General features: G+C 36.9%; 5 protein-coding genes, 1 long non-coding RNA gene and 1 pseudogene across 7 annotated transcripts; 1 reads left to right on the top strand and 6 right to left on the bottom strand.

The window, feature by feature from the left end:
- The first annotated feature begins 25,051 nt into the window (after positions 1-25,051).
- Positions 25,052-26,665, top strand: LOC147550488 (uncharacterized). Its single transcript, XM_086668461.1, has 6 exons — positions 25,052-25,073; positions 25,189-25,312; positions 25,418-25,587; positions 25,706-25,985; positions 26,067-26,239; positions 26,511-26,665. Exons 1-6 carry the CDS (start codon positions 25,052-25,054, stop codon positions 26,663-26,665), a joined length of 924 nt encoding a protein of 307 aa, XP_086524587.1.
- Positions 26,666-26,889: 224 nt separating this feature from the next.
- On the bottom strand, positions 26,890-30,686 carry LOC147550487 (protein GFS12-like; annotated as a pseudogene).
- A 6,322-nt stretch (positions 30,687-37,008) lies between these two features.
- Positions 37,009-39,257, bottom strand: LOC147550486 (uncharacterized). The gene is made up of 4 exons (XR_015237928.1): positions 39,084-39,257; positions 38,692-38,856; positions 37,604-38,588; positions 37,009-37,207 (listed from the first exon to the last, which is right to left on the bottom strand). It is a non-coding gene; the product is annotated as an uncharacterized LOC147550486 (long non-coding RNA).
- A 10,564-nt stretch (positions 39,258-49,821) lies between these two features.
- Positions 49,822-55,274, bottom strand: LOC147550485 (topless-related protein 1-like). 2 transcript variants are annotated; one of them, XM_086670109.1, is made up of 14 exons: positions 53,723-55,274; positions 53,424-53,511; positions 53,134-53,316; positions 52,930-53,043; positions 52,702-52,848; positions 52,493-52,586; positions 52,221-52,304; positions 51,811-51,912; positions 51,546-51,704; positions 51,278-51,406; positions 51,105-51,203; positions 50,759-50,941; positions 50,509-50,669; positions 49,822-50,255 (listed from the first exon to the last, which is right to left on the bottom strand). In XM_086670109.1, exons 3-14 carry the CDS (start codon positions 53,307-53,309, stop codon positions 50,108-50,110), a joined length of 1,596 nt encoding a protein of 531 aa, XP_086526235.1. In that variant the 5' UTR covers positions 53,310-53,316; positions 53,424-53,511; positions 53,723-55,274; the 3' UTR covers positions 49,822-50,107. The 2 variants fall into 2 exon arrangements, with proteins under 2 accessions (XP_086526235.1, XP_086526236.1); XM_086670110.1 differs by having other exon boundaries at positions 53,695-53,779.
- Positions 55,275-57,576: 2,302 nt separating this feature from the next.
- LOC147550484 (uncharacterized) lies at positions 57,577-58,552 on the bottom strand. Its single transcript, XM_086671596.1, has one exon. It carries the CDS (start codon positions 58,451-58,453, stop codon positions 57,797-57,799), a length of 657 nt encoding a protein of 218 aa, XP_086527722.1. The 5' UTR covers positions 58,454-58,552; the 3' UTR covers positions 57,577-57,796.
- A 15,018-nt stretch (positions 58,553-73,570) lies between these two features.
- On the bottom strand, positions 73,571-78,941 carry LOC147550483 (uncharacterized). Its single transcript, XM_086667530.1, has 9 exons — positions 77,118-78,941; positions 76,819-77,015; positions 76,254-76,435; positions 75,540-75,824; positions 75,389-75,447; positions 75,251-75,287; positions 75,054-75,125; positions 74,539-74,863; positions 73,571-74,102 (listed from the first exon to the last, which is right to left on the bottom strand). The coding sequence occupies exons 1-9, from the start codon at positions 77,239-77,241 to the stop codon at positions 73,713-73,715; spliced, it is 1,671 nt and encodes a 556-aa protein (XP_086523656.1). The 5' UTR covers positions 77,242-78,941; the 3' UTR covers positions 73,571-73,712.
- A 4,275-nt stretch (positions 78,942-83,216) lies between these two features.
- Positions 83,217-84,945, bottom strand: LOC147550482 (protein RGF1 INDUCIBLE TRANSCRIPTION FACTOR 1-like). The gene is made up of 4 exons (XM_086670039.1): positions 84,631-84,945; positions 84,291-84,536; positions 84,002-84,142; positions 83,217-83,643 (listed from the first exon to the last, which is right to left on the bottom strand). The coding sequence occupies exons 1-4, from the start codon at positions 84,631-84,633 to the stop codon at positions 83,302-83,304; spliced, it is 732 nt and encodes a 243-aa protein (XP_086526165.1). The 5' UTR covers positions 84,634-84,945; the 3' UTR covers positions 83,217-83,301.
- Between the last annotated feature and the right edge of the window lie 23,577 nt (positions 84,946-108,522).

The raw sequence follows: 108,522 nt of genomic DNA, 5'->3' as shown, positions 1-108,522 counted from the left end.
TAGGGAACTTGTGGTAGCTGAAATTAACAGGTTTACCTTTGTCGGTGAAAATGGAGTTGAGTTTCGCCAGTAGAGGGGTCCTGACATCGTACATGAACTGGATCCTAATGGTTGAGTTCGTGACTGTGCTGAAGTTCTTAGGCTGGATCTGGATAATGTATCCCATACATGCAAAGATGATATCAAGGTCCTGTCTATTTTGAATCGACGACGGAAGGCCAGAGAAACTGCACCACATGGGTTCTAACATCAGCTGAGGGATCACCTCTCCAAGAGGAAAGTCAACCTCTTGCATCACTACCAGGAAACCTCTAATAATCCAAGGTCTTCCTTGGTGAATTTCATTAAGTGCTGTGAGGTTTCGAGGTTTAATCAGAAAGTGGTTGAAACCAGTGGCTGAGGGGATGATCCTGCACTCTCTAAAGAATCTACTTTGGCCTGACAAGTGCTTCCTAATGAATCCAATCCCATAGTCATATTTGCAACATAGTCTGGCTAAGAACCCTGAAGAAATCTCCAGCAACTCTTTATTTTCAGAGGGTTTGGGATAACAGATGGTAAGATTCCCTCCTTCAGAAAGGCTCAGCTGGATAGCCATCTTATGAGAAAGGTCATCAAGGTTAAGGGGTGATGGGTTTGTCGACATGAAAGGTAGAAAGTAGAAGAAAAGGTGGAAGATGGAGAAGCTTCTGCTCCAATCAGTGGAGAAAGTGAGTAGCAGAAAAGGACGACAGAGCCTTTTAAAGAAGACGATAAGGCTATCCTTTTTACTTCTCTCAACAGGTCCATTCATCTTCTCTAACACGTGTAGGTCAAGTGTTTCCACCCGTCTAGAAAAGAGGGAGATCTTCTAGAGATCTTCACCACTTGTAACCTGGATGGAGAACCCACTCTACTAGTCTTCTCTGCATGAACAGCAAGCACGGCGCACGCGAGAGGGATCCGGAACGTTTACTCGGTTGAGACGCTTAATAATGATTCATATGAGTAAATCAAGATGGATAAGACAGATGTAAAAACGTTAATGGAGGGAGAATATTTACCTGGATTTGCTCCTGATTATTCCTCTTGCTATTTCCTAGAACTTTAAGATGAGAGAACAGCCTTTATACCTTCCTTAGACCTTCTTTGAACGTTATCAGTGGAATCTACGGGTCCTATTTAGTCTATCAAGAGGATTGCATGTCGATTTCCCTCATCCAAGTGGTTGACAGAGTGTCTTTAATGGAGGTTTTCGGGAATTAGGGTTGTTTCTTGGGAAGAAAGGAGAGGGGCGACTTCGGGCTTGATGACGTCAGCTCGGAGTCTCTCTCTCCTCAAAAATCATTTGATGCAGTGCAAGAGCGATAGTCGCCTCTGGCCACAATTCCTCTTGAATCCGAACCAGGACAAGTGGCCGAACAAAATTTAGAGACAAAAAGTATTTGTCTAATGCTCCGACCGTGGTTCGGTCGAAATTATGGCATGACATAGTCCCACTTTTAGATGCATAATATGTGTTGTTTCATTTAACTAACAGGAAGTAAATGATATTATTTGTGTCAACAACCTTTTACTGGAGTGTTCTCGGATTCGAACCCCGTCTTGCCTTGAGGCACGAAAATGTGGATCTGAGTGAAGATTTATCCACCTTGAGACATGATCTGAGGTCTGGAGATTAGAGATCTGCCAAATGAGTTCAGTCTTCCTGAGCTTCAAGAATAACCTGACCGGAGTTGTATGACGTGGAGGGTCGGAGCACGCAAAAAATCTTTTTTTACACAAACGTTAATTGTCAAATGATCGGTCAGTGTCAGAAGATACTCATTCATGGGTAACAACCATCAACACATAGTTTCATCTAAGACGGTGCCTTACTACAACATCAAGATAACCCAGTAGTTGAATTTCTTTTCTAAGAATGACTCGACATCACATATACAGGTGCATAGATGATATATATCGATATCTACTAAGACTACTGCGTCATAAAAGGCAGTGACAAAAACCGTCTTATCACTAAATTTGCAACCATATTATGGTTCATCCAGAAAGCTAGATATGATTGGTGTTTTCAACCCACAACTGTATGAAAACCCTGTGTCGCAACACTCCCAAATCTTAGAAACTCTTACAAATTGAATCCTTAATTTGTTATTATAAAACAACTCAGTCTGTTATGGGAAAATAACAAATGAACAAAATCAAATCTTCTATTTTTAAGCAAAAGATTCAACAAGGTCTCAAATAATTTAATAGAATGACCAAATTTTATTTCTGTAACCCTAATAATCATCAACGAATTTCATAGTATTCGTTTTCCGTAATAAACAACAATTAAGTGCTTGTTGTTTTCAATAGAACGACCAAAGCCTTATTCTTTAACAAATGATGAATACTTTCTTTGTGCTAGGTATTCTCTTTGTGTTCCAAGTAATTTGTTTTTCGTTTTTAATATTTGTATGGTTAAAAGCTCCTAAGAATTAATAATTAATGGGTCTACGCGATGACCAAGTCCATGAACTAAATGGAAAATGGGTCGGACCCATTCATCTTCGGGCACCCGAAGTAACAAAAAAATGCACGCGTGACTTTGACAGAAAAACCAACCCCAGATAAAGAGGTCGGTCATCACCTCCTAAGCAGACGTCCCTCCGTATATATGTTGAAGAGACGCTACTTTCATTCAAGATGACAGCTAACCTAGAATATATATTACGAATATACCCGTTAAGAGGGGGTTACGTTATCTATATTTATGGTGACAGCTCCATGCGTTACCGCATTGAAAACGACAACTCATCGCCAGGTGATAGTTGACCGCAAGACACTATAAAATGACTGAGGAAAGAATGACACAAACATCAGACAATCAACTAAAAAACTGATACAGTCTTATTTTCTCTCTAATAACAAAGCAAACATATTTCTTTCTAAGAATCGGATCCAATTTCCCAGAGAATACAACACCTTATTTTACCAAGGAGGCAGCCTACTTTATCTGTCTTACCAAGAAGGCAGCTTACTTCATCTCTCTTGCCAAGGAGGTTGCACACTTTATCTCTCCAACAGAGGTCGCTTACTTCATATTTCTTATGGATAAAGGGACTTCTCTCAGGCAAGCCTCTCATTTTATCCTTAACAGACCTCGCAAGGATTACCTTACGCAACGAAAGACCGAAAAGCTGTCATAGTCTCCTTCCAAACAAGTTAGCCTGACCCGTAGAGATCGAGCTCCAGACACTATACGAGTCGCGTCATACTCCGACCTGTTGGGTTATGGTGTATCTTAGTGTTCTAAGCGGAATCTCAGACATTTAATGAACTAAGTAAAATAGAGACCGTTACCTCAATCGTTATTTTTTTCCTTCGAACCTTTCCATTCGAATGTGAAGATCAAGAGCTCCAATTGTTGATCTCCTACTTGAGATACCCGAGTAATCAACTTGATCTCCCTCCTCAAGTTTAGATAGAACTTCAATGGAGGTTAGATGAAGAACACCTTCTTCTTTAGACTAGATAGATAGTTCAGAACTAATTCTCTTTTTCTTTCTCTACTTGATGTTGTAGTGTAAGAAAGCACCTAGAGAATTTCCCACACCTTATTCAACTCTTAAGAAACATTATATAGAACCCTAAGTTAGAGTATAACCCTAGTTTCTATTTTCAATATTTTCTTGTTTTGGCCGGCCAAGATATGCCCTAAAAGGGCAGGTCTGGCCAGTCCACTTAGATTGGTCGGCCAAGCATGGCCGACCCCTATAATGGATCCAAAAGTCCCTTTTAGGTGCCCGCCCCAAATTCCCTTTATTCGGGTCTTTTGTACTATCTTTGTCCAAACTTCTTTTAGGCCTTTTAGACATATTTATGGGACTAACCCATGGATATATGTCTCATCCCTCTAGTCATATCCAATCAAGTCGACACTCTTTGGTGTAACCCGATGTAGGATCCGGTCGAAGTTAGCCACGAATTGCTTCGTGATTCGGCGATCGTAGTTGGTTTCTAGCTAAATAATACGATCTCTAAATCATCTGGACTTGATGATCTTCTTCATCAATTATCATATCCGACAAATTCCTCGCTTTACATCTTTGGTCGAAGAACATCTCCTTCACGACCACCCCCCTTGACGGTAACATTCCAAAGATATCATTCACGTGTTTATTATTTTTCATATAAGTTTACTGACTTGACCGTCGGAGTCCCTTTGACAGGCACCATCCCGGTGTCCCAGAGATCTTACAGTCACGTGTGTTTCATTTCTTGTGAGACACGTTAGAGCTCAAATATGTTATCGATGCCCATAAAATGAACTACGAGTGACGGTCTGCCTTCCAGTCAACGACCCAGTCACATTGACTTCTTGACTCGTGATTTCAGCCCCTCAAAATATTTGTTGTTTTTGTAATTTGGGTATCTCTGGATTGGTTAGGTTTCGTTTCCTATTGCTTAGATTTTAGGTTTTAAGGCTTCTTTGAATACTGTTGGGGGAGGATTACTTATGTGCTAAAAACATCCCAATAGTTAAAGAACATAGATAGATATGTCTCTTTCCATAGGGTTCTTTTGCCATCCATAAAAGGGACTGGAACCCTATGGAAAGAGACATATCTATCTATGTTCTTTAACTATTGGGATGTTTTTAGCACATGTGGTTCCTCAAAAAGCTCCCGGGCGGAGCGATTTTTGGGGGTGGTGGCGCCACCTAGGTTTGGACGGTTTCCGGCGTTCTTGGGGGTTTTTGGGCATAATATGAACGGTTTTTCTTGGCGATTATGAGTTTGAACTTCTAATTTCTTCTTCTTCTTTCTTCTTTGTTCGTTTATTGGTGAGATTTAAGTCTCTTTTCATTATTCTTCTTCTCTTCTTCTTCTTTCCCCTTAATCATATGGATGAAGATTATTCACTTCCTCCTGTTCTCCTTCTCTTGTTCTCCTTCTCTTCTTCTCCTTCTATCTTCTCCTAATTCTCTCCCCTCCTCTCCTTCTCTCTTTTTTCATATGGATGGTTTGTGGTGGAATGGTCGAGTTTGGTGGTGACCGATCTGGTTGTAGTGGAAGGGATTCATTTCCCGGCGGCGCCGCCTCTTGGTGGCAGTTACCGATCTCGAAATTGGTTGCTCCTCACGGTTTTTTCAGCAAATTCCATCGATTAATCCCGATTAGGAACTATCTTTCTGGGCTGATTCCTCTTATCCTTCATTATAACCCTTTATTCACATCTTTTTCCTCTTCCACATCTTCTTTTCCCCTTTCACCGAACATCTCTTGACACCCTACATAGATCTGATAGTGGTGGAATTATTCGAATCTACCAATGTTATGTGATTGAAGTGGTAGTGGTGCGATTGGGGTTTTCCCAAGATCTGGTGGTGGGTTCGTGATGGTGGGGTGGTGGTGGTGTAGTTACTGTGGAGATTTTGGTGATGGTGGTGGTGGTGGTGTAGTTTCGGTGGAGGTGTTATGATGCAGGGGCACCCGGCGTGGAGGCTTTTTCCATGACTAAACCGGGCCATGGGCCATCCGGCCATGGAGAGTAGCTTTAGGAAGTCCCAATTTTAGTATGATTATTAGAGAATTTAGGTTTAGGAAATTATGTTATTTTAGTATTTCCAATAATTGGAAAGGTCCAGATTTGAGTCTAGTTATTTAGGAAGTTGCAGTATTTTATTTATTTAGGAAAGTCTAATTCAAGTCTATCTAGGAAAGTCCAGAATCCTATAAAAGGATATCTAGTTTGTCCATTATTCCCATGTTGAAGAGAAAACCCAATCAAGTTTAATCGAGTTTACAGTTATTTAGAGTTATTTAATCGTTATTTTATCATTCTTCGAATTAGTTTATTTTATTCTTAAATTCCGCTGCGTTCTACATCATGTGGTATTCAGAGCAACCAAAGTTTTTGGCTAATGATCCTGGAAATTTTTTTCCAGACCAGTTACATCAGTATCAATCGTATTATATTCGTCAAGATGATTATATTCAATCAAATTATACTCATCAAGAGATAACGAATCAATGCTCATGTTCTTCATGTTTATATGCGAATAACGACTCGTACAATTATCATTGGAATCTAGGAGAAATCGAACGAGAAACCCCTCCACAACCGTATTCATCATCACCGTCACCACCCCCACCATTGTCTTATACAACTTCACATCCATATTCTTCTTCTACACCACCTCCGTACTCTTATTATTCACAACCGTTTTCACCACCTCTACCTTCATACACTTATTATTCACCACAATCACCACCACCACCGCAACCTTCGTACTCTTATTTTACACCGGCACCGTATTCACCACCTCTTATACAACCGTATTCACCTCCACCACCAACACAATCATCTTCTCTTTCCTATTCACCACCACAACAACCACAACCGTCTTTTTTCGAAACAGTTCCATCGCTAATACCCGATTTAGTTAAGGATCAACATGTGGTGAACGACATCAAAACAATAATACGTCAACCATATTCATCGTCTATTTTAACTTTCAATAAGGAAGAAGAAATAGAAGAACACAAAGAAGTTGAAGAAGACGCTCACAACGATGTTCAAGTCGACGAAGAAGAAGAACAAGAAGAAAAAGAAACGTACGAAGAAGTTGAAGCTATAGGTATTTACGCAATTACTTCATCATAAACTACGAACGAAGGAAAATCTGAAATAACAATGGAGAATAATAATCCATTGGAGAAGATTACGAGCTTGAAAACTCTTAATAATATCCTTTTGAAAGAAACAAAGGAGCGACGTGATCAGGTTAGTACTCTTATGAAATCTAAAAGTGATCTTGAAATTGAAATCGAACGATTTATAGCTGAGAATCAAAGATTAGAGGAAGAGAAGAAGATTCTTCAAGATAAAGCTATAGAAGCTGAGATTAAACATAACTTAACCCTAGTGAATGAAGCTGCGTTAGAGGAACAGATGAATGAAGAAGCTAAAGAACTGAACGATCAATTAAATGAGAAAATCAAAGAGGTTATTGAGGTGAATAAGGAGTTCAGTGATGACAGAATTGAAGTGAATAACGATCGTGAGAAGAGGCAAAAAGAAGAAGATAGATTGAGAAATTTAGTGAATGATTTGGAAAAGAGTAATGAAGAATCTCAGAATGAAATCAAGCGGATCTGGAAGATTAATAATCGAATTCTCGAACAGAAATCAGAAATGGAGATGAAGTTTTGTAATCTAGAGAAAGAAAAGATTGATCGAGATGTTGAGATCAAGAAATTGCAGAAGCAGCTTGATATCGTCAATGGAGAGTTAGGTCGTGAACGAAGTTCTTCTGAAGTTGTTGTTCGTGAGATGAATTTGATCCAGAAGAATCTCGATATTCAGGTAATTGAATCTAAAACTTTGAAATCAAATTTCATTGAACTTGATAAAATTAGATTAGAAATTCAGGAGAAACTGAATCAATTAGAGAAAGAGAAAGAAATACTTATTGAGGAAGGAAAAGTTAGGGAAATGAATATTCAATCTTTGATTAAGGAGAAAGATTTAGTTGATGAAAAGTTGATTGATTCCTTGAAATCAATTGAGAATCTGAAGAGAGAGAAAGATGAACTTGTTAGAGAGAAGGAAGAGATTAATGAAGAAATTAATGAACAGGGAACTAATCTGAAGATGAAGATGGATGACTTACAAAAGGAAGTTGAAAAGCTTAAAACCACCATATCTGTAATGGAAAAGAGTGAAGTAGAATTACAGTTGAAAGTTTCGAACACTTTGGATGAAGTAGCAAGAAAGTTTAAGAAAATAGACGAAGAGAAAGCTAATATTGAGAAGGAAAAGGTTAAGAGATGTAGAAAATTATTGGACCTATATTCTCTAAGATCGATTCTCCGAGGATCTTTGTAACGTTGGATTCGGTATGAAGTTGGTGTTTTGGTCCTTATTCTTCTTCGAAATTCCGGCAAATGTCGAACAAAGTGGGAATTACGGATCGCCATAACAGAGTTCACCGTTTGCTGGTGCATTAAGTTATTTTCTTCATCAAACGGTTCGGGACGAACCTCTTGGGAGAAGGGGATGCTGATGCAGGGGCACCCGGCGTGGAGGCTTTTTCCATGACTAAACCGGGCCATGGGCCATCCGACCATGGAGAGTAGCTTTAGGAAGTCCCAATTTTAGTATGATTATTAGAGAATTTAGGTTTAGGAAATTATGTTATTTTAGTATTTCCAATAATTGGAAAGGTCCAGATTTGAGTCTAGTTATTTAGGAAGTTGCAGTATTTTATTTATTTAGGAAAGTCTAATTCAAGTCTATCTAGGAAAGTCCAGAATCCTATAAAAGGATATCTAGTTTGTCCATTATTCCCATGTTGAAGAGAAAACCCAATCAAGTTTAATCGAGTTTACAGTTATTTAGAGTTATTTAATCGTTATTTTATCGTTCTTCGTATTAGTTTATTTTATTCTTAAATTCCGCTGCGTTCTACATCATGTTAGGTGATGGTGATGGTATAATGGTGGTGGTGTTGGTGAAATTGGTGATGGTATGATGGTGGTGGTGGTGGTGGTGGTGATTGTGAGGCAACGGTGGTGATGGTGAGGCAACGGTGGTGGTGTAACAGGTTTTTAGGGTTCATTGATGGTGGAGTGGTGGAGGGATCTGTGGTGATGTTTAACGATGGTGGTGGGTGGTGGTGGTGGCGGTATGGTGATGTTTTTGTGATGGTAGTGTGGTGGTGGAGACGAAAGGTGCGGTTAAGGGTGGTGGTGGTGGTTTGTGGTGGTGGTAGGGTTTGTGGGGTTCAATGATGGTGGTGTTTTTGTGATGTGTTCCGTGGCGGTGGCGGTGCGGTGGTGATCGTGCGGAAAAGGGTAGAAAAGAAAGGTAATTTAGTATATCTATATCCTAGTACAATAAAATACAAGACAGATTACTTAGTATCTCCATATACTAAGTATAATAATTGGCGAATCCTCAGTGGTGGTGGCGTCTTCCTGGTTATGGTGGAGGCGGCTCGCTCGGTTAGAGAATTACAGCCTCAGTTATGCGCTTGTCGACCTTTAGGGTCTTTTCGTTCTCGGCCTTTAGGGTCTTTTGTTTGTGTATGTATCTTTTATTTTATTGGGTCGGTGTCTAGTCCAATTTCTTTCTCTTCATGAGGCACTTTGCATTTAAAGGTATGTAACTCTCATGAAGTTTTCAGAAGAGAGAAATAAGAATGATCTTCCATGTAACATTGTGATTTAATCACTTATGAATGAAATGGTTCTCATGGCTTCAAGAAAAAAATAAAAGGGACTGATGTTTTCTATAAAAGGGATTGATGTCTATCTAGTACCCATGATTTATTTTGGATTGGGATATGCATCTGTCCATAAGGATTTTTTTGCATGTTTTCTATAAAAGGATTGATGTCTATCTAGTACCCATGATTTATTTTGGACTGGGACCAGACAACAACCCTTAAAGAACGTTGGAGATGGTGTCTAAAACCTCTTAAGGGTTGACGGATAAATCTCATCGTAGGTGTCGTTCAACATCAAAAATGTCTTCGTCTGAGTCCTACACGTAGGTTGTCCAATCCAGCAATGAGTACACAGATGGTTTAGTCCGTCAATGAGTACCTACAATCGAATGTCGAGTCTAGCAGTGAGTAAGCTCTCTAAAAGTTTCGAGTACGTAAAGTCTCGCCCTGACTAGACCGATAAGTGTTGATGAGCTACCCACAATTGAGAAAATTGATCAGATTGGACAACCGAATATGTGCTTACTTGATCTAATTGGAACCAGTCTGTAATAATTGAGATTGATCTGGTTCCGATATTTACTTATAAATCACTATAAGACCATCCGTAATCAACTCAAAAGACGCTTCAAGCCCTCTCGTTCAGTCCACAAAACAAGTTAAGACAAACATCTTTCAAGTGTTAAGTCACTCCCAATAGCTGGACGCTTTAGAAGCACCCCTTAGAAAAGCGTTTTTCCGATTTGCATATATGTTTTTCTTTTTACATTAAAACAAAAAAACCAATAAAAAAATAAAATAGGGTATTTGTCAAAGCAAAGATCGAAACATAACTATCGAAGATGCATATACAAAGTAGTCAAAGAACATAACACTTATATAAATATAAGTATAAATATATATATAAATATGAATATATATATATATATAAATATAAAAATATATAAAAATATATATTCATATTTATATAAATATAAAAATATATATAAATATAAATATTTTTATATTTATATGAATATATATATATATATAAATATATATATATATATATTAATTTATATCTATAAATATATATGATATATGATATATATTTATAGTATATATATATATATTTATATTTCTATAATAAATATATATTTATAAACATAGACATAGATATAGCTATATACTAATCTATACCCATCACCTTTGTCATTTCCCTCCTATTATTTAATCGAATTTTGAAACTTTTGAACTATAACTACAAAGTATTAGATATATACATGTGACATTTCATATAATATTTACTTTAAAAACTAATTTTATTTAGTCTGTGTAAACAATTTGATACATTTTTAGTTATTTCGATTTGTTTTTAGTACGCTTACATGAAAAGGTTGGACATTGTGACGGAATCCGAAGAATAATGGAAATTTGGAACCCTGCTGTCTACCATCGTAGCCCATTTTCACTTAGCTAATTGGAGCTAAAGAGTTCTGCTTTATGTGTATAATCGCGTGAAAAAATGTCAACTAATCCTAAGGTAGCACATTCACTTTATGATATTATATAATTATTATATATCTATAAATATATTTACATCTATATCTATATATATTTACATTTATACCTATATATATAGATATATATATATATCTATAATGTATAATTATATCTATATTTATAAAGATATTTATAAAATATAAATATATTTTTATAGATATATAAATATATATAATAAATATATCTATAAATATATATATCTATAATGTATATTTATATCTATATTTATAAAGATATATTTATAAAATATAAATATATTTTAAAAAGATATATAAATCTATAAAAATATATTTATAAACATAGACAGAAAATATAAATATATGTTTTTATTACGCTTACATAGAAGAGGTTGGATGGTTTGTCGAAACCCGAAGAATAATGAAAATTTGGAACTCTGCTGCTGTCTACCATCGTAGCCCATTTTCACACCCATTTTTACATTCGTTATGTTTTGCCTAATTAATAGGGGGATTCAGATTTGATTCACTACCAGAGCTATAGAGTTCTGGTTCATGCGTATAATGGGGAGGAAAAATGTGCCTTAATCCTAGGGTAGCACAGTCACTCTACCCACAAATGGGTAATGGAGTTTTTCCGGTCTATAATACCTTAACCATCATGCATGCTATAAAGAAATATCGGCGTAATGGACTTCAATGTGGAAGGAGACTATAGGAGTTTCAAACATAATTATATTGATTCGACATTAAGAGGTTAATATGACATTGTCTATCCGCCGAAAATAGGTATTACTTTGGAGGAGCCCCAAGATGACATTAACAGAACATTGGAGTGAAAACCAGAGGCTTCTTCTAACCTTGTTGAATTTGTCTTTCTGTTTGTGTCTACTTATTTGAATACAAATATATGACTTACAATTGTCTCTTATAGCAATACTTATGTTTGTTTAACTGGAGTGGTTTGTATACATTTTGTTAAATTTTCCATTTTCTATCCATGGGTATGAAAAGTTTTCTTGATTAAAAATATTAAATTGTTATCATATATATATATGTATCTATATGTATATATATGTATATATATCTATATCTATATGTATATATATATATATATATATATATATATATATATATATATATATATATGTATGTATGTATATATATGTATGTATATGTATGTATATATATGTATGTATATGTATGTATATATATATATGTATGTATATGTATGTATATATATATATGTATGTATATGTATGTATATATATATATGTATGTATATGTATGTATATATATATATGTATGTATATGTATGTATATATATATATATGTATGTATATGTATGTATATATATATATGTATGTATATGTATGTATATATATATATGTATGTATATGTATTGCCCATGTTTCATCGTTGACAAAGCAATTTGTTTGAGACGGATGAGAAGGCCTCAAGTCTTCAGACTAGAGGAAGAGGGATCAACAATTGTCAGAGTGGTCAAAATCTCTTCAGAGGGAACAACTCCAACAATACGACGAAAAAGTCGCTTGAGTCAGCGGGTTGGGGATAAGGGGAGTAGTATCCTTAAAATCTCTGTGCAGACATTTCTCCTTCAAAAGAGGTCGATCTTACCGAGTTGTCTTGCCGACTTTGACCTTTAGGCGTCTCCTCCCAGAGAATATCCAAGAAAAGATTAGGGGTCGCAAAAATACATAATTTCGAACGAGCTCAATAATCTCAATAAATGGACTCAACTACAAAAGTTGGGGGAAGAACGACTGTAAGAATAAATGAAACATACGACTTTAAGGAACAAAAAAACTAATAAAACAGAAAAAGTGATAAGAACAAATACCCACCTTTAGGAGTGTATCCTGAGGAGCCACCGGCAGTGCCCCTTCTGGGTGGACCTTTCTGTTTGAATCTCAGGGTAAGTTTCTCTTTCTTCTAGTAACAAAATAGAAGGAAAAGAAAAGAAAAATTTTAACAGAAAATATTAAGCTTGAAAAGGATAATTCTTCAGAAGGGAACACATCACCTAGAGGCGGAAGACACTTCATTTGCGAAGTATTAACCAGAAAATCAAAGGCTCTCGAATTTCCACCCAACACGTCCGGGGAGCCATTGCATCTACCAAAGAAAATATGTGGATGACCAAGTCGCTATAAGAATGAAACATATAAATATCACAAAAGTTTGGCACAGGTTAGAAACTACTTCACATACCTGACTTTCCAGACTTTGATGTTTTGGGTCTACTTGATAACATGTCACGATGGTTCGTCATCCCATGATTGGTCAACCAAGCCTTCACGACATTACAAAGATACCTATCAAAGTCATTCATCTTCAAGACAACCTTGGATTCCGAGCGAAGAGGGCGGTAATCTAGACGGAGACCCTAATCTTTCTCCTTTCTTCAGATTACGAAAAAATATCACTTATTCTTGACATTCTTATTCAAGGGAGTGGAGGCAATCATTAAATTTATATTCTCAAGATGATAGTGAGACGAGTCGGGCTTCGACAGAAGAATCGAGAAAAGATTGGTAAAGGTCGCCACTGATGCACCCGAAAGGTTGCACACCCAAGCGGAGGTACGTGAAGTAATACCCGGAAAGACCAGGGTCGATCCACAAGGATAGATTGGTAACTCGTATATCGGACGGTTTAGTTCACCGGTTTAAGCGTCACAAGCTAACTTAGACTAAAACGGAAAGGAACAAATATAAACGAGGGCTTTTAATCGAATAAGCAACAAGAGAAGAAAACAAGTAGAACTAAACTAAGTAATATAAGTAAACGGGCGAGAGAGATTCGAGAGAAGAGTCAGAGTAACAAAAGTCGGGACACAAACAAGTGAGAGAGGTGTCAAAATCCGAGAATCCTAATGATAAACCTACGACTATGTGTGGTTAGATCTAATATGCCCAAGTAAAATCGAAGTTCGACTCCTAAGATAGATGTCTCTAAGCACTACATATATCCGGGGATCATACTTAGTCAAACAAACGTCATATCCGATTAAAGCCGAGTCATCGAGGGTGTTGTCTAGTCACCTAACTATGTGAAGTGCATGACAAGACACATGAAATTTTGACTTAGACTACAATCGATATCGAATACTTCGCTCTATATATTAACTATGTGAGGTGCATGATAAAACACATGAAAGTATGATTGAAACGATAATTGAAATAAATGAACGTCGATTCATAAGCAAAACATGAAATCATCACACACATAATCACAAAATTCATCACATTTCATCGCATAATCGACACACAAGAGTTAGCTAAACATGGTGAATGAGTAATAAATGAAGAGAAGATGATGAGAGATTCCCCCTTTTTCGATGTGGTGCGAGCCTAAGAACGTCGGAAAATGTGGGTCTTTAAGGTGCAACAAATCTCCCCTAAGCAGAATGTTGGTTTCCCTTTAGAATTGCAAAATGGGTTGCCCAAATTAAAATCAGAGTTCCCCGTAACAACCAGACTTCATCTTCTCCATGACTCCATTTATCACCAACCACCATTAAAGGTTACTCAAGCTTTCTCTCTTTAGAAATTCAACACTAAACCACACACCAAACACAAAGGTAGATAGACAATGATGAGGGGAGTAAAAGCCCTATGATTTCCGGCCAAGAAAAAGTGGTCGGAAAACCATAGAAAAGTCTGACCAAAGAAAGTGAAGAAATCCGACCAAAACTAAGAAATCCGGCCAAGACAAGTTGTCCCGAGCAAAGAGGTTTCCCGTCCCTTGTTGCAGTTGTTGTCTCGAGTCCCTCCTTGTGTTGTCCCGTGCTCTAGCAGTCGCGACTTGGCCGGCCTTAGTGATGGTCGGCCTAGCTTGGCCGACCTTAGTGATGGTCGGCCTAGCTTGACCGGCTCCTCCTCTCTCTTTCATCTCTTCTACTCAAACCCTAGAAAGCTTAGAATTCAAAGAGCTTTGAAACCCTAGCCTCTTTTCTCTCCTTAGATCTGATTTCAATCCTCCTTCCAAAACTAGTTCTTTTTCTCTCTCTTTCACCAACAAAAAACCTAGCCATAAAGGTGGGTGCCTATAGGTTTCTCCATTTGGATTTTGGATTTTGTTCCTTTTTCTCTGGGCTATTGGGTTTTGGGCTTTCATTTATAAATCAAGGGAGTCCCTTCATCATTGTCTTTACATCTTCAATTTCCACAAAAGACTAAAATACCCTCCGGACTGGTTTATTTCATAACTTCCCTGTCCGAATTTCGATTTAACTTCTGTTTTCTCCGTCGGACTCACCATTGACTCCACTTGTCATTCAAATTCTGATTTTGACCAAAATAACCCTGGTTTTTTTCTTCCATTTGGCCGCATGAGATGAAAGTGATAATTTGCTCTTTTTTATTTTGAATTAAATGCCGAACTTGAAATAAACAACCTAATAATAAAAACACATAAAATATTAGACATAACACTTGAAACGGACTAATTAGTCTAAGTTAGGCGTTTCAAATGTGACATTTTCATGTCATATCAGCCACACTCGAAACCACCTTTAACCAAACTTCACATATGTGAATGAAACCGTAAATGAAGATAATGAGTTTGGAAACAATTGGCATGATGGGGAAGACCAAAGCTATTATCTCAGAAATGATGGTAGAAAGCTTGATCCTTCAAACTCATAATGCACTGGTAAGTAGCAGGGCAAACAAGTTCAAAATCCTCAAGATAATAATGACCTCCATAAAGATTGAACAAGTCGATATCAGACATAGTAGAGGGAGTTTAGCGATGCTCTCGTAATAGTTTGACGATCAATCGTCAGTTGTGTCAAGCAAACTTCTGGACGGTCACCTCTATATCGTAAAAAATTGTAGAACCCTTTAGAGTCATCTTTGTCAGCGTGAAATTGATCTCCTTTCATCTTTTCAAAGCAAAACTCGAAAGCCTATTCAGACAACGGATCAACTGAAGGGGCCAAAGATGACAAATCCGACGAAGAAGAAATAAGATTTGGCGAAAGTTTACTATCCTTTTGATATGTTCAAATTGAGATTATGTTAAATCACTATTCCTGCGTAGTTGATTCTTGATGTATCGATTAAAATCACCGACCATGCAAAACGCACATACAATGAAGGAAACTTGCTAAGAAAGAAGGAAATTAAAAAAAATTGAGCGGAAAGAGAAGGGTAAAAGGAAGGAGGTGCAATCCCTTTCTTTATAGTCAGACTGGATGGTCACAAGATACAAAAAGGCAGAGAAAGCAAGGCCATTGGCCCCTGATAGACAAGCGAAAGGACATCTTCGACGCTCAAACATGACATTTTCGTGTCACATCACTTGTTAGGGAGCTTATTTGGAGTTTGACATTAGATTCAGAATAAAACGAAGCAATTTATCACATTTTCATCTCATGTGGAAGAAACCAGAAGCAAAGAGTATCAGGGTTACTTTGGTCATTTTGCTGAAAATCAGAGGTTAAATGGAAACTGGAGTCAATGGTGAGTCCTACAGCGAAAACGGAAGTTGAATCGGAGTTTGGACGGAGAAGTTATGAAAGAAAGAATCGATGGGCATTTCGGTCTTTCTAGAAAGATAGAGGATGTAGAGAATGATGAAGGCACCCACTTTGGTTTCTAAAAATGAGAAGCAACATCCCAAAGCCAAAGCCAAAGCCAAAGCCAAAGCTCCCTAAGAGCAACTCCAATGTGGGGCTCGGGCTCCCAATTTTGGGAGCCCCTGAATTTTGGGAGCCCCGGGGCTTAGACCAACTCCAACGTTGGGCTCCCAAGAGGGGCTCCCAAATCCAAAATATGCACATGTGTGGTGTATGTGTGTGAGGGTTGTGTTTTAAATTTTGGCTCTAATATATTAAATTTCAAATTTTTTAAAAAATGGGGGGGAATTTGAATTTCAAATTTCAAAATTTTGGGGGGAATTTGAATTTCGAATTTTCCAAAAAATTTGGGGGGAATTTGAATTTCGATTTTTTTTTACTTTTTGTTCACCTATAAATACAATCACTTATCCATTAAGTTTTCTACATCTTGTTTCTATATTCTCTACATTTTCCTTCTACATTCTTTCCATCTTCTCTCTCCCTTCAATGGATGATAATTTTGAGTTAACAAATATGATCATTCAACAAGAGTTAGAAGATAGGGAAGAAGATGAATTTTTATTTGGATTGTGTCTATCAGAGTTACAGGAAAGGGAAAGGGATCAACGACCACGTTCCCGTCATGTTGGTTCTGTTCCGGGTCATCGTACGATAAATCGTAACAGGAAAGATGGTCATGAACGACTGATGCGTGACTATTTTGTTGAGAATCCAATTTATGATGCTGCTACATTCCGAAATCGATATCGCATGAGTCGTGATTTATTTCATCACATCCTCAATACGTTGGTTGCTCATAATCACTATTTTGCACAAGAGGCAGACGCCTTCGGCAGAATGGGTTTATCGCCACATCAAAAGATAACTGCGGCTATGAGAATGCTTGCTTATGCGACACCAGCAGATGCAATTGACGAATACCTTCGACTTGGAAAGACGACTACAATCGATTCACTACGACAATTTGTATCAACGATCGTCAATGTGTTTGGTCCTCGTTACTTAAGGTCTCCTAATGAATCTGATATTTGTAGGCTTTTAACACTTGGTGAAAAACAAGGATTTCCTGGAATGCTCGGTAGTATAGATTGTATGCATTGGCGATGGAAAAATTGTCCGACCTCATGGCACGGACAGTATACTGGCCATTGCCATAATCCAACAGTCATACTAGAAGCTGTTGCATCGTCGGATCTTTGGATTTGGCATGCATTTTTTGGGTTGCCTGGATCATTGAATGACATCAATGTGTTGGAGCGTTCTCCGGTGTTCGATGCAATTGCCACAGGTAAGGCTCCAACTGTTAATTTTGAGATTAATGGTAAGCATTATGATACGGGTTATTATCTCGCTGATGGGATATATCCACAATGGGGTTGTTTTGTTAAAAGCATACAAAATCCATTTACTCCACAAGAACAATATTTTACGAGACGTCAAGAATCGGTAAGAAAAGATGTTGAACGAGCCTTTGGTGTATTGCAAGCTCGATTTGCTATCATCCGAGAACCGGCACGTGTTTGGGATGTAGAAACACTAGGTGATATCATGAAGGCATGTATTATATTGCATAACATGATAATCGAAGATGAAGGACCTAATGCGACTAATGATTTTGACGGAAGTATTCCAGAAGAAGTGGTTGTTGGGGGAAATGAAGAAATGTTTAATCGTCTTGGTCGAGTGACAAGCAAAGATTTGCATACACGATTAAGGGCAGATCTTGTACAACACGTGTGGAATACTAAAGATCGCAACGACTAAACGGAACTATTTTCGTTATTATGTATTTCGATTATGTGTTTGTAGGGAGTTATTATGTATTTCGATTATGTGTTTGTAGGGAGTTATTATGTATTTCGATTATGTATTTGGTTTTCAATCAATGAAGTGCTATTTAAAAAAAATACATAAATTCCGGGTTTAATAAAAAACAACTAAAATTCATACATAACCAAAACAACTAAAATTCAAACATAATCAAAACAAAAAACAAAGTCATACATAATCAAATCAACTAAAATTCATAGATTTTTCTTTTGCCAATTTGAGATCAACATCATATGAAGAGCAAGTTGTTCGGGAGTCATGTTCGAAGTATCTTTGCCCGCCAAGTCTATCCCCATTTGCCACACTTTAGCGTCTACTTTTTTTTCTTCAATGACTAATTCTTTTTCTTTCATTTCTAATTGTTTGTTTTGAAGTAGTCGATTTTCTTTTTGCGAAATAATGGCTTCATTGATAAGTATATCTCTACTATCTTGTTTCTCCATTTTCTCTTTCCACAATTCAAGCACCGCGGAAATTTCACTACCTTTGGATTTATCTCTAGCCTCCTTGCTTGCTTTTCTTCCAAGTGGTCTTTGTTGGGTTATTGAGGGAGATCCTTCGTCTTGGTCAAAAGAATTTTTTCTTTTGTGTGACGAAGATTGAGATAAATTTAATGACCATTTGGGATGGTCTTTCAAAATTTTATAACAATGTTCGAACCTAAAATCTTTGTTGCCGTTTTGTTTAAACATCGCCTTTGCGGAATTTATCTACAAAAATAAAATTTTAAAATTTCAAATATGTGTCAAAAATAAATCATAATGTTGTCAAAATGTAAAATAAGAGTAATTACCCGATCATTATCATTTTCTCCGCTTTTTGGGTTCCTTTGCAACAATGCCAAATACCCACAAAACTTCGCGCATTGCTTGTTAATTTCGCCCCAACGACATTTAAGACCTTTTGGTACACGATTTTGATTTGTACGTTCGTTGAAGTGTTCGGTAATTTTGCTCCAAAAAGTACCCCCTCTTTGATCATTACCAATAATCGCATCGGTGGCAATATGCAAATAAGCATGAACGAGCAAAATATCATCATCATTAGTATAACGCTTACTAGAAACCGACGACATTGGTGTTTCATTACAATCAAGACTTTCTTCGACCCTTTCTTCGAACCCATCATTGGATAAATTAACTTCATCGACATAATTGAAATCGGAGTTCAACATTTCCACATAGCCTAAATTATGTAAATTGGCATTTGGATCCATTGAAAAAAAAAAATTAATGGAGGAGAAATTGATAGAGAGAGAGGAGATGAAAATATGAAATAGATAGAGAGAGAGATAAAATATAGAGAGAGAAGGAGAATATGAAAAAAAATTGGGGTGGATCCCCTTTTAAAGGGGATCCACCCCAATATTCCCGTTGGGAGTTCCCAACGGGAAGATTATTGGGGCTGGGAGCCCCCAGCCCGGGCTCCCATTTGGGAGCTTGGGGCTCCCAGCCCCACCGGGAGCCCAGCCCCTGGGCTCCCGGGTTGGAGCTCCCAGGCTGGGGGCTGGGGCTCCCAAATTCAAATTGGGAGCCCCAGCCCCATGCACATTGGAGTCGCTCTAAGAAGAAAGAGCAATGTAAAGATTTTATGAGGACCCGAGCCGAAGTCAGAATGGTCTCAAGACCAAGTCAAGGAGACTGAGTTTTTGGGTGGTGAGGAGAACAAAAGAAGGTCTGATTCGAGCATCTTCTCCATTCAATTTTTAGGGCCCTAGAGGGTTAGAGAGAGAAAGGGCGCAACAAGAAGAAGCCGGCCAAAGCTTGGCCGACCAATACACTAGGTCATCCAGAGCTTGGCCGACACGACACCACAACCAAGAGCAAGGCCCGGGACAGGGAAGAACACAGCAGCTTGAGAGAAGCTACAGCAGTTCGGGTGATCTTCACCAGCAGCTTGGACCTTCATTCGAGCAAAGACAGCATCTCGGGATTAAGTACAAGAGCAACTCGGGTTGAAGAAGGCAACACCAGCAGGGGATGCACAAGGGAACTTGTTGTCGGCTCGGGACAGTAACTTGCTTAGGCCGGACCTTCTTGAGTTGGCCGGAATCTTATTTTTCTTGGCACTGAAAATTCCAACCCTAGACGGACTCAATTGGAGCTTTCCAGCCACTTTTTTGACTGAAAGGTTTAGGATTTTTGATGAAGGGATCTTTGCCTTGACTATCCTTGTGTTTGATTGAGTTTTGGTGCTCAAATTCTTAAGAGAAAAAGCTTGAAGCTAGCTTCCCTTGTGGATTTGTGTTGAGGAAGAAGAAGACTTTGTTGCTAAGGGGAACCTGATTTTGCTGAGGAGACACCTATTTTGCACTGTTAAGGGGAAATCAAGACATTGCCAAGGGGAGATCGACATCGCATACATATTCATATTTTCCGATGATCCTAGCCTCACGCCATATCAGAGAAGGAGGATTTCAACCTTAATTCGTGTTTTTATTTATCTTGTTCCCGTTTGTTAAATGTTTCACTATGTCTAGCTAACTTTTGTATTCGGATACTCATGAAATTTGATTTGATATGTGATGAATGACTTATTGTTTGTTAAATGTTAGTTAAATTAACTCCGTCTAATTTTATGAATTAGAAGCCTTAATCTTAATCGTCTATTGACATATAATTTGATAATGCGTGCTTAGTTTGGTAGCCGATGCTTAGTAACTTTTGGTCGGTTATGCTTAGTTTAACGTATTATACTTATTAATGTCATACTCATTCATTGTCAACTCATTTGATAGTATGTTATTAGGATAGTCGATGCTTAGTAACTTTTGATCGATTATGCTTAGTTTGACATATTATGCTTAGGATTGTCAATGTGGTTGAAGTTAACTAAACTTTCATGCTCTAAATAATTAGTTATTGTCACTATCGGTCTTGTGGATCGAAGTATCATTCTCACTCGATTCTTGCTCGACTCTTCTCCCGAATCTCTCTCACTTTTAGTTTGGTTAGTTTTATTTGTTTTCTTTAAAATCAATCAGAAACCCAATTATCGTCACTTTGTTTTAGTCTGAGATAGTGAGTGACACCTAGACCTGTGGGCTAGACTCTCTCAATATCTGAATTACCTTCTTATCCTTGTGGATCGATCCCGGTCTTATCGAATTTTATTACTTGATGCCCGTATACTTGCGGGGGTTATGCCTAGTATCTATATAACAATTCAGCTAGGTTTTTTGCCATGTCATAACTTGTGTTTATAAATCTCGGACATTCATTTCTTATATCTGAATTTTAACCGTTCTTTTTAAAAGATAGATATTAAAAGTCAAACTAACTACCCATTTCCTATAACTTCTCACATTATTTATCTCTCTCTTAGAAAACACGATCATATTTCTCTCTCTTTCCTCTTTTCTCTCTTCAAAAAACTCAATATAACCTCCATTATTCTTCTAGAAATTACAATTTATTATCTTTACTACTTGAATATTTGTAAATATAACCAAAGTACTTGAAAATAACCGTTTAACATGCATATAGAAATTTCCGTGCCCTACGGCCACGGGCTATACCCTAGTATATATATAGGAAAAGATCAAAGATGATAAAACTAGTATTATTAATCATAAACAATTAAATTTAATAAATTAACATGATTAATCCACAATAATTAATTCAGAAAAGGTGAATATAATTAATATCTATTATATAAAACGCAATGTTTTTTGCTGACTGGGACAAACCAAAAGATAAATCTAACCGTCTGTTGTGTTTTTCTCAGATATTAACCATTAGATCTCTTACCTACCTAAAAAAATACAATTCGTTCACCCACTCACTAAATTTATTATACAAACCCATGATAAATTTTAACCGTTCAATTCCTACAGTTAAATCTCAACCCTTAATTCTTATCTCAAATTATAACCACCATCATAAAATTAATGACAGATTAATTTTATACTAATGACCATTTTCACAATTTATTATCTCCATAACTTTTTCAGTATTAATTGTGTTTTAGGTTATGAAAACATAACCCTTAGATCTTAATCCCTAAAATCTCCTTAAATCTTAACCCTTGATATCTCCTTCATAACCTCTCTATCCCCATAATCTATTATATAAAAAAGTTTTTTGCTGACTGGAACAAACCAAAAGACAAATCAAACCGTCTGTTGTGTTTTTTTTTTTTCAGATATTAGTCATTAGATCTCTTATCTACCTAAAAAAATGCAATTCGTTCACCCACTCACTAAATCTATTATACAAACCCACGATAAAATTTGACCGTTCAATTTCCACAGTTAAATCTCAACCCTTAATTCTTATCTCAAATTATAACCACCATCATAAAATTAATTACAGATTAAATTTATATTAATGACCATTTTCACAATTTATTATCTCCATAACTTTTTCAATATTAATTGTGTTTTAGGTAATGAAATCATAACCCTTAGATCTTAATTCCTAAAATCTCCTTAAATCTTAACCCTTGATATCTCCCTCATAACCTCTCTATCTCCATAATTCCCAAAAAATAATTGTCTTTCGATTATAAAAGAAGAAGATTAATGAGTTTTACCCCCAATCCTTTCTCTATGTATACTTTCCTCCTACAATATTTCTTTCTTATACTTCTATCTTCCTCTTTCTTACCAAATTTCTTATTTGTTAGTAGAAGAAAATTTTTTTATATGTAATTTTGTTAATATGTAATTTTTGTCCATAAGTAATTAGTAATGTAGTTTCGGTTCAACATTAGTTTTTCTTAGTTGATTTAGTATTAGCTTTTCTTAATTTTGTTAATATGTAATTAGTAATGTATGATTAATACATAAAATTCAGTATATATAGATCTTTTATTAATAATGTGTACTCCATAAGTTTACTGAAATATTTAATTGTAAATACGATTGTTGCGAAATGATAAATCTCCTTCTCTCTACATGTATCTCTTTCTCTATAGATCTAATTTATTTTCGCTTTCTATGTTAATCTTAAAAAGTGAAAAATTAATATTTTTAATTGAAGTTTTGAATTTCAATCTTTTTGTATCGTTTCTACTAGATTTGAAAAGCATCTATTTTGAAGAGTTAGTTGTTATTCTTTCTCTGATTTTACGATTTAAATCTATTACTTTTAAAAATAAATTGGGTTATTTCCCTAATGGCCCCCAACTTTGTGACCAGCTTCCCGCTTGACCCCCTACTTTACGAGAAATACCCATATGGCCCCCTTCCGTTATAACACCGGTACTCTCTCTCCTCCATCTCATTTTCTCTCTCTGCAACATCATCTGATCACGCCACATCATCATCTTCTCCGGAAGGGGTCGCCGGCCGGTCAAAATTCCGGCCGGCGACCTTCAAATTTTTTTTTATTCTCGTTCTTCTCTCTCTCTCTAAAAACAATTTTTTTTTTAACTCTCTCTCTCTAGATCTAGCTCCATTGAAGGTCTGTTCACAGACCTCCAATGGATCTGCTCTCTCTAGATCTGTAGAGAGAGAGAGTTTAAAAAAAAAAAAAATTTAGTTTTAGAGAGAGAGAGAGAATAAAAAAAAAAATTAAAGGTCGCCGGCCGGAAATTTGGCCGGTCGGCGACCGTTGTCGGAGAAGATGATGATGTGGCGTGGTCAAATGATGTGGCAGAGAGAGAAAATGAGATGGAGGAGAGAGAGTAATGGTGTTATAACGGAAGGGGGCCATATGGGTATTTCTCATAAAGTAGGGGGCCAAGCGGGAAACTGGTCACAAAGTTGGGGGCCATTAGGGAAATAACCCAAAAAAATTTGTGATGAGTAAGAGTGAATTAGATGGTAGTCTTATAATCTTGTATATATATAGGAAAAGATCAAAGATGATAAAACTATTATTATTAATCATTAACAATTAAATTTAATAAATTAACATGATTAATCCACGATAATCAATTTAGAAAGGCTGAGAGATAATAAACACACGAAAGGATAGAGATATGTTAATTAGGGTTTTTTTTTACTGAATTGCAGAATCAATTTAAAAGGAAAACAAAAGAAGAACCGGAAAAATATCTGACGGATGAAGAGGTGATTTTTTCATATCCCTCATCCAATGGCTATCCATCGAACCCTCATTATTTCCGGCTATCGAGCTAGGGTAATCAGGTACAGTCAGGTACCGAGTTAAACTTACAATTATATTCTCTCAAATCTATACACCTTTATTTCAACTTCCCGAAACTAACAACTCAAGATTTTACTTTCTAAATTTGGAATGTTACTAAAATTTCAGGGTTATCTTCCTACGTACCCAAACTCAGGCACTCTTAAATATATTTGGATTCTACTTATATCTCCATGGTTCAGAGAGAAAGTTAGAGAGAGAGAGAGAGAATGGAGAATGTGACCCAGTTCTTTGCCCAAAAGCTCCAACTTCTTGTAAACAAGCCTCCAATTCTTTGCCGTGACACTAGTGTTTCACAACAGAAAGGTTCTTACTTTTTTCTACTTCTTCATCTCACATGTTTATGTTGTTTATATGTTTTACTTGTAAGGTTGTGTTTGATAACAATTTGAAGAAAAGAAAAAGAAATAGAGAAAAAAATTTAAAGAAAAGATTTACTCCGAGAAAAATTAACTCTATAATTATTTTCATATTTTTTATTGTTTGTTTCGCTAAGACAAAAAAAAATATTTTCCCGGTGGCTGATTTTCAAATAAACAATATTTTTGCAATCTCAAAATTTATATATAAAGTACTCATACAGTGAAGTTCTCTTGCTCCTAAAATCTTAGGTGTTATTGGTTTATTGGATTGTGAGGCAGACATATAAGTAGATATGGTTGTAGAATGTAGCCCAAGAGGAATTGTGTGGTGAAGAAAGTGATTAGTGGGAACTTAATAGTACTTTTAACTACTTAAATCATCAACTTTGTGTAGGTTTAAGGTAGCTCGGAAATCTAAATGTCTGTAATCAAAATTGAAAATGAGAAGGGAAAACTGCAATGGTATGATATGCTAGATGTAAAGAGAGAACAGAGATAGAGAAAGATTTACTCAGTTAGACATAGGCCTGTGACGAATATGTTTATCAAGATAATGAGTTTTCTTTCTATTTTACAGGAGCTGTGAAATTCCATAGAGATGCCCCACCTAGTGATTATACCTTCAAGATTGGGTCTTTCTCATCTATTTCGAAGCTAAAGAAACAATTCTCTGTTGTTTTTGAGAAAGGAGGATACAAATGGTAATTTCATTGGACATAACATCTTACGCCATCACAATTACAACTAGAAAACTGGTTTATCGTATAATCTAACTAGCATTTTCTTCCTGCTTTATTATTGTGTAGGAAATTATGCTTCTACCCAGATGGTAAAAAAGAAGAAGGCGGAGAAGGTCATATTTCTATTTACTTGGTTATAGCAGATACAGAATCCATGCCCCCTGGTTGGGAAGTCAAGGCCTTTTTCAGGTTACTCCTGTTTAACCAGATACGCGGGACGTACTTGACCCTCGGAGGTGAACTATGCTGCAAACCCTGAAACCAGTTTCTCCAAGTAGACATACAAGTTAGGTCAAATTTGACTAGGAAAGACTATATCTTTGTGTCATAACTAGTTTTACTTGTTTCATGCAGTTTCCCATGAAAAAAGTTTCCATGCGCAAAACAAAGAGCAAGGGTTTGCCCAGTTTATCCGCCTTAAAACATTTAAGGAGCCTTACAAAGGATACCTAGTCAACGATGCTTGTGTTATCGGGGCAGAAGTTTTCGTTATAAGAAACAAGGGCAAAGGTGATTGTTACAATAAGATAAGAGGAGTAATCCCATATAAGAGAACTTGGAACATAAAGGATTTCTCCGAATTAAACAAGGATACCGATTGCTCTCATGTATTCACAATTGGAAAATATGAATGGTGCATATAAGAACTTCAATATCCTCGTCTCATTCAAAATACGAATACCTGCTTTAAGCATCTAACATGTTTTTGGTGCAGGAAGATCAAGCTCGACATACCTGAGGGTACTGCTGAAGGTCAGCAAAGGAGGAATCGTGTTTCCATAGTTTTAGAGTTGACTAACTCCAATACCCTTTATCCTGGTCAACAAGTTTATGTCGACTACACTTTGTGCTTAAAAGGCCAAGCAGATAATAGCATTAGTGAAAGAGGTAAAGATTATCTTAATTAAAAAACACTTGCATAAGTAGCTCATCTTGACCGAATGTAACCCATTACGCAACTCTGTTCTATCTTAACACTGAATAAGAATTTTATAGTGAACCACTGCAGAGTACAGTAGACTAATGATTTATTGATAATTCTGACCTAAAACATCACCATCTTAAGTCTATGCCCAAGCTCATCGTCTATTAGAATTTTTCTCAATATATTTTACGGTTATAGAATTTGATTAGATCTCTTATGACTTTTGTCTTGCAGATCAGAATGGGTTTAGTGCCTCTAAGAACAGTTTCGGTTTCAAGTTCGTCTCTTTGGATAAACTCAAAGATCCAGAACAACACTATCTAGTCGAAGATGTTTGCACAATTGAAGCAAATGTTACTGTACTAGGGCTAGCTAATACAATGCCTTGAGTATATGCACATCCAGCACTAGTTAGTACGTTTTGGTTTGTTCTATCTGGTTTCAGTTGAGTTTAATACATCTTTTTGTAAATATCCGAGTTACGATTTTATGTTGTGAAACAGTAAAGGTGAAATGTCGACAGCTTCATGTTTACTTGTATTGAAAAATCTAAAAACAGTATATATACGATACCCACTTACATGAAACAAGAGTTGCATGAACAACAAAGAAACTAGCCACAGATCTTCAGGTAACCATTTTCTGTTCCCACAGCAAACAATCTCGAGAAAGGAAGAATACTTATACTGGATAAAAGAGACAAGTTCTCGTTCCTCTATCCATCATATACAGTTTCTGCGACGGAACGTGCCCCTGCCCACTCTGTGAAACAAAATCAGACAGTTTATACATCAAATTACATCCTTCGGTTATAAACTAATCCAATGAACTAGTTGGAGAACTTGCAAAGGCTCTACACAAGGCACAAAACTTGTTGAAATTCTTAGCCCTTCGTTATATACACTATCATAGGAATATATGACAGGATAATGTGCAAAATAATAGAATTTATCAGATGACAAGCATTTGAAACTTTTATGCATGTCCATGAACATGACAGACATATTTTAGATATATTAGAGTACCATGCCCTTCATATACTTGCGTCATTTGCACATCCAGATAAGTAGGAAAGCCCAATCTTATTTCTGGAAATTGAAATAACATCTTGACCCCCACACAGAGAAGCCTGATATGCCACCTGAGTGACCTCTGAAGACATTGGACTGAGGTGGCCAGCTCCTGCATAGGTCCAACAGACCAATAAAAAGTAGATAGTCATACAATTTAAGCTGCATGCGACGACTAACATGGCTCGCAAGAACACGATAAAAATCGAATCAATAGCTGTGTCACGACATGCATAAGAAAATCAATGCTTGAAATATCATCAAAGATAACCATATCAGAATTCAGCAACTGCACCCTTGTTGTGGCAACAAAAAATGGTTCTAGAAATTGATGGACTACTGCCTTCGTTCCAGAGAAGCTTAAAATATAATTTAATTTATTTTTTGATTTAGACATACAAGTTTTTTTTACAGCATTCATAGTCTAATGTGAAAGAAACCCACAGCCGAGGCCAAAAGTGCTGGACAGCTGGAGAACCCAGAAACCAATAAGTAGATTGAGCTTTTGGACACCAACAAACAATCATAACAGACTAAGAGAGCATATAACGTTTACAGCCGTATAACTAAGATGGGAGATGCTAGAGTGCCCAATTTTTTGGGCATTTTAATGCCCAGCTGATGTGGAATCACTAAAAGACAAGGTTTTTTCAAAGTTTGACTACGGTGGGGACCGCTTTTATTTCTAAATGAGGAAATATGTCACCCTCTAAGTACCAATTTCTAAGTCACTCTATCATTTCCCAACTAAGATTACCTTCTTAGATCCCAAACCCGTAGAGTTTTATCAAGAGAGCTAGAAACAACCAGATAGTCCTCTGGTGCAGACAACTGCATAAATGAAAAGAGAGAATGGATAACTTTTGCATATAAATGTACAAAACTCGGCTTTGGCAAGTTACCAGTACCTTAGTGACGTATCCATCGTGAGCTCGCCAAAAGCTATGATGCTTCCACTTCTTGCATCAAGCAGCTTACAATGACCAAAACTGAATCCAGCCACAACCCAAGTTGGTGAAGCAGCAGCTTTACCAGTTTGCATATTGTCAGATCCACATGAGCAAATTGCAGAAACAAGGGAAGAGTAATTTTCAACCGATTCACTTTTCCATAGATGTAGCTTTTCTGGTCACGAACAATGTCAATGAATCTGCATGATGAGAGAGAGAGAGAGTTTAAGTCAGATGGTACTCGGACAAGTTCAGGTTAAGAAAATCAATTTCGAAAGTAAGACAAAATCCATAAGTTTACCAGAGTGAACTATTCCCTATACCGGCAACAAGCTTGTCATCGTATTCTAAATGATGCATGCAGGTATACAAACTCCCACCAAATACACTAGACAATACTCCACCTGATAAAGTATTGGAGCTAAGCATATTAATGTGTTCCGTATTCATCTTAGATGCGGCGGATAAAGAACTCAATAAATGCGAAGAATTTGCAGTTGGCTCGGCATATGCTGAAATTAGCTTTCCGCTTTGGCTATTCCACAGGTGTATGGTTCCATCACAACAAGTTATCCTTCCAGTGAAAGAGAGAACACAAATGTCATTGACAACCTGAAAGTTGGAAAACAAAATCTCAATAGATGATAATCTTATTGATTAAAAGAGAGTACAAATGTACAATGACAATAAAATGAACGGGATATTATTTAGCAATAACTGAAGTGCCTAACTGAGGCTATTTAATCCAGTATTCCAGCTAGCACCGAAACAGATCTTCATGCATCAATGATCAAACATTGTTCTCCAAAATTGCTGCAAATGAATAATCACAAAATAGAAGATGCAAGAACTGTACCTCCTCGTGACCATAATAACCAGATACGCGTTCCACTCTAGGCAATTCCCATTTCTGAACCGTCCCTCTGAATCCAGGTCCAACCCCAGCACTGAAGATCATACTTTCATCATAGCTAACAGCTAATGATCTCAGTGCTCCAGGCTATGCACGAACAGAATAAACAATAGATGCCCGTATCTTCCAGGGAATTTCATCTTTCATGCCCCCAACACGACCAAGAAAATCTGGGCCATCCCAAACTAGCAGCTGGGCTAGGGAACCAGAACCAGGGTTCACGATTTCCAAGGTTTGATACAGGCCTGACTAATGGAGACTGTTGGTAATTATCTATTTCTTTATGACTCAGTCACTTTCTTCAAACTTCCTACAGTTTGTGCCTGAGGAATAGACCATCCAACCCCTTTGAGCAACAGTTTTGCTGGATTGTAATCTGATGGAGGAATCCTGCTCAAAATCGGTCTTTGGGCAATTATATTTCTCACAACAGTTTTGGATGCCTCTCCTGTATATTCCCACTGAATAAGGACAGGAAGTCAAATATGAGTGGATAACTAAGATGGGATCATGGGAATTCTCGTATAGATTCATCAGTTAATGCTGGTATGCTCCAGAGTATTAAATAGAATACCTTCCAGTTATGAGACCGTTGAAGAAATTGCTCCAGAAGCAACCAAGTAGCGTAACAGTGACGAAGCTTTTCTATGCCAATAAGAGAAGCAAGTGAAGGATATAAAAGTAACCTGCGTATAGCCAAAGGAGATTCACATAAAAAAAATGAAACTAATGTTAATTCTTAAGTTGAAAACAGTGTTTAACAAACAGAAGTAAGATAGTACCCACACAAGATCCATGCGGCTTTCCATTTTAATATCCTCATCAAACTTCAATTTGGAAACTTTAACGCTTCTGCCAGAAGAACTGGAAGCATTAGCGTCCTGGGTAAAGACAAGTTTATCAAATAGCTCTTTAAGCTGTGGCAAGACATGTAGAGTGGTTAAATCTGCCCCTATTGGCTGACACATTTCAATCAGAGTGGTGGCAGCAACCTGGCAAACAGAGAGCAATATCCGGGAACTATTTAACAAGGACAAGCAGTGCAGACGGAAATAGAGTTCAGATTACAAAAAAGGTAACTCGATGTGAAATCAATATAATAATCATAACTCACCTCCAATTATTATACTTGTATACATACTATTTAAGCAAAATTAGGATTAAGGAGCTCCATTATATGTGCATATATCAGGAAAAACGATATCTATATGATCCAAGAAATCTAACCTGCAGTTTTATGCTTTTGATATGCTTCTTTGTGAAGAAAAGTGACATAGATTGTTAGGTCATTCTTCCTGAAAATAATTTGGAGCAATTACTACTTGTTTTGGTACAGCTCCTGGAGGGAGAGTAAGAAACAATTTTAAAGCTTCAACACAGAAGCCATCTTGAATTGCCAATGGACAATTTTTTGTTTTTGTATGATCTCTTCATCGATTATCACCAACCATTTCAAAACTATCAGAATGGAAGTCATTCTCGAATAAAAATCATAAAAACAACTCATCGATGATCACATTAAACAATAGTAACTTCATTGTAAACCAATTACTGAAATAGCCATAATCAACGCTATAAACCTCATTGAAATCAACTGTACAAATCATGCAATATGATCATCTATTCATCTACACGTAGTGATGCATGTATATCTCTACTCCTAGTATGAATCTAGACGATAATATAAAAGTAAAACAAGAGGTATCCCCTACCTAGCGATTTAGGACTCCGTCCTCCTTCGCTTCGCCTCGAGCAACTCGCTCTACACTTGTTTCGGCTCCCCCACTAACAAAATCAAACACTGTAAACATAAATGTTGGATATTCCAACAAGGACTTTGAAACAGAACAAAGAATCATGCGAACAAAAACCATAAAACAATCATAACCAAATCGAACTCGTGTAACATCGAAAGAACCCACGTGTGACTCTTTTCTGTCTTAGATTCAAACCAGCCACAATTTACATTGGTTTCGATCATTTCATATATCGTTGAAAAGCTAATTCAATTTCTAACATTTCATTACTTAAGGTCTCGGCCGAATTCCAAGTGTATAACCTCGAAACGAACAAAATAAACGCAGCAGTGCATCAGTCTTTCCCGCGTGCTCGCTGTTCACTCTAACGGCCATAACTCCCTCATCCGAACTCGAAACGACTATTACCATACCATTCTGGAATTGGCTCGAGACGAGCTACAAGTTTTCAGAAGACTCTAAAAGCTTTTGAACCATCGATATCATGCTACGGACCTAACAGTACACTGTTACAGGTATGAAGTCTATACAACTCGTTAACTTCGACCTCATATCACCTCTAGGTTCCACCATTTCAATTTCCTCACTCATTAAACCTCATAAGACATGGAATTCCCACTCATTCAAACCTGAAATACAGAAATTTCCCAATTCTCTAACCCTTTAACCAAAAAATCCATATAAATCAAAAAATCCATATAACTCAAATGGGTGGATTTTGCTAGGGTTCTTGCTAAGTCAAACTTACCTTGAATTGATTGTTGATAGCCTTGATTACTCTTTTCTTGCTGGTTCTCCCCCAACTTCCTCATTAAAAGACAAATCCCTAACATGCCAAATGAAAAACTCCATTAAAGCTAATTGAACTCAAACAACCATTGTATCTAGAGAGAGAAACAAAATCCTTACCAATATCAAACTAGTTTGATTTCACTCGGAAAGCTTGAATTAGCAAGAACCCTAGCAAAATCCCCCCATTTTCCCTCTATTCATCTCCTAACCCCAAAGTGAAAACGACGAACAACTCATTCCCATCTGATTTCTTCCTTTGAACAGCCATAGTCCTTCAGCAAACCTTATTATTTCATTCCTGAAATCTGAAAACTTGGGATGTTAAAATCTTCCTCCCTTAAAAGAAATTTCTTCCCCGAAATTTCGTCCTCGAAATTTGGATTACCTCCCACTTTCTCCCAATGAATCTCTCCAATCGACTCATTTTCCTTTAACGGTTTCTTAACTAAATCAGGTCCCAACCTTTCTTCATCACCCCACAACATAATCATGAACTTGTGACTATATCTACAGATCTTCAAAAAGCTTCTCTTGTTGGAGTACTTATGGGCTCATTCAGATAACATACTCGATTTTCCTTTACCATCTTAAGGCCTCATATTTTTAAACACCATATCTCTCACCACCCTTATATTCTTCGTGCATCTTAATCTTTGAAGAGTTTTGGATGTTCTTGCATTTCTGCCTCCTTCTCCCATGTTGATTCTTCGATGTTGTTGTGCCTCCATAGAACTCTCACTAACGGAATTTCCTTGTTGCTTGGTACCTTAGTTGTTTGTCTTAAATCATGATTGGCTTCACATCATAGGTTGCATCTTCATCAATCTCCAACTCGCCCCTACTAATCACATAAGCAGAGATGGTTGATACTTCCTTTGTTCTGAGACGTGTAATATATCATGAGCTTTCACTAACTTTTGTGGAAAACATATTTGATATGCTGCTACACCAACTCTTTCAAGGATATCAAAAGAACAAATGAATCTCGACGCTAGCTTGGCTTGAAATTCAAATCTCTTTACTCCTTTCATTAGTGACACCTTTACAAAACCATGCTATTCACATAATATTCTAACAGTAGTCGTCGGTTATTGGCATTAGTTTTTTTGTCTCCTTTGGGTTAGCAGTATTCTTTCCTTGCTTAGCGTCATCTTACCAACTGTCTCTCGCATCAAATTTGGTCCTAGAAATGTTTTCTCTCTCACTTCTGTCCAGCGCTTTGATGATCTACAAGGTCATCCATATAGAGCCTCGATCGGTGTCATACCTATAGTTGCTTGGGTACTATTATTATACGAAAACTGTGCTAAGGATAAATGATCTGCCCAAGAGCCTCCAAAATCTAGCACGCATGCTTAAAGCATATCTTCAAGGATTTGAATGGTCCTTCTGACTGCCCATTTGTCTGAGTATGAAAAGTAGTACTTAGGTATAATTTCGATCCTAGAGCCCACTGGAAAACCTCCCAGGATATAAAAGTAACTTGCGTATAGCCAAAGGAGATTCACATAAAAAAAAAGGACACTAATGTTAATTCTTAAGCTGAAAACAGTGTTTAACAACCATATGTATGATAGTACCCACACAAGATCCATGCGGCTTTCCATTTTAATATCTTCATCAAACTTCAATTTGGAAACTTTAACGCTTCTGCCAGAAGAACTGGAAGCATTAATGTCCTGGGTAAAGACAAGTTCATCAAATAGCTCTTTAAGCTGTGGTAAGACATGTAGAGTGGTGAAATCTGCCCTATTCGCTGGTACATTTCAATCAGGGTGGTGGCAGCAACTTGGCAAACAGAGAGCAATATTAGAGAACTATATGTTGGGTTATGGTGTCTCCTTTAGACTGCATAGATAGTTGTGAACTATTTTTCCTTTCTTTCTCTACTTGATGTTGTAGAGTAAGAAATCTCCTTGAAAATTTTCTACCCCTAATTCTCTTCTCATGAGGCCCTTATATAGAATCTGAAAATTAAAGTCCAACCTTAATTAGGTTTTCTAAAAGACCAAAGTAGATGGAGGTTTGGGCTTTTTTGAAGTAGCTCTTTCTTTCTCTAATGTGGTCGTCAATATTAAGTCCTGTTGGGAAGATCTGGTCGGCCCTTTTATAGTGTGCTCGGTCATGCCTAGGTCGCCCCCACTTATGGGCCTTAAGTGTCCTTAAGTGCTCTGGCCCAAAACCTTTTTGTTCCGGCCTTCTAACTATCTTGTCTTAGCTTTCTTTAGACTTTTTGGACATATTTATGGGTCCAACCCATGTTTATATGTCTCTTCCCTCTAGTCATATCTTCGATCAAGTAGACACTTTTTGGTGTAAACCGGTGTAGGATCTGGACAAAGTTAGCCGCAAATCGCCCTATGATCCGACTATCATAGTTGGTTTCTAGCCAAACACTACAATCCCTAAATCGTCCGGACTTGGTGATCTTCTTCATTAATTGTCCTATCAGACAAATTGCTCGCATTGCATATTTGGTCGAAGGACATCTCCTTCAGTCTCCCACTTCTAATTAGAACAAGTGCAGTGCTCGATTCTCATGTCAATTTGTACCTCATCTGATACGTCGTATCTTTCAGACTTTCTTGATCCCGAGTACAACTGTCAATCCAAACAATTAATCACATCAAGTGGCAACGCATTTTCAATTGCTACTCATCAAGTGGCCCCGAGATACTTTTGCTAACTTAATAGGATGACGCAATCCATTCTTGTACTCTCAGTCAGCTTCATGTCTATCATGTCTAACCCAATGTCCGCCTTTATAACCTCCTTTTACGGTACGACGTTTAACAGAACCAAAGTCAAACATTCCTTACATGAGATGAGTGAAATACTCATATTTGGAGGAATCTCTCCAATCTTGTCAATGGGAGGTTTTTGACGTTTATCACTTTTGATGTACTCTCATTGTGGGTTATAGTGTATATTCTCAATCCTCTTTCACTAAGTCATTCTCTCTGAATTTCTCGATGTATCTTTGCATCTCGTGGCCATTCTGACCACGAAGCATTCTTGAAAGGGGCGGCCACAAAAAATTTCGCGGTCGGCCAGCCACAAAACCCTCAAGGAGGGTTTAACGAAACCCTTCCCGAGGTCTAGTTTCGATGAAGGAAACATTTTCCTTCGCAGGACCTGTGTATGAGAAACAAAGAAAGATAAACTGTGAGAGATAGATTGTGAGAGAGAGAGACTTTGTGAGAAGGCGAGTAAGAGAGAGAAACAAAAGAGAGATGAATTATGAGATAGAGAGATTGACTGTGTGGGGGTGAGAGAGAGAGAGAAAGAAAAAGATAGAGCGAGACAAAGAGAGTAAGAGAGTGGTGGTAGTGACCGGAGTTGGTGCTCGAGGAAGAAATGTTTTAGTTTCCCCTAAAATTTGTTTCTCCGAAAAATCTTCCGAATTTTCACATTTCCCCTTTAAAAAATTTCACCCCAAAAAAGATTCTTATTTCTCCAAAGTTACGGCCATATTAATGGTTCTCGTGTTGAATAAATAATTTTGGAGGAAAAGTTAATAGAGATGAATATTTAAAGAAAACACTTTTGTAGAGTTTGTGCAAATTGTTGTATATACGTGCCTGACCAAATTAATACAAAGGGGTATTTACAAAGACTTTTGTAGAGTCTTGTATTAGGTTTGAGAGTGAGTAGATGGAGTCGAGTGTGTAGTTTTCAATAAGACGCGTTAGATATTGAAGTTTGGGGAATCCTATGCGAGAAGATAAGTGATAATAGTTTCCTATTCGAAGTGTAAAATTCAACATTTTTTGAAGAACGATAAGTGAGGCAAACAAGAAGACAGAAGGAAGAAGAGGAGGAAGAAGAAGCTACATTGCAAGTGTAGAAAGAGAAAATGATGCAGTCTAGAGAGAGAAAATGAGAGGTGGCCCCGTAAATTTGGAAGGACTGGACTACTATAGTGAACCACGATATGGGGTTGTGCGTCTCTCAGGAAAGACGTTAAGTAGAACTTCCACAACGCCTGAGCGACCCGTTCGAAGTCTTTGTACAAAAATGATTGGGGGACCCCCTGTCATACTCTATAGCTGAGGTGGTTAATAAGACAAGGGGGGTGCACCAAGGAGTCCTCTTATCAGCGTCGGTCATCATATTGGATGCAATTTTAAATGGGATCTAGAATAGTTTTACCCGTTTCGGTACATTTCTTAAGGCGACATCATTGGAGGCAGGGGCGTGGGAGAGGGGGTGCGACTGGTGCGGTCGCACAGGGCCCCTCTCCATCTAAGGGCCCCATGTTGGTAATGTTAAATCTGTTTTAAGTATAAAATAAGAAATGTCGCAAAACATGCAAGACGAGGTGAGTAGCCTGGATAGTAGACGACACAATCTAGCGCCCATGAGGTCCCGTGTTCTAGTCCCCTATTCTACAATTAAAATCATTTTTTTCAAAGTTTTATAGGATATGACACCTAAGGGCACCCGTTTTATGAGATATGATACCTGAAGGCACCCAGCCCAGTATATAAGGTCATATTATTATGTTTGTAACTACTCTAAAGGCCTCTTCAATTTCGTTCTCTATTAGGTGTTTTTATATTTTCATTTAATTTTATTTTTATGGTTCTCATTTCTTTTCTCTCTATACTATTGTTTTATCTCTCTCTCCCCCCTCCCCTCATCTCACATACTAAAATACAATAACATTGTACATCTTCTTCTCTAAATGTGCATTTTTTTGTCATCCGAATAATTTTTTATGCAAAAGATATAGGGTTTACGTGTTGAATTGGGTCCTCCAAAATCCAAATCATACCTATTTACTATAAGAATACTTCTTTAATTCATATAATTGATTCTTTCAAATATTCAATTAAATTGTGGTCTTGGACTTATTTGCTTACATCAAATATAACTTAAATATTCTAATTACTAGTGTTCTGTAATTTTTCATGCATTAACACTTTTACATAATTTATTTTAGTTATGGTAATATTTTCTTTAGTTAATTTTAGCTATTTTACTAATATATTGCATGTAAATATTTTTCGGTTCTTGCATCATATGGTGAAGGACCCCAGTTAAAAGTTCGCAACGGACCCCCAAAATCTCATCCACGCCACTGATTGGAGGATCCAAATAACTTTGGGTGCTCCCAAAATGTTGAGCTATAAAATTTTGGATGCCCCGACCTCTTCTTATCTTTTTCTGGAATCATTTCAGGTGTTTCGATAAAGAAAAATCCTCTCCTTTATCGAGAGAGAGAGAAATGGTGGTGGGCAAGTGGCAGTGAAAGGAGAGAAGAGAAAAGAAGTATTTTCACAGTAGCAATCTGACGACGACGACCCTTCGCCGACGACAGTCGTGAAGAAAAATCTTGAATGTTAAGAGTTGGAGCCCAAAAACCATATAATTGTGGTTTTACTTTATTATACCTAATATGGACTAAAGCCTAAGGCGGGGAAAAGGAGGTTAACACGTTTCGCTTCTGATTTGTGACCAACTGATTCCATTAAGTGCCTAAAATTGGATGTCATTATCTTTTTTTTCGGGAGAATTACTTAAACCCCAACTTTTTAATAATACACGTTACTGAAACCCCCACCTTTAATTAATAATTACTGAAACCCCCACCTTTTTATACATTATTGAAACCCCCGCTTTTTTTTTATGAAAAGGTGGGGGTTTCAGTAAATATACATTACTAAAACCCCCACCTTTTCATAAAAAAAAGCGGGGGTTTCAATAATGTATAAAAAGGTGGAAGTTTCAGTAAGTGTATTAAGGTGGGGGTATTAGTAATTATTAATTAAAGGTGGGGGTTTTAGTAATGTGTATTATGAAAAGGTGGATTTCAGTAATTTCTCCTTTTTTATCTCTAAACATTTGATTTTTTTTATGTCTAGTTCTTTTTTGTCTCTTATTTTGTTAATCCCCCTCTTCACTTCTCCACTTCTTTGTCCTGTCCTCCATTTGGAAAATATATTAAAACTGAAAGTGGCATTAGGAAGACTAATTAGCAGTAGTTTAAATTTCTCATAAAAAAACAACCTCCACCTTGTACTTGCAAGCAACAAAAAATATCAAAATCTTGTTTATAGGGTGAACGACCCTCAATAAGTTTTTGTTGAAACTAGGTGGTAGTATTAGCAAACTTAATCTAAAGAGAATATCCTTCTAAGTCCTTCACTCTTACCTCCTACCTCTCTCAAGTACTAGCAAATATTTCTTCCTGCCATCCATTTCCTGCATCAAAAGTCAAAGCAGGCCGCACCTATTCAAACTTGTTCTACTGGATGTGACACTGACACTGATGTTGGTCGTTGTGGTCGTCGCCTTGGTGGTGGTAGTGGTAGTTTTTTGGAAACTTGTTGTTTAGCATACTCTGGCAGATCGTCCCACTGCAACCAAGGTAGATCTTCTTCAAGACTTGGAAGCCTAAATCTCAGTTTGTCAAGTGTCGCCCCAATTTCTGGTTCATGTATGATAATGCGGGATCCGATCATCGGTTTGCAGCCAGGCCTGCCGTCCTTCACTTTAAACTCATCTGGGGTTACCTGAAGCCAACGACCTGGTAGGTTACATAGAGCGTCTTTATTCATGGGCGGCAAGCATGTTGGAGTAAATACATTGGGGTCGGAACTTGACCACCATTTCTTCAAGTTAACAATATGTGGTAGGGGGACATTAGCTAAATCAAGCTTAGGTAACACATCCTTGTCAAAATTGGTTAAATCGGGATATACGTTTTCCAAATAAGCTATCAGAATTTCATGCTCTTTTTGCAGCAAAGTTGTAAGTTGAAGTGATTGGTAGAACTCTTCCCGTCCTATCTTATTATTATTATTCCGATTAACGATCGACCATAGCTGCATAAACATATGAAATATAATTAGTATAGCTTCTTCTACCATATAGTGATGATATGAATATAAGAAAGATGTTGTTGGTACAGTAGTAGTTAGCAATTACCTTGGAAACAAGAGTAGGTGGGAAGTTAGTAGCTTCATAGAAAAAGAAGAAATCTTTTCTACTTATGGAGCCATGGCAGCTTCCATAACCATGTGATAGTTCTAATGCGCTTCTGAAGTACACCTCGAACGATGATACTACTTCTCCACTCTTACCTTCCATCTTCTTTATTTTATACAGTATATAGGAACAGATGATAAAATAATATTAATAATAAACAATCCAATTTAATAAATTAACATGATTAATTCACGATAATCAATTCACAAAGGTTGAGAAATAAGAAACGCAATTGAAGATACAAATACGTTAACTAGGGTTTTGTTTTTACTGAATTGAATAATCAATTTAAGAAAAACAAAGGAGGGGGAGAAGATCTTGTCTAAACGTACCTTGTTTTGACGAAATTGGTTCAGCGATATCAACTTGTGTAGTAGTATAAAGAATTAGTTAATCAGATCTTCTTCTTCTCCAATCGTTCCCTAAGACATTGTTAGGATTTTAGCAGTTGGAAAATTAAGAAGAGGCATCCTCGTTTAGAAAGAGAGAGAGAGAGAGATTTCCTTCTTTGGGAGAATTAGTGAAACCCCCGACTTTTGATAATGCATTTACTGAAACCCCCGAATTTTATTAGTAATTACTGAAACCCCTGACTTCCGTCCCACTTCCGTTAGATTTCACGGTGTGATGCTGTTAGAGAGAGAGAAATTACCAAAAGGACATTTACTAAAACCGGACCTGTTGGGGATTAGAAAACGCGGGCCCCTTAAACACAATATCGGGGCGCTTATATCAAAAGTCTTTCTTCTCCAACCAGTAATGACACAAAAGTTTATAAGCTTTATGTATTGAGAGAGAAAAAAAATAATGAAGTAAAGTGGAGTGGTGGAAAGTGGAGAATGACATTCACTAAAAATCCAAGTTTCCAACTCCAAACTGCCAAATATAATTCTGATTTTTCTAATATCTTGGTTTTATGTTACTACAATGGTGATGAAAAGTAAGAACCTAATTGTTGATAGAGAAAGATATTTAGGGGTGTTTGGAAACATGGATTGGGATTGGGTTGCACCGTTCATTTCAAAGTCGGGGGTCTCAGTAATCTCAATTAGTAAAGGTTAGAAAAGTCGGAGATTTCAGTAATCAGATTATCAAAAGTGGGGGTTTTAGTAAGAGGGCAAGAAAGTAATATTGAAAATATGAAAGTTAAATCTAACGGAAGTCGGGGGTTTCAGTAATTACTAATAAAAGTCGAGGATTTCAGTAAACGCATTATCAAAAGTCGGGGGTTTCAGTAATTTTCCCTTCTTTCATATCCCTCATCCAATGGCCATCCATCTAACCCCTATTCACTTAGGTTTAGTGCCGGCTATCGAGCTTGGGTAGTCAGGTACAGCGAGGCCCAAGAAGGAGACCCATGATCATAGATTCAAAATCAATGGTCATCTACTTTTGGGCCAGCCGACGCCAAGCTAATAGAGACTCTTGCAGCCAACCACTGGTAGCCCAGTTGGTCAGGGTATATACTCTACAATACAGATGTCCCAGGTTCGATTTCATGGAAGTGCAAATCCAGAAATGTTGGACTTGGGTATAAATATAGTAGTTTATGTAGGCTTCAACCCATTTAATTCGTCGGGCTATAGGTCATTTAATTCATCAGGCTTTAGGCTCAGTAGTATTTTGAAAGTTATAGTGTTTATCACATCGTCTCGATGTATCAACGCCTTGTAACGATTAACGTAGATCGTAGTCGATTTCTCAAAAAACAAAATTGAAACTCTTGCTGTTAAGTCAGGGTAGTTTGGATTCAAAATTCTATAAAGTTAAATATGTAGTCAGTTGCTGAGGAGATATATTTGTTCCTCCATTTTTGTTAGGAGTTCGATACAGACCAAATCTAATGAAGGATGATTTCCTTAAGAAAAGTGTAATTGGTCGGTTCAATTTGAATGATTTCAAAAGCTCAAGTTGAGTCAAACCAGTTTAATGAAGTTCGATTTGGTTCGACTGAAAAATAGTTCTGTGTTTGCCCAGTTTGCTTCGCCAATGTGCATAATAAAATTTTCTTGTGTTTGCATTGCACGTCGTATAAGGTCCAAGTCACGATGGAACAGGTTGACAGTAGTAGTAAGTCCATTCATTTTCACAAAAATCATAGACAAATTGGTTGAGTAGAACCTTAGTAGATGAGGGTTTTTTTAGGAGAGAGAATGCCTGGGCTGACGTCACCAAGGCGATTCTTCATCTCATTTCTCTGAAACCCTAAATTTTTTTCCTTCATCATCAGGCCACCGTCTCTCCAAGCTTATCCCTAAAATAACTCACATGTCCATTATCCTCATACATGATAACCACCAATCATAGCGATCGGTAAGAGCGATCACCCCAAGAGCCGGACGAGCATGGGGTAATAAAGACTCACGCCTCGCGAACATCAACCATGTATTAACTCAGGGAAGTCTTTCTCTCTCTATATCCTTTATTAGCTATTAATTTATTAGTATATCTTATCATCCCTAGACTACGGTTAGCCTGATTCAACTTCCAACAGTCTGATCTACCCCTAACCCTTTTGCATGTTGAGAGATTCCACTAATTAGAGTCGCTTAGTCTTCCTCTTAGCTTCTCGAAGCTTTGATTTCAACAAGTGGCATCTCTGAGTATCTCTTTATCTCCTTCCCGAGACAATTAGTAGTCAGATATGAGTCTTACTTGCCGTCTTCAATTTCTTTTCCTCTCCTTCTCGAGGTTAGTCATCATGACAACCACCACAGGAAAAAAATACTCCCATTAGATAGAAGAGGAAGAGACTCCAGTATATAAACTCTCTCTACTTCCCTCAACTACTCCTTACCATTCAATACCTAAGTTCTTTCATGTGGCACCTAAATAAAGGTAATCTAGTGGATTCCCTTACAAACCAAATGGCCATCCAGTTGAATCTATCTAGTGATGGGAACCTAACAATTTCTTATACCCTAAACCAGCTAAAAATAAAGATCTTCAAGAGATCAACTCTGGATTCTATGTTCGACTATGCTGTCCATATGAGTTTGGCATTGGATACATCATAAGACAACTTAATGGCCAGTCTAAGTTCTTTCGTGAGTGTGATATCATTGCCTCCTCTGTTGGACCGAATCACTTCATAATTAAACCAAACCAAAAAACTCTTATGTTCTTAATGGGATTGAAGATGGTCGCCCATGAATCATCAGAGGTATGTTAGTGGTCATGGCAGAGGTTGACTTTCCTTTACAAGGTGAGATACCTAAACTCCTTTTTGAACCCATGTGGTGCAGTCTAGCAGGTCTTCCATCTTCTATTCAAAACAGGCATGACCTAGATATTATTTTCTCCTGCATGGGTTACATCTTACAAATGCAACCCAAGAACTTTAGCCTGGTGACCTCTTCCTATATTAGAATACAATTCATGTATGATGTGAGGACCCCCCTGCTAGCTACTCTCAATTCTATCTTTACAGACAGTGGCATTCTTGTTAACTTCAGCTACTTCAAGTTTCCCAAAGCCATATGTCATGTATGCAGAATAATTGAACACTCCATTATCCCATGCTCCAATATGATCATCCCCATCCCTCCACTAGCCACCCTTATGGTTCCAAAAGAGAATCAGCAAATAAGTGCCTTCGACGTTCCTCCAAGCTATCTATAGATTTTGGGGGTGGAGTGTACCAACTAGAGGGACCATAACCAGTGATAGAGGAAGACTTGGAGGAATTACCAGAGAACCCACTTTGATGACTACCCGAGAAAGGAGAGATCTGACCCATCCTGTGATCCTTCGACCTCTTGCTCATAAGTTGATGGCGAAAGTCTTCTTCTATCTTGACCTCAACTAACCTCTCCAAGTCCTTTCTCTTTCCTCTCTGTTGAAACAATTCATGAGGGGGAATAGGATAGGATTGAGCATTAGAAGGAGGGACCACAGTAAGAGCCCAATTATCAACAGGTCCATGAGCCACAAAGTTTACTTCCATGGGAACACTATCTAAATGGGATTGAGGTTTAATGCAGGAGTGATGGGGTGATCTACAACTCTACATTTGTGACAGATAGCTTTAGGAAATTTAAAATAGCTGAAATTTACTGGTTTCCCACCATCCGTAAATAAAGAATGTAGAGTAGCTAACAAAGGGGTACAAACATCGTACATGAATTGAATTCTGATGTTAGAGTTTGTCACCATATGAAATTTTTGGGTTGAATCTGAAAAATATACCCCATACAGGAAAAGATAATTTCTAGATCATGGCGGTTCTGTATAGATGAGGGTAAACGAGAGAAGCTGCACCACATTGGCTCCTGCATGAGAGCAGGAACCTCCCCATGGAAGGGAAAATCAACCTCTTGCATGACTATAAGATAACCTCTAATGATCCAAGGGCGACCTTGGTTAATCTCATTCATAGCAATAAGGTTCCTAGGAATGCAATTTTAAATGAGATCTAAAACTGTTCTACGCGTTTGGATACATTTCCTAAAGTGACGTTATTGGAGGATGTAACATTTTGGATACCCCAGACCATCATTTAAAAAAAGTAAAATACAAAAGAAAATTTAACTTTGGTGAGACAGTGTTATATTAAAGGTGAGCGCTTTGGAGAATTAAGAATATTTTTCGAGACGCAAAGAATTCTCAATTCCGGTAAGGGCCGTTGGTAAACCGCCATTACCTGCGACCTTTATTCTTATTTTTCAAATCTATTTCTTAACTGTCCTCTTTCGATCACCAACTCCGGTCACCACTTCCGACAACCACCATCATCATTTACCCTTTTCTCCCTCATCCCTATCACTCTCTTAGTCACAGTGTCTCCCTCTCTCTTTGTCACCCTTTCTCTCCCTTCACTCCCTCGCTCTCACTGTGTATCTTGAATCTCTCTGTCATTCTTTCTCTTCCTCTCTCTCACCCTCTCGCTCACCCTCTCACTCTCTCTTTACATATCACTGTCTCTCTCTGAATATCTCTCTCACTAAGTAATTCTCTATGTATCTTTGCATCTCGTGGCCATTCTGATCACGAAGCATTCATATAAGGGCCAACTACTAAAAAAATTTGTGGTCGCCCAACCACAAAACCCTCCTCGAACTCTGGTTTGGTGAAGGAATCGTTTCATTCGCATGAACTGTGTATGAGAAAGAAAGATAGATAGATAGATAGGTTGTGAGAGATAGATTTGAGAGAAAGTGAGGGAGAGACTTTATGAGAAAGAGCCTTTGTGAAAAAGAGAGTAAGAGGGATGTATTATGAGATAGAGAGATAAACTGTGTGAGGGTTGAGAAAACGAGAGAGAGCGACAGAGGGGTGGTGGTGATCAGACTTGGTGCTCGAAGAAGAAATATTTAAATTTCCCTTAAATTTTGTTTCTCCAAAAACATTCCGAATTTCATATTTTCCATGTAAATTTTTTCTCTCCGAAGAATATTCTTATTTTCCCTCATTGGCGGCCATAAATGTCAACTAAATAATTTTGGAAGAAGCTTTTTGAAGGAAAAGTTAATAGATAGGAATAATTAAAAAGAAGCACTTTTGTGGAGTTTGTGCAAATTGTTACCTATACGTGGCTAACCAAATTAATATGTATGGACAAAGACTTTTGCTACCTTTTGTATGAGGTTTGAGAGTGAATAGATGCAGTCGAGTGTGTAATTTTCAATAACAAAGTGTTAGATATATTAGTTTGGCGAATGTTGTGGGAGAAAATAAGTGATAACAGTTTCCTCTTCCAAGTGTAACGTTCAACATTTTTGTAAGAAGAGCAAGAAGAAAGAAGGAAAAAGAGGAAGTCCAAGAAACTACATTGCAAGTGTAGAAAGAGAAAATAATGCCGTCTAGAGAGAAAAAAATAAGAGGTGGCCCCGTAAATTTGGAAGGACTGGACTACTGTAGTGAACCACGTTGTGTGGTTGTGCGTCTCTTAGAGAAGACGTTAAGTGGAGCCAGTTCCACAAGGCCTGAATCGACCTGTTGTGTCTTTCTGAAAAAATGACGGGGACCCTCTAGTATACTCCATGGCTGAGGTGGTTAATAAGACAAGGGGTATTTTAGTCTTTTTACTGTCTGTCAAAGACTTGGAAAAAACCAAGATACCTCTTGTCCTATTAAGACGAGTGCACTAGAGAGTCCCCCTATCAGCATTAGTCATTATATTGGATGCAATTTTAAATGAGATCTAAAACAGTTCTACCCGTTTGGCTACATTTCTTAAGGCGGCGTCCTTGGAGGATGTAAACTTTTGAATACCCGAGGGCCTTGAGCCCTTATCTTTCATTGGAATCATTTCAGGTGTTTCGGTAAAGGAAAATCCTCTCTTTTATCGAAACAGAATTAGAGACAGAGAAGAAGAAAGAGAAAGAGAGAGAGAGGGAAATGGAGGTGGACTGGTGGTGGTGGTGGTGAAAGGAGAGAAGAGAAAAGAAGTATTTTTGACAGAAACAGTCTGACGACGATATTTTGCCGATGACTGTCCTGAAGCAGAAATGTTAAATGCTCAAGTGATTATTTTGGTGCCCCAAAACCATTACCTTTCATAACTGTAGTTGTAAAAATCCATTGGACCAAGGCTTTATTATTACCTAATATGGACTAAAGCCTAATATGGGCAATGGGAAGTTAAGTCTTTTGGCTTCCAATTTGTGACCAGCTGATCCCATTAAGCCTAAATTGCGGTTTTTTTTATATCTAGTTCTTTTTTTCTCTTATTTTGTTAATCCTTCACTTCATCTCTTTCTTCTCCACTTATTTGTCCTGAAAGTGGAGAAGAAAATATATTAAAACTGAAAGTGGCATTAGGAAGACTAATTAGCAGTAGTTTAAATTTCTCATAAAAAAAAACAACCTCCACCTTGTGAGATCAATCATCTGCTTTTCGCAGATGACTGTATCATTTTTGGTCGTAACTCTCTAGAAAATGTTGTCAACCTTAAAAATATTCTCAATACTTTCGGGTCGGCATCGGGACAAATGATTAACTACTCTAAATCCAATATTTTCTACTCAAAGAATTCTCACCCGAAATTCAAACGAATGATCATGAAATCTCTTAAAGTTAAATACGCGTCGACATCGGAGAAGTATTTGGGTGCTCAACTATTCATAGGACCTCAGAAAACCAAAGTGTTCAATGAATTAGTAGAAAAGATCAATAGAAAACTGTCTAATTGGAACAATGCGTTCCTATCTCAAGCTGGTCGAACGGTGGTCATTTCGGCTATCGCAGCGGCCGTACCCCGATACCAGATGTAATGCTTTGCCATCCCGAAAGGAGTAAGCAAGCGCATCTCGACTTTACAGAAGTCGTTCTGGTGGGGTAAGTCTAAAGGAATCTGCACTAAAGCTTGGAAATCTATCTGTCTCCCGAGAGACCTGGGAGGCCTGGGTATTCATCTTCCAGATATAGATAATACTGCCATGCTGAGCAAACTGGCGTGGAGAATCAAGTCAAACCCACAGGCAGCTTGGGTTAGAATGCTAAAGGCTAAATACTATCCCAACACAGACAATCCAGGAGCCTACAAACAACATCATTCTTGGATATGGAAAAACATTTGCAAAACATTTGATACTATTAACACCTTTAGCATTTGGGAGGTTCACAACGGAGAAAATATAAACATCTGGCAGGATAATTGGATCCCTTCTATGGAGAGTCCCATCCCTAACCACTATGATTCCAATCTAAAGTGGGTTGCACAGCTTATCACTAACCATGAGTGGAATGTCCATATACTCGAAGAAAATTTCGATGAAAACACGAGAAACTTAATAAAAGCTATTCCTATTTATAATGAAGGAAAAGACGAAATCAGATGGACTCTGACGGAGTCTGGACAGTTCACAGTTAAATCCTTATACAATCACATGAGAAGGGCCAATATAGCCCCTAACCCTGAACAGTTAAATTGGAACTTTATTTGGAAACTCCCGGTCCTCCCGCGGGTTCAGCTTTTCCTGTGGAAAATTTGTCAAAACGCTTTACCTGTTAAAAACCGTATAGGTAAATATATAGGAAATAACTTAAACTGCCACTTATGCCCTTGCATTGAATCCTTAGAGCATGCACTCCTTCACTGCCCTATTGCTAGAAATATTTGGTTCCACTTTAACATCATTGTTGATAACGTTAAATCTATCAAAGATTGGATTTTCTCGTGGAGTAATGATCAACATAGATGTAATAATAAAAACAAATCTCACTTCGCTACTATTCTGTGGATCATCTGGAAATCTAGATGTGACAGCTGTTTCAAGAATGTGAAGGCTGACACTAGAGAAATCATTAATACGATCAACAGTTACCCAGAGAAACGAATAGAGATCTCCATTCCTAATAAGCAGAAAGTTGAAAAATGGAATCCCCCGAACGACTCATTTCTGAAGATAAATGTAGATGCCTCCTTTACTTCAATCAATACCTCTATAGGAACTGGACTAGTAGTCCATGACTCGAAGTCTCAATTCATAGAAGCGGCAGCTTATGTTTCCAGGGCAAGAAATAGTGAAGAAAGTGAAGCAATCGCCATTCTCAATGCTATCAAATGGGCAATTGATCGCAAATATCAAAGAGTCATCGTCGAAAGCGACAACCAAAGCATCATCAAGCATATACAAGATCATCGACAAGCTATTACATGGCAATCCAAAATTCATGTACAAGGCATAAGAAAGTTGACCTCAAAGCTTGAATGTATCATATTCCATCATACGAAGAGATCCCAAAACTCCCAGGCTGATCTTATCGCCAAATGGGCTAGGCGACAGAACCGTGAGATGAAGTGGAAGCATGTTCCTTACTTTCTAGCTAAATTATATTGTAATGGATGCTTAGCTTAATTTTATTTATATCTTTCAACAAAAAAAAACAAAAAATATCAAAATCTTGTTTATAGGGTGAACAACCCTTAGTAAGTTTTTTTAGTTACAGCTAGCTAGTAGTGCTAGTAAACTTAATCTTAAGAGAATATCCTTCTCTCTCAAGTAGTAAATATTTCTTCATGCCATCCATTTCCTGCATCAAAAGTCAAAGCAGACAGCACCTATTCAAACTTGTTCTACTGGATGTGACAGCGACACTGCTGTTGGTCGTTGTCGTTGCCGTGGTGGTGGTAGTGGTAGTTCTTTGGAAACTTGTTGTTTAGCATACTCTGGCAGATCGTCCCAATGCAACCAAGGTCGATTCCTATCAAAACCTGGAAGCCTAAATCTAAGTTTGTCGATTGTCGCCCCAATTTCTGGTTCATGTATGATAATGCGGGTTCCGAGCAACGGTTTGGAGCCAGGCCTGCCATCATGCACTTTAAACTCATCTGGGGTTACCTGAAGCCAACGACCTGGTAGGTTACATAGAGCGTCTTTACTCATGGGCGGCGAGCATGTTGGAGTAACTACATTGGGGTCGGAACTTGACCACCATTTCTTCAACTTAGCAATATGTGGTGGTGGTACATTAGCTAAATCAAGCTTAGGTAACACATCCTTGTCAAAATTTATTAAATCGGGATATACGTTTTCCAAATAAGCTATGAGAATTTCATGCTCTTTTTGCAGCAAAGTTGTAAGTTGAAGTGATTGGTAGAACTCTTGACGTCCTATCTTATTATTATTATTATTCCGATTAACGATCGACCATAGCTGCATAACCATATGAAATATAATTAGTATACATTCATCTTATTCTACCATATAGTGATAATATGAATAAGAAAGATGTTATTGGTATTACTACAAGTTAGTACCTTAGAAACAATAGTAGTTGGAAAGTTGGTAGCTTCATAGAAAAAGAAGAAATCTTTTCTACTAATGAAGCCATGGCAGCTTCCATAACCATGTGATAGTTCTAATGCACTTCTGAAATACACCTCGAACGATGATGATGATTCTGGCTCTGATACTACTTCTCCACTCTTACCTTCCATCTTCTTTATTTTATCTATATATAGGGAAAGATCAAAGATGATCCAATTAGTATTATTAATCATAAACAATCCATTTTAATAAATTAACATGATTAATTCACGATAATCAATTCGCAAAGGTTGATGGATACAAATATGTTAATCAGGGGTTTGTTTATACTGAATTGCAGAATCATTTTAAAAAAATGAACCTTGTTTTGACCAAACAAGTAGGAGTTAATCAGATCTTCTTCTTCTTCGATAGCTAAGACATGGTTACAATTTCAGCTTTTGGGAGTATTTATATTGGGTAATGTCTGTGTTATTCTATGGAACTTGTCAAAAACGTTTTGTTATCCCAATATTTAAGAATATATCCCATGGAACAACTTACTAAAAATGTTTCCCCTGAATTTTTTTGAGAATATAGCCTATACTAGTGATGGTAATATTGGTTTCATCTTATAGCACTTTATCCTACGTTAATATTTGTGTTATATGGAACAACTTACCAAAAACGTTTCACCTCAAAATTTAAGAATATATTTTATGGTTATATTTGTGAAAAAGAAAAAGTTTATTAAACCTCCTAACCAGCTGAAAAAGGCAAGTCTTTTAAAATGAAAGGGGGAATTACTAAATTCAAAAAAGGACCTTGTTAAATTGTTGGCCGCGGCTTTGGGGAATAAAAAAAAATCTCTAGGCATAAAGACTTAGTTAATTAAGATTGACTAAGAAGACATATTTATTCTTTAACCCAAAAATATATCTGGTTGTTTTTTAACCATTAATCTTTATCTTCTTCTTTAACCCAAAAATATATCTGGTTGTTTTTCACCCATAGGTGAAGGTGATGTGACGAAGAAGATAAAGATTAATGGTTAAAAAACAATCAGATATATTATTGGGTTAAAGAATAAATATGTCTTCTTGGTCAATCTTAATTGACTAAATCTTTATGCCCCGGAGATTTTTCTTTATTCTCCAAAACCGCGGCCTAATTGTTTTGTCTGTGGGGAAAGTAGCAGTTGGGCAAAAGACTATAAGCAGCCTAAGACTTATAATAACATTCAGACCAAAAATCTCAAACCTAATCTTGCTAACATTGCTAAAATAAAGAACTTGTGTGTTAGGATTACTAGAACTATTCTTGTACCAAATGTGAAGGACATATGAAATAATGGAGACAGTGGTCACTAAACATATACTTCTGACAAGTCTATCTTTTTACTTCATATAACCCAGTAAACACAGAGGAACATTATAACCCAGTGAACATTACAGCAACATTTTACACACACACACACACTCACACTCTCTCTGCAGGTGTAATTATCTCACGTGTGCTTTCTTTAGTTTCTATACTTTATACTAATATCTGCATTCAATCACCAAGAATATGAAGAGAAAGAATGAGCTGACCAAGAACAAATGTTGGTTTGATAGCAGTTTACTGATTCATCAAAATCCCAACGCTTTCGATTGCCTACTCATTATGAAGAGTTGGTAATGTCTACTACGCCCCATTGTTTTGGAGGTTCAGGAAGCTCTAGAATGACTGCACTACCATCATTCAGTCCCAACACAATCTCGTTTGTCTTCGATGGATGAGCAGCAACTGCAAGCGGGTATGTCTTTGAGCTGCATCATACAAGAAATAAAGAATTAGACTCAGCACGCACACCAGCCAGGCCAACCTTGGCAACGCAAATAGGTTCTCCAGGTCCAGCCTGCATTTTAAATAGCTTGTGCGGGCTTCGGCAGGACAGTCTGGCAGCTCGTGGCATTTATTAAATTCAAATAACAAGTTCATTTTATATAGGAAAATATTCTTTGGCGTATATGTTTATCAGATATTTTGTACATAGGCATTGTTTCTTCAATAACTTCATACCTCAGATCTCGTGGAAGATAAGCAGATGGATCGATCCGACATAGTAGTTGAAGGTTCTCAGCTCTAAAAATATATATGGCAGCATCCTCAAAGGTAGAACACACGAATATGCTATCACACGATAATGTCGCATCAGTAATAGGCTCAGAAAGTGAACTCCACTGTAGAACAAAACAACCAAAGTGTTTAAGAAAAAAATGCATATCATTTCTCCTCCAACTAATTTTCTAAAACTGCTGGAACATAATACCTTGTTTACACACTCTAGATTAGTGGTTTTGTATACAGCAAGTTGAGTTCGATGAACCACAAGGAAGTGAATCTCATCACGCTTAAATTGCACGCCTGTATCTGCTAAAGGTTTTGTTTGGTCTCCCATTTCCAAGAATGTGCTTCGTTGCTTTTCCCAGGTATTCCATTTCCACACACAAAGCTACATAATGTGACATAAACCGAATCAGCAGCTGTAACTTATCAAAACTCGTATTTTTACAACATAAACTCATTTATTTGACAAATCAAAGTATCAACTACTATAATCTGTATTGAAAATTTGGAAGCACTAAATACTTTTGGAAAGATGAAGGGATTATTACCTGAGCATTTTCATCTGCTGAAACTAGTACGTCGAGTACTTGAGAAAAGGCCAGGCCAGTTATTTTCTTTGAGCCATGGCATTCAAGAGTCATTATGTTCTGTATTAAGAAGAAAGTTCAACAACATTAGAGATCAAGCTGTATAGATAGGAAATGGTGTTTATCTCAATTACCTTATAATCACCATAACTATATATCTTGATTGTTGAATCCTCCATTCCTATGATGATTATGTTTTTGTCTCTCGGGTACAAAATGATACATGTTGCAACAGGTGGTGGAGACCTGAGCTTCCACTGTATCTATGATTCCCAAATACAATTCAGAAACAACATATCAGATATGCATCATTACCTAAAAACCACAGCAAAAAACTACAGTCCCAAATCTATATGCAACATATCAGATATGCAACATTTTCTATTTTCTTGTTTGACTGACCGAATTCGATTGCTGACAGAATAAAGCAATGTTCCCGCCATGTGATGAAATAACAAGACCTTCGTCGGTCAAAGCAAGGCACCAAACACCTTCTCCAAACTCATCATGTCCATGTGAAACATAGAAGTCTGGATTATGGTCTATAACAATGACTGTCCCCTGCCAACAAACCATTTTACAAGAAAATCACCGACTCATTTTCCGACATTGATGAAAAAACAAATTAATGGAAGGGGGTCACAATGTTCCTCTGTTACCATTTTACCTTTCCATTACAGTCATTCGGTTTCCATGCCCAAAGTCGGTAGGGATCTGACCCCATTCCTATGATGGAAGTACCTTCATGAGTATAAATCAACCTTCGCACCTGCGAGAACTCATCAAATAAACAAAATGAGGTAACCATTTTAGTTGTTTGGATTGATATCTATAGCAGTGAGACGAGAACTAGATATCGCAACCAGACTGATAGTAGTTACCTAGCACTATATTTATTTGTTAATAGCCCAAAAAGTAGGCAAGTAGATGAACAAAACATACATACATATATATTATAAAATAAATTATGTACGAAAACACCATAAAATAAATTATCGTCGAGGAAAAGACTTCAATGTTAGATGAATGTACCGAAGAACGGAAACAAAAACAGATGAGCGAGCTAAGACTGTTTACCTTCCCAGGTTTAAAGATAGAGAGCATCACGGATTTACAGTGATACAGTTCATACACTTCAACTGGACTCGGGATCTCGCTAGACTACAGATGAAAAAAAAACTTTAAGTGTCTTATGATTAAAATAAGATATATAGGTTTCTTTAATATTTAAAGAAGCACTTGTTCTACAATAAACAAAACCTCTGTTTGGCATAGAACTAAGAGATGATTACTGGTAATGAGCCAAAGAACAGAAACATACTGCAAGGTGTATCCAGTTAGAGCAGTACCTCTTCAATAACCCCACTCTCCAGTAAAAGCGATTTGGAAAAATTATCAGACAAAGATGGTTGATCGTCATGAGACTCAATGCCCAATGGAGTTCTAGGTGATTGAAAGCAGCAAAAACCAAACCATTTCATTATGGAGTTTTATACAACATGACCAATTTCAACACGACGAGAAGATAATTAAGCATAAAAGAAATAATAACCTGTACCTCGATAGTGAAGACGAGCCCTTGAGAATAGGAAGATGTATCTTTTGTTGGAAAAGAGGGTTTTCGTCGATTAAGCGCTTAAATGCATCCACCACGTTTGCCCTTGCAGATTTCGCAGTTTCATACTTGCCAAAAAATTCATGTTGCCTACATAGATAGCCATACCTAGTTAAAACTACCATCATCACCCACTAAAAGAGATAGAAGTATGGGGATTTATTTATTTACCTGAAGTTCGGCATTTTCAAGAGTTGAGACAAATCTTCGTACTCCTTTACATTAATTATATCGTAAGTCTTCAGCTCCTTTGTTAGAATTTCTTTAGCTTCGGTAACATTATTCCTATCAAGAAAGGGTAAAACATGTCAATGTTCAAATGACAATTAAAACAAAGTTTCAAGAACCATACTAATTCAAAAACAATAATCTTACTCATCCAATGCTTCAAGATATTTCTGTTTCTTAATTTCGAAGAATATATCGATCAAACGAGGGTCCCCGTCTTCTTTACTGATTAAATCTGAAAGGTATTCTTCAGCTATATCCCAATTTCCTTTAAGCACTTGTTCTTGGAAATACTCCACGCTAGATAAAATGCTAGATTCCATTTCTAGCCTGATCAAATAGGACAAGAAGAAAAGAACAAGAAATTATCTAGAAAGCAAACATCAAAAACAAGAAAACCAAAGAAATCAAAACTAGTAAAGTTGTTAATCAATTACTCTAGAATAGAATTCCTGTAATTTCCCCTATCCAAGAATCAGAACGAGGAGTTCTTAAACCTTCTTGACCAATCTAACAACATTCAATCTACACGAGATGAATTCAAATGATCTTCAGTGAAATAAGAGTAATAAAACCCTAGAATTAGGGCATACAAATTAACTTCAAAACATGATAATCCATTTGCAAATGTGGAATTGTTTTGGTAAGATTTACTAATGTTTAGTTAGAATGAAAGATTAATTGGAATTAGAGAATCATAAAACTAACCTATTCAGTAAAAGATGGACAGAAATACCTTTTCTCGATCAAAAACCCTAAATGAAGGTCTGGACTTCTTTTGTTTTTCCTCTTTGAAATTGAAACTGAGGAAGTGAAGGATGAAGAAATAAAAGTGGCGCGCGAATTTATAGGTAGATAAGTAGGTAGTATATAAGCTCGCTTGGTTATTCATTGTAATAAGTAAGTTTGCCTATCGATTAATAACGACTTTTTATCGTTACTTGTTACCCATAACTGTCAGTAGTGGGAAGTTTTAATCTAGGGATGCCTCTAAATTTTCCAACTGTTCGTTCCAACCACTAAAGGCCCGTGACATTGGTAAGGAAATTTTACACACACTCACGGTTTTTGTTATTCTCACACATTGCCGATGATTGGTCAATTTACTAAGACCAAGGCAAGTTTTATTTGCACACACCGATCGCCTTGTGCTTATTTTCGCTGGTGATCTCCTTCGTTTAAGATCTGCACGGGTAAGAAAAATTCTTTGGTGGGATTTTCAAGCGAAGGGTTTCTTCGTCTAAATTTCGAAATGAAGGGGTACCCTTCGTTGAGAAGTGGATTGAGTGAGTGAGTAGACAGGGAAATGGAAGTGGAGAGAGCTTGGGTCGACGGTAGTAATGGTGGTTGGTAATGGTGGTTGGTAGTGGTGGGGGTGGTGATTTAGGCGGAGGTGGAAGAAGAGAGAAAAAGTGTGAGAATAGTCCCACATGGAAGAAGGGGTAACTAGCAACCAAGAATATAATGTATAGGTCATCTCCACTCATTGCTAATTGGGGAGTTGGATGACCACAAACTTAAAACAAAACGTTTTTCATTTTGTAATTGGTGACAATTTTCCTGTTTAGAGCCATTCGGTGGGTATAGGTTGTATGCGCGCTAGGCTCCCCACCACATAGGAGTCTCATCCTGCTGAAAATTACTGTAAGTACGAAACAATGTAAAAGCACACATCAGCAGCTACAATGGTTAAGATCTGTGCATATTGTTTGGAAGATGGAGGGTTTGAAATTCTTTAGTGGCGTTTTTCCTTTCAAAAATTTTGTGTGGGCTCTTCAACAATGCTATGGGAAATTGCAAAAAGACATTACTCAACAAAAAAAAAAAAAAAATTGCAAAAAGACATGAGCCTATAAAATTTCTCTGCTTGAGAGCATCGTGCCTCAATTGAGGCTTGTACAAGAGCATCCCCCGTTCTTGCAACCCAAAAAATTTTTGCAACTATTTTTTTTTTTTTGGTAAAGATCAGCAGGCTTTAGGGAGCCTGAACCCAAGAAACAAAAATCTATTACAACATAGTATCTCTGATCACTCGACAATGCTTAAGAATAGCAGCTTGTCGTCCGCTCCCAAGCCAGCCCCAAAACCAAAATACCTAGAAGGCAAATCCACAAAAACAAAGATAGACAGACACAAAACCCTACGACATACCACACCCCCACGACTTCCAAGACATTTAGCACAGTCTAACTCTTCTTGGTACGCCTCGAGACCATGTCTTATGTCTATCATGTCTTGTTCTAGTATTTACCGCAGCTCCATTGGCAACTAGTCTGCCTTGAGAACACAGCGGAATGAAACATTAGCTCGATATTTATTCCAAGACAACCACTTTTACGTGATACCCATTATCATGCAGTCATGCACTTTTTCATTGTTATTTCAAATTCAAACTAAAGGTGGTCCAATAGACCCCATACTCTTACAATCTAACTCATTATCTTCCAATTGCAAATGTTTGTTTCAATTTATTTACACATTTTGAGCCCACCAAAGTAGTCACTTCCCTCCTCACTGTCATCTTTGAAAATAATAGATCTTTGTTTTTTTGTTGGAGAAATTCAAATCCCTATCCAAGTAGGTCTGGAACCGTTAAAGCTTCTTGGGACCATTAACATATTTTAGAATTGCAAACCAATCCCATCTAGTGCTATTTCATTCTTGCTTTAAAACCGTCCTCGGTTGCCAAAACTCAATCGTTTGAGGCACAACACAGCCAGTGCCGGAGACTAATACACATCTGAGAGGACATCAAGAGGCCATGGACGGAGGTTTAGTCCTGTCCCATTCATATACAATATGTCTACCGTGAGATCAATCAAGGAGTTGGATTTTTCTTTCGGAATACAAGCCAAAAGGAAGTATGATAGAATGACAAATAAGAGTAAGAGTTCATAGATTAAGAGCATCTCCGATGGAAAACTTAAAAAAAAATCAAATTGTCCTATTTGTTAAGGCTCAATTGAGTTTCTCTTTCCTAGATGTCAATGAGATCCTCAACTCGAAAGATATCTCCAATGCAATACTCTAAAAACTTAAAAATAACTTAGGTGTCATTTCCTAAATGGTTAAATTTGCTTTTAATATTGACTAGCAAATTGAGATCCTCAAAAGAAATCTCAAATATTGAGTTTCTTCTTGAGATATCTCAACATTAAATGATGTACCGAATTGAGTGTTGCATTGGAGAGAGTTTTTCACAAAAAACTCAAAAAACTTTTAAGTGGTACTTTGAGTTTTTCAATTTGAATGTTGCATTGAAGATGTTAAGTAAAGTCCAAGTGCAGTTGCTCTCATTTTAGTTGAGTGGTGACGTATATATCGGGTTGGAAACCTACATTAGTTGGGTAACTTCATCCAATGCGGTCACAGAGTATACAAACAGGGACAATTCAATAGCCCTAAGGACAAAGAAATTGGCCCATACGTATGAAGAGATAAGTAGATAAGGTCGTTTATGAAGTGAATCACGTTCACAGTAACCACCACCATCTTGTCCACCATTTGGGTCCCTAGTAAAGATGTCCCTAGTGCCTGTCCATCTCATCTTTAGGCCAATTTTGTCCCTACTTGACACTAACATTGTACTATCTTTATATGCATTCCACCTTAAATATTGTGATGGTTTTCTTTTTCTTTTCTTCACACAACTTGACATCCCTCTTAAAAAAAAAAACTTGACATCCCCTACTAATCTCTTTTTGTGTGACTCTAATTTGTCTAACTTGGTCTCGCTACCAAACTCTAATTTGTCTAATTCCATCTGAAATTGTTTGACTCTAATTTTCTAACTCCGTCTGAAACCCGAACTCTAATTTGTTTAACCCTGAGAGTCACGTGAGGAGAGAGAAACAGGGGACGGTTTGATATGCGGTTCCTTTGGGCGGTTTGTTTAGAGTTTTTGTTTGTCTAATTCAGTCTGAAAATCGATCTTGAAATCGAACTCTAGTTTGTTTAATTCAGTTTGAAACCGAACGGACTAGTCCTAGAATCTATATAACTCAAAACACTTTTCTTCCATATTCTTTAGGTGGGTACTCCTTTATATTCCACCAGCAAGTACTTGTATATTTTTAACTTGTCTATTTGTCTCATGTAGTCATGTTTATTACTAATTTCACTTATTTCATTTTATTTACCCTAAGGGCATGATTAATCTATATTTCTTTTATCCTTTTCCATAATTGTTCTTATTTGTTGCAATCTGTGATGTGTCATAGAAATATATGTACTTATTCCACCGTTTATTTCCTTTCTGATTTGCCTTTCTGTCAAATCACCAAAAATACCTGAAATAACAACGAGAAGTGTTAAAAAACAGATACAAACAAATAACGGGAATAGAACAAATAAAAATCGTAACGTACCTCAAAACGAGGGAACCCAGTTATACGGATACGATACGACAAATCAATAATACGTATATACCGCGAATATATACGTATAGACCCGAACGAATATTCACTCGTGGCAAATAAACAGCGGAATAAACGTACTTTTGAAGATTGAAACTCAATTTTAGGGTTTTTCAGAGATTGATTTTAGATTCATTACTAATATTTTGTTCTATGTCCATAAACAAGAATGAAATTTGATGTTCTAAATCTAATTACTCCTTTAATAGCCATTAATGGCGGCAAAATATGTATATACAAAGATAAAAGATGAAGATTCTAAAATGGATTTGACTCGGACTGACGGAAACAAGAATCCGTTCGTGTCTTCAGCGATCTATCACTTCGACGATCAGCGAACTGCTGATGAAATCCCTAACCTGATGAATCTTTTCGCCGGAAACCTAAATTTGGAATCATAAATCATCAGCTTTTGTCATGATTGAAAGCCTACTAGGTCTAGGTTGAAACGCTGCTCTTCTTTTCTGTTGATGTGAAGAAGGTCTAATCAAAGCAGCCAAAGCTCTCTTCATCAAATCTCCTTCAACCGTACCAATACGAACAAGTGAATTTGTCATCGCCGATCTCCTAGCATTCAATCCATTTGATGAAAACGAACCAGAATAATGATGATTGTTGTTGAAATTCTTATGAAGACTACATCTAAACGATCCAGGATGAGTAGTAGGTGAACACATACAAGTTCTTTTTTGAGTTTTAGGAGCAGATAATCGATTACTATTTGTTTTCACAACTTGATCACGAGTAGAAGCAGTAATAGATCGGCTTGGTGAAATAGGACGATCAATTGAAAACCTAACTGACGGTGATGACGGAGTAGATCCGTACATATTAACACGAGTCGGAGAAGTTGATCTTGTAAAGAAACTAGTAGATGGAGATGAAAAACTTGAACTAGAAGAAGCAAAACCTGATGAAAAACTCGAACGCGATGAAGCGAAACCTGATGAAAAATTCGAATTCCTAGCGAATGAATTCGATGAACCACAATACCTTCCTGAAGGAGATATTGATCTCTGAAAGCTATTAGATCTAGTTCTTGATGACGCCATTGTTTGTTCACTTTCCGGGAGAGAGGGGAAGTTTTAGAGAGAGAGAGAGAGGGGTGGGGGGATTTTAGAGAGAGAAAGAGAGAAGTGTTGTCGGCTCTGTAATTTGGCAAACTTTGCTTGGTTCAGAGCCTCTATTTAAAGAGCGGAAGTAATTGTTGTTAGGGTTAGTGTGTGGGTTAGGGCTTGGAATCCAACGGCTTCAAAGCTATGGGCTGGTTAAAACAGCTGATTTTTGGGGGTTTGTGGAAATCCGCCACGTATTGGTCTGAGACTCTGAATCGACCGAATAATGTTTGTTTTGATATTTTACAAACTGCCACAATTGAGAATTATTTTGACGATTATACCCTTATTCTGAATGTTTATTTACTAGAATATTTTCTTAACCTGTCTTTGCACATGGAGGGGTAGTAGTACACTAGTAGTTCACCACCTCTTTGCTCAAGACTCAAGTAAGTCGGACACCCTAAATATCTATTTCATCAAAAAAAAATACCTAAATATCTATATAGTAATACTATAGTAGCTCAAGACTCAAGTAGTCGGTCACCCTAAATATCTCAAAATCTAAAAGAAAAATAACTTGAACATAAGGTGGATTTTGATGAGCAAATCTAATCGATTATTTTTTGAAATTACTTTGCAGTGACGGTTGACAATTTAAGGTATTGAGGGCGTACACAAATGTGTCATGTGGTTCTGACCACTCTGATATTCCAATCATTCGCTCCCTCCTAACTCTTTCCGACTCACTACTCTTTTTTCTCCATATCTCTATTGCTCTCTATCCTAACCCAACCGCAAAGGCGATTTTTTGTGGTCAGGACCACCCTTTCGTTACATAATTATAATTTGACTACATCTTAGTATCTTACCCACCCGTTATCAATCACTTATGTTAATGAGACTTTGTACGTTTGCTAAATAGATAAAAACATAATAAACAATAAGGTTTTGGTTTAACCTAGACGCGTTCACATCATTGTCCTGCAGTAGATCAAGTTACTTGCTGGTGACTCCCGAGCTCAATAACACGGGCATATGTCGGACAGGGTGCATTGACATGACAAATGTGATCATACATGTAGTACTATTTCTGTTTCAACACAACTTCTTATAAACCATGACTCTAGGGTCATTAACAAATAAGCAACTCAATATATCTTTTGGTTTCTATAGATCTTATGGGTACTAACCATAAAATGTTTGTTAGTGGCAAATCTTGAAAGTTTTCTTTGTTGATGATTAAAACAAATGAAGAAGAAAAAGAACACTAAATATCTTTAGACATGGGTCCTCCATTCCCACTTGATGACTTGATATCTTCTTCTCTACGAAATATCTGTCACCTTTGTTATTTTGATAATGAAAGACTTCCAAAACTTATATTCTAGTAGTTATGTGGTTATTAACCTCCGCCCAAATACCCAATAAAGTAAAGAAGATATTTTTATTAGATTTTAATACGTCTTATATGCCGACCTAAATGCCTATACTTTGAACCTTAATTGGTAAGGGGCATTTCATGTCTCATTCACTTGCCACATATTCTTTCATTACTTGCACCATTTGATTTTGGTGCATTGAGTCCTTTTTTTTATTTGACTAGTCTAGTATAGTTATTCTCTTTTCAACAAATCTTTGAACAATTCAATATCTATCACACTTTAATACTCAATTTTTCGTACTAGGTCCACGAGAAAATTATAGTGTAATACTAGTCTATTACAATTCTTGCAGCGAAATATAAATAAGTCGTGCATATTTGATTTTTGTTTAGATTAGTTACTTGGACAAAAACTAGGAATCATAACCTTTCTATTTTATTACTCAGCGTAGTTTTTCAAATTTCGGATTCTTTGTGTGTCAGAGATTGTCAAAGTTATGACTCATGAACATGGAACTAGGCAATAATCAATGGGTGAGCCAACCAAATTCATCCTCCCCATCTTCTGGTATTTAAACATGGTGGTGGTGGGGGCAGAATCATATCACAAATTAATAAACATAACTATAGTAGATCAACTTCCCACATCCCCTTCAACAAAAAAAAAAAAAAAACTTCCCACACATAATGATATTATTTTAACATTCTTTTAAAGCAATAGATCTATGGAATCTTTTGTTTAGTTTAGGTGATAGACAAAACCACTAGAATAATTCTCCATTTTAACAACCTTGCTTTATTAAAAAGGAACAGGAATATCCACAAAGTTCTTTTTGTGTCAAATATTCTCACATTAACTTTTTTTTTTTTTTTTTTTTGTTGAGAATAGCAAAACAAAGAGAAAAGCAACAGAAACTTAAGACAGAGCCTCTCGAAGGGAATCTGGAAGGTCCGACAGAGTTCGCCATAACCAGGTACCCGGGTGCATGCGACTCCATTTTGCTAAGATGTCCGCTTTCTCATTTCCTTCCCTGTTGATGTGAGTGTATAGGACTTTGGAGAATTTTCCATCGAGATCGCGGATTCTTTCTATGTATTTAGCAGCTTGCCAACAAAGGTCCGCCTTTGCTCCATTTAGTGTTTGCACGATGTTTAAGTTGTCACTCTCGATATGAAGATACTCGATTTTTTGTGTTGCCGCCCGCTGGAGGGCGTATACGAGCGCCCAACATTCACACTCTTCAGCATTTTGACCTCTAAAATTACTAGCTGACGCTGCTAGGAAGTTGGCCTGGTGATCGTACATGATACATCCGATTCCCGCCATAATAGGTCCTTCCAGAAAAGAGGCATCAACGTTGATTTTGACGAACGGATGTTGGGGGGGGACCAGAGGATGTTTCTTGCCTTCGACAAGGAGGGCGACTGATTCTTGCAGAGGTTCGGGGAGCTCTTTACTCGGTCAATCACTAGCATCGGGTGAATGGTCACATGAGAGAAGCATTTATCACAGCGAGCTTTCCAAATCTGCCAAAGAATATTAGCAAAAAGACCACTAATCTGCTCATCAATATTTTTCCACGAAACAATCCAGTCAGCTATGTTAGTAATGTGGTCGGGAAGTATACAAAAATGGAGCCATACAGCTGAAGCCATATCACAGTGTAAAAGAGCATGAGTTAACGATTCATAAGCACCGCAGTACCCGCATTCAAATTGTTGGCCAATAAACTGCCCAATTTTACCTCGAACCGGCAAACTGTTTGTACAACATTTCCAGAGGAATAGTTTGATTCTCGGTTGGATAGAAAGATACCAAATAAAGTTCCAATCCTTTGTCTCATAGTTATGATGTTCAGTGCGTAAGTGATAGTACATGGATTTAATAGTAAATTTACCTGATTTGGTAAGCGTCCATCGTGCCGTGTCATCTAGATGTTCCTGCAGGTTTATACTCAAAATTGAAAGACATATATCAGTGGTAAAGCATTGGGTTAATATATTAGTATTCCAATGGTTATTAGTAAGTAGTTGGGATACCTTAGTAAGGGGACTATGATTAATATTACTGATAGGCGGGGGTGATTAGGAATCCAGTAGTCAGACCATATGTTGATATTAGTTCCTTTGTTAACATCCCAAAACATTAAGTTGGTTACCTTATCCACGTGCTTCGAGAGTGATTTCCAGAGCCACGAGTGGTGATTCTTCGCCTTTTGAGGCTTCTGGTCCTTGGTGAAGTACTTAGCTTTAATAATGTTCGCCCAAGGGGAGCCCTGATCCTTTAGCAGGCGCCAAACTAACTTACTGAGAAATGCATGGTTGTCGAGAATCGGAGAACGAAATCCAAGACCCCCCAACTTCTTTGGAAGGCATATGGCCGACCAATTAATGGTATGAATAGCCTTAGATTTTCCCCACCAGAAAGTTCTCTGAAGAACTTCAATGCGGTCGCTTGTGCTCTTTGGGAGAGCAAAGCATTGCATCTGGTATCGGGGAACAGCCGCTGCTATTGTTTGGATAACAATAGAGCGGCCAGCAGGAGAGAGCAGAGAAGCTTGCCACTTGGAAAGTTTGAGTTGAATTTGAGTGGTGAGGGACGAGAAAAGCTTTCTTTTGTTAGCCCCTATAAACAAGTGAGTGCCAAGATATTTGTCCATATTAGAGGACTGATGAACTTTAAAGTTACGAATGATTAGACGTTTGAATTTGGGATGGGTATTTTTCGAGAAGAAGATGGTAGACTTGGTGAAGTTGATCATTTGCCCAGAGGCCGAACAGAAGGTATCCAGAATATGCTTCAGAGAATTAATGTTCACGAGAGAGTTTCGACCGAAAATAATGCAGTCATCCGCAAAAAGAAGGTGCTTGATGTTGAAGTTGGTTTTGGGGATGGGGAAGCCTTGAAACGGTTCCGAAGCTCTATCTGTCTCCAGAAGGCGGCTAAGACCTTCCATGGCAAGGGCAAAAAGGAAGGGGGAAAGAGGATCGCCTTGCCGAATCCCCCGGCTGACATTGAAGGAGGGACCCGGACGCCCGTTAATCAGAACAGCCATGGTAGAGGTCGAGATGCAAGTATGCACTAAGCTTATCCACGTAGAGTGAAAACCCATACGACGCATAATTTCCTCTAGGAAACTCCACTCGATACGATCAAAAGCTTTAGACATATCTAGCTTAAGCGCGAAGTAGCTTTTCGATCCCTTAATGACTTTGAAGGAGTGAACAATTTCCTGGCTGATGATAACATTATCCGTGATCTGCCTCCCGGGAACGTAGGCAGCTTGAAATGGAGAAATGATTTCCGGGAGGACAAGTTTGAGACGATCGGCCATGATTTTGGTAATGATTTTGTAGGTGGAATTCATTAGGCTGATTGGTCGGTAGTCCGAAGTGGTCTGAGGGGTTTTGGTTTTGGGGATGAGACAGATATGCGTGTGGTTGACTTGTTCCGGGAGGGTATTCTGAGAAAAGAAGTGCGAGACAAGATTGATGATATCCTTATTCACCGTGTCCCAGTTAGCCTGATAGAAGAGGGGCGGGAAGCCATCCGGCCCGGGAGCCGAATCAGCTTTAAGAGATTTAACCGAAGCCCTGATTTCCTGTTCCGAGGGGACCTTGATAAGACCAAGATTGGCAAGGTCAGAAATTTGAGAAGGGAAAAGGTCCAGTAATTCTTGGGAGACGATCGGGTCCGAGGAGGTGGAGATACCACGGAGATTCGTGGAAAAGATATTAGCAATTTCCAGGTCCTCTTGAATCCAGTTACCATGAGGATCTTTGATAGCGGTGATACGGTTCTTACGATTACGGTTAATAGCTTTGGCATGAAAGTACTTGGTATTTTGGTCCCCCAACTTGATGTTGTCATTTCTGGACTTCTCCTTCCACAGGCTCTCGAGTTGAGCGTACGCTTCTTCCAGCTGAAGATTCAAATCGTGGAGCTCCTGACTGTTGGTAGCCTGTTGGATGTCCTCTGTAAGGAGACGAATTTTGGTATCAAGATTACCAAACACCTCCTTATTCCACCTGGCCAGGTTAATAGCTAAGGTGTTGAGCTTGGGTTGAATGGAGTGAAGCGTGGGGGGCCAGTGCTCTTTGATGAAATTACCGCACCCCGGATGGGACATCCAGGTACGGATGAATTTGAACGGGCGTTTGCCGAGGTTAGCATTAACAGAGGTAGTCAGAAGGATAGGGATGTGGTCCGAACCAATACCAGCAAGGTGAGTGACAAGAGAAGAAGGGTAGTCCATGAGCCAGGCATGGTTAGATATTCTCACATTAACTTTAACTTAAATCACTTAGTATTTGGTAAGAATTAAACCTTTGATCTTCCCTCTACATACAAAAGAAGTACATAGAGCAATTATTCGGAATTCGGAAGGAGAGGTACTTGTGGCGACAACAACTAGGACACACCGAGTCTCAGTACTGAAGCATGAGTTACAGGGAGTGTGTTTGGGTCTCCATTTAGCAATCAACTATGGACTAAGAAGAGTGGGAATTGCCACTGATTCCCAAATTACAGTGGACATTCTTACTAACAATACTAAGCAGCCGCCTTGGCAAGTTACACGCTTAGTAAATGAGATTAGGATTATATGGAATCAGTTTGAGACTTGTTCAATCAAGCATGTGTTTCGAGAAATAAACCAGGCGGCGGACTATCTGTCGAAACTGAGGACATATGAGGGAATGTCAGAATATACGGCGCATGATCTTCCTCCCGAGTTGCAGCAAATAGTGAGAGATGATAAAAGGGTATAATTAGAATGCGGTATACTTTGGTTTTTTGTTGGTGATGTTTTTCCTTACGATTCTTTTGTTACTTTCTTATTCTTAGTTGTTTTTTTGTTCGGGGTCGGACCCTTTAAACCCGTTGACAAATTCAAAAAAAAAAAAGTACATAGATTACCACTTAACTAAGGTAGATTTCACTTGTAAATATCTCAATTTCAAAGTTGACTTTATGATACATCTCTTAAGAGTTCAACGGTATTTCAAAAGCATAATGAAACATAAATTTTTGTTATTAGTAATATAGTTTGATACTTCGATATGACTTTTGTATATGAACAAGATGAGTTGGGTCCAACATTACAATCGGTTTAATATAAGAATTTGACTTATTCATTATTTTAACCGTTGTTTTTTTTTCTTCTGTGATATGAATATAGATGTATTACTTGGGGATAGTGTACCATTAATATAATTGTTCACCGTTTCGTTAGTTTAAGGCATGATTGACTAACATGAAAACTGAAATACGTCTTATGACTTCCAGAAAAAACTAAATATTTACAAATGAACATTTTAAAAGATTTATAGAATCATTTAGAGTTAATTCCTATATGGCCCCCTACTTTGTGACCAGCTTCCTTTATGGCTCCTTTTTTTTCGTAAATTCAAATATGGCCCCCTTTTTTGATGTAATTGTCCTAACTACCCTTCCTTTAAATCTTTTTTCAAAATTAAAAATAAAAATAAAATTATAATTCCACCTCATTTCCTCTCCACCACACATCTCTCTCCATGTCAACTCTCTCTCTCTCTCCACATCACCTCTCTTTCCAACTCACCTCTCTCTCTCTCTCTCCAACTCACCCCTCTCTCTCTCCAACTCACCTTCATCTTCTCCGATTGAATCCGACCGGCGACTTCCCAATTTTTTTTTTCTCTCATGTCTCTCTCTCTCTAAAAATCCGGCGTGTTTTCTTTGGGTTGTCAATCTCTCTCTCTCTCTAATAATTCTTGTCTGTGTTTTTTCTCCAAAATACTCCTCATCAATTCTCCTCCTCCGTCTGTGTATACTCTATACAGATCTCTCTCTCTCTCTCTCTCACTCTTACTTAGAAGAATCAAATAAAAAAATGGTGAGGCCGGCAAATTACTTGGCAATGAAAACCAATCAGGCAATCGTCGTCGAATCGATTCAGTCTGATATGAATGAGCTTCGAATTGCTGCTAAAAAGCTCCTCAACGATGCTATCAAGCTTGGAGGCATTCCTCGATCTCTAGCTCGGCATGAACGCCGATTATGTTGATGATGAGTTGAATTCGATGAAGATTGTAATTGTGATTGCTTATTGTGTTTCTGATTTCCATGGTTGAAGGATGAGAACCAGGTGGATGAAATCGGAGATGAATTTGAAGTAGATGCAGTTAAATTTGCCCTAGAAATTGATGAAAATGAAGGATCTGGAGTTTGATGATTATCTCGTTTTTTCAATCTAGTTGTAAAACGGAACAAATTTGCTAGAAGATTGAACTTACTTTTTTTCTTCTTCTTAATTGTTGTGGTCGAGGTTTCAACGGCGGATGAGGATGAGAAGGTAGGAACTACTTGAGGAGTACTGAAGAATCTATGATCACTTAATTGACGATGAAGATGCCGGGAAGAATCGTCGTTCCGATGACAAATATAAGGAGAAACAGAACGAGGAAAGATTAATGGAGGTGGAATTGGATCAGAATTCCGACGATCTTGTTCGGAAAGAATCAATTGTGATCTTAATTTTGATTGTTCAGCGATTAGAACGAAAAGACGATCATGAAGACAAGAAGCACAAACACCGACGGTGGTACTTCGATCGGAAATATGTTTCTGACATCTCTTCATCTAATAAAACTTTTTACTGATTCTTCTTCTTCTTCTCTGATCATAATCATCCTATGTATGATCTTCTTCAATGAAAACCGATCGAAGAAAATTTTTTTTTTTTTTGGGAAGTCGCCGGCCGGAAAAATCTCCGGCCGGCGACTTCAATCGGAGAAGATGAAGGTGAGTTGGAGAGAGAGAGGGGTGAGTTGGAGAGAGAGAGAGAGGTGAGTTGGAAAGAGAGAGAGGGGTGAGTTGTAGAGAGAGATGAGGTGGAGAGAGAGAGAGGGGTGAGGTGGAAATAACTTTTTTTAAATGTTTTAAATTTGGAATTAAGAAGGGTAGTAATGACATTTACTTGAAAATAGGGGGCCATATTTGAATTTACGAAAAAAATGGGGCCATAAAGGAAGCTGGTCACAAAATAGGGGGCCATATAAGAATTAACTCAATCATTTAAAGCCCATTTGCCCTATAATGACCCATATTGTTTTTTCTTTTCTTTACATTAAAAATAACAAGGGTAGTTGAAGCTTACACCCAAACCTTAGTTTATGGTCAGTGTCTAGTGGGTGAAGAAGGTGGAGACAACTTATTTATTTAAAAATAAAAAGAGAGGTGTTGGAAATAAGGGAATCATGTCGTGTCTGTTCCTGAGAACTAATACAAAAGAATGGATCCTATATTCCCTACACTTATATTGTTAAACCACCTCCCTAATGCATATTAATTTATCATTCAATCTAATGTCTCACATTAATTAAAAATAATCATTACTTTAGATACATGTGATTCGATCCCCCTCCCTTGATCTAATTGGTTAGAAACCATTTACAAATGCTTTGGAACAGGATTGCAATAATTTGCAATTGTTTTGCGATGCTTTGCAACTGGAAAGCAGGATTGCATAAGACCTTGAAGTCAATGTTTTCTTTTCACTATTGATTAAATGCTGACTAAAATCACCACTAAATTGTCTGCAAATTGTATAAAATCTGAAAGCGAAAGAGTTTCAATGGAGTTTCTCTTTTAGAATCATTTAATAGAAATTGAGTTGGTATTAACTGTTGGTAATAATCGTTACATCTTTTGAATTGAGGAGTTTTATTTCTGAAAGAACTTTAGAAAGTATAGAATTTTGCTTACTATTCAATTATAAAAATACATATAGTGATGAAAGAAAAGAGAAGATTTATAAAGAGAGAATATATTTTATAAGTTTAAAGAGAGTGTTTTATAGTGTTTTGAGAACTATTTTAAACTTATAGACCACAAAATGAGTTTTATACTAGTCATCCTACAAACAGATGAGTTGGAAAGATAGTTTTTCATGTCATCTTGGAGTGTGTTCTCATTTTTTTTTTTCTCCTTTCACTTTCTATTCCATTTCATAATGAAATGATAGCCCACAAATTATAAGATAATAGACGAAGAAAACCATTTAAACGAGACAAGAATCTATTTTGCATCATTATATTAAGAGTTAAATTTGATTATTCCCAAATAAGGATTTCGCAACGTAGCAAAAGATTGATTTAAAATCACATAACCTAGCCATGTAGAAGACAGCCGTTAAACCAAACGTAAATGATATGTATAAATTAGATATATTAGTACTTAATAAGCTTTGAGCCAATAATTGATACACAATTTGGAAGTGGCTTAAAAAATTCATATTCAAAAAATTAAGTCCTACATTGTTAATCTACTTAATATTAAAAAGAACAAGCATTGAGTTATTTCTAAACTAGTTGGGTACAATTAATCAAGTTCATGATATGTGCATTTATAGTCTTATTCAAGGGATTAGAATAAACTGAAGTCATGTATTGTTTAGATTATTTTCAAAAACCTATGAGTAGGATGAAGACATGAATTTATCAATTTATCACTAACAAATTAGAGGCTAGGGTTAGTTTATAGGGTTAGTTTCACTATAAAATTAGACTAGAGGTTTTCAAGTAGGTTGATTAATATGAGGTAGTTTTTGAGGGGTTGGGCCATTGGTCCAAAAAGGGGGGTAAAATGAAAATTTCATCTAAAGTTGCCTAAAAATGAAAGGGAGGTCCAATGTGTCAGTTTGGGGGTCAAAATTACGTAAAGGGCCCTTAGAAAATAAAGTATTTACCGTTCATGCCATCGAAAATTACAAAATTGCCATCGAAAATTCTCGGGAAACGATTTTTTTTCTGAAAAATAATCTGACAACCCGTCCATCAGAATATGTACTGTTCACAAAATTACGGAACAGCCACCGAAAAATTTCCGGGAAACGAAATTTTTTTCGGGAAATTATTTTATTTACTGAAAATTTTTTTCTGTACTAGACATTTTTGCTGGGCGGGAATTTGAAATTTCGTAAAAAAATTTGAAAATTTGGGCGGGAATTTGAAATTTCGTTTGAAAATTTCAAAACTTCGAAAAAAAAATTTGTGACCAGGAAATTATTTTATTTACTGGAAATTTTTTCTGTACTAGACACTTTTGCTGGGCGGGAATTTAAAATTTTCAAAAAAAATTTAAAATTTGCCCGGGAATTTAAAATTTTCAAAAAAATTTGAAAATTTGGCCTGGAATTCGAAAATTTAAAAATTTCGAAAATTTCGAAAAAAAAGATTTCGTTTGAAAATTTCAAAAAAATTGAAAATTGAAATTTTTTTGTGTACGGAAAATTATTTTATTTACCGGGAAGAGATGGATTGCTGGGCGGGAATTTGAAATTTCGTTTGAAAATTTCAAATTTTCAAAAAATTTTGAAACTTTGAATTTTTCGTGTACTGGTAAATTATTTTATTTACCAGACATTTTTTTTTCAGGAAAACGTCAGCATGTCCCGTCCAAGGGCAAGAGGGGAATAAAAAAAAAAAAAAACTGACATTTGGACCTGCAACTAATTTTTGGGCAAGAGTGGATTTTTTTTGGGTTTACCCCCCACTTTTTGGACCCCTGGCTCAAAAGTTTGAGGGGTTGGGCCATTGGTCCAAAAAGGGGGGTAAAATGAAAATTTTATCTAAAGTTGCCTAAAAATGAAAGGGAGGTCCAATGTGTCAGTTTGAGGGTCAAAATTACGTAAAGGGCCCTTAGAAAATAAAGTATTTACCGTTCATGCCATCGAAAATTACAAAATTGCCATCGAAAATTCTCGGGAAACGATTTTTTTTCTGAAAAATAATCTGACAACCCGTCCATCAGAATATGTACTGTTCACAAAATTACGGAACAGCCACCGAAAAATTTCCGGGAAACGAAATTTTTTTCGGGAAATTATTTTATTTACTGAAAATTTTTTTCTGTACTAGACATTTTTGCTGGGCGGGAATTTGAAATTTCGTAAAAAAATTTGAAAATTTGGGCGGGAATTTGAAATTTCGTTTGAAAATTTCAAAACTTCGAAAAAAAAATTTGTGACCAGGAAATTATTTTATTTACTGGAAATTTTTTCTGTACTAGACACTTTTGCTGGGCGGGAATTTAAAATTTTCAAAAAAAATTTAAAATTTGCCCGGGAATTTAAAATTTTCAAAAAAATTTGAAAATTTGGCCTGGAATTCGAAAATTTAAAAATTTCGAAAATTTCGAAAAAAAAGATTTCGTTTGAAAATTTCAAAAAAAATTGAAAATTGAAATTTTTTTGTGTACGAAAAATTATTTTATTTACCGGGAAGAGATGGATTGCTGGGCGGGAATTTGAAATTTCGTTTGAAAATTTCAAATTTTCAAAAAATTTTGAAACTTTGAATTTTTCGTGTACTGGTAAATTATTTTATTTACCAGACATTTTTTTTTCAGGAAAACGTCAGCATGTCCCGTCCAAGGGCAAGAGGGGAATAAAAAAAAAAAAAACTGACATTTGGACCTGCAACTAATTTTTGGGCAAGAGTGGATTTTTTTTGGGTTTACCCCCCACTTTTTGGACCCCTGGCTCAAAAGTTTGAGGGGTTGGGCCATTGGTCCAAAAAGGGGGGTAAAATGAAAATTTCATCTAAAGTTGCCTAAAAATGAAAGGGAGGTCCAATGTGTCAGTTTGAGGGTCAAAATTACGTAAAGGGCCCTTAGAAAATAAAGTATTTACCGTTCATGCCATCGAAAATTACAAAATTGCCATCGAAAATTCTCGGGAAACGATTTTTTTTCTGAAAAATAATCTGACAACCCGTCCATCAGAATATGTACTGTTCACAAAATTACGGAACAGCCACCGAAAAATTTCCGGGAAACGAAATTTTTTTCGGGAAATTATTTTATTTACTGAAATTTTTTTTCTGTACTAGACATTTTTGCTGGGCGGGAATTTGAAATTTCGTAAAAAAATTTGAAAATTTGGGCGGGAATTTGAAATTTCGTTTGAAAATTTCAAAACTTCGAAAAAAAAATTTGTGACCAGGAAATTATTTTATTTACTGGAAATTTTTTCTGTACTAGACACTTTTGCTGGGCGGGAATTTAAAATTTTCAAAAAAAATTTAAAATTTGCCCGGGAATTTAAAATTTTCAAAAAAATTTGAAAATTTGGCCTGGAATTCGAAAATTTAAAAATTTCGAAAATTTCGAAAAAAAAGATTTCGTTTGAAAATTTCAAAAAAAATTGAAAATTGAAATTTTTTTGTGTACGGAAAATTATTTTATTTACGGGGAAGAGATGGATTGCTGGGCGGGAATTTGAAATTTCGTTTGAAAATTTCAAATTTTCAAAAAATTTTGAAACTTTGAATTTTTCGTGTACTGGTAAATTATTTTATTTACCAGACATTTTTTTTTCAGGAAAACGTCAGCATGTCCCGTCCAAGGGCAAGAGGGGAATAAAAAAAAAAAAAACTGACATTTGGACCTGCAACTAATTTTTGGGCAAGAGTGGATTTTTTTTGGGTTTACCCCCCACTTTTTGGACCCCTGGCTCAAAAGTTTGAGGGGTTGGGCCATTGGTCCAAAAAGGGGGGTAAAATGAAAATTTCATCTAAAGTTGCCTAAAAATGAAAGGGAGGTCCAATGTGTCAGTTTGGGGGTCAAAATTACGTAAAGGGCCCTTAGAAAATAAAGTATTTACCGTTCATGCCATCGAAAATTACAAAATTGCCATCGAAAATTCTCGGGAAACGATTTTTTTTCTGAAAAATAATCTGACAACCCGTCCATCAGAATATGTACTGTTCACAAAATTACGGAACAGCCACCGAAAAATTTCCGGGAAACGAAATTTTTTTCGGGAAATTATTTTATTTACTGAAAATTTTTTTCTGTACTAGACATTTTTGCTGGGCGGGAATTTGAAATTTCGTAAAAAAATTTGAAAATTTGGGCGGGAATTTGAAATTTCGTTTGAAAATTTCAAAACTTCGAAAAAAAAATTTGTGACCAGGAAATTATTTTATTTACTGGAAATTTTTTCTGTACTAGACACTTTTGCTGGGCGGGAATTTAAAATTTTCAAAAAAAATTTAAAATTTGCCCGGGAATTTAAAATTTTCAAAAAAATTTGAAAATTTGGCCTGGAATTCGAAAATTTAAAAATTTCGAAAATTTCGAAAAAAAAGATTTCGTTTGAAAATTTCAAAAAAAATTGAAAATTGAAATTTTTTTGTGTACGGAAAATTATTTTATTTACCGGGAAGAGATGGATTGCTGGGCGGGAATTTGAAATTTCGTTTGAAAATTTCAAATTTTCAAAAAATTTTGAAACTTTGAATTTTTCGTGTACTGGTAAATTATTTTATTTACCAGACATTTTTTTTTCAGGAAAACGTCAGCATGTCCCGTCCAAGGGCAAGAGGGGAATAAAAAAAAAAAACTGACATTTGGACCTGCAACTAATTTTTGGGCAAGAGTGGATTTTTTTTCGGTTTACCCCCCACTTTTTGGACCCCTGGCTCAAAAATCCGTAGTTTTTGTAGTTAGTTTCTTACTTGAGTAATGGTATATAGACTTTAAACACATCTTAAAGGCATGGCTTCTCATGTGAATGAAGAGATGAACAACAAATAAGAAAACCTTATTTCATAAAATAAACTTATAATTTGATGATTTATAATTTGTTATGTCTCTATCAATTTTATAGTCTGAAAATTGAGTCAAATACTAAGATATATATTCAAATCCAAACTACGTAAATTTGTGTGATGGATTAAATTCTGCTAACGTTGAGGATATCGAAAATGACTATAAAGTCGTTGTCCAAACTACTTGGATGAAATTGGTAAGGTTTCCTAATCTAGTCATATAGTCTTTATATGGATTAGGATTATAAAAAGTCTGTGTAAGTTAGATAATTATTGTGGGCTGGTTTTGCTTTCAATAGTTAGTTTTTTTGAAGTTTTGTAATTGTTCTTCATTCTTTATTTTAAAGTTATTCTATTGTAAGTGTCGGGCACTTTAACCCGTTGACAAATTCAAATAAAAAAAAAGATAACATTAAATTGTTTGGTGTAAACATGGTGTCAACGTTCTCTTTTGCATAGATTACCCCGCCCAGAATATCATAGAAAGCATAACAATAGCCAGCAGAAACCACGACTAACCCCAGTCCCCAGATAGGTCTATTTACTATATAGTCCTCCAGGGCAATGATCTGTTGGACTTCTAGTCTATTCTCGACTTCTTGACGCCAGTCAACAGTTGACCATTTTATGCAACATGATGAGATACTCAAAATTAGTGTGTTCAATAATAGTCGTGAGCTATCCGAGCACAACTATAGTACTAGACATTTAAAGAAAATCCTCACCTACATAGTCAAATACTCAAATAGTTTGTGCCTTTACACCAAAGAAACCCACACAAGAAAACCCAATTGAAGAACAAATGCATTAGAAATCTGAATTTCATTATGTGTGTAATAAAATAGAAGAACCTAACACAAGATCAATAACTAACCTTGGTACCAATTGGACCTTCAAGATGCATAACTAGAAGAATGCTTATGCGGTAAAAAATTCAAAGTTTTATGTAAAGTCTCTAGGACTCAAGCTAAACACTTCGTTTTTAGCCCCTTTCTTCGTCTTCACCTGTTCGACCACCACCACCAACACCATGTATCCTCACTAAAATTTGAGGCCACTTGAATGTTTGCCAACAACTACCACTGAGTAGTTCAGGCATACTTGTTAGTATTAGTCGAATCGTACAAATGTAATGATTAAGAATAATAACAATTTAAGAGATAAGCAATCGGATATAAATTACATACAAATATACGAACCGTGAAATTTGTATCTACTAGAAAGATATACACTAACTAGAGCGATAAATGTTTACCCAAACAGATGAGAAAAAAAAAACTAAAAATCTCTATTTGCTGAACCGTTGTGTTCGTTATATGAACCTGATAGAACATTGAATTGCTTGGTGTAAACACGGTGTCGACGTTCTCTTGCATAGATTACCCAGAATATCAGTGAAAGCATTACAGCAGCAGAGACCATAACCAACCCCACATAGGTCCATTTACTATATCGTCTTAGTCCAGGACAATGATCATTACTGATTTCTAAGAATGTCTCTCTAACAAATGTGCAATCTTCAAGGTTAACTAAGAAAGGCCCGTATCGGGAAAGGCCAAAACTCACATTCACTGCTGCACTCATTTGGGTGTAGAAATCCGGTGTCAAACGCCCCTCTGTTGTACAAATACCTAGCGGGGAAGCTTCACAGACAAAGCTCTTCCATACCTGCATGAAATTTTGAATAAAATGTTAAGACTAGTTTCTGTGATAGGACCTTGTCTTACTATTGGTTAGGCCTTTTGGGTAGTTTGGCATTTGGCACAAGTTGGTCAGATGGAGAAGGCTAGGTGGTCTAGGGCAATATGGTTGAGCCTTCCTGTATCAAAGCATGGGCCGAAATTAGGGATAACATCGATAGGTATTGGGACGATGTTCCATACAGAAACAACTAATTACAACTAAATAAATCAACAAAATAGAGTTTAAAAGTTTCCAAATTAGTGATGGGCACGTGCTTTCAGGATATCCTTCAAAACTTTTTTTAGAGTTCGAAGAACTCCGGCATAGAGATAAAATCATGTCGCTGTCTGTCCGCGAAGATAGATAAGTCATAGGAAAAGATTAAGAAATTGAAAAGTTGAGGTTCAAATAGATGTTTTACCTCAGTTGCATTGTTCAAACCTACTTCACCAGCTGAGCATTGCCGATCAGATAAGTCAGAATTAAACGGGTCACACAGAACAGGAATCAATGGACCAGATTGGTTGTAATATAGAGGACCAGCAATTGGTGGGACGTTCATGTTCGAGACATTGCTGATGACTTGGTTTACCACACCGACTAATTGATGTGAAGCTTCTTTGCTTCGTAGCAAGGTTTCATATGCAGTCACACCATCCACACACGGAAGAATATCATCAAGAGCTGTATAAGCTGTCGGGTTTTGAACCCACTGGTCCATTGCCACACATGAATCTGCAACCACACTACCATTTGAAACTGAATACGTTAGATGTATCAGGGACATTAATGATGCCTTAATCAAACTTGATAAGGACAAGAGGATTCAGATTCAGACCGGGGGAAAAAACAAACACCACCTAACATAGCAAGTAGGCAAAGAAAGTGAAAATTCGAAGAGAGACAGTTATGACAATCTAAATCAGTTAGACTTACTTGTGAAGAAGAAGAAATACTCCACACAAGATAAATGTTCCAGCGACAAGGATCCATCCAATGACAACCAAGCTGCAGCAAGTTAACATCAAGAATTGTGTAAATGAAGAACCCATCTCAGAGAGCACAATAGAACTTAACCGAAGTAAATGGTATGGTTCATATAGAAAGTGCAAGTAGGATCTTCAAAGACTCACATGTATACAAGAAATTGCAGTCCGAAAACAGAAAAAACTGCATGGACACAATAAGAAAAAACCAAACATGAGAAAAGTCTTTCTAGAATATCAAATGAAACTTTAAGCAAATTGAAATTAGAAGGTCAGTATGCTTACTGAATCCAAGAAATGTCAATAGGAGCATAACAGCAGCCACTATTATAAGAATCAATCTCCTGAATTAAGAAATCCAAACAAAATTTACAAAAAGAATCTATCTTAAAGGTTCTTCAAGAACAGATGAAAAGATTTCAAGTTTCGAATGTACGTGTTGTCCAAGGCATCTTGTATTTGATCCTTGTTCTTATCAGTACGATTAGACAGAATGACGGCGGAAGAATTAATCTTTGCTTGAATTTCGTCAATTTTCGTTTGCATGTCAGAAGGAAGGAAAACCTTATCCACGGTTATCTTCTTAGCTGAAGCAAGATAAACCGAGACTTTTTTAAGGGTTTCGGCTGTGAAATTTGCCTGATCCACAATGTAGCCCAGTGTGTCTGTTGTACTTTCGTGGAATTTCCCTTGACCAGTGTATAAGAAAACACATCCTATGCTGAAAAACAAAATGAAAAATGTGAGTAATTCTAATTCAGAATTAGCGTAACAGCCATCTCTAGCCTTTGGGATGTCTCAGTTTTATCGATTCAAATAGAGCTTTAGTTGAATGAGTAAGTAGGAATTTTGGCAAATATATATGTTAAAAAGTTTAGCAACTTTTCCCCCTTCCGGAATTTGTTGCCAAAGCGACAGTTTTGGTAAATTTGGAGCCTTTGGGCAAGGTCGGCCTATCCGACAAGTGGCCCCCATTGGCCGGCATCCATTATCCAATTCAAGAGAGTGGCATAAATGATTGGTCATTAAGATTTCAATTGCACGAGTAAAACTATAAACCGGTTCACTCTTTAGCCACTTCAGGCATCTGATACTTCATAAAACAGACTCGAAATCAACAAGAACAATATCAATGGAAAGGGAAACTTACATTGCTATAATGGTGAAGAGTACCAAAAAGATAAGGGAAAGAGCATATGCTAATCGAGAATAGCCATATGGTTCTCTCCGACAGAAGCAATAACAGCAAGAAATGAGTAATAAAGACAACCCAAAGATCACAAACCAGACTAAAGCAATCACAAATAAAGGAACAGCAGTAAATCCCACAGACTGCATTGAAAAGAAAAACATAAATGTTAGAAGATTGACACACAAAATCCCCTCAATCAAGAACAAAACATGAACAATTACTAGCACATTTCACAAGAAAACTTAAATGACATATAATTCAAGATAAACCTAGATTAAATATTAGCCCCAACATTCAAGAACTTAATTTCCCTAGATTAGGATCAAATGCAAAGCAAATGAGAACCCATTAATACAAGCAAACCCAAGATGAGAAAAATTGAATTAGGTTACCATTACTAACAGATAAAAAACATCAAATGAAGAAAAACCCATATTAGACAAACAAAAATAAATTCCAAAAAAGTCTAAAAAAGAACCCAAAATCAAAAAGAAAAAAAAGATAGAGAATTGGGGAAACTCACAGCCCAATAATGAATCTCACTAATATTCCATCCACCAGTATACCGATTGAAATGATTAAGAGGATCCCTTCGGTTTGTTCTTGTAGCAGCTAATATTAGAGTTGTATTTCCTATAACAGTTCTATTTGTTTCTGCAGAAACAGAAGGAACAGATGATAGAAGCATTCCTCCCAGTGCTCCATTTCCATCACCTGACCCTAATTTAAAAAAGAATCACATTTTAAGAAAAATGCAAGAGAAACCCAAGTTTGAAGAAAAGGAGTAAAACCCATTTTCAGAATAATGAAGAAAGTTGTTACCTTGAGAAAGAATTAGTGACTGAACATTAAGAGTTTGAGAAAATCCATCAGAGAAGAAAAGGGTTGATATAATGAACAGAAATGTTGGTAATAAAAGACTTGGGTTTGATTTAGAGTATGCCATAATGTCTCTCTTTCTCTCTCTGTCTGAACTTTTATGAACACCAAATGTTGGTTTCTTTCTCCTTCTGGTTCTGTTTTTTGGGTTTGCTGTAGACAGAGAGACGAAAACGGTCTGGGGAAGATATTTTAGAGAGAGAAAGAGAGATGAAAGGGGGAAGCTTGAAAAAAATCTGGTATTTGGAATTACAGTTTCAGAGAGAGAAGAAGAACATGAGGTTTACGTGTGCCCTCTCGTTTCGAAGATAGCTTACCCAGTCACCATTAGATTTTAACCAAATTACTCCTTGAGCCTTAAATCAGGAACCATAACATTTCCCAAAACTACAAAAACTGTCCGCTCATATATAAATATCTTTGCAAGGTGTTGTAACATTCTGCCTACTCTATAGATATAATAAACGGGAATTTGGTCAAAACTCCCTAAGAAATTATGACTTTAGTTAAAAAGAATTCATCGAAGTTTTTTAGGCTTCACCTCCCTGATGACAATTATGTAATTTTCAATTTCAGTAAAAAGACCAACCTAACCCTAGTCTAAGAAAATACCTTGCAAACACCTTGCACTGCCATGCAAACACTTTGCACTGCCTTGCAAACACCTTGCAGAGCCTTGCAAACACCTTGCATGATTTTTGCAAACACCTTGGATAGCCTTGCAAACAAATTGCAGAGCCTTGCGAACACCTTGCAGAGCCTTGCGAAAACTTTGCAAAGTCTTGCGAATACCTTGCACGACTTTTGCAAATACCTTGCACAACCTTGCGAACACCTTGCAGAGCCTTGCAAAGCTTTGCAAATACCTTGTAGAGCCTTGCAAACACCTTGCAGAGCCCTGCAAACACCTTGCAGAGCCTTGCGAACACCTTGCAGAGCCTTGCAAACACCTTGCAATGCCATTCAAATGGTTTGCAAATTAGTGTTTGAATTGATTTAACATGAAATTTGTTACAAATTATTATATATTGTCTAATAGAATGTTGTATCGAAAAACTAGCTAAAACCCCTACAAATTCATAATAGTCATTTTATAAGCTCTAGCACCATCATTTTACATTTCTTCGAAAAACTTCCAAAGTTTTCATGAAATTCTCAATTTGAACACAAATATCAATCATGATTGTCTAAGAAAAAATATTTCTCAGTGCCATTTCATCTAACAACTTTATAGCTATTTCAACCAACTCTTGTATAACCAACTAACGTTGCATTCCAAGCAACAACATCTCTTTCAAGCATTTTATCAAACACATTGCTTGCATCAACTATACTTTCACAACTTCCATATAAATCCAACAAATAAGTTTGAACATAAACATCAAAACTAACAAATTGTCATCCATCATTCATAACTCAATGAAAATAAAGCAATGAAGAAGTTGGATTATACCTTGAAACACTATCAAATTCTCCTTCCATTAAAAGTATATAAAACTTTCTCTCTCTAGAATTTAGAACCAAAAACTAAATCAAACCCCTTAAAAGCCTCTTCAAACAACAAACAAATAGATTAAATCACCAAAACCTAAAAACATCAACCTATCTTATAGCCAAAATCGATTCAAACCCCAGAAATTCTAATCGGCGTCGACAATCCAACTCGGTTCGTTCATGAGAAAAACTCAAATTCCTTATTTATTAGTTAGATTATTACTAGTTATTTCAAATTAAATGAAGGGTATTTTTTACTCTTAAAAAGTTGGTGCTTTTAAAAATGTCCTTCAAGCCTATTTTTATAACTTACTTGGGGCCTAACTAGTAAAAAAGATGGGTTGTTTTTTTAACAAAAAAGTACAACAAATTGGGCCTCCGGCCCAATTTCCTGTATAATAAATTATCAACAAGACATTTAATAATCAAAGTAATAGTTATATAGAGGGAAAAAAGTATTTAGGACATCTCCAATGTATTGCAATATTTTTTTAGTCGTATTGATGTCCAACTTACATTAGTGGGTTGGGTTTGGGCGGGAGACCAATAAGACACTTTATCCGAGCTTGCCTCACCAATTCTAACGGGCCAGGCCAGTACTAGTTTGTTGTCCAGCTAGCTATGGTTGTTTATGGGCTTCCACGAGCTCGTTTAGCCTCGGGAGCCCATGACGAGGATCTAGCCCAATTTTTTCATATGCCCTACTTATACATCTTTACCCAATCAAAAGTAAATTGTATACTATGTGCAAGCTTGAATGATATATGTTAACAGACCTTAACTCTCCCATCTCAAATATCTTAAGTTTTAATGTAGTAATAATCTATCTTCTCCCACAATCAACCATTAGGTGGACACATGGTGCCGCAGGACAGCATGTCACAAAATAAACATAATCATTTAAATTTTATGTGAAGTGACTCCTATATGTTGAAATAAAAACAAGGTGGGCAGGTGGATTGATTCATTTTGAATATATACACAATACAATAATACAATACTACTTCATAAATGTTGCATCTCCATGTGCTAAGATAGCGAGTTTCAAAATTAAGTTCATTGTTATGTCTAATAGATTATGAAATCTATTAAGTCTATTCATACATTCCTTAGATTACTTCAATTACTAATATTTTATTTATAGGAGATCACTGCTTGACAAACCATAGCTCCAAAAGTAAGAGGTGGACAAGACGAATCCAACAATGCGTAAAGCTATTGATTTGGATGACGAAGGTCCCCAAAATATGGAAAAACCATCCTAAGTGAGAATTCCATTCCAAATTGTTTTTATTTTCTATCTTCTACTTCATCAAATTTCTTGCTCTCTATTTCTACCTTTATGTTTTATTAGTACTTTTTTTGGTTCTTTCTTCTCTCCTCTTGTTTATGTTCTTCCTTGGTTGAAGTGAATAAGGATCACTTATTATGGGTTTTAGGTTTGGTGGGCTCCCTTGTATACCAACTAGATAGTTTGATTGTGCTGTTTCAAGGGAAATATTATATATAGGCACCATTTATTTTTTTTCGAAAGTGATTAATCAATAATAAGCTACCACCAAGTCCATTACGCAAGGAATAAAATGTCGACATATTTCGGTCGAAATGACCGAAACATGTCCTAAATTCACATCATCGAAATGAAATTTCCACCGAAATCTGACACGAAATTTCGAAACAGAGATTTAGGTTTAGGGTTTCAAAAGATTCTAAAGTCATAACTCATATAATACCTTAGTCGTTTATCTTCTACCTTTCTGTTAATTTGTTCCATCTTTCTTGACTACTTCTTCTCAAATCTTTTGTTCTTCAAGAGATTCTTCTCTTCTTTAGGTGATCTTTAACTTCAGATTCCGATTTGAGAGAGAGAGAGAGAGAGAGGAAGAGGGAACAGTCGTTTTCGGCTGAGAAGTCTAAGAAATAGGGATTAAGGGTTGTATTTAAGGGGAAAACAATTTTTACTACAAAACAAGAATGTTATGTTTTATTTATGGTTAGCCCCCTAACTATTACTATTATAGCAGATTGGACCCCTAAACTAACTGTTTTAGGTTTACATCTGATAAATAATTCAGTGTACCCCCTAAACTAACTGTTTAATTGCAGATAAACACCTAACTTAACTGTTTTAGTACTAATAGAGTTAAATAACTCCATTGCCTAAACTAATTGTTTTATTGCAGATTACTACCGAACTTAATTGTTTTAGAACTGTTTTATCATTCCGCAAATTTGTAAAATTTCCACACAGATCGAAACGTTTCCACGAAACATGTCCACTTTTGGACAGACCGAAATTTTCATCGAAACCGAAATTTCATTCCTCGCCATTACGTATAGGTATAGTATGAGAAGGACTAAAGTGAAAAGTTAACATCGAACTCTAAAACAAGCTGCCCATAAAAGTGTTAAAGGGATAAAGATGCAGCCGCTAGTAAGTGAAGGACTTCATTGGAACTTCTACTGCAGTGAGAGATGTCAGTCCATCTTCTCCCATTCTGCCAATCTCCATCCGGATTCTCCAAAGGGGCTGATAAGAGACGTCCGACAATAGGGCCACCATAACCCTAGAATCCCCCTTCCAGATAGAACTCATATAAGTTGAGTTTGCAGGCACCATTTTTTTTTAATATGCAGACACATCATGGGTTCTTTTGTCTTCAGACCAAGCCCACACATGGATATATGCACACTACCCAACAGATTTTTCGTATCAGATAAATTTGAACACAAAAACATAACAGATTGCAAAAAAAGAACACACAAAAAGTTACGAAAAAAAATAAAAAAACAATTGTTAAAGTCATAGTCGACTAGTTAAAGAAAACGCCATTGACATTCTTAGGAGGTTAGGTGTTCTAGGGTTAATGGAAAGTGAAAGGTGGAACGGGAAGACAATGAATGAGGTTGCGCTACTTCGGGGTGAAGAGAAATGGTTAGAGCTGATTTGCTTTTTTTTTTTTTTTTTTTTTTATAAACACTCATTTCTCTTGTATCACAGTGTGGGGTGATTTTAGATGCGGGCAATTTGCACTAGTGGAGGAAGAGGCATATCTTGCGGGCTCAATGTGTGGGTAGGGAGCCCAAGCCCGACCATCAACGTAGGCGGCCACTTGGACAGTGCATCATGGGCTTCGGGCAGGTTCATTGGCCATCGGAAGTGGACGCTGTTCAGCCTCCCGGGCTAATTTCTGCCCCTGGAATAGATGATTTTCCGTTTTCCTCTTAACTATTTTCTATTGGCAGAGTTATGAGATCAATTTAAGAAACAAAAGCAAGTTTATGAGTTTGACTGGTCAAATTACGAACATTATCACGAGAGGTGAGAAAGTTTGTTAAAAAATTCACCGTTTGTTACTTTGTTCTATATTAAAGTTTAAGAAATTGGGCACACGAGTGCAGCTCTTGAGTTTACACATCTCTCTTTTCGCCCTGACTCACTATTGGGATAAAGTTAACTTTTTTTCTTTTTTTTGTTGAAAAGATAAAGTTAACTTAATGTCCTTTTTCGACTTTACCATTCATTGTATATATAAATTACTTCAATATTTTCTCATCTCTTCTTTTCTATTTTCTCTATTCTTTTCATTGAAGACCGCCTCTATTGATGGAGGTCCTCAACAAAATATTAGAAGGACCGGTGAAGAAAATCCTTCGCGAAACCTTTCTCTGGCTAGTTCAATTTCGCTAGGATGTACCTCCTTTACTTTGCAAGATCTAAAAGAATAAAAATGTGAGTGCAAAATTGAGTGGTTTTAAGATGAATTGAAATATCAAATAGGTTAACTTTCTGTGTTACAAAGTAACTTAACTTCCTTGGACTTTTGGAAGGCTCTTCAAGTTAGTAACATACTTCCAAATACCAAGTGAATTGTTTGAATATATTTTAATCTAAGAGCATTAAATTTTAATTTAGACCATGTTAAGTTTATGACAGTTTTACCAAATAAACTTTACTTAAACAATTCATTGAGAGAAGGAATTATTTAACATGGCCAATGTACTTGGGTTCTTGAAAAATGCACCCAATTGTGAACATATATATAGACCTTTAGATAGAGAAGGAGGTTAATAATCAAATAATACACTCTAATTCACAAGTCTTTGGCTTAATTAAATAAAAGAGAAAGTCCCTTCGAAAAATGTACAGACAGTAACTCGGAATTAGGAATCACGTGATACCATTAAGACAAAATCCACGACATGGGTGATTAATTAATCAACACAAACCTAGAGAGTTGAGTAAGGTGGTCTTTGTCTTTTTTCTTTTAATTGTTTGAATCTGAATTGTCTGAATCGGATCGTTGAATCAGAAATACAATTGTCATTTTGGCCCACTTTTAGATGATAATCTCTAGTTTAATTCATATTTGTTTTAAGCCTAGCTCAAATAATCATAAAATCAGTCTCAGTCAACTATTTAGACGAGTCACCCCCACTAATCAGATACATAATATGCGTAAGTACTCTAACGAACCAAGTCAGTCATTCATACTATTCAAACGAAACAAATCTAAATTAAAAAAAAAATGAATAACACCTAAGGAGTGAGAGAGAGAGAATGAGATCATATTAATTAATGGAGTTAATAATGAAATGGAAAAACATATAGGGTAAAAATGTTCTTGTTTTGCTAACAAAGAGGTGATCTATGAGGAATTCTTTTTCTTCTACTCATACTTGTAGCCATATCTTCATTATTTGAAACCTTAGTAACTGATCTTCCACAAACATACAACCCACTTCTCTTCTTCCTAACAAATTCAGTACAAACCATGCTGCTCATATTCTCCGAGCCAGACGATGAACTCATCGGCTCATCATAGTCCACAATTGTCGAATTTGGGGTTTCGTACGTCATTTCCTCATCTCCCGAGTTGTCTTGAGGGATTAGAAAGTCTGGACTAAGTTGCAATGAGTTGCAAATTCTTAAGTGAGAAGAGAGGCTCCTCTTATGCTTCAATACATAATCAACCTGATCATAACAAATATTATGGTTAATTACTTGTCTCAAATAATCAAGCTAAATGACAAATTTATAAATTTTAATTACACTCTTGTTTATGTGGAATGCGCAACCATCATATGTTCATTGTCATAAAAACTCATATCATTTCTATATAAGTCGTACATACCACGACTTTACATTTTGTTTATATTTATGTTCTGATGCTACGAGTGCAGGTTATAACGGCTAGTTTGACTTCAAGAGAAAACTATATCAGAATCAAGTCATTTTTGCATATGGTCTTGTTGTTTGGTGGACAAAATGATCAAATTAATAGTTACATAAATTGGTTGCTTAATTAAATAGGTTTAGATTTATGAATTACCTTGCAAGCAAGAGAGCAATGAACATAGGGTTCTTGAAGACACCTATCACATGAAGTGCAAAAGTTGCCAGACCCTTTAAACTGTCTGTTTTGAGGTCTCTTCTTGATGAACACAACTTTTGAGCTATTGATTGTATAGGACTACACAAACAAAACCAACCATGAAAAGGAAAATTTTAATTCACCAATTATGAATAATAATATGTTTTATTTATGATAATTGACTCTAATTAATGCAAGGCATGCATTTTATTGATTAAACAAACTTACAACAGTTATACTAACTGACCTGCACACTGGAGCAATCTATAAGCTTCTCAAGGTCTTCGAGTCTAACAACATCGTGATATACGTATCGACGAATCTGAACTAGCCGATGAAATCGATGAGAGGGTAAACAATGAGGGCATATGCTAGTGCAACAATCCAAACAAAATATATTCTTCTCATTTTTCTTGGCAGTTTCATGAGTTGAACAACCCACAAAGAACTTTTGTGAGTACAATGCTTCCAACCAAGCTGGTTTTTGGTTTCCCTAAACACATATAAAAACAAACTAAGTAAAACTGAAACCAAAAGAATTAACACATAAAATTTGATTGAATTGATCAACTTGTAACAAAACTTACCATGATGATCAAGTTAATTGGGAATTAACTGCCCAAACTTAGGGTGTTAATGGAGGACACTGCAACAGTGAATAGAAGAGGAGAGAGGGGAATTAGGGTATGATGTATGAGACTATTTATGGAGGATCATAAGAGAAGGAAGGGTATAAATTTATTCATTTCTTAGATACAAACACATATTGTCTTCAAGCTAGAGTTTGTGTGTGTGTGTGAGAGAGAGAGAGTAAGATACTAGTATTATAGTAGGATATGAGGAGAACGTGGATACTGTTTCCATGTCTCCCATGCCCTAAAATTTAAACTATTGGTCTCATCTCCTTGGCTCAAGAGCTTAAAAACCCTAAAGTAATTAACTTAAGTTATGGGTGCTGCCCAAGAAATTTTTATATGTTTTTGATTTCTTTTAACATGATATTTCTTGTATAGTACCAATATTTGATAGAACAATACTAGCATTGTTATCTTGGACTTTGACTTGGCCTAGTCACTACCTAACTATCCCTTCAAAAGCCCTTCTTTTCCCATAATCATATCTCATCATGCCAAGTGGTATCTCAGTCAGGACATGGTGGGATTTCATCATCAAGGGAAATATATGTTCTTTTAATTTCTAAGTAAGAGATGTATTGTAAGGTAATACTGTCTGTCCAACATAGTTTGATCGCTGCCGTTTGTATAAGAAAAGTAAATTTTGAAGAAAAATGCCTCATGACTATATCATTTAGACATTTTTTTGTTGAAAACTATGTCATATAGACGGAATGAACTGAAAAGAGTAGGTTTGTACCCATCTTCTGGTTTGAAGTCTAAAGAGACTATGCAAATGTTGATTTAAAGAGCAATTTCATATATCACCCAAAAGTCGAGTCCTTGGGATATCGGATTCATAACGTTTCATTGGCACATGAATACGCACGCCTAAACTAATGACATTCTATATATAAACGAAACGTGTATTAATACTAGAACAAGAAATGTAAACTCTATGTTGTCTTTCCCAACTGGATGTTTTCTGTAAAATTCCACAACAAGGGTCACGGGTGACATGTCAGACACGTTAACATCAACAAATTTACGAAAATACTCCCTATAGCTTGTTAAATGGGGGTATTTTAGTCCAACCTCTTAATATTATTAGTATAAATTAATTGAATTTCTCTAGTAATTTTTAGGGTGGCATATTGGGAGTATCTTCTCTACCTCTCTCTTACAATCAACAAGTAACATTTGAGAAAAGCAAAATAGAACATGAATAAGGAAACCAGGTTTTGGGGATCAAGAATGGGCAACATTCAACCACTCCACCACTATTCCTAATGGTGCTTAAAATTGGGGATTATCTCTCTTAATCATAGTTTCTCTCAAAAACATCTAATATGGTACATATTTTTAGTTGATTATCGAGCCCTCAAGTTGCCTACATATTCAGTCGAAAAACTATATACTGAAGGTATTTCTTCTTGTTGAGCTCAACCCTAGAAATGCTTGATTTGGGAAAATATCTCATGCAATTTAGTATATTATAGGTCTTAAATAGCCAATAGCAAAATGCCATTTCATGGGGGGTGTTAACACGTCAGCTTCAAATGATTTTTACTATAAAAAATAAATTAAATAGAAAAACAGAGAGTAGTCTATTTTGTTTAGATGTCTAGATTTGTCTTTAGTTAGTTATAGGGTCAATGGTCAAAGTTTTAAGCACTGCACGAGGGGGTCGGCAGAGAGACGTTCGGCGTGCAAGACGCACGAATTGGAATCTCTCTCTCTCTCTCTAAAATCTGAAGTCTGTACACACTCACACACCCATTTTGCTTCTTCCCAAGCTCCAAGGTAAATTTTATTTAATTTTATTTTCCTTTCATCCATGTTAGCCGGAACTAAATCAGGGCAGATATTGGTAGACATTAATTTTGATCCGGATTGGTTGATTCCAACAAATATTGTTGTCAAATGTCTTTTGGTTTACATTCGTAAGAATGGGCATAGAGATTAGAGAGCATCTTCAATCAAAACACTCAAATTTAGGAATCTGACTACTACCACCACCACATGAACATATCTATTCTATTTGTATCTTAACAATGAGTCGCTGATAATATAGAATTAGGGGTGTGTTGCATTAGCCTCCTCAAATATGAGGTCCCTTCTCAACAAAAAAAATAAAAATATGAGGTACCTCCAAACCACCAAGCTTGATGCAATACTATCCATGTTGTGAAGTTTTTTTTTTTTTGTTGAAGTCCATGTTGTGAAGTTAGAATTTACTAAATGTGATGTATATTTCAAGTTTTGTGCTTATTATCCATCACAAACAAATTTAGGATTTCAACTACTTCGTGTGTTACATCTAGCTGGTAACAAACATTGGCCGAGTGCAGGGTCGACTCTGATTTTTTTGTGGTCCGAAGCGAATAAAAAAAAATGTGGTCCTAAACCACAGGGGCGGAACCAAGATTTTTAGCTAGCCTGGGCAGGCTTATATATGATGTATTAAAGAAAAAATTATTTATTTTAGAGTCTGTTGTAGAAGTTGGTAAAATTTGAAGGTCAGTTTAAGACGCCCCAACAAAGTTTAAGGACACCTCTTACCCACAAAAACTTTGACTTAATGAAGGCGCCTTTCATAAGTACTGGGAGCGTGTTTAACACTTATTAAGAGGAGCCAAAAAAATAGAAGTGTCTTGCAGATCATGGGAATCGAACCAATGACCTTCCGTGCCCAACTCAAAGTCCCAACCACTGACCTACTGGCCCAACTCTGTTATGTTCTTAACAGGAAACTATAAATTCCAGCATGGGCCACTACTTAGGCTGGTCTTCACATAGGTCCGCCTCTGCTAAACCATATATTTATTTGAGGTATGTATAATATATTTCAAAAAAAAAGTATGCATACTGTATTGCTTGTACCTACAGTACATCGATTGATCAATTTCACATGTGTAATTGATCTTAGCCGCCACTTTGAAGAAAAATATGTTTTCTAGAGTACGAAATCTTGGGTGAAAAAGCTTTGTTTTCCTAAACTCCTGCCACTACTTCTCATCTTCACACTGGCAAGGGTTTTCGGCACATTGTCATCGTCTTCGACCCTTCAAAAGTAATCTAGATCTTCTTCCTCGTCTTGTCTCACCATCGACCACCACCACCCACCACTATCATTTCTCTCTTTTCTCCCTCTCTCTTCTACTTATTTAAGGAAACTCCTAAAATTATATTGGTGTCTCAGCAAAGGGACCTTCCCTTTTGCTGGAACATAGAGGAAAGGAGGGAAGAGAAAGGGAAGAAGAAAGAGAGAGAACAATAGGAAAGAGGAAAGAGGAAAGAAGAAAATGATGGTGGTTGTCAGAGGTGATGATGGTTCGCGGTTTGAGAAAAGGAGAAGACGATCTGGATTTTTTGAAGGGTCGTCGGTTATAGAGTTATACCCGCTACCCTTATGGGTGTGCAGAAAAGAAGTGAGTTTCGAATTATGAAAAAATTATATCCATTCAAAAGTTTTGAAATCTCTATATTTTTTTTTTTGTTTCTCAAAATACAGACCTTGATTTTTAATGATAACTGTGTTTTCAAACAAAGTTGATTGAATTTATTCGATCTTGTCAAGAAATATCCCGTTAAAGATTTTTCGAAAATATTAATGACATTTTTTAGGAGTTGCTTAAATTTGTGAAAGGATTTGGAAAATTATTTTGTTTTGAGGGCAACTAAATTATTTAGGGTTGTAAAAACTGGAATCATGATAGATAAATTTATAATTTTTGGGTTCCTAGTCTAAAAATCTACACCTAAACATACATTTAGTCCACCCTAATATTAATATAAAATTTTAAGCCAAAATAATAATTATAATGGATATTTAGTCCAAATTGACCCATCTCTATAGAAAAAACAGATCTCTATCATTTTTATTTAATCATAATACCCATTATAACCTTTTATATAAGAAAAATCCACTTTTGAAAACCAATCCCCAAAATTCTCTTTCTTTCCTTTCTCAAATTTTTTCGATTGATTTCAAACTTACTATCTGTTTCGCAATATACACGTTATTTAGTATTAATTACATATATTTCTACAACAAAACACATTTAGTATAGTTAAAGTATGTTTAGATGTCAAAGTTACAGTATTTTTCTGTTTATTGATTCTTGTTTTGTTTCATAAATAATGTGTTATTTATTGTTAGAGTTTCATACTTTATTTCATTTTTTTTATGTGTCATACATAACACATTATGTATCAACAATGTTTCTTCCAAAAGGGAAAAGAATTAAAATCATATTTTCTGAGAAGATTGGAGCTTAATTCTTTTTTGAATTTTATTTTGGGCCTAAAATCCGTTGACCCATAAATGTATGGTGACGACATGTATTTGTACAGAGAGAGAGAGAGAGGGAGGGGGGGGGGGGGGGAGTGGAGGATGAGGGACAATGGAGGGAAAGAGGTTGACGTGAGACATTTTTATATGGGCCCACTTTTGTTATAAAGATTTGGGCCCTAAAGAATGACGAAAGAAGCTCCATTGTGTGATTTACGTGGCCCAGTTCTTTAAAACATTTGTGGGCGCCCAACTAATTATTTGTTGAATTTTTTGTACGGAGAGGCCCCTAAAATCGGTGGTCCAAAGCGAGGCTTTGCTCGCTTTGGGCCAGGGTCGACCCTGACCGAGTGTCAAGTTAGGGATTTTAACCTGAGCCAACCCATTAAAATTTAAAGAGTTAAGTTCGACTTACCTAAAACTGGTATCGGGCATCCATGCCGGAGTTATGGGCTCAAGTGCCTGTGGCCAGGTCCAGGCATACATTTTTCCTTCCCGAATATAAAACGGAGGGCGTTTGACGATTTAAGTTTGCATACTAAAATAGACAATTTCTGTACGCCAATACGGTTTGTTTCATTTTTTTCTTTACCTATTTTTGTCAACTTAATTGCAGACTATTTTAAAATGGGTTAATTTCGTTTTGGTCACCAATTTGTGACCAACTTGCCGTCTTAGATCCCATAAGTGTCCGAAAGTTCATTTTGACCCAAAATTTGAGAGCCAAAACGATCTGTCGGACACATATAGAGGCCAAAACGAACTGCCAGATACAATTAAGAGCCAAAATGGCCAGTTGATCACAAATTGAGGGCCTAAACGGAATTGACCCTTTTAAAATATTGAAACAAGACATTTGGTTTGCTTGCATCATGGCTAGAGGAGTTAATGTTGTCGCTTTTATCCTTAAAACTTTGTCAAAATTAATCTTTAAATTCGATAAGTCCGACCAACCCAAAATCGTTGCCAAGTTCGCAGAAACCCTATACCCGCAATAGAAGCTCTAAGAGCATCTCCAATGCAAGATTAAAAAAAACTCTAAAAAATTTATGTGCCAAGTGTGAAAAATGGATCTCGAAATGGTCTATTTTCTATTTGGCTATTTAGGGATCTCTATTGGAAAGCATTCTCCAATGCAATACTCAAGAGAAACTTTAAAAATTTATATTTTAGTGTAAAATTAATTTATTTGCTCACGTGGCACTTAGAGATCCTCAAGAGAACACTCTAATTTTAAAGTGGCATCTTAAGAGCATCTCAATGCAACACTCAACAAAAAGTCAACTAATCCAAAGTGTCAAATATGAATTGAGATTCTCTTTCCTAGGTGACACAATTGAGACACTCAAGTTCAATATACTTTACCAATGCAACACAAAAAAAACTTAACATTTATAGTACTTTAGATTTACCCTTGTTTTTTATTTTAATATATAAAATGATGATGTGGACCAATTGAGATACAACAATAAATGTTGAGATACTCACTAGAACTCAATTGTTGAGTTTTCTTTTGAGTATCTCAACATTTATTGTTGCCACATCATATTGAGATTCAAGTTGAGTATTGCTTTGAAGAATGTTATTTGTTAAAAACACAAGTAATCCTATGTGTCAATTTGAGTTTTTCAAGTTAAGTGTTGCATTGGAGATGCTCTAAGGATCTCTAAAATAACTACCGCCACCTCATTTTAGAGATCCAAGTTAAATGTTGCAATGGAGATGGATTTTGAAGGGAAACTCTAGAAAAATCCTATGCAGCACTCTAAGATTTAGAGTTTGAGTGTTGCATTGGAAATGCTCTAAGAGTGTCTCCAATTGAAGACTCAATCTCTAAAATTTAGAGTACCACATAAATTATTTAAAGTTTTGTAAAAAATCATCTCTAATTTAGAGTGTTCCCTTAAAGATCTTCAAGTTTCCTAGTTATCAAACTTTAGATCTAAAACAATAGGAAGTATTCTTTTATGACCAATTTTTATCTATTAAATTTGAGAGTGACATGTATGAAAGAAGGTTGTTTGGGGGATTTAGGAGACAAATTTAAAGGATTTTCATTTTTCCACTAAGAGCATCTCCATTGCCACACTCAAGAAAAACTCGAAAAATTATTGGTCTCAAGTGTCCAAAGTAACTCTAAATTGTCTCTTTCGTAGCAGTCGCTTAGATTCTAATGTAAGTTCTCTACAGTTCATTTGTTGCATTTAAATAGGTGAACTGACACCCATAGATACTCAAGACGACACTCTAAATTTAGAGCATAGCGGATGAGACACTAAAAGAACAATTCTAAAAATTCTAGTTGTCAAGTGTCAGTTAAAATTCTATTTCCTAAGTGGCAACCGAGACACTCTAAACTTTTTGTATCTCTAATGGATCTCTAAGAGCATCTCCAATGCAAAACTCAAAAAAGTCTCTATTCATCCTATGTGTCAAGTTTCAATTGAGATTCTCACTCTTAGGTGGCGACAGTAGGGATCCACAATTTTTTTGCCTCAAATGCAAAACTCTAAACTTGTCTTATTTATTTATGCGACATGATTATTTTTGTAAATAAAAAATTAGTTATTTAGAAAATATAGAAGACTCGATTTCTATTGGTTGAAAAAGTCTTCGTATATTTCCAAAATAACTAATTATTTTTTTACAAAAATAACCATGCCACATAAAAACTAGTTTAGAGATTTGCATTGGAAACATACAAGAATTGAGGATCTCTATTTTCGCCACCCATGAGTGAGAATCTCAATTGAAACTCGACAAATAGGACGAATAATAACTTTTTTGAGTTTGGCATTGGAGATGCTCTAAAATAACTCCAAGATTTTTGGTGTTAATTGATGATTCTCGCAATGAAAATGCTCCTCAACTATTTGGCAAATCCATGGCCTCAACAGGGAGAAAGTCAAAGAGAGCAAGAAAATGATGGTGTATTTGGTTGCAGGATTTCTAAGCAAGATTCCTATCAAAAGTGAGATTTGGTAGGAATTATGAATCCTTGGTCTATTTGTCTACCAAGAATCCTAGGACTCTTGAATCCTAAGGATTCATAATTCCAAAATTTGTATTGGACTAAAATCCCACCCTACCCCCTAGGATTTGCTATGATTTTGGGATTTATCCAAATTTCAAACTTAAAATCAACAAAAAAATATTTCCTTCGACAAAATAATTATTTTGAAAAGGGTTATTTCCCTAATGGCCCCCAACTTTGTGATCAGCTTCCCGCCTGGCCCCCTACTTTACGAGAAATACCCATATGACCCCCTTCCGTTATAACACCGTCACTCTCTCTCCTCCATCATGTTTTCTCTCTCTGGCAAGTCACGCCACATCATCTGTTACGCCACCTCATCACCTTCTCCGGCAAAGATCGCCGACCGGCCAAATTTTCGACCGGCGACCTTCAAACTTTTTTTCTCTCTTTTCTCTCTCTAAAAAAAAATATTTAAAAAAAAAATGCTCTCTCCTCTCTCTCTCTAAAATCCGACGAAGGGAAACCTTCGCCGGAGCTAGGTTTGTTCATCACGAACATACCAGATCAGGGTCTGTTCGTGACGAACAGACCTTTGTTCCTCACGAACAAACCAGATCAGGGTCTGTTCGTGACGAACAGACCTTTGTTCATCACGAACATACCTCTGTTCATCACGAACAAACCACGATATGGTCTGTTCGTGATGAACAGACCTAGCTCCGGCGAAGGTTTCCCTTCGCCGGAGTTTAGAGAGAGAGAGAGAATAGAGAGAAAAAAAAGTTTGAAGGTCGCCGGCCGGAAATTTGGCCGGTCGGCGACCCTGCCGTGAAGACGATGATGTGGCTGGTTATAACGAGGTGGCAGAGAGAGAAAACATGCTGGAGGAGAGAGAAAAGAAATGGAAGAGAGAGAGTAACGGTGTTATAACGGAAGGGAGCCATATGGGTATTTCTCGTAAAGTAGGGGGCCAGGCGAGAAGCTTGTCACAAAGTTGGGGGCCATTAGGGAAATAATCGTTTTAAAATTGTTTTTTTTTCAAAAATCATTATTTCTTCCAAAAAATAGTTTTTTCTCCGAAAATCGTTTTCTTTTCCAGAATTTTTTCCCAAAAATCAGTTTTTCTTCAAAATATCATTTTTTTCCCAAAAATCAGTTTTTCCTCGAAAAATCATTTTTTTCCCTCGAAAAATCATTTTTTTCTCGAAAATCATTTTTTCGCCAAAAAATTGTTTTTCTCCAAAACTCGTTTTTTTTTCCGAAATCTGATATTTCCTCGAATGAAACGATATTTTGAAAAACGAGTTTCGAGAACAAGGTTTATTCAATATTTTTTCTAAAAAAACGTTTAAAAATACTCAAATAATAATAAATCATAGGATTCTTATTAGTTGCCAAACAAACCAAAAAATATTACTTGGATTCATGAATCCGTCATCCAAACACACCATGAGTTAATTTCTATTAGTTTTCTTCTGAAAACTATTTGTTTTTCAGTTATGTACTTGTTAGAGTATAGCACCAGGCCCACTCGACAAAGCCCGACCGACCATAAGCAAGGGGCAAACCGACTAGGGTTACTATTATAGGAAGTTGCTATATTATGTAATATTTTATGTATAAGTAAGTTTCCAATATTCCTAGATTACTTCTATATGTAAATCACTTGTAAACCTATAAATACCCATGTAAATCAATCAATACAACACACAGAGAATTCTTTCTCACATATCTCTCTCTCTCTCTCTCTCCCTCTCTCTCTGTGTTCAGTTAACTGTTATCTCAATTATTCAAGAGGTGATTTACCTCTTCACATGGTATAAGAGCCAATTCAAATTTTTTTTGAATAATCAATTTCTTCTATCATGACTACTATTGAAGTCGATTCTGGAGATTATACTCCTAATTCTCCACCTAATCCGGTGTTTGATGTTCATCATTCTGATTCACCAACTACAATTCTCATCACTCCATTGTTAACCGGAGATAACTATGCCTCCTGGTCAAGAGCCATGAAGATGGCTCTTTGGGCAAAAGATAAATTCGGGTTTGTAGATGGTTCTATTCCCAAACCCACTTCTCTAACTCAATTACACTCATGGGGAAGGTGTAATGATCTTGTTAGTAGTTGGATTATCAACTCCATTGCTCCAGATATTCGGTCTTCCGTTTTATACGATGAAAGTGCCGCCGATATTTGGCGTAATCTTTATGAAAGGTTTTTTCAAACCAATGCCCCAAAAATTTATCAATTGAAACGGGCAATTTCTTCCTTCAAACAAGAAGGACATGATGTATCCTCCTATTTTACTCAACTCAAATCACTACAAGATGAGTTACAATCCCTTATGGTAATCGATCCATGTATTTGTGGTCAAGGGAAATCGTTACTTGATCGTACTAATCAAGAACGTGCTATGGAATTTCTTCAAGGGCTTCATGACCATTTTTCGGCAATTCGAAGTCAAGTTTTGTTAATGGACCCTTTTCCTTCAATCCTAAAGATTCATTCTCTTGTCAAACAAGAAGAGATCCAACAAAACATCATGACCGCTACTTCCAATCCACCGGAAGCCGCCACCCTTGCAACATACAACAATGATCAACGACCTTTTCGAATGGAGAAACCAAACGCTCAACGTCCTAAACGAGCTCGTCCCTTTTGTGACTATTGTCAACAACATGGCCACGTCCGGGCTTCATGTTATCAACTACACTGTTATCCATACCGATCCAACTCGGGTGCTCGGCCAAATCGCCCACCACGACCGACCGGTCCTATTGCCGCCACCATAACCGAATCGGTTACTCCTCCCACGGGAACACCTCTAGCCACCTCATTAACTCAAGAGGAATATCAAGGTCTTCTTTCACTACTTGATCACCAACGCCAGTCTAACGGCGCTTCCAACCCTACTCAAGGTTCTACCGACGCAGGTATTAACTTTACAGGTATTAAATTCCTCTCTTCTCCTTGGGTTATTGATTCCGGTGCCGCCAAACATATATGTAGTTCTTTATCTCGTTTTTCACATTATGTTGATGCTCCACTTCATTGTTTTGTCCGTTTACCGGATGGTAAACGTATTCAAGTACGTCACATTGGAACGATTGTTTTCAATTCAAACTTAATTCTCAAAAACGTTTTACATGTTCCGGAATTTAAAATCAATTTAATTTCTGTCCCCAACTCACCAATTCTCTTCGATGTTTAGTAACATTTGATTTTTGCTCATGTGTCTTTCAGGACCCATTGACGAAAGCGAGGATTGGACTTGGTGATCTCCATGAAGGACTATACTTTCTCCGCACGGATATTAGGATTTGCTCTTTTTCAATTTATAGTAATAGTCTATATAATAAAGATGTTTCCGATATTTGGCATTGGCGCCTCGGACATCCTTCTTCTTCTATTTGTAAGTCTTTAATTTCAAAGAATCAATGTATGAAATTAGTTAGTTTCATTCAATAAAAATCCGTGCGAAATTTGTCCCTTGTCCAAATTTACACGATTATCTTTTCCGTTAAGTACTTCTACTTCTTCTCGTCCCTTTGAATTAATTCATGCGGATTTATGGGGACCTTTCTCCGTTCCCTCAAACTCTGGTTGTCGTTACTTCTTAACCTTAGTGGACGATTTTACTCGTTGCACTTGGATTTTTTTAATGTCACATAAATCCGACACTACTCAATTTCTCAAGAATTTTTCTAATTATATATCAACTCAATTTGATTCTTCAATCTCAAATTTACAATCCGGACAAGGAACGATTCCTATTCCGAAAATTCAATCAATCCGATCCGATAATGGTACGGAATTTATGAACCATGAACTTCAATCATGGTTCCGTAAGAAGGGCATTATTCATCAAACTAGTTGCCCTCATACTCCTCAACAGAATGGCATCGTCGAAAGAAAACATCGACACATTCTAGAAGTAGCACGCTCCTTACGACTTCAAGCTCATCTCCCGATTTCCTTTTGGGGTGAATGTGTTCTAACGGCAGTATATCTCATCAACAAATTGCCAACACCAACATTACAAGGCCTTTCTCCTCATGAAAAACTCTTGGGTTCTCCTCCCAAATTTGACCATCTTCGTGTCTTTGGATGTCTATGTTATACTAGACGCCCTTTGGTACAAACAAAGTTAGATTCCCGAGCATCTCCGGGTATTTTCGTCGGCTATCCCCACAATCAAAAAGGATATCGCGTATTCGACTTGAATTCTCGTAAAATAATCACATCTCGTGATGTTCTTTTTTACGAAGATAAATTTCCGATGTTATCTAAACATCCGATCCCTTCTCCTCCTCCCTACCGACCGATGGTCTCCATCCACGATGATGGCACTTTTACTTTTCCGAGGACATCACATCCACAATCGGCTACTCGACAAGCCTCTCATACCGCCACTGATGTGCCTATAGGCACTCCCTCACGGCCTTTCAGCTATGTCCCTTCCGCTTCGGATCAACCCGACAGTGACTTCCCTTCGGGCACCCCTGAGCACCTCACGGATCAAAGCCGAAGCCCAGCTCCCTCCTCTATCGATCAAGCACCCACTTCACTAGAGGCGCCTCCTCCCGTTGATCCGATTCATCCTCCACGGCCATCACGCAACCGCCGACCGCCCACTCATCTCAATGACTACGTCTGTCACTCGTACCTGGATTCTAACGTGGTATACCCTCTTACTCAATATCTGAATTTTGAACAATTCTCGGGTTCTCATCAAGTCTTTCTCAATTCAGTAATCACAACCGTTGAACCCACTTCCTTTTCTCAAGCCGTCAAATCACCTCATTGGCATGAGGCAATGTCTAAAGAAATTGCCGCTTTAGAATCAAATAACACATGGACCATTACAGACCTCCCTTCTGGAAAAAGGGCAATTGGATGTAAATGGGTCTACAAAATCAAATTCAAGGCCGATGGTTCCATTGAACGCTACAAAGCCCGTCTAGTAGCGAAAGGATACACACAAATCGAGGGTCTCGATTTTCATGACACCTTTGCCCCCGTCGCAAAATTAGTTACTGTACGCGTTCTTCTATCAATCGCGTCTATTAAAGGTTGGTCTCTCCACCAACTAGATGTAAATAATGCCTTTCTCCAAGGCGACCTCGATGAAGAGGTCTTCATGAAATTGCCCCCCGGTTTCTCCAAACAGGGGGAGTCCAAAGTCTGTCGAATTCGGAAATCTCTCTATGGCCTCAAACAGGCATCTCGTCAATGGTTTTCCAAATTTTCTTCCGTCCTTATCAAAAAGGGTTTCACACAGTCCCTTTCTGATTATTCGTTATTTTCTCTCTGCACATCTTCCGTACAACTTTACGTTCTAGTTTATGTAGATGATATTGTCATCACTGGAAATGATGAATCCGCCATTTCCAAACTCAAATCCTTTCTCCACACCACTTTCTCTCTCAAGGATTTGGGTCGTCTTCAATATTTTTTAGGGATCGAAGTCTCCCGATCCTCCAAAGGCATCTTCCTTTGCCAACGCAAATATGCCCTTGACATCATTAAAGACTCTGGTCTTTCGGCATGCCGTCCTTCTCCCTTCCCAATGGAACAAAAGCTTCGTCTCAGTCCTTCCGATGGTGATCCTCTTCCAGATCCCACCGTTTACAGACGGCTGATTGGTCGTCTTCTCTATCTTACCGTAACACGTCCTGATATCTGTTACGCGGTCAATAATCTTAGTCAATTTCTACAAAAACCCAGCACTACTCACCATGATGCTGCTCATCGGGTCCTTCGTTATCTCAAAGGATCCATTGGCAGGGCGGCCCAGGCCCAAAGCAGCCAAAGCGGCTGCTTTGGGCCTCATTTTCGGCAGGGCCCCAAAATACTTGTTGCTTAAAGGCGCCTCCTAAAACAAAGAATTTAAAGCTTTGTCAAACGCCCAAGCCCACTTCAACAGTAGCCCAAACACATCCCGTGCTTTTCTTTTGACTGCAACTTATTACTTGTTTGGGTGGCAACTAATTAAATTAGTGGGCCCACAAAAACAAAGGAACTTAATCTAGTTTTGACACCTAGTCTAGCTGTAGACATATTTTTTTTGAGATAGCTGTAGACATTAAATCCAAATAACTCACTAAATATTTGCTTCTTCCTCTCTCTGTATTTTTGTGTCTCGGTTCTCACTCTATGGTAAGCAATCACTCAATTTCTTACACTCTAGGAACTACAAATTCTTTTCATGACAAATTAGAACAAAATCTCTTTATAAATTTTTTGTTAAGGTGAAAAGTAATCAGTCAATTTTTTAGTGTTCATCTCCATAAATACTTAAGTAATTTGCAACGCTTTCTGACAACTTTCGACATTTTGCAACAACTTCGCAGCACTGTGCGACAACTTTGCAACAGCTTTGCAAGACCTTGCAATAACTTAGTAAGATAGTGCAACTACGAAGCTTGTTGGGTTTTAACCAGACAAAACACAAATAATTGAGTTTTTAACAAAAAAAAATATAAATTTTGGAATTTAAATTAAAAAAATATAACTTGTCTTTTTAACTTAAATTTTTTTAAAAATTAGATCTTCGACATAATTTTCTTTTATTATATTTAATATTATCTCTCTTTAAAAAGAATTAATTGATGTCCTATTGGCAGAGAATATTTATTTTATTAGTTTTAAAATTAGATTTGGAAGAACAACAATTACACTCTAATATAAATTTAACTACCCATTTTTTTCGATCACATTTTTTCTACAATAGTAATTTACAGAATTGTACTATTAGATTAGATTAGTCGTATTTGATTAAAATTTAATGTTTTTTATTTTAGGCTCAAATTTTTGTATAGTATTTCAATTATTCAATTGAAAATAGTGCGAAAATAAAGCGTACACATCAATCAGGTTTATGAATCTCAAAAGGCGAGAGGAATTTTTTCCAAACATATTTAGGCTCATTTTTGTATGTAAATTGGATCTTCTTATGTAGTAAATAGTTCAGGTTTATGCGTTTTAGTTATACTTTCATACTAATTTTTCAGTCACAACAAAAAGTTAAAATTTCCTATAAAGCACGTGAGAGGGGCCCCCAAATTTTTCTTCGCTTTAGGCCCCCAAACTACTTGGGCCGGCCCTGTCCATTGGCCATGGCCTTCTTCTCTCTTCTTCCAGTTCTCTTCACATTACTGGATATTGTGACTCTGACTGGGCTGGATGCCCTTCCACTCGTCGTTCTACCACAGGTTACTTCACTATGTTGGGTTCTAGCCCTCTCTCTTTGAAATCCAAGAAACAACCAACGATTGCTAAATCTTCTGCTGAAGCAGAATACCGTGCGCTGGCACATCTCACTAGTGAGCTTCAATGGCTGAAGTATCTTCTCAAAGATCTTGGCATAACACATTCTTCACCCATGACGGTTCACTGTGATAACAAAGCTGCTCTCCATATCGCCGATAATCCAGTTTTCCATGAACGAACAAAGCATATTGAGATTGATTGTCACTTCGTTCGGGAAAAGATCAAAGCAAATGTCATCGCTCCTCGTTTCACACCAACTTCTGAACAACTTGCGGATATCTTTACCAAACCACTAGGAGCTGATGCATTCAAGACGATTATTGGCAAGTTGGGCCTCACGTCCCTTTCTGCTCCAACTTGAGGGGGAGTGTTAGAGTATAGCACCAGACCCACTCGACAAAGCCCGACCGACCATAAGCAAGGGGCAAACCGACTAGGGTTACTATTATAGGAAGTTGCTATATTATGTAATATTTTATGTATAAGTAAGTTTCCAATATTCCTAGATTACTTTTATATGTAAATCACTTGTAAACCTATAAATACCCATGTAAATCAATCAATACAACACACAGAGAATTCTTTCTCACATCTCTCTCTCTCTCCCTCTCTCTCTCTGTGTTCAGTTAACTGTTATCTCAATTATTCAAGAGGTGATTTACCTCTTCACAGTACTCCTCACTTCCTCAGTGATTATCAGATGTAATTTTCAGGGGAGCTGTTATAGTTTCTAGGGTTTCATCTTACAAGATCTTCAATCATGGCATAACAGGTTTGAATCCAATCACTGTAATCTCTTTAGTCGAATCTTATAATTCACATTTCCATTATTTTATCTTAATTACGTGCAATCCTTCTCCCTCCTGTTTTAGACTGAGAAGGCATTTTTGAAGCAACCATAGGTGTTCTTATGTAAATAAAGAACTTGACATAATCTGTTTTTATAATAAATTTAGGATTTCAATCTGCATTCTACATTGATGAATTGATATGTTTATGTGCAAGCGTATTATTCGAAAATTTAGATTAAGATATTTCATCAATTAGGGCATGCCTATGAAGAACGAAAAATTCAGCAGAAAAATGATATTCCTCGAGGCGAACACTGAGTTAGGAAAAGCCAACATTGTGACATGATAGTGCATTTATCTTCTTGTCTCAGACGGTGCTTGTTTTTTTGACAAATTCAATTCAAATTATGACTCGAGCTTCTGTATTATCTCAAAGTCGGACTTCATAATGTTACGTTTCCTTTTCTTTGGTGTTTCTGGTTCGTGTGTCTGACTTGTCTAAAGAACTAGCTGGATCCAATTTTGGCTCAATCTAAATCATACTTCATTTCCATCACAAACTTTTATCATTCCTTGTCAAAATTCATGATTATATCAGATCGCTCCTAATTTTTTTATTCCGTATTCTAGATAGTAGCTTCTATTACTTTTTTGTTGTTGAAAGAGTAGGTTCTACTACCTGGCGATTCCCCTGTATCAACAAGAAATGTCCATTTACGGGGACAGTTTCCATTTGAGGTCGTATCTTAACAGGTACCTGAGACAGTGCCTAGATGGTTAGGACAATCGTTGTTCGACGTAATTTCTTCACTATGTCAAGAAATACCAAAGGTAAGGAAGAACTAAATCAAAGAGATTAGTCTACTCCTTTCGTTTGTTGACAAAAATTGGCCTCTCTGTGTTTCATGTTTGTAATTATTTGCAGATACGAGAAAATGTATTATAACATACCCCACACACATAACTCCATGTTAAGGAGATCACATCATCATTGGTCAATGCAACTAAGTTAATATGTGGAATATGTGAAATTAATGGCCAAGTGCTATGCAATGATCATATAGTCACCGATACTGATAATATTCGGAGACTAGATCCATCACCCGTTACTAAACATTAGTGGAATCAAATCACTTTCAGAAGGTAATTTGCCTTTGCCATCTTTTATACTTCTTATATGTATATCTTAGTGATGTCATGTGTATGCTGTGGCAGCTATTTCAAAAGAGCTCTTGGCTCGTTCTTCTACTGAAGCCGAGTACAAGGCTATGGCTATGGCAGCTAGTGAGGTATTGTGGGTCTCCTATCTGCTTCATGAGTTGGGGGTTTCGATTTCTTTACCCTCTTCTCTGTTCTGTGATAATTTGAGTGCTAAACATTTAGCCAATAATCCAGTCTTTCATGCTAGAACCAAGCACATCGAGATAGATTACCATTTCGTGCGTGATCTGGTTTCTAATGGTACTCTTCTTCCTCAGTATATTTCGACTGCTCACCAACTACCTGACATATTCACTAAAGGTCTCTCTCTTTCTCAGTTCAACTTTCTTCGAGACAAACTCATGCTTGTTCGGCGTTCGTTTGAGGGGGAGTATAAGAGTGAAGCTCAATTGTTAGATGTATAAAAGGTGTAAATCAGGTGTGATTGTAATAAATGGTTAGTGAGGGAGTTAGTTACTGTTAAGTGTTTGTTAGGCGTTAGTTAACGGTGAGTTAGCTAACGATAATGACATTTTCTCTTTCTAAGATTTCTCTATATAAACCAAGAGAATCTGACTTTGTAAACATTGAAAATCATATTGAATAATATCACACTCTGATTTCCTTTATAGAGCATAAAATTGGGTTTACCATAGACTATACAAGAGAAGACCCATTGATCCTCGAGAACTGTCAGAATTTCCCGATATAAGACTATGGTTTGTGAGACTTGATGCTACTTATCCATGGTTCCCTGTCGTGTTGGACTTGCATGCAGGGGAGCTTGCCCGATAGGCTGCCATGTTAGTTCCTCACCAGGTAAGTAACATATACCCTTACGATCTTCTTGTCAGAACCCATTGGGCCTCACTCTCCTTGCGCACTGATCCAAGGGAAAGAATTACACATAATATATATACTTCACAACTTTCTAGTGCATAGGGAATTTGGATATTAGCCCTCAAAGCTGGGGCTAGAATCACTTGACACTCCCCTCCAGGCAGGGCTAAGGTTATAACGTGTTGGCTGCCCAAGATAAAGAAAACAAGGCTCTCTAGTTGATGGGTTTTAATTTTTTTTTTTTCGGGTTATATTATTGGCAGATGAGCATGAGAATGGGTGTTGTGTTTAATCCTGAAGCTTTGGAGTTGTTTATGATGAAGAAAGTTTTCATTGTTTATTCATGGTTGAAGTAACAAACTGTTCCAAAACCAAAGTTGAGGACAAGTGATACGGCTAAAATGCTTGGGTTCAGTATAGGAGATGGAATAGTAACAATTCGATCTAATCGATTCACACTCGATTCATGACCCATCATAAGCCCCTATTATTTCATTGGAATCTCAAGTAAACCCATGATTAAACGGGTCAAGAATTTGAAGTAAAATTCCTGTACCTGTAAACATTGATCTTATAGTTCTAGGTTGAATAAATTTGATTCAACTTCTGCAGGGAAGAAGAGAATACAATCCTTTTCAAAAGAATTTGAAGTAAAATTCCTATACCTGTAAAAATTGATCAATTAGGGCATGCTTTGTGTAGTTGTACTAGTGCAAATTTGATCCTTATACTAGCCTATGAAGAACAAGACTAGAGCAGAAAAATGATATTCCTCAGACGTTAAAACTGAGTCAGGAAAACAGAAAATTGTAACATGTTACTGCATTTATCTTCTAATCTTACCTAGGTTGTGCTTTTTGTTTGTCAATCCAATATGAATTCTAACTCAGAGCTCTTGATTACCTCAAGTCAGACTTCATAAAGTTAAATTTTAAAAATTAACAACTAGAATTCAATTTATCTGTAATATATGTAGGTATGATAAAACAAAACTAAAATCCCATAATTTTATAACCAAGGATAACTACTCCAAACATACTAGTTTTCAGATCAAGCTTTAGTTGCCTTGGTTGCTCCTTGAAACCTCAGTTAGAGTGCTTACATAATGAAAACCCAGTGTTATTCCCGAAGAACGTAGGGATCTTGAAATACCAGTTCGGATATTGTGTTCTTGCCGATAAGATTCATAGCACAAGGGGTGGTGGTCTACAAGTAATCTCTCACCATCAAAGAAAATGGGTTCCATGTAACCTATGCGAGGATTTATTTCTCTTTTTATCACATCCTTTCTCTTGATTTTCCATCTGTTGTTTTCAAAATCATCAAGTACCCAAATGAATACTTCATGTTCTGGAATACACGCTACAAGATTAACTTCATCTTCTACAATTCCAAGCCAAAGAAACCTCGTCAATGGTAGACACGTAATCCATGTTGTTGTTACTTTTACCACCATTTCAGATACAATGGATGGTATTTGAATTATCTTGCTCTCATCTTTATCCGCATTGAATGCAATGATAACTCCTTTTTCGGATAACCAAAGCATAATCCCACGAAAGCATACATGAGGGGAACATAAATTTATCGAGAGCGGCTCCAAGCCATTACTACCACAGTTTATCCTCGTACTCTAGTCTGAATCTATCCAACGCCCTTTCTCTGGATTGAAAACCTTGAAGTTAAAACTCTCCCTTCCTCCGTACAAGCAAACTACATTGTAGTGGTTATAGTAATATGGGGAGGAAGAAGTTTGTCCAAAGACTAGTCCAAAACTACAACATTGCCATCGGTGGTTAGGAGGACATGGAATAAGTTGTTTTTTCTTCGTTAAAGGGTTGAAAATGCAAAAGTAGTCCGGAGATGGAATGTTGTAGTCTTGAAGAAAAACCATAAGAAGACCATGACAACTAGCTGAGATGAGTGCCATCCTATGTTTTGCAAACTGTTCAGGTAAGCCGAGAGAGATGGTGGTTTCACTAATGAGATTGGGTGAAGAGCGATGGAAAGATGTCCGAATGATACTGGTAGTTTCACCAGTTAAACGGCCCGAAATAAAAGTAGTAATATCTCTGTTGGTTTGACGACTAGTATGTTTATTTGCAAAGTAAGGATCAGAGATGAAGGAATACCATCTTTTGTTGATAACTTTAAATCCAACTACAGCTTTTAAAGGAAGTCGTATCAGAATCTCACCAAGAAGGTCGTCGTCAAGTCTGTCCATGACTGTTGATGGCGTAATACAGTAGTAATCTGCACATAGAGAGAGAGAGAGAGAGAGAGAGAGAGAGTCATCATACTCTATTGTAGTTTTCAGATCAATATATACAAATAGAAAATATATTAACTGAGTGATCCAGAAAACAATCCCTAATTAGGTACTATATAATAAATAAACATTCGCCCTACAAACATAAACAAACAATCCTAGACAAATTGAATATTCACTAAATTACTTGGGATACAAAAACCATATGTATATATATAGAATCATGAGTACCTTTACCTCCTGATCGACTTCCCACGTTCCTCCTCCCACTGCGATTACAAGTGTTGCGTTTTTAAACCATTCTTTTGTTGAACGGTGCTTGGTGATACCGGAGTAGAAAGATGGTGGGTGTGAAAGATGACGGCTAAACGACAGAGATAAGAGGGGCGGTAAAGGGCGAGTCGAGCTAATTCATCCCCCCACGGCCCCACCCCCACAATTTCTCACAATCACTCTGTTTTGGCCCTAAATTATGTTTAGGCTTGTGATTTGACCTTAAATTCTGGCTGGGCTTATATTTTCTGTTTGAGAAATCTACTACCATACGTCATTAGAGCAATTCCAACCTAGGTCCGGTTGGAGCAACTGACGACTTCAGTCAACTCTACTGATGTAGACGCAGCGGAAATATAAAAACGATAAATAAAGTAAACAAAGAACGGTAAAGTAACTGAATAAACTTAATAAACTATAAACTTTGATTTGGTTTTCTCTTCAATATGTCATAAACAAAGACTGGACTCCCTTTTATAGATTACTAGACTTTCCTAGATAGACACAAACTGGACTTTCCTAAATAATAGAAACACTAAAAATAATGAAACTTCCTAAACCTAGATTCATTATGAATCATACTTAAATTAGGACTCTTATTAAACTGCTAATCTTTGGCCGACTAGGACATGTTCGTGTGGCCTTGTGGGGCCGTTTGGGATGCGCCTGCATCAGCTCCCCTTTCCCCAGAAGGTTCGTCCCGAACTTTTTCGATGAAAAAAACAATTTGATGCACCCGCATACGATGAGTTTTGCCATACCGATCCGTAATGCCCACTTTTCACGAAATTTCTTGGAAATACGTAGAAGACAATGATGGACTAGTGAACCCACTAGAATCCGAACCCTTTGACGCGCCAAGATTCGCAAAATCAACAATAGTGAAGAAATATCCAACAAATTGCGACATCGACCGTCATCTTTGAGTTTCAGGAAAGAAATCACAAATACGACCTTCTTTATTGGGAAAACAACAATGAATGTCGTCTTCAATTCCAATATGAAAACCACCTTGTTTCGTTTCATAACCACCTGAAATAACTGAACAAGGTGTCGACTATCTTCAAACCCGTAGAAGAAACTCGTAGAAGCATAACCAAGTGTGATTAAGATATCGATCTGGAAACATGTAGCGTTGATATGATACTCAAAAACTACCTTCCCACGTTCATCTTCGTGAATTTTATAAACCCGAACTCGATAATCACGTGGAAATTTAGTTACATTCCGAGCCCACATAGTTCCAAAATTTATATGTTTGACATAAGCTCTGCTTTTTCTAGAAGGTATTGTAGCAAAATTACCTATCGCATGAATATTTCTAAGAAATTCCTTATCGAACACATTAGAGACGTGAATGATCAGTCCCATCAATTTGAACACTTCAATAGAATTTGGTTTATCAATACCATGAATCCTCCCCAATACCAGAGTCATTGGCTTTCTTGTATCTATAAGATATAATTGACACATACTAGCAACACAAAAACTAAACCCATCATAATTAAGCCCAAAAGTTTTTATCTTCTCACCAGGAACAATATGTGGTTGTAAATCTTGTATCATAACAAAAGATGGTTGCTGAAGATAACTTTTATTTGATGGATTACCCATTAACGTAACCCATAAATTTGATCCTTGAAAGATATTTCCAAAAGGAGAAACGCAAGAAGCCGAAGTTCGAGTTTGTGAAACTGTGAAGGCTCCTGGATCCCAAACAAGGTAAAGAATTTCTTCGTCGAGAGAAAAATTATAGTCTTCACTGAGCAAAGGAATGTCTTCTTTAGACGATGATCCAGAATAGAAACTGTACGATTGATTCAAGGGTGTTGTGACCGAGCTTCTGTTATGAATATAGTGAGTACGTTTTTCTTCATGGTAGTTATAAATTAGCCTCAAATTTCCTTGCCTAACTTCTATGGTGTCATATTCACTTCCCTTGGAAGTATACATGGTGGAACTGGCAAAAAAATTAAGCCAATACTTTGGAGCATCTTTTTGGGATTTACCCAAGTATGCCTTAGCATAAGAATTTCCTAAGGGCAAAGAAACGTTGACTAAGGGTAATATTTTGGACTTGATTACGTTGTCGCTTGAATCCCGAAAAGTAACTAAGCCACTGATAACTTTTTCTTCCACCAAATTCGAAAGAATTTTGTTATGTTCAAAGTGAACGCCTTTATTGGTATCATCTTCTTCTATTATTTCTTTGTAGTTGGAATCATCTTTTTCACAATCTCCCTCTTCAACTTCTTCATGATCAACTTCTTCCACTTCTTTGTATTCTTCTTTTTCTTCTTCATGATTGAAAGATAAAATCGACGAGGAATATGGTTGATGTATTAATGTTCTGAGATCGTCACACATATCTTGAATCTTAGCTAAATTGGATAGTAGTGATTGAACCGTTTCGGCGGACGTCGTTTGTGGTGGCGGTGGTGGTGTATAAGAAGATGGAGGTGATGGTAAATAAGAGTACGGAGGCGGTGTATAAGAAGATGGAGGTGATGGTGAATATGGTGGTGAGTACGGTAGTGGTGTATACGAGGACGGAGGTGGTGTATAAGAGTAATATGGATGTGAAGTTGTATAAGACAATGGTGGAGGTGGTGACGGTGATGATGAATACGGTGGTGGTGAATGATTAGAGTACGGAGGTGGAGTATAAGAGTACGGTGGTGGTGTATAAGAGTACGGAGGTGGTGGTGATGGTGGTGGTTCGGTGTTTGTCAGATAATAAGAGAATGGAGGTTGCGATGAGTTTTCTCTTACGATTTCTCCCGGATTCCAATGATAATCGTACGAGTTCTTATTCTCATACACACATGATGCACATGAACATCGATTTGTTATCCCTTGATGAGTATAATCTGATTGAATATAATCATCTTGATGAATAGAATACGATTGATACGGATTTAACAGGTCTGGAAAAAAATTTCCAGAATCATTATCCAAAAACTTTGGTGGCTCTGAATACCACATGATGTAGACGCAGCGGAAATATAAAAACGATAAATAAAGTAAACGAAGAACGGTAAAGTAACTGAATAAACTTAATAAACTATAAACTTTGATTTGGTTTTCTCTTCAATATGTCATAAACAAAGACTGGACTCCCTTTTATAGATTACTAGACTTTCCTAGATAGACACAAACTGGACTTTCCTAAATAATAGAAACACTAAAAATAATGAAACTTCCTAAAACTAGATTCATTATGAATCATACTTAAATTAGGACTCTTATTAAACTGCTAATCTTTGGCCGACTAGGACATGTTCGTGTGGCCTTGTGGGGCCGTTTGGGATGCGCCTGCATCATCTACCCTACGGTATACTGAAGTCTCCACAACATGATCGTTGCCACATTGGGAGCCCAACGGTCATGTTGGGCTTCGTCTTAGTCGTTGGATTTGCTCCAACGGCTAGAAATGTGTTCAACCCCTATAAACAGGGGTTGAACGAATTCATTTTCGTCTCACGCTCAAATCTCTTTCAACTTTTTTCAATTTCTTTCTCTCTGATCTCTTGCAGTTATTTTTCTATATTTCCCGTCCAATCTTTAATTTAGATCATCCTATAATGGATTCCCTAGATGATAACGAAATGTTCGGCGAAAGTTTTGTAGAAACGTTGTCTCCTGCTTCTGCTTTCCCGTCGGCTCCGTTAGGGGATCATGATGATGAAGTATTTGATGACTCTTGTGGGCAAGAAGTCACATCTTCAATCAAGATAACTAGATGAGAACCGTATAAACAAGATGAAGATATTTTACTTGCCAATTGTTTTTTGAAAATCACATTTGATGCGGTTGTCGGAAATCGTTAGAAATATAAAGTATTTTGGCAAAAAATAGCGAAAGAATATAACGTTCATGCAAAGTATCAACGCACACTCAAGATTTGTGAATCTCGTTTCAGTGATATACACTTTGAATGTCAAAGTT

Source organism: Eschscholzia californica, unplaced genomic scaffold (assembly GCF_041429995.1).
Source record: "Eschscholzia californica isolate CP2 unplaced genomic scaffold, dmEscCali1.0.p SCAF_3, whole genome shotgun sequence".
NCBI lineage: Eukaryota > Viridiplantae > Streptophyta > Magnoliopsida > Ranunculales > Papaveraceae > Eschscholzia > Eschscholzia californica.
The sequence above is the reverse complement of the archived record's forward strand: the minus strand, read 5'-3'. Positions and strand labels throughout refer to the sequence as shown.

Coding starts and splice junctions, on each gene's coding strand:
- LOC147550488 (XM_086668461.1), top strand. CDS start 25,052: ATGAGAAGGGAAAACTGCAATG. Junction 25,588..25,705: donor GACGTACTTGACCCTCGGAG/GTGAACTATGCT, acceptor TGTTTCATGCAG/TTTCCCATGAAAAAAGTTTC. Junction 26,240..26,510: donor TAATAGCATTAGTGAAAGAG/GTAAAGATTATC, acceptor TTTGTCTTGCAG/ATCAGAATGGGTTTAGTGCC.
- LOC147550485 (XM_086670109.1), bottom strand. CDS start 53,309: ATGGAATCTAGCATTTTATCTAGCGTGGAGTATTTCCAAGAACAAGTG. Junction 52,305..52,492: donor AGAGTGGGGTTATTGAAGAG/GTACTGCTCTAA, acceptor TTTCATCTGTAG/TCTAGCGAGATCCCGAGTCC. Junction 51,705..51,810: donor CGAATGACTGTAATGGAAAG/GTAAAATGGTAA, acceptor GTTTGTTGGCAG/GGGACAGTCATTGTTATAGA.
- LOC147550484 (XM_086671596.1), bottom strand. CDS start 58,453: ATGGCGTCATCAAGAACTAGATCTAATAGCTTTCAGAGATCAATATCT.
- LOC147550483 (XM_086667530.1), bottom strand. CDS start 77,241: ATGGCATACTCTAAATCAAACCCAAGTCTTTTATTACCAACATTTCTG. Junction 75,825..76,253: donor CTCTTCACCATTATAGCAAT/GTAAGTTTCCCT, acceptor TTTGTTTTTCAG/CATAGGATGTGTTTTCTTAT. Junction 75,448..75,539: donor CAAGATGCCTTGGACAACAC/GTACATTCGAAA, acceptor TTCTTAATTCAG/GAGATTGATTCTTATAATAG.
- LOC147550482 (XM_086670039.1), bottom strand. Junction 84,143..84,290: donor TAGATTGCTCCAGTGTGCAG/GTCAGTTAGTAT, acceptor TTGTTTGTGTAG/TCCTATACAATCAATAGCTC. Junction 83,644..84,001: donor ATTGCTCTCTTGCTTGCAAG/GTAATTCATAAA, acceptor TGTTATGATCAG/GTTGATTATGTATTGAAGCA.